We start from the raw sequence: 144179 nt of genomic DNA, 5'->3' as shown, positions 1-144179 counted from the left end.
TTGCCTCTAAATTTTGGCAATTACTAATAAAGTGGCTATAAAAATCCTTCCTTTTTTTGTGGTCATACGTTTTCAACCCCTTTGGCTAAATACCAAGGAGCAGGATTGATGGGTGGTATGGTTTGAATATGTTCAGTTCAGTTCAGTTCAGTCACTCAGTCGTGTCCGACTCTTTGCGACCCCATGAATCGCAGCACACCAGGCCTCCCTGTCCATCACCAACTCCTGGAGTTCACTCAGACTCACGTCCATCAAGTCGGTGATGCCATTCGGCCATCTCATCCTCTGGTGTCCCCTTCTCCTCCTGCCCCCAATCCCTCTCAGCATCAGAGTCTTTTCCAATGAGTCAACTCTTCACATGAGGTGGCCAAAGTACTGGAGTTTCAGCTTTAGCATCAGTCCTTCCAAAGAAATCCCAGGGCTGATCTCTTTTAGAATGGACTGGTTGGATCTCCTTGCAGTTCAAGGGACTCTCAGGAGTCTTCTCTAACACCACAGTTCAAAAGCATCAATTCTTCGGTGCTCAGCCTTCTTCACAGTCCAACTCTCACATCCATACATGACCACTGGAAAAACCATAGCCTTGACTAGACAAACCTTTGTTGGCAAAGTAATGTCTCTGCTTTTGAATATGCTATCTAGGTTGGTCATAACTTTCCTTCCAAGGAGTAAGCGTCTTTTAATTTCATGGCTGCAATCACCATCTGCAGTGATTTTGGAGCCCCCCAAAATAAAGTCTGACACTGTTTCCACTGTTTCCCCATCTATTTTCCATGAATATGTTCAGTTTCATTAAAAAAAAAAAAAAAAAACTATCTTTCAAATTGGTTGTACCACTTTGAAATCCCAACAATGTGTGGGAATTCTTGTTGCTCCACGTCCTCAGCAAAATTTAGTGTCATCAGCGTTCTGGACTTTGACCACCATTCTAATCGATGTGTAGTGGTATCTCATTATTTTAATTTATATTTCTCTGATGATATGACATGGATCATCTTTTCATATGCATGTTAGCCATCTGTATATCTTCTTTGATGAGGTGTCTGTTAAGGTCCTTGGGCCTTTGGTTTTTTTGTTGTTGTTGAGAGTTATATTTTATATGGTAGGAATTTTTAGAACTTCAAGCCCAGGAGATAGTATCTCGAATGACCCCTGATCTCTGAGCCCACTTTTTAAATATTGCCATTTGTTTTTTCATTCTTGAGTTTTAGAGATCGTTGCATATTTTGGACCTTCATGAAACTAAACATATTCAAACCATACAACCCATCAATTCTGCTCCTTGGTATTTACCTAAAGGGGTTGAAAGTGTATAACCACAAAAAAAGGAAGGATTTTATAGCCACTTTATTAGTAATTGCCAAAATTTGGAAGCAATCAAGATGTCCTTCAAAGGACCTTTGGTCCTTTATCGGATGTCTGTGGCATATGTTTTCTCCTCATCTGGTGACTTACCTTTCTCATTCCCTTGAGTAATTATGTATTTTAACATCAAGTTATATATACCAATTTACAAAGCTCTTTGACCTAGGTTTATTAGATAAAATATTGTTGATCTTGTTTTTAGAGAAAATATTATTGTGACTATGGAAAGATACATTAATAAAAACAGCTGGACGAGTGCAGTTAGAGGGAGATTGCCTTAGACAGGTGGCCTCATTTGTTGTAATACTTTGGTGTCACTTGCCTAGTCCTTAGGTTAATGGATTAAAAAAAAAAAAAAAACTTGACTATCTCAGTTCTTTCATATATATAAGGTCCTCTGGTGTTGGAATATTACTAAAGCACTCTTGCCTGGAGAATCCCGTGGATGGAGGAGCCTGGTAGGCTGCAATCCATGGGGTCACGCAGAGTCGGACACGACTGAGTGACTGCTCTTTCACTTTTCACTTTCATGCATTAGAGAAGGAAATGGCAACCCACTCCAGGGTTCTTGCCTGGAGAATCCCAGGGACGGTGGAGCCTGGTGGGCTGCCATATATGGGGTCACACAGAGTTGCACACGACTAAAGCAACTTACCAGCAGCAGCAGCATGAAACACTTATGTTAACTTGGAATATTACTATTAATACATAGACACAGATATACTAGCCAGGTCACCAGAATTCTAAAGATGTCTGGATGGCATCACCAACTCAATGGACATGAGTTTGAGTAAACTCTGGGAGCTGGCAATGGACAGGGGAGGTCTGGTGTGCTACAGTCCATGGGGTCACAGAGTTGGACACGACTGAGCAACTGAACTGAGCTGAACCTGGGTTCTTCCTTTATTGCATCAGGGTGCTCAGGACAAAGATTTGAAAAATAAAAAATAATTAGAAGATTACATGATGACCATATAATAAGATTAGAGAGAAAAAGAGTGTCCTGGGATGTAATTCATTCATGTCATGATATGGCCTGAATAGGGCTTACCTCGTAGCTCAGTTGGTAAAGAATTCATCTGCAATGCAGGAGACCCTGGTTAGATTCCTGGGTCAGGAAATCCCCGGGGGAAGGGATAGACTACCCACTCCAGTCTTCTTGGGCTGCCCTAGTGCCTCAGATGGTAAAGAATCTGCCTGCAATGTGAGAGACCTGGGTTCAATCCCTTGGTTGGGAAGATCCCCTGGAGGAGGGCATGGCAACCCACTCCAGTATTCTTGCCTGGAGAATCCCCATGGCCAGAGGAGCCTGGTGGGCTACAGTCCATGGGGTCGCAAAGAGTCAGACATGACTGAGCGACTAAGCACAGCAGAGCACATGGACTGGATATTTGTCACTGTTTTTATAACAAAGATGTCCTCAAGACTGAGATGAGTAGGGGTGGGGTGAGGTTCATAGAGCAAGTGGGTAATTGCAAAGGGAGAAATATGGCAAATATTCAGGGATAAGAGAAAATTATTTCTCAAAAATACAAGTATTTTGAAATATCTATCTATGGGTAGTAAGTATACACAGATTAGGAATGAGAATTATAAGAAAGGATGAAGCAGGATTATATAATGAATGGACATCTCACTAAAGATTCTGGATGTTTTCCTGAAAATATCAATAGGTTTCATGTTTATTTAGCTTTATGACAGGATACAGGCCAGGAAAACACAGGGCTGTAATGTCTTCAGCTTATCTTCTTCTCTCTCAGCAATGACATGTGCATAGGTATTTTTGTTTATCTCACCACAAGGATTTTTGGGTCCAACTAATGAGAGCCAACGTATATAGGGGTCACCTTGTCACATAGAAGCTACAAGCTATATCTTCTATCAATTCTTTATACCGTTTCATTCTTCAATCCCAAACCTGCTCATCAGCATGTAGTTCTCCCACCCCAGAGCTGACTTCACAAAACAAACAGAAATACCATTTCTCATTTTTCTCAGCTGCACTCCTTCCAAGGAAAGAGTGCTGTGGAAAACTGAGATTGTTCTCTGAGAGGCTGCCTCAGATCAGCTGACATTAATTTCTTTCTCTCAGCTTCAACCCTATGACCTCAAATCAATATTTTCACAAAATATATTCCTTAAGTGTTCTGTGATATTTTTTCTGACTGACACATCTAATGTTTTACATGCAGAAAAAAGCAAGCTAGCACAGCTATAACCATCAAGATTTGTGCTATCCAATAAAGTGCAGGTAACATTTCCCTAAAATATGTTAATTTGAGCAATGTGCTTCCTAAATCTTTAGACACTTTAATCAGTTGCATGTTGCCCTCTCATTCACTAGTACTCGCATCTTTCAAAAATTATTAGAGACATTTATATGTGTGTTTTATTTCTCTAAAGCCAAACTTACCATTTTGTCAGGACAGTTTCCTAAGGGGTAATGTCAATTGGGGGTTTTAAATTGGTTTCCCAAAATATCTTTTCATCCTGGGGGTCATCATTAGTATCCATTTCATTTTCTTTAATTTCCATATGTAAGCCTATAAAATACTTTATTATGCCATATAGCAGTAGATGAGACACTAAAGCAATGCTTAGCACACAAACCACTTGTTAATATTACACCAAATGGCAGTCGATAAGATAGTACAATAATACTTAGCACACTAAACATTTGTTTGTATTGCAGTGTAACTTCCCAATCCTTCCCAGCAGAATCATCTCTTGCCCATAGACTATATATTTTCAGTGACAGGGATGGTCACTAGAGCACTCAATAAATTCAGGATTCCTTCTGGCCTGGAGGCCCAGTCATTCTCATCTGTGAAGGAACAGGTTTTTATTGACACTGGTTCCCACATATTAATGTAGAGTACAATTCATTTACCCTGTAAAGAGAACACAGTGTTGTTCTTTTATCTGCTCCATATCCACTAACTGTACAGCATGAAATGCTTCCTCCTTTCAAATTCATGGCACACATGCAATAAGGAAATGATAAAGAGTGTGCATTCCCGCAGTACCCTACTATAATTTAGGTGGCCCTTAGCATTTCAATAGCTGGTGTGGGTTCTAAAACACCCCAGCATTGCTCTTTAAACACAATAGCCATCAAACACAGTAGAGAGCCCTTCTGGGTGAAAATACAGCCCCTTCCCAGAGTTGTTGCTGGGCAGAATGTCCCAAGTGGCTTTTTCTTCCCTCCAGGTAGCAACAGAGCCTCATTAGGTCCTTCTTTCCCCATTCCTGGAAGTAGATGGTAGGTCCGCAGAGATAAAAGATAACAGGTCAGTCTCTACCACTGGGCAATAAAGCTACATTTAAGGTGAGTCTTAGCTTATTCACTTTAGGCAAAGTGACCATCTAATCTAGGATTGCCTTAGGAATAAATACAATTAAATTGAAAGGAATACAGTATCTTAAGGAGTAATGCTCCATTCAACTGGAAGAGTAAATGCAATCCTGGTCTACACCACTAGATCATGGCCATGTCTGACTCTGTGTGACCCTGTGGACTGTAGCCCGCCAGGCTCCTCTATCCATGGGATTCTCCAGGCAAGAATACTGGAGTGGATTGCCATGCCCTCCTCCAGGGGATCTTCCTGACCCAGGGATAGAGCCTATGTCTCTTACATCTCCTACATTAGCATGCAAGTTCGTTACCACTAACACCACTTGGGAAGCCCAAACCACTAGATCAGATAACTCAAAAGAAAGGAAAATTTTGTGAGGTGTGAAAGATAAAGATTAGTGCTACAGCTTCATTTCCCACCCATTTACTCCTATCACGTAGAAACCGTCACGTAGAAACCTTCCCTAAAGGGTTTTCATATTCCAATGAAGCACATACTCACTGAGCCAGACTTTCTTATCCTTCCAAACATTTGCACACACTGTCATTCAAATCCAAATGTTTTAATTGCCAATTCTAATTTTCAATTAAGCCACTCCTGTGTAACTGATAGGAATCCATGTCCATTATACATTGTGATTTTTGTCCCGTTTTGATAAACAGGCTATGGTGAATGTATTCCCTATGAAATATGAACATAGGACCCCAAACACTTGTCTATTCCAGAAAAGACCCAATGAAATACCCTAAGAGCCATGAGCAGTGTTCTGTGTAATTTGTCATTGATGCCCTTGATCCCGTGGAATTCTCCCAGTGCCATTTTTAGACTTTTTTTTTTCCTCTTGATAGCATTGAGGACAGTCTGTCACCATACTAGTGACACTGAATGACACTGATATATGCCATTGTTTCATCCACTATGGCACTGCTTGAGCACTACTGTGCCAGGTCATCTCATATACCCAAATATTTTCCCCCAGGGGCAGACCAGGGCACCTGCCTTGGCTTTCCAGTGCCACAAACAGGTTCTCTTGGTGCACATCCACAAATGCAGTTCTTCCTAGGTGCTTCTGTAGGGTTATCCACAAATACACCCTTTCACACCAAGCTTCTCTTATGTATGTATTCATCAAGGAACCATTTACCTGCACATTTATGCGATACAGCCCTGGGCTCTGTATGCATCTCTATAGTCAAATATTTCCCTGAGGCCAAGAACCCAGTTTTTCCTGCTGTGTCACATATGCTACTCTCAATTCAGCCCACTGTGTATACTTACCCTGTATCTAGGACTTTAACAAATGACTCTCAGGTAGCAGTGGCCTTCTATACCAAGTTCCACCATTCAGTAGAACTCCCACCAATGAATTCAGCAGGTGTTATGCCTCAGTAGGTTTCAGACCCTATGACACTAAGAGTGGGTAAAATCTTCAGAAGCTCCACTGTAGAGGCAGAGATGCTACCTACTCTTAGATATTATGGCTCCCTTAGAGCTAATCTCTCTAACATGTTCCTAAATGCACTATTTGTATTTTATCAGGAAACTTGTGCAGCTCCTTCCTGTTGAGATCTCTTTGTAATACAATCCATGACTTTAGAGGTAACTCAAACCTCAGTGGGAGAAGGCAATGGGACCTCACTCCAGTACTGTTGCCCGGAAAATCCCATGGATGGAGGAGCCTGGTAGGCTGCAGTCCATGGGGTCCCTAAGAGTCGGACACGACTGAGCGACTTCACTTTCACTTTCCACTTTCATGCATTGGAGAAGGAAATGGCAACCCACTCCAGTGTTCTTGCCTGGAGAATCCCATGGATGGAGAAGCCTGGTAGGCTGCAGTCCATGGGGTCGCACAGAGTTGGACACGACTGAAACGACTTAGTAGTAGTAGTAGTAGCAAACTTCAGTATCATCTGATGCTGCTCAGGTATGAGGGCCGTTTCTACAAGACCAAATGGTGTGCTAATACCTGACTCTCACATGAGCTCTTTTTAGACACAATATCAGGGAGTATATTGGTCTGGAAATCTAGCAATCACCTTCAAGTAGCATTCTAAGGCTTTTGCCAGGGACACATCCATGTGAGTTTTAGTAGTGGCCTTATCTAAAATTCCTGGCTGTTATGTCAAGATTATAAGTCCAAGATGGGCAACTTGGGCTACCCTCTGCTCTGGACCACATTCAAGCCCATTTCTTTCACTAGTCTCTTTGTAGATCAGGGCCAACAGGATTCCCAAATATGCCATATGTGTCCTCCAGAATTCAAACAGCCCTTTGAGGCTTTGTGTCTATCTCTTACTAATAAAGACCCAGAAAGGATAGCAATTTGCTCTTCACTGTTTGTGAAATGCCTCTGGTAGTCCTAGCCCAGATCATTTCTAAAAAAATGGCTGACAGAGCTGGGCCCTGAGGCTTAGCCAAATTATTCAGGGATCCTCAGCTAGTCTCATCTCGACTATAGTTTTTAAATTACCCCTCCTCCTGTCTCAACTTCCTTTCTGAGAAGTAAAGTATATTATCAACTTCATGAATCAATAGATAGGGCAGTAACTGAATCCTGCAGAAAGTGAGTTACCTTAAAGGAAGATGGTAAAGTATATGTAACGCAATCTCTGTAGTGTGGATACACACAGTGATTCATATACTGGGGAGATTCTGAGTCTATGACCAAATGCCATCAACACTGGCCTGCTTAACTTCCTGATAATTTTTACCCTCTCTGGAACATAGAAACTTTAGGCAGAGTTGTTTTATTTCTGGGTTTTCTTACAGGCCAGACAAGACAAAGATGGACACTAGATCCCAAGACTTCTTTAATCAGGACCAAGACTTCCTGTTGCCTTCCTAGAAGGTGGTACAGTTTAGTCTTTGCTAAAAAAAAATGTTTAGGGGAATTATAAGGACTGCCATTAAGCTGATCCAAACCTGACAATGGGCAGGTGTCTCCAACATTCAGCTACAGACCAGTAAGGGCAAGACCTTTGTTCATGTATCATATCCTTTCCATTTATAGATTCAAGCAAAGGGAATGGCACTACTGGGTAGCTCTTCCTTTATCACGTTTCTTTCAGGAGTCTTACTCGGACCATGGCGCCTCCTATCAAAACATCTCCATCTCTCCTTAGCTTCCTTTTTTGACCTCTTAGTGTTGTCCTCTTGCTCCCTGGAGATGTATAGTACATTATATACTTACTGTACTTATTACACTTATTTCAAAAAGTTTTTACCAACTCTAGGATATTCTGCTTTAACGAAAGCACATGGCTTTGGAATTTCCACTGGGATAGGGCAAAATGTCCTAGCCTTCATGTTAATCCTCTATGATTTCTACTGCCTTAGTCACAGGGTACATTTAGCAGCCTGAATCAACAACTTTTGTTATTGTTCCCTAACAGCATCACTGGACTTAAATTCATCCAGGATGGGTTAAAGGGAGCATATCTCAAGGAATTTACTAAGGAAAGCAGCTGCCCTGATATGGAGCAGATTTTCCTCTTTACACCTATTGTTAGTGAGCTAGTAAATCTTTTGAAAGAACACCTTAAATTTCTTCTTTTTTTATCCCTTGTCCTAACTGCCACCTAATAATAAGTATATCTAATTTACCCTTTCCTTAATTCTTTAGCTGCCTCTCTCCCAACCTGTCCCGCTTTGCCTCTCTTTGACTTTTGTTTACCAGTAATCCAAGAGAGAAATCTATGTAATGCAGCTACCCTGGCATCAAATTCTCAGCAGAATCCCTTCTGTTTCTTGCATCACTATATTTTGACTCAAGGATCCAAAAGCCAAACCTATTTCTAACACCATTCTCTAGCACCACAGTTGTAGTTGTGGGTATGAGTTGGCAAGCAGACTTAAGAGGCACAGAGAGGATTTAACATAGTACTGTATGCTTGAAAGTGAAAGTGAAGTCTCTCAGTCGTGTCCGACTCTTTGCGACCCCATGGACTGTAGCCTATCAGGTTCCTCCGTCCATGGGATTTTCCAGGCAAGAGTGCTGGAGTGGATTGCCATTTCCTTCTCCAGGGGACCATCCCAATCCAGGAATCGAACTTGGGTCTCCTGCATTGCAGGCAGAAGCTTTACCATCTGAGCCACCAAGGGAAGCCCTGGTGGCTTCCCTGTATGCTTACTTGGCATTATACAAGGGCATAATGCAGAACATGCAGTAAGTTCAGCATCTCTATCTCATTTTCATCTCATTTAAGCAGCTACTCAGGTATACAAAAGAAGAGGTTTCATTTGCAGCCTCAGCCACATGGACAGGATGGCTGCCACAGATGAGAGCCAAGGTACATGTGGAGGGTGTGTAAGGGTACATCCTTGATACATAGAGGTTTCTCAGCCTCTATTCCCACCAAGTTTTAGATCACAGTCATCACATAGGCTTTTTGTTAACTCAGGTCTCCTCCATTGCCCCCCGCAACCCGAGGCAGATGTGTATAACCCAGACAACAAATGAGGCAGACAAAATATTCCTCATTTATCTTAACTCTACTGTTTCCAAGGAAACAGTAACTATGAGAATTGAAGATTTTTCTGAAAGAGGCTTGATATTCAGAACTGATGGTAACCCTTTATTCACAATAGCTCTCTCTCTGCCGCCGCTGCTGCTAAGTCACTTCAGTCGTGTCCGACCCTGTGTGACCCCATAGACAGCAGCCCACCAGGCTCCTCTGTCCCTTGGATTCTCCAGGCAAGAACACTGGAGTGGGTTGCCATTTCCTTCTCCAAAGCATGAGAGTGAAGAGTGAAAGTAAAGTTGCTCAGTCGTGTCCAACTCCTGGCAACCCCATGGACTGCAGCCCACCAGGCTCCTCCGTCCATGGGATTCTCCAGGCAGGAGTACTGGAGTGGGCTGCCATTACTCTCTCTCTCTACATATATACAAAGTTGTTGTTTAGGCAAGAAATCTGGGCTAGAAACATGAATCTAAAAGCTGTCTGTATATACATGCCCACAAATGCTTGGAAATGGATGAATTAACCCCTGAGGAATAAGTAGCTTGACCAGAGTTGTCAGCTTTCTATGAAACTCATAGAGTTTCTATGAAACTCATTTAGAGTCATTAGGATGAGTGGGTGAGCTTTTATATTCTTAGTTCAGTAGTTCTTAGCCAGAAAAAAAAAATTCATCCCCTCCTGGCCCCCCACGTCTGGACACTGAGCAGTGTCTGGACATTTTTTGATCACTGTGACTGAAGATGAGTACCACTGGTGACTAATGGGTAAAGAACAGGTATGCTGCTAAACATCCTGCAATGCATAGAAAAGAACTCCACGATAAAGAATTGTCCTGTCCAAAATGTCAATAATACATGTGTATTAGTTGCTCAGTCATGTCCTACTCTTTGTGACCCCATGGACTATAAGCCCACCAGGCTCCACTGTCCATGGGATTCTCCAAGCAAGAGTACTGAAGTTTGTAGCCATTTCCCTCTTGAGGGGCTCTTCCCAATCTATGAATAGAACCCAGGTCTCCTGCATTGCAGGTGGATTCTTTACCATCTGAGCCACCAGGGAAGCTGAAGGTTAAAAAACCCTGTGCTAGCGACTTCACTTTCACTTTTCACTTTCATGCATCGGGGAAGGAAATGGCAACCCACTCCAGTGTTCTTGCCTGGAGAATCCCAGGGACGGGGGAGCCTGGTGGATTGCCTTCTATGGGGTCACACAAAGTCAGACACAACTGAAGCGACTTGGCAGTGGCAGCAGCAGCAGCAGAGCACAGATTAGTCATTAGATGTAGGTCAGCCTAGAGAAAGTGATACAGGTGAGAATACTCTTTAGCTTCGAGGTGTCTGCTGGCAGCATTTCCATCAGCTGGGTAAGTCATTTGTTTCTGAGTAGAAATGCAGTAGTGCATCATGGCATCTGCCATGTCTGTGGAAGCCTGCTTTTGACCAACTGTTGGGATCAGCAGTGTATTGATCATGCCTCTTTATTTTCTGTGAGTTCCAATGCTTTGATGTCTTGGAGTCTTGCTGACTCTGGAGAGATTACCCTTTGCATGTGCAAGCCAGTTCTTAGGGATGTTAAGTGATTAGCTCAGGAGCACACTTTTGTATGCAAACCAACCAATCTCTCGGAGCTCTCACACTTCACCCCCTCCTCTCTCTCTCAGGGCCATTACCTCCCTTCCCTAATCATTCCAGATTGAGATACTATCTTCTTTCCCTACTCATCCCAGAGCTAGAGACAGTTTGAGACAGCCCCAAAGCCTCTGACATTATTCAAACTAGCCAATCCTAAACCTGCTTTCCCGGCCATGCCTATCCCTTCACACGGATATGGAAATAAAGGCTCTTGCCCAGGTTTTTTTTTCCTGTAACCTCTGCTTTCAGACCATCCCTGTGCTTCCTGACATGGCCCTGTATATTATGCTATGTGCCTCCTCTTGGGAACTGAGAGTAATAAGCTATCTTTTTCATGGTAATCATCTCCTTTTCTTTTTGCCTAACCATAACTAAATAATGAAACCTGGATTTTAAAACAAGTAGGTGACTTGTTTAATATACTAAATTATTAAATAATACATTAAATAATTAAAATATATTAGGAATGATTGATATATTTTTATTCAGTTTTTTGGTTTATTTTCTTCCTTTTCTTATTTTTTTGTATTTAAAGCATTTTTAAAATAACAGTTTGGCTGCAGAATGAGTATTAATTTTTTCTACTATGAAGTGAAAGTATTGTGGACTGTAGCCGGCCAGGCTCCTCTGTCCATGAGGATTCTTCAGGCAAGAATACTGGAGTGGGTTGCCATTCTCTTCTCCAGGGGATCTTCCTGACCGAGGGATTGAACCTGGGTCTCCTTCACTGCAAGCAGATTCTTTACTGTCTGAGTCACCGGGGAGTTGTAACTGAGTATTAGTTATTAGTACATCCCATCTTTATGGACATAGAGCTTCTATCAAATATTTAGTAACATATTCTCATTGATAATGCCTTGTAAACAATCAATAATCCCCATCCTATGATTTTGAGCCAAAGAGTTTATGGACGTAGAGCTTCTATCAAATATTTAGTAACATATTTTCATTGATATTATCTTGTAAACAATCAATAATCCCCCTTGATCCATGTAAATGAGCCATGCATTGTTTATTTCCAAATAATTTTCAGCATTTGGTATTAATGACTATTTTTGTATCACGATCTAATATCATAACATTCACAATTTCAGCTTTTCTGTAATTTAACTGTTTTGTGGCCTGTTATTTATCCAGTAAATGATCCATTAGTTTTATTTGTTGGAGGTTTTTTAATCAGAGTTGCAGTTTTAGTATCTGTGTTTGCTTTGTTCATATTTTCTATGACTTCTTAGTTCAGTCTTAGAAGATTGACCCTTTCTAAGAATTTTCCCCTTTCTTCTATGTTGTCCATTTTATTGGCATATAATTGTTTGTAATAGCCTCTTATCATCCTTCCTATTTCTGTGGTGTCAGTTGTAACTTCTCTGATCCATTAGCTTTGGGAAGGAAATATACATACCACCTATTTAGAACATACTTGGTCTGTCATTTAAATAGATTATAAATGAAAGTATTATGTAGCCTTTATATTTTTACCATGTTTTCTACATGGTTCTTTAAAACTTGGAAGATGTATCTCCAAAGCTGCATTATAATTTTCCAATTTTTCCTTGTAAAGCTTTATTGCACAGTTTTTAGTTCAAACATTTTGTTGTTATTTCTCATATAAAGGTTTATGCCTCTAATATCTTCATGGTGAATGTATCATTTTCCAATATAAAATGACAGTCAATTTCTTCTGATTCTGTGATGATTTATTTGCCTTAAAATCTAGTATAGCTGATTTTAATATTATCCACTTTCTTTTGTTTGCCTTTATACAATATATCTTTGGCAGGTTTTTTCCTTATCTTTTTTTTTATCATTTGGACAGGTCTTGGTGTTGACTTCTGACAAAATGTGGTCCACTGGAGAAAGGAATGGCAAACTACTTCAGTATTCTTGCCTTGAGAACCCCATGAACAGTATGCAAAGGCAGAAAGACAGGACACTGAAAGATGAACACCCCAGGTAGGCAGGTGCCCAATATGCTACTGGAGATAAGTAGAGAATAACTCCAGAAAGAATGAAGAGATGGAAACAAAGCAAAAACAACGACTGGTGATGGAAGCAAGGTCTGATGCTATAAAGAGCAATATTGCATAGGAACCTGGAATGTTAGGTCCATCAATCAAGGCAAATTGGAAGTGGTCAAACAGGAAATGGCAAGAGTGAATGTCAAAATTTTAGGAATCAGCAAACTAAAATGGACTGGAATGGGTGAATTTAACTCAGATGACAATTATATCTACTACTGTGGGCAAGAATCCCTTAGAAGAAATGGATTAGCCATTATAGTCAACAAAAGAGTCTGAGATGCAGTACTTGGATGCAATCTCAAAAATGACAGAATGATCTCTGTTTGTTTCCAAGGCAAACCATTCAATATCACAGTAATCCAAGTCTATGCCCTGACCAGTAATGCCGAAGAAGTTGAAGTCGAATGGTTCTATGAAGACATACAAGACCTTCTTGGGGACTGGAATGCAAAAGTGAGAAGTCAAGAAACACCTGGAGTGACAGACAAATTTGGCCTTGGAGTACAGAATGAAGCACGTCAAAGGCTAATGGGGTTTTGCTAAGAGAAAGAACTGGTCATAGCAAACACCCTCTTCCAACAATGCAAGAGAAGACTCTACATATGGACATCACCAGATGGTCAACACTGAAACCAGTCAGCAAAAACAAGACCAGGAGCTGATTGGTTCAGATCATGAACCCCTTATTGCCAAATTCAGACTTAAATTGAAGACAGTAGGGAAAACCACTAGACCATTCAGGTATGCCCTAAATCAAATCCCTTATGATTATACAGTGGAAGTGAGAAATAGATTTAAGGGTCTATATCTGATAGACAGAGTGCCTGATGAACTATGGATGGGGGTTCATGACATTGTACAGGAGACAGGGATCAAGACCATCCCATGGAAAAGAGATGCAAAAAAGCAAAATGGCTGTCTCAGGAGGACTTACAAATAGCTGTGAAAAGAAGAGAAGTGAAAAGCAAAGGAGAAAAGAAAAGATATACACATCTGAATGCAGAGTTCCAAAGAATAGCAAGGAGAGATAAGAAAGCCTTCTTCAGTGATCAATGCAAAAAATAGAGGAAAACAACAGAATGGGAAAGACTAGGGATCTCTTCAAAAAAATTAGAGATACCAAGGGAACATTTCATGCAAAGATGGGCTCGATAATGGACAGAAATGGTATGGACCTAACAGAAGCAGAAGATATTAAGAAGGGGTGGCAAGAATACACAGAAGAATTATACAAAAAAGATCTTCATGATTCAGATAATTATGATGGCGTGATCACTCACCTAGAGCCAGACATCCTGGAATGTGAAATCAAGTAGGCCTTAGGAAGCATTACTACGAACAAAGCTAGTGGAGGTGATGGAATTCCAGTTGAGCTATTTCAAATCCTGAAAGATGATGCTGTGAAAGTGCTGCACTCAATATGCCAGCAAGTTTGGAAAACTCAGCAGTGGCCACAGGGCTGGAAAAGGTCAGTTTTCATTTCAATCCCAAAGAAAGGCAATGCCAAAGAATGCTCAAACTACCGCACAATTGCACTCATCTCACACGCTAGTAAAGTAATGCTCAAAATTCTCCAAGCCAGGCTTCAGCAGTATGTGAACTGTGAACTTCCAGATTTTCAGGCTGGTTTTAGAAAAGGCAGAGGAACCAGAGATCAAATTGCCATCTGCTAGATCATGGAAAAAGCAAGAGAGTGCCAGAAAAACATCTACTTCTGCTTTATTGACTATGCCAAAGCCTTTTATTGTGTGGATCACAATAAACTGTGGAAAATTATGAAAGAGATGGGAATACCAGACCACCTGACATACCTCTTGAGAAACGTATATGCAGGTCAGGAAGCAACAGTTAGAACTGGACATGGAACAACAGACTGGTTCCAAATAGGAAAAGGAGTACGTCAAGGCTGTATATTGTCACCCTGCTTATTTAACTTATATGCAGAGTACATCATGAGAAACGCTGGGCTGGAAGAAGCACAAGCTGGAATCAAAATTGCTGGGAGAAATATCAATAACCTCAGATATGCAGATGACACCACCCTTATGGCAGAAAGTGAAGAGGAACACAAAAGCCTCTTGATGAAAGTGAAAGAGGAGAGTGGAAAAGTTGGCTTAAAGCTCAACATTCAGAAAACTAAGATCATGGCATCTGGTCCCATCACTTCATGGCAAATAGATGGGAAAACAGTTGAAACAGTGTCAACCTTTATTTTTTTGGGCTTCAAAATCACTGCAGATGGTGATTGCAGCCATGAAATTAAAAGACACTTACTCCTTGGAAGGAAAGTTATGAGCAACCTAGATAGCATATTCAAAAGCAGAGACATTACTTTGCCAACAAAGGTCCGTCTAGTCAAGGCTATGGTTTTTCCAGTGGTCATGTATGGATGTGAGAGTTGGACTGTGAAGAAAAGTTAATGCCAATGAATTGATGCTTTTGAACTGTGGTGTTGGAGAAGACTCTTGAGAGTCCCTTGGACTGCAAGGAGATCCAACCAGTCCATTCTAAAGATCAGTCCTGGGTTTTCATTGGAAGGACTGATGCTAAAGCTGAAACTCCAATACTTTGGCCACCTCATGTGAAGAGTTGACTCATTGGAAAAGACCCTGGTGCTGGGAGGGACAGGGGACAGGAGAAGGGGACAACAGAGGATGAGATGGTTGGATGGCATCACCGACTCAATGGACATGAGTTTGAGTAAACTCCGGGAGTTGGTGATGGACAGGGAGGCCTGGTATGCTGCGATTCATGGGGTCACAAAGTCGGACACAACTGAGTGACTGAACTGAATTGAACTGAGTGGTTTTGTATATTCTAGAAAGCAGCTCTTTCCTTCATGTTACAGGAAAAGTAGTTTAGTGTTGTGGCTGGTGCAGACATTGGGCACTGAGACCCAGAAGCTAAGGCTAATGACATTTAGGCTTACACATTAGTTATCTGTTGCGATAGTTGATTATATGTGTCAACCTGCCTGGATCGGGAGATGCCGATTTATTTCTGGGTGTGTTTGGGAGGTTGTTTCCAGATGTGATTTGCATCTGAATCTGTGAACTCAGTAGAGTAGATAAACCTCCCCATAGGTGGCATCATCCAATATACAGAAGACCCGAATAGGACATAAAAGAGTAGTGAGGAATTTGCCCCTTCTTTTCTACCTCAGTGCTTGAGCTGGCGCATCTCATTTCATCTTCTCTTACTCTTGGAGTGGGACTTACATCACCGACTTCCCTTGAGTCTTGGGTCTTCACATTTAGACTGAATTACACCACTTATTTTTCTGGATCCCGGCCTTGTAAGATGGCTGATTGTGAGTTTTCTTGACCTTTATAATCTCATGAGACATTTCCCTACAATCAGTCTATGTATCTATGTCTATCTAACCTATTGGTTCTGTTTCTCTGGAGACTGCTTCCTTCCAAAGGCAAAGTATCACTCATTACTTATGCTTCCTTTTTAAGTTCAAAGAAAAGTGTAATTTGTAAAGATAAAACTGGTTGTCTTGATTTGGGGGTTATGAATATATTAATATTTTTATGGATATCATACTTGGAATTTGGGAAGACTTCATCAAGCATTGCTAACAGAATTGATTCTGATGCTTATGCTCATTACTTTAAATGCACAGCACAAATCTTTACAACATTTTGGGTTTCTGTAGCATTTACTCCAATAATTTGCATAACACTATCATCACCCAGTGATTTAAAATGAAACAGTTTTTTTACCTATAGGTCCCTATCAGCTTGTTTCCCATTTCCCTACAACTGGTGTCTCCCAACCCCCACCCACAACACTGCAGTTTTCAGAACAAGCCTATTCTAATGACTTCTAGCCAAAGCTTCTGACAGTAACCTTCGTCACCTGTGCCGCTTGTCATGCTATAGTTTTGAAAAATTTGCCTTTGTTTCATTCTCACATATGAGTTACAGCAACTGGGCACTGTGTTTTCCCCTGAGGCCTCAAATCCCTCTCTTGGTTACTTACCCAGTATTTTAAATCCTCTGGGTTTACTTATCCCCTGAAACAATGGGAGGGGCTGTAATCTTGCCCTGCTCAAGGTCTGCTGCCTGGTCTGAGGAGGACATTCAGCTGCTGCCTGTCTGCCTCTCTGCCTTCTGGGTGGAATTTCTAAACCTGGTCCTCTCAGTAGGCTTCCTCTGACACCACAGCTTTAAAGTTGCCATCTATTATGATTTCTTTTCAACATTATAATCTATTTCCCAAAATGCACTCTTCCTGACTCTTGGAAACAAGCTCTGTTTCAAAATTTTCATTATACCTGGGTCAAGGTCAGGATTTCTCTAGGATTATCCAAACTCTATTTCCTGGGCCATACTGGTCATATTAAAAAATGAGAATGTGCCACATAAACAACACATTCTTATCTTTGAGATACACTTGATGTTTCCTTCCCTCTCCTTCCAGCCAAGTCCATAGCTAGTCCATCCCTAAATACATTTCTAATTCCATTAGAAGACCCAGGATGAAGTCACCATTATATTTACCTAAAATAAAATAGCCTCTAAGGTGCTCCCCAAGTTAACTATTATCTCTTCCCCCATCTCTTCTGCATAGAGAGCAAAGAGGATACAATCACCCCGTTTCAAAGCCTTCAGGGTCCTCCTCATTGTTTTCACTTAAGCCTTCTGAGCCTTTTCTTTGACTAATACCTTCAGCTTCAACTTCTTTTCCAGTTACTCTTTCTCTCTCATTCATTAAGTTCCAGCCATACTGGACTGCCTTCTGGATTGTGAAAGTGTAATTTATAGCTCTGTGTGTTCAGAACCCTTTCACCTTCACTCTTGTGGACAAATAGTAGTAAATCTATCCTTTAGGCACCAGTATCTCTTCATATAGGACCGAACTTTCTGTTGGATTACTGTTATATTCTCTGAGAGCACCCTGTACATTTTGTTAGTAGCATTTCTAGCTTTTAGAAAAGTTCTTAGTTTCCACGCTTGTCTGATATTTGTTTCTGCCATTATCCTCTAAACTTCATGGTGCTATTTGGTTCATCAGTTCCAGACTAGCCCTAGCAGTATCCTGTACCAGTAGAGACTCAAAATATTTGGTCAATGAATGAAGAAAAATAGATGAATGTGAAATGTAAATGAAATGTTAGCAATTTACCAATAACATTAACTATTTCTTATTAATAAATTATATACTTAGTGATGGGGCTTCCCTGGTGACTCAGATGATAAAGAACCTGTCTGCAATGCAGCAGACCCGCATTTGATCCCTGAGTCAGGAAGACCCGCCTTGAGAAGGGAGTGGCAACCCCCTCCGGTATTCTTGCCTGGAGAATCTCACGGACAGAGGAGCCTCCAGGCTACAGTCCAAGGAGTCGAAAAGAGTCAGACAGGACTGAAGGACTAAGCATGAGCATGATGCTTGGTGACAATGCTAGGTATTGTGTTAAAATATTAGTCCACAAGGAAGTCTATCAGGATTTTCTTTGTATATAGGGGGAAAAAAAAGAGAGAGGGGGCGAGTATTGGGGGTGGGATATAGTTTAGTGAAAGGAAACAGTTGATTTAATAAATAGTGGGCCTAGTTAAGTCAGTTCTGTAAACATAACCAAAGCTTCTTAAAATACTTAATTTTCATAAAAAATTTTATCTGTAGTTGGGAGAATGTAAACATTTTTATTCTTTATACATGATACTGAAATAGATATAAAAACATATTTTACCAAAATTCATATAGCAAGTAAGAAGATGAGTACATTTCTTAATTTTCATTCCTAAATTTTGTCTGCAAAACTGCTGATAAAGCAGGTTCCTTCACCATCCTCTCTCAACTTATTCTGAGACATCTAAATAAGTCTGAATAACTCTCCTGATATCTATCTTTCTAATGCAATTTCCAAAGAATCTGTGGAGTTATGCATCACAGGTATGAGATGTGTGATGTCAGCTGCTCTCAGAGAATCAGCTAGTGACCTGTGTTTAGCTCCCTGTGCTTTTCCCTTTCCCCTACTATAGATTCTTGTTTCTCATCCTATGAGTACTGGTTTTGAGACTTCTTGAAGGTGTTGGAAAGGTTTTGGCAAAGATGCAGATGTAAAGATGTAAAGATGATTACAAAGATGTAATTCCTGGGTTTTACCTCATAAATTTGAATTTGGTCATCCTGAACCAGGGCCTGAATATCTGAATGAACACTTTCACTAAAAGGTCACAGCTGGTCCTCCTTATGCAGATGGTCCATGCTGACTAAAAAACCATCAGCTACTTCTGTTGTTTTTCATCTAATCCTCTATTATCTGAAGTTAGCACAAGCATTCTTTGGCTTAAGGTCACCAAATTTTGTCACTGAAGCTAGTAGCTGCTGTACAGGGTCAGCCTTATTTAAAAGAAATATTGGTTTCTACAAATTAGCATTCATTAAATTAGTATTACTTTTGAGAACTCATATGAATTTTTCAATTAACTTTTTAAACAGCTTAAATTCTTTTATTCAACTATCAGCTTAATGAATACAGACACTATGGGTTCAATTTTTGAATTTGTATATACATTTTTTATTCTACCACTTTGACAGTACAGGTTCAAATATTTTCAAAGAATGAAAGCATGATTTAATAAACTGTAAATGAATTTGGCAAGAAAAGTAAATGTCCATTAATTTTCTTTAACATTGTTTTAATAGCTCAAAACACAGTTTTATACAGATAAAAGTGGTATTCTGCTACAGTTTCATGGACATATTATGCTGGATTACCTGTAAGAATCCCCTTTCCTATCAAAAATGGTGATAGAAAAACGACTTTACGTCAAACACTTGACTAAAATATCTTTACTCATCAGACTTCTAAGAGTCAAACTGCAGGTGGTCCAGAATTTACTTTAGATGTCTCTATTTTTCTCCATTTTAAACTCCTTTCAAGCAAAGCAACTTAAAGGACTATCAGGAAGCAATTTGTTGGAGATTATGTCTTTAATCAACATAGAGAATTAATTCAATGACTGTAATATATCATCTGGATTCAGTTACACATCTAGTTTTCTTTCTAGATGAAATACCTAATTTTCCTGCAGTTCATTAAGTATGATATAATTTCTTCTCTTTTAAATTAAATTTGAATCTAAGTCAATTATTATTTTTCACATTAAATACTATTCTTTACTCCAGGTCAAGACATATAACCTTATATTCTATCTAAAAATCATGTCAGTACATGATCTCAGTACAATTTTTCATACTTCTAAAAATCCTTATAAATTCTACCTTTATGATTTGCAAAAACAAAATTTAATCTATATTTCTTTAATTTAATTATTTATGTCAAAACTAAGGCAGTGTGTATTTATTTACTTCAAGATGAGGAAATCAGTATAGGTTGAGCTTACCCTTCTAATTTTTAATTTATACATCACATGATTGAAACAATTTACTATAATATTTAAAACTTACTATAATTTTTAATTTTGCCTATTTTTTCTTTCAAAATGTTCTATGTCATTTTCCTTGTTTTATACCAAATTAGAATTATTTTTGCAATTATATATTTAAATGTTTAGTGATGCCAGGCACAATTAAATGCCCTAAATCATATTAATTTAAAATAAAATGCTTTTTCTTGATTTTAATAGAACTGTGAGCTCATTAATGTCCCTGGTGGCTTAGACGGTAAAGCCTCTGCCTGCAATGTGGGAGACCCGGTCTCGATCCCTGAGTTGGGAAGATTCTCTGGAGAAGGAAATGGCAACCCACTCCAGCACTCTTGCCTGGAAAATCTCGTGTACGGAGGAGACGTAGGCTACAGTCCATGGGGTCGCAAAGAGTCTGACACGACTGAGCGACTGAGCGATGAGCTCATTGTTAAAAAAATAAAAGATGTAGCAACAAATTTAAAATTTTCTGTAATCCAGAGAAAAATATCTTTTTGGTTTTCTTTTCTGACTTAATATCATATATGTAAAAAATATTCTATAGCTACCTGTAGCATTTCACTCTGTTATTGTATAGCCTGTTTTTCACTTAGCAAAGACTCATGGTTATCTTTCCATATTATTCTGTATCTTTATGTATGATATGGATGTGTTTATATGTATATGCTGCTGCTAAGTCGCTTCAGTCGTGTCCGACTCTGTGCGACCCCATAGACGGCAGCCCACCAGGCTTCCTGTCCCTGGGATTCTCCAGGCAAGAACACTGGAGTGGGTTGCCATTTCCTTCTCCAATGCATGAAAGTGAAAAGTCAAAGTGATGTCGCTCAGTCGTGTCTCACTCTAGCGACCTCATGGACTGCAGCCTACCAGGCTCCTCCGTCCATGGGATTTTCTAGGCAAAAGCACTAGAGTGGGGGTGCCATTGCCTTCTCCATTACATATATATACAATATATCTAATATTTCAATTAAAATATAACATGCAATTATGTAAATATATCTTTCCATATATAATCAATAATGTTATGGACATTTAGATTTGCTGATGGTTTTTGCTATTATAAACAGTACTATGATAAATATCCTTATTTTTACATATGGGTCCAGTTAACTTCTGTAGGTCTAATTCTGGAGGAAAAATTGGACCAAGGTATTATTTTAAAGAGTGGCATATACTTTAGAATGTTCACAAATGTTTGAAAAAAATGTAGGCGAATGCTGCTTTATCTATACTATGGATATAATAGTCTATAAAGTTATTTTATCTTTTTCAATCTGAAAACAATTTTTGAACTCTTGAGTTTGAATTGTATTTTGTTGACTGTATGTGAAGATTAATTGAAACTGGGTACATAATGTGCAGAACCTGATGCAAAATGAAAGTGCAAGGACTTTGTTGAAAAAAATATTAAGAATTTCAAGCCTGTGACAGAAAAATATCATATCAAGCATGAGGCCTTTATAAGCTTGGGACACACTGTGACATTGCAAGTTTCAGACTCATGAGTCCGGTTCTGGCCTGGGCTTTTTAAATGTATGTTAGCCCTTTCAGTTAGATTTCTGTTTCTGACTGCTATTTGACCATGGTTTTTACCAAGTTTTTAAAATTCTAGTGTATATTTTCAGTTCAGTTCAGTCAGTCAGTGGTGTCCCACTCTTTGCAACCCCATGGAGTGCAGCATGCAGGCTTGCCTGTCCATTACCAACTCCTGGAGCTTGCTGAAACTCGTGTCCGTGGAATTAGTGATGCCATCCAACCACTTCATCCTCTGTTGTCACCTTCTCCACCTGCTTTCAATCATTCCCCATATCAGAGTATTTTCCAACAAGTCAGTTCTTTGCCTCAGGTGGCCAAAGTGTTGGAGTTTCAGCATGAGTCCTTCCAATGAATATTCAGGACTGACTTCCTTTAGGAATGACTAATTTGATCTCCTTGAAGTCCAAGGGACTCTCAAGAGTCTTCTCTAACACCACGTTCAAAAGCATCAATTTGCTCAGCTTTATTTATGATCCAATTCTCACATCCATACATGACTACTGGAAAAACCATAGCTTTGATAGACGGGCCTTTGTTGGCAAAGTGATGTCTCTGCTTTTTATGACCTAGGTTGGTCATAGCTTTTTTTCGAGGAGCAAGGGTCTTTAATTTTATGGCTGCAGTCACTATCTGCAGTGATTTTGGAGCCCAAAAAGATAAAGTCTGTCATTGTTTCCATTTTCCCCCCATCTATTTGCCATGCAGTGATGGGACCAGATGCTATGATCTTAGTTTTTTGAATGTTCAGTTTTAAGCCAACTTGTTCACTCTCTCATTTCATTTTTATCAAGAGGCTCTTTAGTTCTTCACTTTCTGCCATAAGGGTGGTGTCATCTGCATATCTGAGGTTATTGATATTTCTCCTGGCAATCTTGATTCCAGTTTGTACTTCATCCAGCCCATAATTTCACATGATGTACTATACATATAAATTAAATAAGCAGGGTGACAATATATAGCCTTGACGTACTCCGTTACCAATTTGGAACCAGTCTGTTGTCCCATGTCTGGTTCTAACTGTTGTTTATTGACCTACATACAGATTTCTCAGGAGGTAGATAAGGTGGTCTTGTATTCCCATTTCTTGAAGAATTTTCCACAGTTTGTTGTGATCCACACAGTCAAAGGCTTTGACATAGTCAATAAAGCAGAAGTAGATGTTTTTCTGGAACTCTCTTGGTTTTTCAATGATACAAAGGATGTTAGCAATTTGGTATCTGGTTCCTCTGCCTTTTCTAAATCCAGCTTGAACATCTGGAAGTTCATGGTTCAGGTACTGCTGAAGCCTGGCTTGGAGAATTTTGAGCATTGCTTTGCTAGCATGTGAGATGAGTGCAATTGTGCAATAGTTTGAGCATTCTTTGGCATTGCCTTTCTCTGGGATTGGAATGAAAACTGACCTTTTCTAGTCCTGTGGCCACTGCTGAGTTTTCCAAATTTGCTGGCATACTGAGTGTGGGACTTTCACAGCATCATCTTTTAGGACTTGAAATAGCTCAACTGGAATTCCATCACCTCCACTAGCTTTGTTCATAGTGATGCTTCCTAAGGCCCACTTGACTTCACATTCCAGGATGTCTGGCTCTAGGGGAGTGATCACACCATCATGGTTATCTGAGTTATGAAGATCTTTTTTGTATAGTTCTTCTGTGTATTCTTGCCAGCTCTTATTACTATCTCCTGCTTCTGTTAGATCCATACCATTTCTGTCCTTTATTGAGCCCATCTTTGCATGAAATGTTCCCTTGGTATCTCTAATTTTCTTAAGAGGTCTCTAATCTTTCCCATTCTGTTGGTTTCCTCTATTTCTTTGTATTGATCACTGAAGAAGGCTTTCTTATTTCTCCTTGCTATTCTTTGTAACTCTGCATTCACTTGGGTATATCTTTTCTTTTCTCCTTTGCCTCTTGCTTCTCTTCCTTTCTCAACTATTTGCAAGGCCTCCTCAGAAAACCATTTTGCCTTTTGCATTTCTTTTTCTTGGGGATGGTCTTGATCACTGCCTCCTGTACAATGTCACGACCCTCTGCATACAGTTCTTCAGGCACTCTGTGCATTAGATCGAATCCCTTAAATCTATTTGTCCTTTCTACTATATAATCCTAAGGGATTTCATTTAGGTCATACCTGAATGGTCTAGTGGCTTTCCCTTATTTCTTCAATTTAAGTTTGAATTTGACAGTAAGAAGTTCATTACCTGAGCCACAGTCAGCTCCTGTTCTTGTTTTTGCTGACTGTAGAGAGCTTCTCCATAGTTGGCTGCAAGGAATATATTCAACCTGATTTCGGTATTGAGCATCTGGTGATGTCCATGTGTAAAGTCTTTTCTTGTGTTGTTGGAAGAGGGTGTTTGCTATGACCAGTGTATCTTTTCAGTTATTTGTAAAAAATTTAGAGTCTCATGCCTAAATTATGGAAGCATTATCTAATTTTTCTTATATGTATATGATTTTTTCTTTATACTTAAATTGCATGTAAATATTTAATCTTGTTATATGTCTTTTTTTACTTCAGGTCAGAATTTAACTGTATTTTCTTTTCACCAAACTAGTTATTCAGTAGACCTGATATCATTTATCTTGCAATCTATATTTTCCCCAATGATTAGAAATGCTACATTTTTTTCACATGCCAATAAAAATATAGGAACAAATTTCTAGATTTTCTATTCAGTTCCACTGATCTAACTTGTTTTTCCCCCAAGCCACGCTATTTTAATTACTGTAGCTCTATGATTCCTTTTATTCCTCTACTTTCAATAATATTCATTTATTTTCTTGTTAATTTTCTAACCTGTATTTTTTGTTTCATCAAGTTGGTAATGGAATCTTTCAGATTTTGATTGCAAAAGCAGTGAATATGTTGATCCAACTGCATAAATGAATGCCTTTTTATTGTTTATTTTTAATTGGAGTATAATTACTTTACAATGTTGTGTTACTTTCTGCTGTACAGCATTGTGAATCAGCTATATGTGTACATATACTCCCTGCCTCATGAACCTCCCTCCTACCCCTCATCCCAGCCTTAGCTCATCATGGAGCACTGAGCTGAGCTCCCTGTGCTTCCACTAGCTGTCTTCTTTACACATCAGTGTCTTCAAACATTAACGTTTCACACATGAAAACAAGATGTAAACCTCCATATTTGTGTTTATTCATGTATTTCATTAACATATTTTTTTTTCTTATGGGCCCCACATATTTTTAAGTCTATTCTTTTAGATTTGATCTTTTCGAAGGAAAAAAAAAAAAAAACATGCAGGCTATTTTGCATGTTAATCATGTTCGTGGTCATCATGTCCTTTCTTCTAGAGGTCTGTTTTTCACCTTTTTGCATTCTGTGCCAAAGGGAGAGTCCACCATGGACTGTATCAGGTTCTTGTATCTGGCTGCCAGTTGAATTCATAAGAAAAGGATAGCTTCAAGTACTTGTCAGAATGTCATTTACAATTTGCAGATGAGTGACTTTTCTGCTAGAAGAATTTGGTTGAATTCTCAAGTTTTCTCTTCAGTGGGCCCCATTTGATCATTCACTTAGAACTTCAGTTTAACAGATTGGCAGGGTGTAAGATTTTATTACCTATTCACCTACTCATTTGTTTAGCTGCCTAAAGAGAGAATCGAGAACTATACTCTCAGACCACCAAAGTCTAGGGAATTTTATTTTTTAAATTACTTCATCCAGTACAGTATCAACTACCTATTACAAAAGTGTTTAATATAGATTACTCTTTCATTTTGTTGTGAACTTGCCACACTGGTAAAAATTTTAAAGAGACTGAAAAGAAACAAACAAACAAAAACCTCCCTGCTGGCTTTCTCTTTGTTGCATGCATGTATGTTTTGCCTGCACTTGTACCTCTTTATCTATAGGCCTTCATTTATGGACTCTGGTCTAAGCAATTTGGATGTACCTTTGTATTCGGACTTTACACATCCCTTTTCTATTGAAACTCCTTGCTATTAGTCAGACAGATTAGAGAAGTATGACAAACTGTCCCTTAGGGTACTTTCCTGTGTTAAGGAACTGTTTTGAGTTCCTTAACACAGGAACTTAAGTTCTTGAGTTCTTAACTGTGTTGAGTCAGTAGTCTGGTTATTGACCTGTGGTAGGGAGTAAGGCATGAATTATAGCACACATCTTCAGCCCAAATCCTTGAAACCTAGAGTACAGAGACTTTTATAGGATTTGAAATTAGTATTTTGATTATCATTTTGTCTTTTTTTTTTTACTTCAAGTCCATTTAAATTTTTGACAGTGTAAGACAGACACTTTTATATTTATCTCATTTGACTAATTGATAGGGCATACTATTTTAATTAATTCCCTAATGTCAAACTATTATTCCACTGTGAAAATGAATCTAAATGTGTTGTGGTGTATTATTTTTTTAATGTACTAGTGGGTTCTGTTTCATTTTTAGCTCTCATCTTTTTTTCTATATTTCCTATATATAATTTCATCCAGTTTCCCATCTCTACTTTATGGATAAATCCCAGATCTTAGGCTTCCCAGGTGTCTCAGTGGTAAAGACTCTGCCTGCCAATGAAGGAGATTCAAGAGATTCCAGTTCAATCCCTCCAATGTTCCCTCTGTCCTTTTGAATAAAGTACAAATTCTTTAACACGACTTAAAGAGCCCTTATGGATTTGGCTCCTGATTCCTTTTCCGGTGTGAAAACTCACTATTTCATATCCCTAAGAAGCATCCAGATATAATGAAGATCCCCTGGAGAAGGAAATGGCAACCCATTCCAGTATTCTTGCCTAGGAAATCACATGGACAGAGGAGCCTGGTGAGCTATAGTCCACGGGGTCACAAAGAACCCAACATGACTGAGCACGCGTGACACACATGTGCACACACGCACCCACCCATCCACCCACATATACCCAGATCTACTTACTTTTGCTTTTCCCATAGGCTCTGGTTCCACCATTCATATGAGTGTTTACTCCTGCTTTGGATATTATGATGATGCTTTTAAGTCAAAGCAACATGTTCAAAACTCCATATTTTTCCATATCTATTGCCTTTCCATATATATCTCTCTGTATGCTCATTCATCTGTTCATTTATACCCTTATTCATTATTGTATTTATTGAATACTTCCTTTGTATCAAGTCTTGTTGCTGGATATATATTAGTGAAGATAGCTGACAAGTTCAGTCCTCTGAGGAGATTTTCACAGAATCAAGAGACATGAACGCAGCATACAAGTTAGCAGTATGGGATGGCATGAGAACTACCAAGTTATGATGATATTGGGATAGAATGAAAGAACAAAGGGAGCACCTAATCCTGACTTGGGTGTCAGCAAAAGCTTCTTAAAGGAAGTAATATCTAAGTTAAGTGCTAAAGCTCGAGTAATATTTTATCCATGTAAAAGAGAGAAGGTAAGGAAGACAGTGAGTATAACAGTAAAAAAAAAAAAAAAAAAAAAAATCATGGCACACAAGCATGTCTAGAAAATAGAAAGAAAGAAAGTGAAATCACTCAGTCGTATCTGACTCTTTGTGACCCCATGGACTGTAGCCTACCAGGCTCCTCTGTCCATGGAATTTTCCATGCAAGAGTACTGGAGTGGATTGCCATTTCCTTCTCCAGGGGATCTTCATTATATCTGGATGCTTCTTAGGGGTATGAAATAGTGAGTTTTCACACTGGAAAAGGAATCAGGAGCCAAATCCATAAGTGCTCTTTAAGTCATGTTAAAGAATTTGTACTTTATTCAAAAGGACAGAGGATACATTGGAGGATTAAAAAGGATAATTTGATCAAATTTGAAGTTACAAATATCATTTTGACTGCACTGTGAAGGTTACATTCACACTGAAAGGCCAAAGACAGGGGAAATAACAATTAGAATGAAATGAGAGATGATGAAATCTTTGATTGAAGCAATGACATTAGAAATGTAGAAAAGCTAAGGATATTAAAATATATTTTGAAGGTCATGGTGATTTCATTAATTGGGGCTTTAGAGGGAGAAAATTCAATGATTTATATCTTGAGTAATAGGATGTATAAGGATATCTGTGTGTGTGTGTTTTCTTCTGACCAACTGGATGTCCTACAATTCAGTTAAATTCTGATACTGACTACCCTGGAGGTAGCAGCAGACTCCACAGACCTAAAGGCTCAGTCCTCAAGTTTTCCATCACTTCAGATGCCAGTTGCAAGTACTGAGTTACCATGTTATCTTCACTTCTGTCTCACTAAGCTAGAGAGTTGGCGTTTCCACAGTATGCACATCCTCCATTTTCTAGTCTCAATAATTTCCTAGAATAACTCATGAGGATCAGGAACACACCGTACTCACTATTACTGCTTTATTATAGAGGATAAAACTCAGGATTAGCCAATGAAAGAAATGCATAAGGCAAGGCATATGGGAAGGGACACATAGTTTCCGTGCCCTCTCCAGGTGTACCACCCTCTTAACACCTTGGCATGTTCACCAGCCCAGTAACTCTCTGAACTCTGTGGTTGAGGGGGTTTTATGGAGGTTTCATCAGTTACCTCATTAGAATAAAAGTTGTTTCTATAACCCTTATCAGTCAGGAAATTTCAAGGATTTTAGGAGCTGGGTGTCAGGAATGGGGAACAAAGACCAAATATTTATTTTTGTTATACTACAGCCTTCTACTGAGAAATGGAACAGAAGAACAGCAGGTTTAGAAAGGAAAAATTTGAGTTCAATCTTAAACATGTTGCACTTGAGTTTCTTTAAGTATAAGCATAAATAATCAGTAGAAAGTGAATGGGTCTGGAGTTTAAGAGAAAAATTTAAACTGGAAACTTTGCCTTAGTGAGCCTTAGGGCATGAAAGGTTATTCAAAGCATGAAACTAAATGAAGATTGCCAACAGTGAGTACACCACATGAAAAGAGAGAGGCTCCAGATTCTTCAACCAAGAAATGGAAGCCTGCAAAGAAGATGGGGAAGGTAAGTCATCAAAAAAATAACAGGAAGAATCAGGACTAAGCTAATATATTTTGAGTGTGTATGTTCACTGAGCATTGAGTGCAGTAAGCACTTTGCATGGATTGGTTTATGTAAAACCACAGAGTGTAGAGTCAAGGAAGTCAAAGGAAGAAATTGTTCAATATAGATGAAACCAACTATAGAGCTGATTACAACCAAGACCTTAATTATGGTAGAGACTGATGTGTGTTTATTGTATTTAGTGCAAGGAAGCCTCTGGAAAACTTGAGAAAAGCAATTTCTGAAAAGTATTACAAGCAATAACCATCCGAAGGAAATGTTTCTTATGACTACTGCTAGTTCAGTTCAGTTCACTTAGTGGTGTCCAACTATTTGAGACCCCATGAGCTGCAGCATGCCAGGCTTCCCTGTCCATCACCAACTCCCGGAGCTTGCTTAAACTCATGTCCATCTAGTTGGTAGTCGGTGATGCCATCCGACCATCTCATCCTCTGTTGTCCCCTTCTCCTCCTGCCTTCAGTCTTTCCCAGCATCAGGGTCTTTTCTAATGAATACTGCTAAAACTGAAAAGTGAAAGTGAAGTCGCTTAGTCGTGTCTGACTCTTTGCGACCCCATGGACTGTAGCCTATCAGGCTTCTCCGTTCATGGGATTTTCCAGGCAAGAGTACTGGAGTGGGTTGCCATTTCCTTCTCCAGGGGATCTAACCCAGGGATCAAACCCAGACCTCCCACATTGTAGGCAGACACTTTACCCTCTGAGCCACCAGGGAAGTCTACTATCCTACGTATCCAGAATTGAAAACTTGTCTTCATTTTGGATCTATTTCTTTCATTTGTTTTCTGATGTTAATTCTAATTGCACAATGATTGTTGCTTCTCTCAGGCTTGTCCTTGTCGTTGATACTAAGAGGGCCACTGTTGTTCAATCCTGGTCTCAAAGTCCTGCACCTCAAATTCGGCTCCTGTTTTCGTAAAATCATACCATAGTTGTTATTTAAAGCCTAGTTCAAATTCTGCGTATTTGACCAATAATTTCATACTCAAGCAATCAACTTTTCTCTAAACTCTTATAAGGCTTCATAGGTACCCTTTTTGTGATTTTCACAGCTTTCAGCCTTGAGTATGACCACCCACATACATGTCTTCTCTCCATTTCTATGTGTTAACTTCATTAGAACAGAAGTCATACTTATTTTTAAATTGTACATAGTTCCTTAAACAGAACATTTAAGTACTTATTTTGTTTCTGTATAATTTTGAACTTTTGGACCTTGGGCAACTCCTAAGTCTTCTGAATATTATTTCTTCCAAAAAGGGATGATAATATTATATGTTTTGCCTATTAATATTGTAGAATGCTTGTGAGAATTTACAAAATGAACGCTTTGAAAAATGCTTTAAAATGGTAGCATATACCCCATTAAGATATAAACAGTTTATTATTTACACTGTTACTATCACTGTGGCATAATAGTGTTATTAGAATTATTATTATAGTGATACCAATATGATTATTCTATGCTAAAAATGGCTGGTCTATTTAGTTATGTAACAATTCAGCCAATTAGTAGTTTAAAGATTAATTTCCTCAATTCATAGCATAAAGCACCTGTGGGAAAGTATCTGCCAATTGATTTTCATGAATAATTCAAGAAACATATATTTTATTCAGAGACCATTTCTTTCCCTGGATGTTTATATTAGGAGATAACTCTGGTGATTTTGATTAAGTATCTTGAGCATCATTCATCACTTTGCTATTCTTTTACTTTTTAAGTTCAAAATTAATGTGTGCTTATTGTAAAAATGCAAGCCATTCTTAAGAGTACACATAAAAACTAAAACTCCAATTCCCAGAAATAACTACTGTTAAAAAGTGCTGCTGCTAATAAGTCGCTTCAGTCGTGTCTGACGCTGTGCGACCCCATAGACGGCAGCCCACCAGGCTCCCCCATCCCTGGGATTCTCCAGACAAGAGCACTGGAGTGCGTTGCCATTTCCTTTTCCAATGCATGAAAGTGAAAAGTGAAAGTGAAGTCGCTCAGTCATATCCCACTCTTATTGACCCCATGGACTACAGCCCACCAGGCTCCTCCGTCCATGGGATTTTCCAGGCAAGAGTTCTGGAGTGGGGTGCCATTGCCTTCTCCGTAAAAAGTGCTTGGTATGTGTATTTCCAGAAAATTGGTCTATATGCACACATATTTATTTTTTATTATCATCAATATTGTTCTCTATTTTTCTCTTTCCTCATCCCTGTGGTTCTGTGTATATATTTGTGTGACATGACTTAGTGACTAAACAACAATGTACATACACACAAAGGTATACATATGTATGTGTTAGTCACTCAGTCGTGCCCAACTCTTCGATCTCATGGACGGTAGCCTGCCAGGTTCCTCTGTCCATGAGATTTTCCAGGCAAGGATACTGGAGTTTGCCATGTCCTTCTCCAGGGGATCTTCCTGACCCAGGGATCTAACCCAGGTCTTCTGCACTGCAGGGAGATTCTTTACCAACTGAGCTACACACACACACACACACACACACACACATATGTATATTAAGTGTAATATAAATATTGTGGTTGGAGAAGACTCTTGAGAGTCCCTTGGACTGCAAGGAGATCTAACCAGTCCATCCTAAAGGAGATCAGTCCTGGGTGTTCATTGGAAGGACTGACGTTGAAGCTGAAACTCCAATACTTCGGCCACCTGATGAGAAGAGCTGACTCATTGGAATAGACCCTGATGCTGGGAAAGATTGAGGGCAGGAGGAGAAGGGGACGACAGAGGATGAGATGGTTGGATGGCATCACTGACTCGATGGACATGAGTTTAAGTGAATTCTGGGAGTTGGTGATGGACAGGCAGGCCTGGCGTGCTGCAATTCATGGGGTCACAAAGAGTCAGACACGACTGAGTGACTGAACTGAACTGAACTGAGTGGTTTTGTATATTCTAGAAAGCAGCTCTTTCCTGTGGGTAATGAGGTTGCAAAGAGTTGGACACGACTGAGCGACTGAACCTAACTGAACTGATTCATTCTTTGATTCTCACATGTATTCTAATGTGATACGTTAGAGGGCCACCTATGATTTTGTGAGAACACACTTGACGTAGTAGACTTTCTTGGCCTTCCCTGGTGGCTCAATAGTAAAGAATCTGCCTGCAATGCAAGAGACTTGCAGGAGATGTGGATTTGATTCCTGGGTTGGGAAGATCCCCCTGGAGAAGGAAATGGCAACCCACTCCAGTATTTCTGTTGGGATTATCCCATGGACAGAGGAACAAGGCAGGCTACAGTCCATGGGTTACAAAGAGTTGGAGACAACTGAGCAACAAACCAACCAACCAATCAATTCATCTTCCAAAAAGCACTTACTATATGTTGGATGTAGGAGACACTGCTGTGAGTCAGACATCTCTGCACCTGCAGAGATGGAGCTTAATACAGTGGGAGGTAGACAAGATGTATTATACAAGGCACCGACCTACTTTTTAATTGAGCTCTCTAACAGAAAAATGTTTTATCAGAGAGTAAATGCATGTTGTTTCCTTTTCTCTTTTAACAACAGAAATTGCCAGGTACTTCTTAGAATAAGCAGGCACAGAAAAATCACCTCGCAGCAGATACTGTTGAGAAGAATTATTTGCGGACTCTCATGTATAAATAGAGAATGAATGGGCTCATCTATCTTATGAAATGGCAAGCCTTCCCAGCCCCGCCAACCCCACCTTTCAGTGACTTTATAAACCGCTCCTGTTTTATGTAAGGAGAGGGTGGTGTTATGGAAGAAGACAAGTTGGGTCAATTTGGTTAAGGAACCTAAGGCATTCTAAAAAGGAAGAAACCCAAACATGAATGCCTTAGGAAATGACTCTATAAAACCTAGATTTCATGGTGTAACATTGGGAGTTTGGCTGATTAGGATATAAAGCTAACACACTATCACAATATGTGAAACTTCTTCCCCTCAAAACACCAAGAGGTTCTGGATCAACCTATAGAGTAGTTTCACTCAGGAAGTGCTCCATCTCCAGGCTGGCCCAGCTTTCAACTAAAGGCATGTATCTGTCTCAGCTCCCACCATTCCTGTGAAAGGAACAGGGTCTCCCTCAGAAGAGCTGGTCCATACCCAGCATTGGTGCATTCACATCTAGCATCGCCTGATACCCAGGGGTGAACAATCTGCCACCTCTATATGGGAAGTTACGACACTGGAACTCTCTTCTATCTCCATCAGTCAGGGCTACCAGGACCCAGGATAGTGCTTGAATCAGAGAATGAAAAGTGCTCTTGTCAAGGGATTTAACGTGTTTAGTTAGTGTCTTAATTTGCTCAGGGATGCTATAACCAAATACTGTAGACAAGATGGCATATAAATATAATTTATTTCTCATAGTTCTGGAGGTAGCTGGATATCCAAGATTAGGATGCCAGTGTGGTCAGGTGATGATTCTCTTCTGGGTTGTAAAATTCTCATTTTATCCTCCCATGGCAGAAAGGGGCAAGGGATCTCTCTGAAGCCTCTTTAATAAGGGCTCTAATCCCATTCATGAGGGCTCTGCTCTCATGACCTTATAACTTCCCAAAGGCCCCACCTTCTAATACCATGACGTGGGGAAGCTAAGGAGATACACACATATAACCTAGGCTTAGCTAAGCAGATTATTCCCGTCCAAAATTTAAATCTTGAAGAAATGAGAGAAATAATACAGGCAGAATTGAGAAATTATTCACTGTGGTATCAACGACTTTGAGGGTTCAGTACATCCTGAAATTATCAGTGCCTTAATCTGTACTGTGGTATGAGGCTGTGCTCCCAACGCCCAGCCCCTCTGGGTTCCTGTCCATTGCCATTGCCTAAGTACTGATACTAGCCTTTACCTTCATGCAGTACTGTATAGCTTTTCATATAAAGTCTATCTGTGTTTAGCTGAAAGATTCAGCTTCTATTCTCTGCAAAAAGTAACTGTGACTAATGGCAGTGGCATGCATGCATGCTCAGTTGTATCTGACTCTTTGCAACCCCATGGACTGTAGACCACCAGGCCCCTCTGTCCATGGAATTTCCCAGGTAGTAATACTGGAGTGGGTTGCCATTTCCTACTCCAGAGGATCTTCCTGTCCCAGGGGTTGAACTTGGGTCTCTTGCATCTCCTGCACTGACTGAAGGATTCTTTAACACTGAGCCACCAGAGAAGTCCAGTGGGAATGGAGAGGATGTGAAAATGAACCAAAAAGACATCTCAAGTAAATGGCAATAAAATGGCATGATTTAATCTAGGAGATTCTAATAAAACTTCCAAGACTGGAGGGGAAAAACAGACTTGAAATATAACTGGTCTTCTCTATCCACAGGTTCCACATTTAAAAAAATTAAAATTACTGACAGTTCCAGAAAACAAAACTTGAATATGCCACACTCTGGCAACTATTCACAGAGCACTTAAATTGTATTCACAACTATTTACATAGCTTTTACATTGAGTTAGGTATTATAAACAAACTAGGTGTAATTTAAAGTATAGGGGAGGCTGTTCCTGGGTTATATGCAAATATACCATTTTATATAAGGTTCTTGAGCTTATACTAAGATTTTGGTTTGGGGGGGTGGTTCTGGAACTAATCAATCCTCTGCAGATACTGAAGAACAACAACTGTCTTCAGGAGACAGATAATAAGGACAGTTTGGGGACTAGACAAATAGTACATATCGGGAAGTAGGGTTAAATAATAATGACGTGTGTGTGTGTGTGTGTGTGTGTGTATGCACGTGTGCGCTCCATCGTGTCTGACTCTTTCTTGGCCATGGACTATAGCCTGCCAGGCTCCTCTGTCCATGGGATTTCCCAGGCAAGAATACTGGAGTAGGTTGCCATTTCCTACTCCAGGGGATCTTCCCAATCCCATGTCTTGAACCCATGTCTCTTGCTTGGTAGGTGGATTCTTTACAACTAGCACCACCTGGGGAGCCCAATAATGACTAAGTGATCTCCTAATTGTTCACTCTTTTATCACTCCCAAAAATTGTTTGTTGAATTCTTGTTATATGGCAACAATTCTGTTGGCTCTGGACACTTAAAGATAAAATGGCAAAATCTATGTAGTCAAGGAGACACTAGTCTTTTCCAGAGGAGTAGTGAATTTCAAGGCACAAATTTCTTTCATTAAAAATTTTTTTTTTTCTATTCGATTTTTTTTTCAGTTTTATTTATTTTTTTACTTTACAATATTTTATTGGTTTTACCATACATTGACATAAATCGCCATGGGTGTACATGTGTTCCCCATCCTGAACCCCGCTCCCACCTTCCTCCCCATCCCATCCCTCTGGGTCATCGCAGTGCACCAGCCCCAAGCACCCTGTCTCATGCATTAAACCTGGACTGGCGATTTGTTTCACATATGATCATTTACATGTTTCAGTACCATTCTCCCATATCATCCCACCCTTGCCCTCTCCCTCAGAGTCCAAAACACTGTTCTATACATCTGTGTCTCTTTTGCTGTCTCACATATAGGGTTATCGTTACCATCTTTCTAAATTCCATATATATGTGTTAGTATACTGTATTGGTGTTTTCTTTCTGGCTTACTTCACTCTGTATAATAGGCTCCAGTTTCATCTACCTCATTAGAACTGATTCAAATGTATTCTTTTTAATGGTTGAGTAATATTCCATTGTGTATATATACCACAGCTTTCTTATCTATTCATCTGCTGATGGACATCTAGTTTGCTTCCATGTCCTGGCTATTATAAACAGTGCTGCAATGAACATTGGGGTACACGTGTCTCTTTCAATTCTGGTTTCCTTGGTGTGTATGCCCAGCAGTGGGATTGCTGGGTCATATGGAAGTTCTAGTTGTATTTTTTTAAGGAATCTCCACACTGTTCTCCATAGTGGCTGTACTAGTTTGCATTCCCATCAACAGTGTAAGAGGGTTCCCTTTTCTCCATACCCTCTCCAGCATTTATTGCTTGTAGACTTTCGGATCACAGCCGTTCTGACTGGAGTGACTGTTTGGCTGTGCTAGGTCTTCATTGCTGTGTGCAGTCTTTCTCTGGTTGCGGCAAGTGGGGACTAATCTCTAGTTGCAGTGCGTAGGCTTCTCCCTGTGGTGGCTTCTCTTGTTGTAGAGCATGGGCTCTAGGGCACATGGGCTTCAGTAGTTGTGGCACATGGGATTAGTGGCCCCACAGCATGTGGGATCTTCCCAGACCAGGGATTGAACCTGCATCCTCTACATTGGCAGGCAGATTCTTAACCACTGAACCACCAGGGAAGTCTTCCTTTCAATTTTTAATTTGACCATTTTGATCTCTCTCTCTCTCTCGGGCAAATTATTGTAATCCATTTATTACTTTTAAAAATTGACAGAAATAGAAATTAAGTAAAATTTCCTATATCAAATAATACTAGAAGAATGAAAGTAAAAGAGTGTGGATCTTAAGGGCTACATTCTCTATTTTATGAATACATACCTATTTGCTAGTTATGGTTAATCATAAATTTAATAGTTTATGTAAAATAATACAGTACAAAAAATAAGGAAGTGAGATTCCACATATGACAGTAGAAAGGCTGGTGCCATCAACGCTGCCCTGCTACTTACCTCTTGACCCAGCTGCCCCGAGGCACGTATCAACTTCTTCCTGAGATACCCAGGCTTGGATTAAAATTCTATTGCTACAATTCTAATAGCCCTTTTGAAACTGTAATTGAATAGAATAGGGAGTTTAAAGCATGAAGTGGTATAAACTCACTAGCCAATCAGAAAAGGAAGAAGACAAAATGTATCTCTCATGACCAAAATGATACTGATGTCTCACCATTTTCCAATTCCCCCACTACTTCAAGAGAAAATAAAGGCATGCACTATATTATAAAACAAAATTACATGATGCAGAGCTGGGAAATAACAGTAGTACATGGAAGATTCACAGGGGTTTACTTACAAAGAGTACTGATAAGGAGACTGTGCAAACCTCGTCCTCCCTCATAGATGGATGTTACTAATGGATGGTTTCCCAATCTATCCACAAGCCACAGTGGCATACACTGTGGTCTTCTGCCAGCATAACTGTTGGAGCCCCAGTTTCCTGAGATTTTTTATATAGTGGTGTCCTTTGGTGAAGTGAAATTAATCAGTTACGGAAGAGCTTCTCATCTAGGGTGCCATCAATGTGTGTGCCAAAATATCAGTCTCCTTAACTCTAGGATTTACCCTGTAGAGTCTGGGATATTCAGAGCCACAGATCCATCATGTTCACCGCAAGAAGGCCGTTTGCCTCAAAGCTTTGTGAAAATATTCTTTTTATCTGTTTGGCAAAATGTGAACAAGGATGGGAAACACCAGGCAGAACCAATACTCACTAGTCTCTCTAGGAACTCTGGGAGTCTGGTGGCACAATCCAGTCATTATATACATAGACCTCAGTAGGCCTCGGCCAATTCCATTCCAATTAAATTCAAGCAGAATTTTTGGGTCTTGGGTGATTCATCTTAATCTTTATATGAAAAAGCAAAGAGCCAAGAATAGCCAAGGTAATTTTAGAGAAGAATCATATGGAAGCGGGACTTGGAAAATGTTTGTATAGGGTGCATGGGAGTTCATTATTTTATCTGTATTTTTCTGTGTTTGTCTAAAATATTTCACAATTAACTTAAATTTAGAAGAAAATAAAAGACTGTAGCTATAGACTCTGATTGTTAAGACTCTTGTAAACAAGAAAGTAGAGAGCACAAAATATAACCTAAAAAGTTGTTCAATTCAGCTAGCAGTACCATAAAATATATAGCATTGTCATCAAAAGACACCATAAAAAATTAAAAGACAACCTGCAAACTAAGAAACACTATTTGTAACACATACATCTGACAAAAAAGGAGTAATTAAAATTTAAAAACATAGAAAGATTATCCGCAAATTAATTTTAAAAAACAAGTCAACCAAAAAATGAGCCAAAATAGAGAACAGGCATTTCACAGAAACCCAAATAGCCACTAAACATATAAAGATGCACAACCATATTAGCAAGACAGAATATACAAATTAAAAGATCAATCAGATGCTACCACCATCTGAATATAACAATCAGTGTAGGTTGATTACAATAGTAATCAACAATAGTGTGGGTGTTACAAATAATGATGTGACAGTCCAGTTCATGTGAAATGGATTTATGTGTAGATGAACCTCAAAAACTGAATGTGCAGTGAAAAAAAAGAGGGAAAAATAAGTGTAAACTTATTAGATCAATATACAATACCAGGATAGCTATATTTTTAGGGAATTACATACATAAATATTTTCAAAAAGAGCAAGTAAATGAGTAATATAAAATTCAGAGTAATAATTATTTCTGGCTGGGATGGAAAAAGTTTTAAAGAGGCCTCTTAGAAGTCTTCAAAAATGCTGGCACTTTTCTGGATCTTCCGGTCTGTAGTGAGTACCTGGGTATTCTTTTTTATTATTATCCTTTAAAATGTGCACATATGGGATACATTCACATATATATATATATATATTTCACAATTAACATTTGTTTAGAAAATCCAGTGAGATTTAAAGAAGAACTCTTACAAAATGTTCGTATCAGCAACTTCTAGACTGTCAGTGAGGGTTTCCTTGCTACTAGGTAACCAAACAAAAGAGAGAATTCTCTTGGTTTCTGATGTAAGGTGAAAACCTTCAGCTGTAACCGCTATTTCAAAAGTTCTTTTTCTTCACAGCTGCCTCATTGTTCTCAATTATTTCTAAAAGTATTCCAATACGTGATTTTACGCAATCTGTTTGCAAATAATAAGTGTCATTTCTGTCTTTTAGCTTCCAAGTAAAGTTTCATATATATAGAGAGAGAGATCTATATCTATTTTTTGGAGGGCAAGATGTTCTCTAATTTACAATGTTTGAAAACTGCCAATGTAATCCAGTTAAAAGGAACTTTTGGATACCTCTGCTTCCCTTGAGGCTCAGCTGGTAAAGAATCCGCCTGCAACCCAGGGTTCAATCCCTGGGTTGGGAAGATCCCCTGGAGAAAGGAAAAGCTACCCACCCCAGTATTCTGGCCTGGAGAATTCACAAAGAGACGGACACCACTGAACGGCTTTCACTTTCACTTTCAAAGCTTTCCAGCAGAACCTTAGAACACCAGTTTCTAAGGAATGGGTTTCTCTAGTTGGGGAAAGGGGGCGGGGGGAGTCCAGCTTTAACTCAACTCTGAAAAATCTCTCCCTGCATGCATCTACACCCCTTTCCATCCCTTACACTCCAGAGGGACCTGTGCCGGAAAACCAGAGCCCCCCCCACTCAGCGAGCCCCACCCCACTCTGGCCCCGCCCCTAGGGTCTTCCAGTACACAGTGCGCGCGCCCTTCGGGAGGCGGGGCTGCTCAGGCTCACTGCCGGGCAGCAGCGGGCTACCTCTGCTCTCAGCTTCAACGTCTCCGCTGGCTGATCCTCTTCTGGTGTCTGGATTCCCGGACCCTGGTGAGTAGCTGGAGATTTCTGGGCCCAGCTGGCTCAGTCGTGGCCGGCACTGGGGCCACCCTCAGCGCCTGCGCTCTTACCCGCCAGCCAATCTGCTCGCCTGCAGATGGCCTTTGACCCTGCGCCCCAACGCCCTGCGCCGGCCGCGGCGGGCTGCGTCTCGCTGCGAGCCTCAGGAACTCGGGAACCCCACTCCGTTGCTCTTATACCTAATTTTGCTAGGGTTAGTTTTGTTGTCTTCTATTCTACTTTATCCCGAGCCTGTCGGCCTCGTCTCCGCCACTGTTTTGCAGCGGAACCTCTTGTCGCCTCGGTATTTTTCCCTCCCCAGGAAGTTGGGAATTTTAGGAGTAAATGAAAAGCCTTTCAGCGCCTTATCCTTTTGTCCCCAAACTCGGCCTAGGGGCAAGTGGGAAGGTCGAGGCCTACCTGGCTTGGGCTGCAGGAAAGTGGCAGGCTCCGGTCTCCGGACGCCGAGGCGTAGGGAGAGGAGAGCGAGGGTGGAGAGGCCAACGCATAGATGCGATTTCCATTCACCTGTTCCACGTTTGGGACTGTCATATTAGCCTGTTACCGTTTGCTAAATCGAAGGATGCAACTCTGCTGGAATAGTATCTTTTCCTGTTTTCCAGAGGAACCAATGAAAATTTAGGCAGTTAGGATTGTTGGTTTCTGTTTCAACAGTTAGAGACCCTGCAGATATGAGTTAAGGAAAAATGTGGCAGTACTTTAAAAAAATAAAACAAGGGAAGATAATGTTAATTATATGACTTCAGAAAAAGGCACGTAAGCCTGGAATGAGTTGGTTATGTTAAAGTATTAAAACAGGAGCTTCCTGGGTGTCTCAGTGGTAAAGAATCCACCTGCAGTGCAAGAGATCCTGGTTTGATCCCTGGGTTGGGAAGATCCCGTGGAGAAGGGAATGGCAACTCACTCTAGGATTCTTGCTTGGGAAATCCCATGGACAGAGGAGTGGGCTACATACAATTCATGGAGTCGCAAAGAGTCAGACATGTTTAGCAACTAAACAACAACAACCAAATTTAGACAATAGTTGAAAGAAAAATACAAAATAAAATCTAGATATTGGTAATATTAAGTCACACGATTGCACATCATTTTCATGACAGTATGTTGCTCCATTCATATTGAACTATATGTAAACCTTAAAAAAATAGTGTTGTGTAGGGAATCTTGCAGATTTCTAGGTTCTATGCATAAAACATTACCAGAGCTGTTGCTGTCAGTCACACGATGAGTATTGAGTATGTAAGAAAATAAACTTTCTTCAGATTTAATTTGGACTACAGTTTATGAGTAGGAAATAACAGATAATCGACTTTAAGCAAAAACATAATCACATGTCAGCAGGTTTCATCTGTCACAAAATTTATGGTGGTGTATTCTCTAAGCTTGCTTTGTCTAAAATGTAGGAAGGTGTGATAACAGGAGGAGCTTGAGTTCTAGAACTGTATTTCTCTGCTCTTTGCTCACTGCTTAACCACAGGTTACTTGGCCATTTGTTAGCCCTGTTGCTGCTGCTGCTAAGTCGCTTCAGTCGTGTCCGACTCTATGCGACCCCATAGACGGCAGCCCACCAGGCTCTGCCATCCCTGGGATTCTCCAGGCAAGAACACTGGAGTGGGTTGCCATATCCTTCTCCAATGCATGAAAGTGAAAAGTGAAAGTGAAGTTGCTCAGTCGTGTCCGACTCCTAGTGACCCTATGGACTGCAGCCTACCAGGCTCCTCCGTCCATGGGATTTTTCAGGCAAGAGTCCTGGAGTGGGGTGCCATCGCCTTCTCCGATTTGTTAGCCCAGGTACTGGGAAAAAGTTGGCAACTGCTCTATTGGCAATTTAGTTCAGTTCAGTTGCTCATTCGTGTCTGACTCTTTGCGACCCCATGGACTGCAGCACGCCAGGCTTCACTGTACATCACCATCCCCTGAGCTTGCTCAAGCTCATGTCCATCGAGTCGGTGATACCATTCAACAATCTCATCCTCTGTCGTCCCCTTCTCCTCCTGTCTTCAATCTGTCCCAGCATCAGGGTTTTTTCCAATGAGTCCGTTCTTTGCATCAGGTCGCCAAAGTATTGGAGCTTCAGCATCAGTCCTTCCAATTAATATTCAGGGCTGATTTCCTTTAGAATTGACTGCTTTGATCTCCTTGCAGTCTAAGGAACTCTCAAGAGTCTTCTCCAACACCACAGTCAAAAACTAGAATTAGTTATATTTCTCTTCAATGGTTTCTTAGAAAATAATGTTAGGAAAACAGCTAGAAAAATAAAGCAATCAGAAGTCTGTATAACATAATAATAAAAATTAAAAAATGAGGTTTTTGGGGGCTTTCTGCATAGCAGGATGGGAGGTAATCCTTTTTGAAATCATAGTATCATACTGATTCTGGATCTCTTATATCTCGCTAGACCTACAAGTTAAAGTCATCATTTCAAAGATTGAATGACCTCCAAATCACAAAAAGCAAAAGTAGAAGCCGTAGAGTTTCAAAAGAACAAATGTATTACTTCTGTGTGTTATTTTATCATGTGCCCTTTGAAGACACTGGATTTTTCTCTTATCCAATACCCTGAGTATTGAGTAGGTTACTCCTTTGGAAATCTATACATCTGTAATTAACTTGGAACTTTTTTCCTCTGAGGTGACTTCTGGAACTTTTTTGTGTTGAAACCAATTAAGTAGTCCCACCACAGTTTTTCTACTAAAGATCATTAGACCCTGTTAGGCATCTCAAGTTTCATTGTTTTGCTAATTTGGACACAATAATTTTTTAAAAAATGGATTTTAAAAATTATTGGATCTATCTATTTAGCTATGATTCTTCCTATATAATATGTTCAGTATGGACTGGGCATGTCAACTATGTGTATAGTCTGCAGAACCTGTTTGTACACATACTGCCTCAATAGATACCAATGTCAAAAACAAAAGGGCCAGAAATTAAATTTTTAAAGTTGAACATTTAATGGTCATTGACTAAATATAAGATATATTGGGTTCTACTATAGTGTAAAGATAAGGACTCCATTTTTGGATCTTATGGAACAATCTAGTAGGATGTATAATGCATTAAATAGCATGGTGCAATAGATAAATGCCAATTTAAAAAGTAGATAATAGTGTCATAATAGACTATATGAGAAAGTGAGTATTTTTCAGTTTGGAATCATTGGGAGAAGTATCAAGAAGAGGCAACAGTTTAGCTTTGTCTTGATGGATTAGTGTAGCAGTCCAGAAATTAGCCATATGGAGAGTAGGTATTTAGAGAGAGTAAACTGTGTGTTAACTGATTGCTTGCCAGACACCTATCTTTAATAACAAAGCCAGAAATGATTCCAAGGATTTTTTAATATTAACTTATTTCATCCTCATAAAAATCCTTTGAGTGAGGTAATAACTCATTGTAAAGATGAGAAAGGAAGGGAAATTTTCAAGTCACTTATATAGGTGAAATGGCTAAAAAAAGCCCAGCTAGAATTTGAACTGCAGAGTCCAAATTTTAAGCACAGGAGGCCTGTCTTTATTTAGGTAGATTAGACTTATTGGAAATAATATGAAAGGAAAAGAGAAATAGATTTATAGGTAAAGGAGGGAGCCTATTAAAATACCTATTCCATATAAATATTTCTTCCTTATGAAATATTATGTTCTAACTTTAGAAGACAACATAAGAAAATAGCAGTAAGTAAATGATTACCCACAGGTAGTCATTATGCTTGTTTAAGTGTACTTCTTTCCTCTCTGTCTCCTTAATATAGTTGAGCTCCTATTAAATCCATATTTTTTTTTCCTACTTAATGACTTGTCAGTAATTCTCAGTTTCTTTAAGTAAAGGGAAGGATTTGTTTTTGTCTTGTCAACTTTGAAATTTTAGGACAACAAATCATAGAGGCAGGTCAGACTGTCACATTCCATACAAAGGAATGTTAAATCCCTGGAGTCCTGCAGTTTGCTGGTGATAGCTGTTTTCCTTTCTTACCTGTTCTTAAATGATTTTAGACTTAAAAGTTTCAAAAAATAAACAACTTGAAAATCTCTGTATATTTTTCCTGTAGATTCACCAAATGGTAATATTTTGCTGTAAACATTTGCTTTATTGTGACACAGACACACACACTCATATATTACATTGTATATAATTTTACATACACATTATATGTAATATGTGTACATATGCATATATGTATACATACATGTGTATGCTGCTACTGCTACTGCTAAGTCACTTCAGTCGTGTCCAACTCTGTGCCACCCTATAGACGGCAGCCCACCAGGCTCCTCCGTCCCTGGGATTCTCCAGGCAAGAACACTGGAGTGGGTTGTCATTTCCTTCGCCAATGCATAAAAGTTAAAAGTGAAAGTGAAGTCGCTCAGTCGTGTCCGACCCTCAGCGACCCCATGGACTGCAGCCTTCCAGGCTCCTCTGTCCATGGTATTTTCCAAACAAGAGCACTGGAGTCGGGTGCCATTGCCTTCTCCTATATGTGTATGAGAGTATCTTAATATATTGTCTGCCGTTTCTTCATGATTAGATCCAGATTAATGTTGACAGAAATACTGCAGCAATGATTGTATGTTTTTCTTAGGGCATTCACTCTATAGACTCATGTTAATCTATTTATTCAAATCAGCTGGTAAAGTTAATTTTGATCACTTGTGTGAGGTGATGTCTGCTAGGTTCTGCATCTGCACTGTTAAGTGGCTGTATATATCTCCCTTTGTAGTTAATTTGGTATATTTTTTGGGGGAGGGATACTCTGCCAATATGTAGATATCCTGTTTCTCATAAACCCTATTTCTTTGAACCCCTCATTAATATCCGTTAATGATTCTTGCTTAATACAGTAGTAGCCAAGTGGTGATAGTCTGATTCCATTATTCCATCTAAATTTATGAATTGGTATTTGATTATGTCTTTTTTATTCCATTTATTTTCACATTTTAAAAATATCAGTATAGATTCATAAAGTCTTATTTTATGTCTGTAATTTATTATTCTTATTCATAATTTTGATGTTGAAAGCATCCCAGATTTAGTCAGTAGTTGCCTCTTTACTGTGTCCTATGAACATATCTCTACGTTTTTTGAATAATTCCTGATTTTCAGGCCATACTGGTTTTCATTTCAGGCTGATTTTCCTTTACAAGTTGTTCCAAGCTCATCTTGTACTTTCTTAGCCACATTCTTGAAATCAACCTGGTTCTATTAAGTAGAGAAGGGTATATAAAATTCAAAATCTTGGCATCAGATGGGTTTATTGCTGCAAGGATTTCTTCGGTTCTAAACTCTCAGTGGACAGAACTAGGAAATAATGTGCATGTATTTGTATGTGTACACACCCATTTACCCACCCCTACACATGAATTTGTTTATCTTTTAAAAGCCATGCATCCATATTGATACTGCCAATTGCAGTCTGACAACACAAGTTTCATTTTAGCCTCCTACTTTCTGTGTTTGTAACACTTTTTTCTTTTTTTTTTTTTTGTCAGTAAACAACCTGAGCCCCATTTTCTGGCTTATATTGCTTATTTTTACAATGCACATTAAATATTTTAAGAATTGCTAACCTTCATCATAGCATAAAAAAATTTACTTATTAACTGGAATTTAACCTTTAATATATTTTGTTTGTTTTGAGTATGTGAAATGTAACATAACTTAAAATGACAAACCTATATAAAAAGTTATACTCAGTTACTTTCATTATCCACACTTCTACCCTGTTTTAATCACCCCATATTTTTCAGTTTCTTTTTACCCTCTATAGATAATCAACCTTATTAGATTCTTGTTTTTCTGTTTCTTTTGCTCACTTGGGAAAATCTATTTTTTCTTATTGTCATTTTGCTTTTTTCACTTAGCAGTATAGCCACAGAATCACTTTCTTTCATCTCAGAGCTCTTCCTCATTTTTTCTGAATACTCAGTATTTTACAAACAATGCTGCATATTAACTTATGTACTTACTTATTGGTTGTGGATTTTCAAGGTAAATTCTGTGAAGTAGGATTCTTGAATCAAAGGAAAATGGATGTGTAATTTTGTTATATACTGCCAAATTCCAAAAAAGGTTGTACAGATTTCATTCACTATCAACACATAAGAGTGATTATTTTCTCAGTGTTCTTGCCAACAGGATGTAGTTTCATGCTTTTTATTTTTTGCCAACCTCATAGATAAGAAATGTTACATTTGTGTGGTTTTAATTTACATTTTTCTAATATTGAATGATACAGAAGATCTTTCAAATATTTTCATTAAGATTGTCAGTTGTCTGTTCACTTTATTTTGTAGTGTTTTTTGATATATATATTTAAAAATTTATGTAGTTAATTGTTTTTTATTTATTGCATCTGAATTTTGAGTCTTTTATTACACTAAAGATATAAGCGAATTCAGGTGGGATTATATGAATATTTGAATGATTCTGAACCCTACAACTTACATTATTCTTTGAGAGATTAAGGTGGGAAATAGGGGCATTATTTAAAACCTCTGCTTCAAAGTAGCATCAGAGAAGCTGGGAATATAAGGCAAAAATGGCAGCTGAGAAAATGAACAGAGCTTTCGGTAGTTTCATGGCTCTTTGGGGACCAAAATTGGAATTCAGGGCCCTTCTAAAGCCCATCCTAGAGGAAGAATCTTGGTAAATGCTTGTGACTCTGATTTCAGAACCTGTAAGTATAATGGAGTAAAGATGAATCAGAAATACACCAAATATTTGCAAGGGCTTAAACGCAGTTTTGGAGAAGGCAATGGCACCCCACTCCAGTACTCTTGCCTGAAAAATCCCATGGACGGAGGAGCCTGGTAGGCTGCAGTCCATGGGGTCGCTAAGAGTTGGACACGACTGAGCGACTTCACTTTCACTTTTCACTTTCATGCGTTGAAGGAGGACATGGCAACCCACTCCCGTGTTCTTGCCTGGAAAATCCCATGGACAGAGGAGCCTGGTGGGCTGCCGTCTATGGGGTCACATGGAGTCGGACATGACTGAATCGACTTAGCAGCAGCAGCAGCAGCAGCAAACCCAGTTTTGAAGATTTCCATCTGTGATTGCTGTTGTTCAGTCACTAAGTTGTGTCCAACTTTTTGTGACCCCATGAACTATAGCACACTAGGCTTCCCTGTTCTTCACTATCTCCCTCAGTTTGCTCAAACTCATGTCTCTTTGAGTTAGTGGTGCCATCCAACCGTCTCATCCTCTGTTGCCCCCTTCTCTTGACCTCAGTCTTTGCCAGCATCGTAGTCTTTTCGAATGAGTTAGCTGTTTGCATCACGTGTCCAAAGTATTGGAGCTTCAGTTTCAGCACCAGCCCTTCCAATGTGATTATACTAAGATAATCTTCCTCTACCCTAAAAGTCTTCAAGAAATAAAAATAAGCTTTCTTTGAAGGAAGATGTCATGTAGAGCCTCACATTATCTCTGAAACTTTTCATATTCTATGTATAGCATTTAGTAAAAATAATAATTTAGCCTATAAAAAAATAGTTACTGTCTGGATATTAAGAGGAAAAACCAAACAGGCAGTAGAAACAGAATCCTAAGATTCAAATTCAGGTTATTAGAGGTAGACTTTAAATAAATGGTATTACAAAATTCAAGGAATAGGAAATTTTAGCAGAAAACTGCTATCTTTGAGAAGAATTAAATGAAAATTTTAAGACTAAATTTATAACTGAAATTAGTTGCCACTGAAGAGTCAGGAAATTGAAGATAGTTCAGAAGAAGATATTCAGACTGAACCATAGAGAGACAAAAGGAGGAACATTTTAAAAATATTTAAGGAACACATGGGACATAAAATTCTGATGTGTGTAATTTATTCCATAATGCGAGATGAGAGACAAGATCAAAATTGAGTATAACACTTGAGTTGGTGAAATGGGGTGGGGAAAAAAAGGTGATTATAATTGAGGCAGTCAAATAATAAGTTTGTTGAATGACTAGGCTTTTTATATATTCCTAAATACTTCTTTTTTATATCTGAAGTTTTTATTTTATATTTAGAAAATTTTAGTCTCTGAGTGGAATGTTTCTTTTCTATATCAGTATATGTAAAATCTGTCTAAAGGATGAAGAATATATTTACTTTTTAAAAAACATGCTTAAAATCTTTATCTGACAAAAATGTAATTGTGATATTTCCAAATAAATACTGCTATTCAGTCTAATTATGTATAGATTCTTTCTATAGCTATTAATATTTGATTATATAATTAACATCATAATACTCTTTAAAATTTTTCAGTGTAACAAACTTTATGAATTTTAGTTTTCCTTTTGAATATATTGGAAAATATTATTAATACCACTTACTAATAGTTGTTTTTCAATACATTACAGCTAAACATTTACCATTTTGGAGTTTAAAGGATGACATCATGGCAAAATTTCGAAGAAGGACTTGCTTCATTTTGTCACTTTTTATTCTATTTATTTTCTCTCTGATGATGGGTTTAAAAATGCTGAGACCAAATAAAGCAGCTTTTGGAGATCCTTTTGGACTTGACCTTCTTCCAGAAATCCGGCAACAAACTCATTTGACGAAAGTTTTTGATTCCCAAAAGAGTGACAAAATCAGCAGTGAAACAAACATCAAGAACTTAAAATCTGAGGAAATCACTGTGAAAGCTTCCGTAGCCTCTGAACCTCATCCAGAAGAACCGCCACCTCTGAATTATTACTTACATGTATTTTATTACAGTTGGTATGGAAATCCACAATTTGATGGTAAATATATACATTGGAACCATCCAGTTCTCTCACACTGGGACCCTCAGATAACCAAGAAATATCCCAAAGGGAAGCACAACCCCCCTGATGACATTGGCTCCAGGTTTTATCCTGAGTTGGGAAGTTACAGCTCTCGGGATCCTTCTGTCATTGAAACTCACATGAAACAAATGTACTCAGCTTCAATTGGTAAGTATTTTAGATATGTATGTGCATATATAAGTAAATTTTTGTAGAACATTAATTACTAATTGACCTTACCTGCTGGCTCAGTGGCAAACATTTTGCCTGCAATGCAGGAGACAGGGGTTTGATCCCTGGGTTGGAAAGATACCCTGAGAAGGAAATGGCAACCCACACCAGTATTCTTGCTAGGAAAATCCCATGGACAGAGGAGCCTGGCGGACTATAGTCCATGGGGTCAGAAATTATTAATTAGTCTCGCGTTATAAGTTTATAATTTTAAACTTACAAACTCTAGATTAAACTGTTGTTATAACATGTTAACACTAAAATTTCTGGGTGTATTATTTTTATTGATTTCTAATTTAATACTCTGTGAATTTTATTAAATTATGATTGACATAAGATACAATGAATTCTCTCACTTTATGTTATACATTTGTGTAGATATCGTCCCAATTATGAAGTAAAATATTCTATAGCCCCCAAATTTTTGTCTGCTATTCAGCTCTCCCTACATTCAAGGAAACTATGTATCATATAGAGTAGTTGTTGTAAATGTTTTACTATTAAATAAAAATAGAATCATTAATTATTTGTGTGTATCCATGTCCAAGGTAAGAGAAACCCAAGTAAGATGGTAGGTGTTGCAAGAGGGCATCAGAGGGCAGACACACTGAAACCATACTCAAAGAAAACTAGTCAATCTAATCACACTAGGACCACAGCCTTGTCTAACTCATTGAAACTAAGCCATGCCTGTGGGGCCACCCAAAACGGGCGGGTCACGGTGGAGAGGTCTGACAGAATGTGGTCCACTGGAGAAGGGAATGGCAAACCACTTCAGTATTCTTGCCTTGAGAACCCCATGAAAAGGCAAAATGATAGGATACTGAAAGAGGAACTACCCAAGTCAGTAGGTACCCAGTATGCTACTGGAGATCAGTGGAGAAATAACTCCAGAAAGAATGAAGGGATGGAGCCAAAGCAAAAACAATACCCAGTTGTGGACGTGACTGGTGATAGAAGCAAGGTCCGATGCTGTAAAGAGCAATATTGCATAGGAACCTGGAATGTCAGGTCCATGAATCAAGGCAAATTGGAAGTGGTCAAACAAGAGATGGCAAGAATGAACATTGACATTATAGGAATCAGCAAACTAAAATGGACTGGAATGGGTGAATTTTACTCAGATGACCATTATATCTACTACTGCAGGCAGGAATCCCTCAGAAGAAATGGAGTAGCCATCATGGTCAACAAAAGAGTTTGAAATGCAGTACTTGGATGCAATCTCAAAAACGACAGAATGATCTCTGTTCGTTTCCAAGGCAAAACATTCAATATCACAGTAATCCAAGTCTATGCCCCAACCAATAACGCTGAAGAAGCTGAAATTGAAGAGTTCTATGAAGACCTACAAGACCTTTTAGAACTAACACCGAAAAAAGATGTCCTTTTCATTATAGGAGACTGGAATGCAAAAGTAGGAAGTCAAGAAACACCTGGAGTACCAGGCAACTTTGGCCTTGGAATACGGAATGAAGCAGGGCAAAGACTAATAGAGTTTTGCCAATAGAATGCACTGGTCATAGCAAACACCCTCTTCCAACAACACAAGAGAAGACTCTACACATGGACATCACCAGATGGTCAACACCAAAATCAGATTGATTATATTCTTTGCAGCCAAAGATGGAGAAGCTCTATACAGTCAACAAAAACAAGACCAGGAGCTGACTGTGGCTCAGATCATGAACTCCTAATTGCCAAATTCAGACTGAAATTGAAGAAAGTAGGGAAAACCACTAGACCATTCAGGTATGGGCTAAATCAAATCCCTTATGATTACACAGTGGAAGTGAGAAATAGATTTAAGGGACTAGATCTGATAGATAGAGTGCCTGATGAACTATGGACGGGGGTTCGTGACATTGTACAGGAGACAGGGATCAAGAACATCCCCATTGAAAGAAATGCAAAAAAGCAAAATGGCTGTCTGAGGAGGCCTTACAAATAGCTGTGAAAAGAAGAGAAGCGAAAAGCAAAGGAGAAAAGAAAAGATATAAGCATCTGAATGCAGAGATCCAAAGAATAGCAAGAAGAGATTAGAAAGCCTTCCTCAGCAATCAATGCAAAGAAATAGAGGAAAACAACAGAATGGGAAAGACTAGAGATCTCTTCAAGAAAATTAGAGATACCAAGAGAACATTTCATGCAAAGATGGGCTTGATAAAGGACAGAAATGGTATTGACCTAACCATAAGCAGAAGATACTAAGAAGATATGTACATAGAAGATACACAGAAGAACTGTACATAAAAGATCTTCATGACCAAGAATCACGATGGTCACTGACCTATAGCCAGACATCCTGGAATGTGAAGTCAAGTGGGCCTTAGGAAGCATCACTACGAACAAAGCTAGTAGAGGTGATGGAATTCCAGTTGAGCTATTTCAAATGCTGAAAGATGATGCTGTGAAAGTGCAGCACTCAATATGCCAGCAAATTTGGAAAACTCAGCAGTGGCCACAGGACTGGAAAAGGTCAGTTTTCATTCCAATCCCAAAGAAAGGCAATGCCAAAGAATGCTCAAACTGCCGCACAATTGCACTCATCTCACACGCTAGTAAAGTAATGCTCAAAATTCTCCAAGCCTGGCTTCAGCAATATGTGAACCGTGAACTTCCTGATGTTCTAGCTGGTTTTAGAAAAGGCAGAGGAACCAGAGGTCAAATTGCCAACATCTGCTGGATCATCGAAAAAGCAAGAGAGTTCCAGAAAAACATCTATTTCTGCTTTATTGACTATGCCCAAGCCTTTGACTGTGTGGATCACAATAAACTGTGGAAAATTCTTCAAGAGATGGGAATACCAGACCACCTGATCTGCCTCTTGAGAAATTTGTATGCAGGTCAGGAAGCAACAGTTAGAACTGGACATGGAACAATAGACTGGTTCCAAATAGGAAAAGGAGTACGTCAAGGCTGTATATTGTCACCCTGCTTATTTAACTTATATGCAGAGTAGTACATCATGAGAAATGCTGGACTGGAAGAAGCACAAGCTGGAATCAAGATTGCTGAGAGAAATATCAGTAATCTCAGATATGCAGATGACACCACCCTTATGGCAGAAAGTGAAGAGGAACTAAAAAGCCTCTTGATGAAGGTCAAAGAGGAGAGTGAAAAAGTTGGCTTAAAACTCAACATTCAGAAAACTAAGATCATGGCATCTGGTCCCATCACTTCATGGCAAATACATGGGGAAACAGTGGAAACAGTGTCAGACTTTATTTTTGGGGCTCCAAAATCACTGCAGATGGCGACTGCAGCCATGAAATTAAAAGACGCTTACTTCTAGGAAGAAAAGTTATGACCAACCTAGATAGCATATTGAAAAGCAGAGACATTACTTTGCCAACAAAGATGCGTCTATTCAGGGCTATGGTTTTTCCTGTGGTCATGTATGATTGTGAGAGTTGGACTGTGAAGAAAGCTGAGCACCAAAGAATTGATGTTTTTGAACTGTGGTGTTGGAGAAGACTCTTGGGAGTCCCTTGGACTGCAAGGAGATCCAACCAGTCCATTCTAAAGGAGATCAGCCCTGGGATTTCTTTGGAAGGAATGATGCTAAGGCTGAAACTCCAGTACTTTGGCCACCTCATGTGAAGAGTTGATTCATTGGAAAAGACTCTGATGCTGGGAGGGATTGGGGGCAGGAGGAGAAGGGGACAACAGAGGATGAGATGGCTGGATGGCCTGGTTTTTGTTACTGTTGCTGCTGCTGCTGGTGCTAAGTCACCTCAGTTGTGTCCGACTCTGTCCAACTCTGTGCAACCCCATAGATAGCAGCCCACCAGGCTCTGCTGTCCCTGGAATTCTCCAGGCAAGAACACTGGAGTGGGTTGCCATTTCCTTCTCCAGTGCATGAAAGTGAAAAATGAAAGTGAAGTCGCTCAGTTGTGTCCGACTCTTCGCGACGCCATGGACTGCAGCCTACCAGGCTCCTCCATCCATGAGATTTCCAGGCAGGAGTCTTTTTGTTACTGAGTTATATGAATTTTTGTAAATGATGGCTATTAACCCCTTATTTATTATATGATATGCAAAATAATATCTCCTATTCAGTATGTATCTTTTAATTGTGTTATTGTTGCTTTTGCTCTGTAGAAGCTTTTAAGATTGATATAGTCCTACTTTAAGATTTTTTTCTTTTGTTATTTGTGCTTTTGGTGTCATATGCAAAATATCAGTGCGAAGACCAGTGTCAAAGATCTTCTTCCCTGTGTTTACTTCAGGGAGTTTTATATCAGGTCTGTCTTATATTTTAAGTCTTTGATCTCTTTCAAGGTGCTTTTTGTGAGTAGTATAGGATAGACCCAACTTTCTTTTCTGTGTATGGCTATCCAATTTTCCCAGCGCCAAAGGATGTTCTTGATCCTCTTGTCATGTATTAGCTCCTCAAGGTATAAAGCCAGATTGTTTCTTTCTAAGTTTCCCCATTTCTTAACATCTTCATTTTATGACTACAAATATCCCTTTCAGAATGGCTTTTGGAGCATCCCATAGCAAAGTGAAAGAGGAGAGTGAAAAAGTTGGCTTAAAACTCAACATTCAGAAAACTAAGATCATGGCATCTGGTCCCATCACTTCCTGGAAAATGGATAGCGAAACAGTGGAAACAGTGAGAGACTTTATTTGGGGGCTCCAAAATCACTGCAGATGGTGACTGCAGCCATGAAATTAAAAGATGCTTGCTTCTTGGAAGAAAAGTTATGACCAACCTAGGCAGTATATTAAAAAGCAGAGATATTATTTTGCCAACAAAAGTCCGTCTAGTCAAAGCTATGATTTTTCCAGTAGTCATGTGTGGATGTGAGAGTTGGACTATAAAGAAAGCTGAGCGCTGAAGAATTGATGCTTTTGAACTGTGCTGTTGGAGAAGACCCTTGGACTGCAAGGAGATCCAACTAGTCAATTCTAAAGGAAATTAGTCCTGAATATTCATTGGAAGGACTGATGCTGAAGCTGAAACTCCAATACTTTGGCCACCTGATGTGAAGAACTGACTCATTGGAAAAGACTCTGATGCTTGGAAAGATTGAAAGCATGAGGAGAAGGGGACGACAGAGGGTGAGATGGTTGGATACAATGGACATGAGTTTGAGGTGGTTCCAGGGGTTGGTGATGAACAGGGAGGGCTGGAGTGCATGGGATTACAAAGAGTTGGACATAACTGAGTAACTGAACTGATAGGTTTAGGAGAAAGGGATTTTATTTTCATTTGTTTTAAGGTAATCTTTGGTTCCTATTTTGATTTCTTCTTTTACCCATTGGTTGCTCAGGAGTTTCTTGTTTATTTTTCATGTATCTGTAGATTTTCCAACTCTTTTGATTGTTAGAAGTATAGCTGCCATGGCTTCCTTTTGGTTCCCACCTGAATGGAATGCCTTTTCATCCTTTCACTTCGAGTTTATGGGGATCCTTAAAGCTTTCTTGTTGGAACCATAGAGTTGGCTATTGTTTTTCATCCTTCCAGGCTCTCATGTGCCTTTTGATTGCTGAATTCAATCCACTTTTGTTTAGAGTAGTTATTAATACTTAAGGATTTACTCAGTTCACTCACTCAGTTGTGTCCGACTCTTTGCGACCCCATGGACTGCAGCATGTCAGGCTTCCCTGTCCATCACAAAATCCTAGAGCACGCTCAAACTCATGTCCATCAAGTCAGTGATGCCATCCTACCATCTCATCCTATGTTGTCCCCTCCTCCTCCTGCCTTCAGTCTTTTCCAGCATCAGGGTCTTTCCAATGAGTCAGTTATTTGCATCAAGTGGCCAAAGCATTGGAGCTTCAGCTTTAGCATTAGTCCTTCCAATGAGTATTCAGGACTGATTTCCTTTAGGATTGAATGGTTTGATCACCTTGCAGTCCAAGAGACTCTCAAAGAGTCTTCTCTGACGGCACAGTTTCTTCAACGCTCAGCTTTCTTTATGGTCCAACTCTCACATCCATACATGATTACTGGAAAAACATAGCTTTGACTTGATGGACTTTTGTCAGCGAATAATGTCTCTTCAGTATGCTGTCTAGATTGGTCATAGCTTTTCTTCCAAGGAGCAAGTGTCTTTTAATTTCATGGCTGCTGTCACCATCTGCAGTGAATTTGGAGCCCACGAAATAAAGTCTGTCACTGTTTCCATTGTTTCCTCCTCTATTTACTATTAAGTAATGGGATCTGATGCCATGATCTTAGTTTTTGAGTTTTTTTTTTTCAGCCTGAAATAAGTCTTCATTTATTGACTACTTACAGTACAGTGATTTCATCTTAGCTGGTATTCAAAGATGGTTATGTTTTAAGTGAGAGAAGGCATAATCTCTCTTTCAGATACCACCTCTCAGAAATCTGGGCTAATTCAACTTTAAGAACTAGAATTGCATCTCCTGGTAAGCACGTGACAGTTGTCACCCTGAGAAGGGGAACAAGGCAAAGAAACTATAAAGAACTTTGATTCTCGTACACAGGTGCACATAAGTTAGTTTATTAATGACTACAATTTGAAGCCAGCCGTTTTGATCCAGTATTTAAATAACAAGCTGTTTAATATTAAAGCAGAAGATACTGCCACAATGTGACAGAAATACAGCTTTACCCATAAACCTTTCACACAATTATACATTAAATGCTATTTTTATTTAAGCAAGGCACCCCTACTTGTTCTAAAATATGGGATGTGCTACCCCACTGAAAAAGCAAATGAGACAAGATGTTGAGTTTTAAGTCAGCTTTTTCACTCTCCTCTTTCATTTTCATCAAGAGGCTCTTTAGTTTCTTTTCACTTTCTGCCATATGGGTGGTGTCATCTGTGTATCTGAGATTATTGATATTTCTCCTGGCAATCATGATTTCAGCTTGTGCTTCATCCAGCCCGGCGTTTTGCATGATGTACTCTGCATATAAGTTAAATAAGCAGGGTAGCAATGTACAGCCTTGACGTACTCCTTTCCCGATTTGGAACCAGTCTGTTGTTCCGTGTCCAATTCTAAATGTTGCTTCCTGACCTGCATACAGATAGCTCAGGAGGCAGCTAAGGTGGTCTGGTATTCCCATCTCTTTAAAAATTTTCCACAGTTTGTTGTGATCCACACAGTCAAAGGCTTTGATGTAGTCAATAAAGCAGAAGTAGATGTTTTTATGGAACTCTCTTGCTTTTTCAATGATCCAGTAGATGTTGTCAGTTTGATCTCTGGTTCCTCTGTCTTTTCTAAATACAGCTTGAACATCTGGAAGTTCTCAGTTCACATACTGTTGAAGCCTAGCTTGGAGAATTTAAAGCATTACTTTGCTAGCGTGTGAGATGGATACAATTGTGTGGTACTTTGAACATTCTTTGGCATTGCCTTCTTTGGGATTGGAATGAAAACTGACCTTTTCCAGTCCTGTGGCCACTGCTGCGTTTTCCAAATTTGCTGGCATATTGAGTGCAGCACTTTCACAGCATCATCTTTTAGGATTTGAAATAGCTCAACTCAGATTCCATCACCTCCACTAGCTTTGTTCGTCGTTTCTCCTGTGGCCCACTTGACTTCATATTTCAGGATGTCTGGCTCTAGGTGAGTGATCACACCGGTCATGGTTATCTGGGTCATTAAGATGTTTTTTTTTTGTATAGTTCTTGTGTGTATTCTTGCCACCTCTTAATGTCTTCTGCTTCTGTTAGGTCCATTCCATTTCTGTCGTTTATTGTGCCTATCTTTGCATGAAATGTTCTCTTGGTATCTCTAATTTTCTTGAAGATACCTCCAGTCTTTCCCATTCTGTTGTCCTCTATTTCTTTGCATTGATCACTGAGGAAGGCTTTCTTATCTCTCCTGCTATTCTTTGGAACTCTGCATTCAAATGGGTATAGCTTTCCTTTTCTCCTTTGCCTTTAGCTTCTCTTATTAATGGCATTAAATTAAAAGCATTTATTAATGCTACCTTATTGTGTGTTGGTTTTGTATTTCCATTATTATCTTTTCTGCCTGCATTTGTAAAGGTTATTTTTCCATGATGGTATGCTCTTTCTCCTCCTTTTTTGTCTTTTATTGATCTGCTCTTGATTTTTGTTTTATTTTTACCAAAGGGTTAGTTATAATATCTTACAGATAAAACAGTCCAGTTTAGGCTAATAGCAATTTCTTTTTAACTTGTAAAGGTTTTCCTTAGTGTGCAGAGGATGAGATGGTTAGATAGTATTACCAACTCAATGGACATGAATTTGAGCAAACTCCAGGAGATGGTGGAAGACAGAGGAACCTCACGTGCTGCATTCTGTGGGATCACAGAGAGACAAACACAGCTTTGGGACTGAGCACCAATAAAGTGTCTACCATTTTGCTCCTCCCTTTATATTACTGATGTCACAGTTTACCTCTTTTTGTTGTATCTTTATGAATAACTTATAGTATACTTTTCCTCCTCTTTCATTTAGACTTTGTACTCTTGTTGAGTGGTTAACACACCACCCTACTACACAGTTACAGTGTTCTAAATCTAACCACATGTTTCTCTTCTTTCCCAGTGTACTGTGCAGTTTTGTGTGCTTTCATGTGACTGATTAGCTTGTTTTCATTTTAGCTTGAACTCCTTTTAGCATTAAGTACAAGGCTGATGTAGTGGTGGTGAACTCCCTTAGATGTTGTTTGTCTGGAAGTCTTTACTTCTTTGTATCTGAAGGGTAACTTTGCTAGATAAACCATTCATGGTTGGGAACTTTTATCTTTCACCTCTTCAAATATGTCATTCCACTGTCCCCCTGGCCTGAAGAGTTTCTGCAGAGAAATTAGTCATTCAGTCGTGTTCGACTCTTTGAGACCCCATAGAATGTAGCCCACCAGGCTCCTCTGTCCAAGGAATTCTCCGGGAGCAGGTAGCCATTCCCTTCTCCAGAAGAATCTTTCTGACCCACAGATCAAACCCAAGTCTCCTGCATTTCAGGCAGATTCTTTACCATCTGAGCCACCAGGGAAGCACAACTTTGCTAGATAAACCCTTCTTTGCTGGGCATTTTTATCTTTGAACTCTTCAAACATGTCTTTCCACTGTCCCCTGGCCTGAAGGGTGTCTGCAGAGAAATCCTAATGGCAGTCCATTGTAGCTTCCATTGCTTTCTCTTTTTTTCCCCCCTGCCTGCCTTTAAAGTCTTAGAGGGTGTCTTTTTGCTTTGAGATAGCAGGATGATCTATTAGCTTTGTAAACTTACATGTCCAAGTCTTTCCTCAGATTTTGGAAATTTTCTCCTATCATTTCTTTAACTCCCTGCCCTCCCCCTTCTCTGTCTGGAATCCTGATTATCCTGATATTTGTCTTTTTGATGGATTTCCATTGATCACGTAGAGTTTCTTTGTTCTCTTTTAGTTTAAATTCCCTCTTTTCTTCTATTATTTTAAAATTCCTACCCTCTAAGTTACATTTTTTTTTCTTCCATATAGGCAGCCTTGTTGCACTGCATGCTTCAGGTCATTCATTGAATTTCATTTGGTTCTTTTTAACAATTTTAATAACTTCCTTCTCTTTAATAAAGAATCATTTGTTCATCTTTTTATTCTTGAATTCATTGATATGTCTTTCTAAGTTTTCTTGTAATTTGTTGAGTTCCTTTAGAACAACTAATTTGAATTATTTATTAGATTGTATATTTGGCATGTTCTAGCTTTCTTGTTGGAAAATATCAATACTATTTTCTTTTTGTGATGCTGTATTTCCTTGATTTTTTTTTGTTGTTCTTGTGGATATATGTTGATGCTGTCACATTTGAAGTAGTTGATACCTCCTTAACTCTGCTTGTGCCTTTCACATATGCCATTGTATCTTTATAATGTTGATATTTGAGTTCTTTTCCCCTGTAAAGCTGTATCTGCTCCAGTATATTTCTTACCCTTTGGGGAAAATTTTTAAGCATAAATGCCTACTCAGCTTTTAACATTTTCCCAGGCTGGCTTTTGGAAACCTCTTGTTATGCAGAAAGTGGCCACTGTAGATCAAGGTTTTTGTGGTTTCTCACTCATGCGTTGATTGTGGTGGTTTGTTTTCTTAGCGGACTTCCTGTTTGCCAGAATGCTTTTCTGGAGGCTTACACAGGAGCAAGCACAAGGAGCCCATGGCAAAGTGGGAGGAGGTGTGGGCTGTAGCGTTGAGGTACATTGAGGGGGGAGGTGTGTGCTGTAGCATTGCGGTGCATTGAGGGTGCCAGTAGGCCCGGTGAGCCACATCAGTGGGTGATTTCCAGTAGGCTCATGGGTAGACTTTCTGCCCAGTGGTGTCCCTTTCCTCCTCTTTGCCATCATCCCCTCTTTCCTGAGTTGTGAAGCTCCCACCTTAGTACTCCAGGTGAAGAGAAATGGATTTCTCCAGCCATATCCTGCCCAGCTGCTTTCTTTATCCCGTGAGGGAGGAGTTGCCTCCACTGGATAAATCAGCCTTGTTCAGTGTTTGCAGCACCAGGAAGTTTTTCATACTTCATACTATCTGACCAAATTCAGATCTTTTGGTGAAAGCTGGACTTATGCAAGTTTTCTTTCATGCCTAAGTGCCTGCCAGGGACAGCATTCTGTCAGTTTTTGCCTGATAGCAGCCAGTGGAAGTCTAGGCAGATTTACTGGCCTAGTAAAGAATCTGCCTGCAATGCAGGAGATTTGGGTTCAATCCCTGGGTTGGGAAGATGCCCTGGAGGAGGAAATAGCAACCCACTCCAGTATTCGTGCCTGGAAAATCCCATGAACAGAGGAGTCTAGTGGGCTTCAGTCCATGGAGTTGCAAAGAGTTGGACATGGCTGTGTGCCTGAGCACACACTGGTTTGGTAGCCCTGTTTGTCTGTTTCTTACTTGCCATATTATTGGAAGAGATTCCTCACAGGTCCCTTGGAGTAAGGTACTAGATCCCAAAATAACCACAAAAGTAATATAAGGATGTCTCATTCACTGACCATCTTAATGGCACCATGTTGCTGATGTCACTTCCTATTAGGCTTATCATTATTAGACAAAGAATAACTGGACTTGTTATAAAAATTGTGAACATAGAACACTATTTTGGTCCATGGACTTTTCCTGCTGACACTGGCATTTTTTGAATTGAAGAAGATAGTCAGTGAAGGCTATTTAAATTGTATATGAATGTGCTTGTTTAAAATTCATATTTTTCCTTTGATATAAATGGCCTTGTTTTTCCTTTTATTGAAATTGCTGTGTGAAATAATTATACTTTTGTATCACCCAGTACAAGCTCGTTAATTATTTGTTTTACAATTAAAGTGTTATGTGTTTTAAATATTAGTGGTCTAACCTTTTTTTTTTTCCCGAGAATGATGAAATTAGAATGAAGTATTAATGCAATATTTAAACTCTAACCATTATAATCATGTATCAGATAGAAGTAGCCACTGATAGATATATACCCTTTTCAAGTCTTTAAAGTACCATAGGCAAGTACTTTCCATTTTTTAATTTTCTATTAAATGCTCAAAAAAACATAGAGGGGTATTCATGTACACATGATGTACCCCTAAGATGTACACATTCTAATCTCTGGAATCTTTGAATATGTTGTCTTACAAGTCAAAAGGAATTAAGGTTGCAGATGTATAATTAGTGTTGCTAATCAGTTGACCTTGAAATAGGACTAATATAATCACTGGAGTTCCTAAAAGTAGAAGAGGGAAAAGAGAGATAAGTGATCAAAATAAGAGATAAGTGATCTAAGCTGGAGATGAGTGATCTAAAAAGGACTTAGTTTGCAGGCCTGTCTTTGAAAATGGGGTTAGAAAAGTCAACAGCCAAACAATGTGGTGTCTTCTGTTAGCTAACGACAGCAAGGAAACAGCTCTTTCTTGAAACCTCTAGAAAGGAATGTAGTTCACTGAACCCTCTTGATGTTAGCCTACTAGACCCATGTCAAATTCTGACCTATAAAACTGTAAGGTTATAAATTTTCATTGTTTTAAGCCATTAAATTTGTGTTAATTCATTACGGCAGTAATAGAAAACTAATACACTTCAGCAAAACATAATTTACTCTATATCTTTAAAACTATCTTCCCTTTCAATCCGTTTAACACTGTTTATATATTAAGTTTCTACCATGTCCCAGCCTTGTGCTGGATTCAAGATGAGTAAGTCACATCTCCTGGGTTTCCTTTTGTTTTCTTTATTGGTACTTGAAAAGCGCTAGATGGAAACAAAGCTGAAAATGATCAGTTTTTATAAGGCAACACTTTGTATTTCTGCAACTCCTGCCTTTAAAATTTGTACATAAAAGTAGAAGAAACAGAACTTATAGTAAGACAGTTCAGTTCTGTCACACAGGCATATCCAACTCTTTGTGACCCCATGGACTGCAGCAGGCCTGGCTTCACCAGCTCCCACAGCATGCTCAAACTCATGTCCATTGAGTCAGTGGTGCCATCCAACCATTTCATCTCTTGTTGTCCTTGTCTCCTTCTGCCTTCAATCTTTCCCAGCATCAGGGTCTTTTCCAATGAGTCAGTTCTTTGCATCAGCTGGCCAAAGTATTGGAGTTTCAGCTTCAGCATCAGTCCTTCCAATGAATATTCAGGACTGATCTCCTTTAGGATTGACTGGTTTTATCTCCTTGCAATCCAAGAGACTCTCAAGAGTCTTCTCCAATACCACAGTTCAAAAGCATCAATTCTTCCATGCTCAGCTTTCTCTATAGTCCAACTCTCACATCCATACATGACTACTGGAAAAACCGTAGCTTTGACTATATGGACCTTTGTCAGCAAAGTAATGTCTCTGCTTTTTAATATGCTATCTAGGTTGGTCATAGTTTCTTAAGCTTCTTTTAATTTCATGACTGCAGTCACCATCTGCAGTGATTTTGGAGCCCAAGAAAATAAAGTCTCTCACTGTTTCCATTGTTCTCCATCTATTTGCCATGAAGTGATGGGACCAGATGCTATGATCTTCATTTTCTGAATGTTGAGTTTTGAGCCACTTTTTCACTATCCTCTTTCACTTTCATCAAGAGGCTCTTTAGTTCTTAGCTTTCTGCCATAAGGGTGATGTCATCTGCTTATCTGAGGTTACTGATTTCTCCTGGCAATCTTTTTTTTTTTTTTTAATTAATTTCTCCCAGCAATCTTGATTCCAGGTTGTGCTTCATTCAGCCCGGCATTTTGCATGGTGCATTCTGCATATAAGTTAAATAAGCAGGGTGACAATATACAACCTTGATGTACTCCTTTCCTGATTTGTAACCAGTGTGTTGTTCCATGTCCAGCTCTAATTGTTGCTTCATGACCTTCATACAGATAGCTCAGGGACAGGTTGGGTGGTCTGGTATTCCTATCTCTTTAAGAATTTTCCACAGTTTGTTGTGATCCAAACAGTCAAAGGCTTTGATGTAGTCAATAAAGCAGGAGTAGATGTTTTTCTGGAACTCTCTTGCTTTTTCAGTGATCCAGTAGATGTTGGCAATTTGTTCTCTGGTTCCTCTGTCTTTTCTAAATATAGTTTGAACATTTGGAAGTTCATGGTTCACGAATTGTTGAAGCCTGCTTGGAGAATTTTGAGCATTGCTTTGCTAGCCTGTGAGATGAGTGCAATTGTGCAGTAGCTTGAACATTGTTTGGCATTGCCTTTCTTTGGGATTGGAATGAAAATTGACCTTTTCCAGTCCTGTGGCCACTGCTGAGTTTTCCAAATTTGCTGGCATATTGAGTGCAGCACTTTCACACCATCATCTTTTAGGATTTGAAATATTTGAAATAGCTCAACTGAATTCCATCACCTCCACCAGCTTTGATCGTGGTGATGCTTCCCAAGGCCCACTTGATTTTGCATTCCAGGATGTCTGGCTCTAGGTGAGTTATCACACCATCATGGTTATCTGGGTCATGAAGATATTTTTTGTATAGTTCTTCTGTGTATTCTTGCCACCTCTTCTTATTATTATCTTCTGCTTCTGTTAGGTCCCTACCATTTCTGTCCTTAATTGTACCCATCTTTGCGTGAAATGTTCCCTTGGTATCTCTGATTCTTGAAGATCTAGTCTTTCCCATTCTGTTGTTTTTCTGTATTTCTTTGCACTGATCACTGAGGGAATGCTTTCCTATCTCTCCTTGCTATTCTTTGAAACTCTCCATTCAAATGGGTATATCTTTTCTTTGCTCTTTTGACTTTTGCTTCTGTTCTTTTCATAGCTATTTATAAGGCCTCCTCAGACAACCATTTTACCTTTTTACATTTCTTTTTGTTGGAGATGGTCTTGACACTGCCTCCTGTACAATGTCACGAGCCTCTGTCCATAGTTCTTCAGGCACTCTGTCTATCAGCTCTAATCCCTTGAATCTATTTGTCATTTGTACTGTATAGTCATAAGAGATTTGATTTAGGTCATACCTGAATGGTCTAGTGGTTTTCCCTACTTTCTTCAGTTTAAGTCTGAATTTGGCAATAAGGAGTTCATGATCTGAACCACAGTCAGCTCGTGGTCTTGTTTTTTCTCACTGTACAAGAGCTTCTCCATCTTCGGCTGCAAAGAATATAATCAATCTGATTTTGATATCGACCATCTGGTGCTGTTCATGTGTAGAGTTGTCTCTTGTGTTGTTGGAAGAGGGTGTTTGCTATGACCAGTGCATTCTCTTGGCAAAACTCTATTAGCCTTTGCCTTGCTTCATTTTGTATTACAAGGCCAAATTTGCCTTTTACTCCAGGTATCTCTTGACTTCCTACTTTTGCATTCCAGTCCCCTATAATGAAAAGGACATCTTTTTTGGGTGTTAGTTCTAGAAACTCTTATAGGTCTTCATAGAACCGTTCAACCTTAGCTTCTTCAGCATTAGTGGTTGGTGCATAGACTGAATTACTGTGATATTGAATGGTTGCCTTGGAAATGAACAGATATCATTGTATTGTTTTTGATATTGCAACTGAGTAATGCATTTAGGACTCTTTTGTTGACTATGAGGGCTGCTCCATCTCTTCTAAGAAATTCTTGCCCACATTAGTAGATATAATGGTTATCTGAATTAAATTCACCCATTCCAGTCTGTTTTAGTTCACTGATTCCTAAGATGTTGATATTCACTCTTGTCATCTCCTGTTTGACCACTTCCAGTTTACCTTGGTTCATGGGCCTAACATTCCAGGTTCCTATGTAATAATGTTCTTTACTGCATTGGACTTTACTTCCATCACCAGTCACATCCACAACTAGGCATTGTTTTCCCTTTGGTTCCACCTCTTCATTCTTTGTGGAGTTATTTCTCCACTCTTGTCAAGTAGCATACTGGGCACCTACTGACCTGGGGAGTTCATCTTTCAGTGTCTTATCTTTTGCCATTTCATACTGTTCACGGGATTCTCAAGGCAAGAATCCTGAAGTGTTTTGCAGTTCCCTTGTCCAGTGGACCACATTTTGTCAGAACTCTCCACCATGACCTGTTTGTCTTGTGTGGCCCTACACAGAACATAGTTTCATTGAATTAGACGAGGCTGTGGTCCTTGTGATCAGTTTGATTAGTTTTCTGTGATTGTGGTTTTCCTTCTGTCTGCCCTCTGAAGGATAAGGAGAAGAGGCTTATGGAAGTTTCCTGAAGAGACTGACTGTGAGGGAAACTGGGTCTTGTTCTGATGGGCGGGGACAAGTTCAGTAAATCTTTAATACAATTTTCTGTTGGCTGTGTTCCGTCCCTGTTGTTTGACCTGAGACCAAACTGTGGTGGAGGTAGTGAAGATAACGGTGACCTCCTTCCAAAGGTCTCGTGCACTCACTGCTGCACTCAGTGTTCTGACCCTGAAGCATGCCACTGCTGACCCACACCTCCACTGGAGACTCCTGGACACTCATAGGCAGGTCTGCATTAGTCTCTTGTGGGGTCACTGCTCCTTTCTCCTGGGTCCTGTTGTACATGAAGTTTCGTTTGAGCCCTCCAAGCATCTCTGGTAGGTATGGGGTTTGATTCTAAATGCAGTTTTGCCCCTCCTACCATCTTGCTGGGACCTCTCCTTTAGTAAGACAAATTAGATTTCTGAAGTTTGAATGAACCCATTAGGATCTAACATAATGTCATAAAATTTCCTTTTAGAATAACTCTGTTTGTATTAAGTTTAAAGTTCATATTTAAATGTAGGTTGATGATAGTTTCATATTGCTATAGATACCTGAGTTTAATTCTATTGATAGCTTCTTCTTGGGAGTGTGCCAGAATTTTCCTTGTTTTTCCAATTGCCTTGCCATTTTTTTCTTGAAAGCATATTATCTTTTGTAGGTTCAGAGTTGTTGTTCGGTTGCTTACTCATGTCTGACTCTGCAACACCAGGGACTGAAGCACGCCAGGCATCCATTTCCTTCGCCACCTGCTGGCGCTTGCTCTAACTCATGTCCATTGAGTCAGTGATGCCATCCTGCCATCTCGTCCTCTGTCGTCCCCTTCTTCCAGTCTATTCCAGCAACGGTGTCTTTTCTAATGAGTCAGCTCTTCCCATCAAGTGGCCAAAGTATTGGAGCTTCAGCATCAATCCTTCCAAGTGAATATTCACGGTTGATTTCCTTTAGGATTGACTGGTTTGATTTTCTTTCAGTCCAAGGGATTCGCAAGAGTCTTCTCCAACACCACAGTTCAAAAGCATGAAATCTTCAGCATTCAGCCTTCTTTATGGTCCAATTCTCACATCCATGGCATGAGTACTGGGAAAACCATAGCTTTGACTATATGGACTTTTGTCACAAAGTAATGATGCTGCCTTTTAATACACTGTCTAGGTTTGTCATGGGCTTCCCTAGTGGCTCAGATGGTAAAGAATCTGCCTACCAGTGTAAGAGACCCAGGTTCGATCCCTGGGTTGGGAAGATCCCTGGAGAAGGGAATGGCAACTCACTCCAGTATTCTTGCCTGGAGAATCCCATGGGCAAAGGAGCCTGGCAGGCTATAGCCCATGGAGTAGCACAGAGTCAGACACGACTGAGCAACTAACACTTAGGTTTGTCATAGCTTTCCATCCAAGGAACAAACATTTTTTAATATCGTGGCTGCAGTCACCATCTGTCATGATTTTGAAGCAAAAGAAAATAAAGTCTGTCACTGTTTCCATTGTTTTCCCATCTGTTTACCATGAAGTGATATGACTGTTTGCCATGATCTTAGTTTTTTGAATGTTGACTTTTAAGCCAGCTTTTTCACTATCCTCTTTCACCATCATAAAGAGGCTCTTTAGTTCCTCTTCACTTTCTGCCACAAGGGTAGTGTCATCTGCATATCTGAGGTTATTGATATTTCTCCCTGCAATCTTTTTTCCAGCTTGTGCTTTCCAGCCTGACATCTTGCATGATGCACTCTGCATAGAAGTTAAATAAGCAGGGTGACTGTATACAGCCTTGACGTACTCCTTTCCCAATTGGAACCATTCTGTTGTTCCATGTCTGGTTCTAACTGTTGCTTCTTAACCTGCATACTGCTTTCTCAGAGGGCAGGTAAGGTGGTCTGGTATTCCCATTTCTTTAAGAATTTTCCACAGTTTGTTGTGATCCATACAGTCAAAGGCTTTAGTGTAGTCAGTAAAGCAGAAGTAGATATTTTTCTGGAACACTCTTTTTCTATGATCCAGTGGATGTTGGCAATTTGATTTCTGGTTCCTCTCCCTTTTCTAAATCCACCTTGAACATCTGGAAGTTCTCGTTTAATGTACTGTTGAAGCTTGGCTTGGAGCATTTTAAGCATTACTTTGCTAGCATGTCAAATGTGTGCAATTGTGTGATAGTTTGAAAATTCTTTGGCATTGCCTTTCTTTGGGATTGGAATGAAACCGACATTTTCCAGTCCTGTGGCCACTGCTGAGTTTCCATATTTTCTTGCATATTGAGTGTAGCCCTTTCACAGCATCATCTTTTAGGATTTGGAATAACTCAACTGGAATTCCATCACCCCCATTAGCATTGTTCGTTATGATGTTTCCTATGGCCCACTTGACTTCGTACTCCAGGATGTCTGGCTCTAGGTGAATGATCACACCCATTGTGGTTATCTGCATCAGATGTTTTTTGTATAGTTCTGTGTATTCTTGCCACCTCTTCTTAATGTCTTCTGCTTCTATTTGGTCCCTACCATTTCTCTCTTTTATTGTGACTATCTTTGCATGAAATATTCCTTTGCTATCTCTAATTTTCTTGAAATATCTCTAGTCTTTCCCATTCTATTATTTTCATCTATTTCTCTGCGTTGATTACTGAGGAAGGCTTTCTTATCTCTCCTTGCTATTCTTTGAAAGTCTGCATTCTGATCGTATATCTCTCCTTTTCTCCTTTGCCTTTAGCTTCTCTGGTCAGCTATTTGTAAGGACTCCTCAAACAGCCATTTTGCCTTTTTGCATTTCTTTTTCTTGGGGATACTCCTGGTCACTGCCTCCTGTACAGTGTCATGAACCACCATCTGTAGTTCTTCAGACCCAGTATCAGCTCTTATCACTTGAATCTGTTTATCACTTCCACAGTATAATTGACAGGAATTTGATTTAGCCTATATCTAATGGCCTAGTGGTTTTCCCTACTTTCTTCAATTTAGTCTGAATTTGGCAATAAGGAATTCATGATCTGAGCCACAGTCAGCTCCTAGTTTTGATTTTGCTAACTGTATAGAGCTTCTCCACCTTCGACTGCAAAGAATGTTGTCAATCTGATTTCGTTATTTCGTTATTTCGTTATTTCGTTATTTCTATCTGGTGATGTTCATGTGTAGAGTCTTCTCTTGTGTTGCTGGAAGAGGGTGTTTGCTATGACCCCTGTGTTCTCATAACAATACTCTATTAGCCTTTGCCCTGATTCATTTTGTACTCCAGGGCCAAACTTGCCTCTTAACTCCAGGTATCTCTTGACTTCTTACTTTAGCATTTCAGTCCCCCATGATGAAAAGAACATCTTTTTTGGTGTTTGCTGTGGAAGGTCTGTAGGTCTTCATAGAACATTTCAACTTCAGCTTATTCAGCATTAGTGGTTGGTTGAGTTACTCTGCTATTCAGTGGTTTGCCTTGGAAACGAACAGAGATTATTGTGTCATTTTTGAGATTGCACCCAAGTACTGCATTTTGGTCTCTTGTGTTGACTTTCATCTCTGGAAAATGGGCGTGGCTCTCTTTATGATAAGAATGTAGTATGGAAGTTTCTCACTTTATTTATTAAGAAAACGGTAGCATCTCAATTTATGTGTTCTTTCACTTTTATCAGATGTCCAATGCCTATACTTATTTGTTTGGGTTTATTTCAGGATTCTTTCCTAATCTATTAATTTATATGTCTGTTCCTTTCATCAATACCATCCTGTTTTGATTGCTTTCGCTTCCTGAAAGCAAGTGATATTATTCCTTTTTGTTCTCTGAAAGTTTCTTTTGCTATTTAATTTCTTTGCTTATCTATATCAACTATTCCATATCTTTAAAATATCCTGGTGGAATTTAGAGTGGGATTGCCTTGAATATAGATAAATTTGGGTAAAGTTGACATTTTTAAAATAATATAATACCACTATTGAACAATAACAAGTTGAATATTCTATTGCATAAGCATGGTGTATCTTTCCATTTATACAGGGCTTTATTTTTTTTTAACTTACTTTAGGTTTTTATTATTAACCACATACAGGTCCTGTACATATTTTTGTTTTAAGTATTTTGGGGAGGTTTGTTATTGTAAATAAACTATTTCTTAAATTTTTATTTTTTGCCCATCAGAAGTATATAGGAATACTATATATCTATATCTTATGTCTTGTGATTTTAATAAACTCAGCTTATTGATTCTAGGAGCATTTTTTATGGACAATCAAATGAAAATAAAGACATATTTATGTCTTCCTTTCTAATCTGCATACTTCTGTTTCTTTTTCTCTTCACACTGGTTTGGACTTCTGATGTTATGTGGATATAACTGGTAAGAGAAGAGGATATACCTGACTTGTTTTTGATCTTAGAGGAAAAGAAATCTTTCTTCTTTAAGTATTATATGAGCTGTAGAGTTTTTATAAATGTCATTTGTCAAGTCAAGGAAGTTCATGTGTATTACTAGTCGTGAGCGTTTTATCATGTTGAGTTTTATCAAATGCTTTTTTTCTGTATCCATTGATCTGTAATTTTTTTTAATTTTCAAATTCTTTTTATTATGGTAAAATACATATAATATAAAATTTACCATTGTAAGCATATTTAAATGTGAAATTCAGTGATATTAAATATTAATACATACATAATGTTGTAAATCATCACCCCCATGCATCTTCATAATAGAAACTTTACCCATTAAATAATAATTCCCTATTCTCCCCACCCCACATTTGGCAGCAATCATTATACTTTCTCTATTATTTTTGATACAAATAATTCATACAGTATTTAAATAATTCATAATGAATTTATCTGTCTGTGACTGGTTTATTTCAGTGGATTCATTCATCCATATGTTGTAACATATTGCAGAATTTCATTCTTTTTAAAGATTGAATGACATTTAATTATATGTAGATACACATTTTGCTTATATATGCATCTGTTTATGGATGGACACTTTAGTTGCTCTCACATTTCAGGTATGTGAATAATGCTACTATGAACATAAGTGTAAGGACATAAATATCTCTTTAATAACCTGCCTTCAGTTTTTTAGTTGTATACTCAGAAGTGAAATTACTAGACTAGGTACTAATTCTATTTTTAATTGTTTCAGGAACCCACCCTACTATGTTCCACAGCAACTCTACTTTTTTACATACCTACCAACAATGCACAAAGATTCCAATCTTACCACGTCCTTGCCAGCAATTGTTTTCTGTTTTGTTGTTGTTGTTGTTTTGTTATTTGTTAAAAGCTTGCCTTATGGGTGTGAGGTAGTATCCCATTATACTTTTGATTTGTTCTTCCCTAATGATTTAATATGTTCCCTAGTGATGTTGAATATCTGTTCATGTGCTCATTGGCCATTATGTATTTTCTTTGGAAAATTTTTTATTTAAGTCCTTTGCTCTTTTTTTCTTTTATGTCTGGTAGTTTATTTTTGTAACTATTGAGTTTTAAGAGTTTTCTCTATACCCTGGATGTTTTAATCCCTTGTCAGATATGTGATTTACACGTGTTTTCTCCCATTCTGTGAGCTGCATTTTTACTCATTTGATAGTATCTTTTGATGTACACATTTTTAAAAATTTCAGTAAGTCCTGTTTGTTTATATTTCTGATGCCTGTGTTTTTGCTGTCACATTCAAATTGTCATTACCAAATACAATGTCATAAAACTTTTACAATCTGTTTTCTACTAAGAGTTTTATTGTTTTAGGTCTTAAATTTAGATCTGTGGTCCATTTTGAGTTAATTTTTGTGTATGGTGTTAGGGTTCACCTTAGTTATTTTGCATGTGAAAGTCTAGTTTTCCCAACAGCTTTTATAAAAAGACTGTCCTTGCCCCATTGAATGATGTTGGCATTTTTGCCAAAAAATACTTGAATGTATATGCAAGGGTATATTTCTGGTCTTTATTCTATTCCATTAGTCTACATGTTTGTGTTTATCCCAGTACCACATGAGGATGATTAATATTGCTTTGTAATAAGTTTTGAAGTCAGGAAGTATAAATCCTCTAATTTTGCTCTTTTTCAAGATTATTTTGGCTTTTAGGATCACATGAAATTCCATATGAATTTCAAATGCATTTCCATATGAATTTCAAATGCATTTTTCTATTTATGTAAAAAGTCATTGAGAGTTTGGTAGGGATCACATTGAATCTATGCATCACTTTGAATAGGTGTGGCATTTTAGCAAAATTAATTCTTTAAGTCCATGAATATGGGATGTGCTTGCATTTTTTGTATTTTAATTTCTTCTGGCCATGTTTCATAGCTTTCATTGCACAGGTCTTTCACCTCCTTGGTTAAGTTACATCTGAAGTATTTTTTTCTTTTGCATGTTATGTTGGAATTGTTTTTGTAATTTAATTTTCAGATTGCTTGTATAGAAATGAAACTAATTCCTGTGTGTTAACTTTGTATTCTGCAATTTTGATTAATTCAGTTCAGTTCAGTCACTCAGTCCAACTCTTTGCAACCCCATGGACTGCAGCACGCCAGGCTTCCCTGTCATCACCAACTCCTGGAGTTCACTCAAACTCAACGTCCATCGAGTCCGTGATGCCACCCAGCTATCTCATCCTCTGTCGTCCCCTTCTCCTCCTGCCTTCAATCTTTCCCAGCATCAGAGTCTTTTCAAATGAGTCAGTTCTTTGCATCAGAGGGCAAAAGTTCTGGAGTTTCATCTTTAGCATCAGTTCTTCCAATGAATTTTCAGGACTGATTTCCTTTTTGATGGACTGGTTGGGTCTCGTTGCAGTCCAAGGGACTCTCAAGAGTCTTCTGCAACACCACAGTTCAAAAGCATCAATTTTTTGGCACTCAGCTTTCTTTATAGTCCAAATCTCACATCCATATGACTACCAGAAAAACCATATAGCTTTGACAAGACAGACCTTTGTTGGCAAAGTTTATGTCTAGCTTTTTAATATGCTCTCTAGGTTGATCATAACTTTTCTTCCAAGGAGCAAGCATCTTTTTAATTTAATGGCTACAATCACCATCTGCAGTGATTTGGGAGCCCCCAACAATAAAGTCTGACACTGTTTCCACTGTTTCCTCATCTATTTGCCATGAAGTGATGGGACCGGATGCCATGGTCTTAGTTTTCTGAATATTGCGTTTTAAGCCAACTTTTTCACTCTCTGTCACTTTCACAAGAGGCTCTTTAGTTCTTCTTTGTTTTCTGACATAAGTGTGGTGTCATCTGCATATAAGGTTATTAATATTTCTCCTGGCAATCTTGATTCCAGGTTGTGCTTCATCCAGGCCAGCGTTTTTCACGACATACTCTGCATATGAATTAAATAAACAGGGTGACAATATACAGCCTTGACGTACTCCTTTTTCCGATTTGAAACTAATCTGTTGTTCCATGTCCAGTTCTAACTGTTGCTTCTTGACCTGCGTACAGATTTCTCAGGAGGCAGGTCAGGTGGTCTGGTATTCCCATCTCTTTCAGAATTTTCCACTGTTTGTTGTGATCCACACAGTCAAAGGCTTTGGCATAGTCTACAAAGTAGAAGTAGATGTTTTTTTGTAATTCTCTTGCTTTTCCGATGATCCAGTGGATGTTGGCAATTTGATCTCTGGTTCCTCTGCTTTTTCTAAATACAGCTTGAACATCTGGAAGTTCATGGTCCACATACTATTGAAGCCTGGCATGGAGAATTTTGAGCATTGCTTTGCAAGCATTTGAGATGAGTGCAATTGTGTGGTTTTTGAGCATTCTTTGCCATTGACTTTCTTTGGGATTGGAATGAAAACTGACCTTTTCCAGTCCTGTGGCCACTGCTGAGTTTTCCAAATTTGCAGACATACTGAGTGCAGCACTTTCAGAGCATCATCTTTTAGGATTGGAAATAGCTCAACTGGAATTCCATCACCTCCAGTAGCTTTGATTGTAGCAATGCTTCCTAAGGCCCACTTGACTTTGCATTCCAGGATGGAATGTGGCTCTAGGTGAGTGATCATAACATCATGGTTATCTGGGTCATGAAGATATTTTGTGTATATTTCTTCTGTGTACTCTTGCCTCTGCCTCTTAATAGCTTCTGCTTCTGTTAGGTCCACACCTTTTCTGTCCTTTATTGTGCCCATCTTTGCATGAAATGTTCCCTTGGTATTTCTAATTTTATTGAACTGATCTAGTCTTTCCCATTCTATTGTTTTCCTCTATTTTTTTGTGTTGATCACTGAGAAAGGCTTTCTTATTTCTCCTTGCTATTCTTTGAAACTCTGCATTCAAATGAGTGTATCTTTTCTTTGCTCCTTTGACTTTCACTTCTCTTCTTTTCATAGCTATTTGTAAGGCCTCCTCAGACAACCATTTTGCCTTTTAGCATTTCTTTTTCATGGAGATGGTCTTGATCACTGCCTCCTGTACAATGTCACAAACGTCCATCCATAGTACTTCAGGCACTGTCTGTCAGCTCTAATCCCTTGAATCTATTTGTCACTTGTACTGTATAGTCATAAGGGATTTGATTTGGGTCATACCTGAATGGTCTAGTGGTTTTCCCTACCTTCCTCAATTTAGTCTGAATTTGGCAATAAGGAGTTCATGATCTGAGCCACAGTCAGCTTGTGGTCTTGTTTTTTCTCACTGTACAAGAGCTTCTCCATCTTTGACTGCAAAGAGTAAATCAATATGATTTCAGTATTTACCATCTAGTGATGTTCATGTGTAGAGTCTTCTCTTGTGTTTTTGGACGAGGGTGTTTGCTATTACCCGTGCGTTCTCTTGGCATAACTCTATTAGCCTTTGTCCTGCTTCATTCTGTATTCAAGGTCAAGTTTGCCTGTTACTCCAGGTATTTTTTGACTTCCTGCTTTTGCATTCCAGTCCCCTATAATGAAAAGGACATCTTTTTTGGATATTAGTTCTAGAAGGTCTTATAGGTCTTCATAGACCTGTTCAACTTGTGCTTTTTCATTGGTACTGGTCGGGGCATAGACATGGATTACTGTGATATTGAATGGTTTGCCTTGGAAACGAACAGAGATCATTCTGTCGTTTTTGAGATTGAATCCAAGTACTGCATTTCAGACTCTTTTGTTGACTATGTTGGCTACTCCCTTTCTTCTAAGGGATTCTTGCTCACAGTAGTAGATATAATGGTCGTCTGGGTTAAATTCACCCATCCCAGTCCATTTTAGTTTGCTGATTCCTAAAATGTCAATGTTCACTCTTGCCATCTCCTTTTGACCACTTCCAGGTTACCTTGATTCATGGGCCTAACCTTCCAGGTTCCTATGCAGTATTGCTCTTTACAGCATCAGACTTTACTTCCACCACCAGTTACATCCACAACTAGGTGTTGTTTTTGCTTTGGCTCCATCTCTTCATTCTTCCTGGGGCTATTTCTCTACTGATTTCCAGGAGCACATTGGGCACCTACTGACCTGGGGAGTTCATCTTTCAGTGATTCGCTTATTCTAATATTTGTTTTGTGTAGTGGAATCTTTAGAGTTTTCTACATATAAGATCATATCATCTGTAAACAGAGATAATTTTGCTTTCTTTCCAATATGAATGCCTTTTACTTCTTTCTGTTTCCTAATTGCTGTCTAGAACTTCTAGTATTGTGTGACATTGAAGTGGTGAAGGTAGACCTCCTTGCCTTGTTCTTAATCTTTGAGGAAAAGCTTTTAGTCTTTTGGTATTGAGTATGCTGTTCAATGTGGCTATTTCATATAAAATTTCTCTTATGGTAGCTTTGTTTTATTTTTTCTATGCCTAGCATTTGAGCGTTTTCATGAAAAAGTGTTGAATTTTGCCGGTTGCTTTTTTTGCATCATTTGAGATGACCGTTTATTTTTCCCTTCATTCTGTTAAGGCAGCATATTGCATTGATCAGTTTCCATGTGTTGCATCATCCTAGCACTCCAGGGATAAACCATACCTAGTCATGTTGTGTAATCCTTTTAGTGTGCTGCCAAATTCAACTCGCTAACATTCTATTGAAGAGTTGCATCAATGCTCATAAGGGATAGTAGTTTATAGTTTTCTTGTGTTTTGGTCTTGCTTTGCTATTAAGGTAATACAGATATCATAGAATGAGATCAAAAATGTTTTCTCCTCTTTGGCTTTTGGAACAGTTTGACAATGATTGTTTCATTTCTTCTTTAAATATTTAGTAGAATTCACCCATGTGAAGCCATCTCGTTTAGGGCTTTTTCTTCCTTTGTCAGGAGATGTTTGTTTGTTGATTCAATTTCCTAAATAGTGATGTCTATTCAAATTGTTTATTTCTTCATAATTCAGTCTGGGTAGGTTTTGAGCTTCTAGGAATTTGCCCATTTTATCTAGGCTATCAAATTTGCTGGTATAAAATTGTTCCTGGTACTTTATAAAAATCATTTTGCTCCTGTATAATCAGTAGTAATACTCTCACTGTTGTCTTTGATTTTAGTAATTTCCACCGTCTCTCTTTTCCTCTTAGTTCATCCAGCTAAGGTTTGTTAATTTTATGACCTCTTCTGAAAACCAAAGTTTGGTTTCATTGATTTTCTCCATTATTTTTCTATTTTCTGTTTCATCTATATCTTATCTAAGCTTTTATTATCTTCTTCCTCTTCTAGCTTTTGAATTATTTTGTTCTTTTTCTAGTTCCTTAAGTTTGTAAAGTTAACTTGTTTGAGATTTTCATTGTTTTATAGATGTAAGCATTTACAGCTATTAGTTTACCCTTTAGTATCACTTTGGCCACATAAGTTTTGTTATATCATATTTTTGTTTTATTCATCTCTTAAGTGTTTTCCAGTTTCCCCTTTAATTTTTTTTTCTTTAATCCTTTGGCAGTTTAATCTTTACTTTTAACATAGTTACTTATATGGATTAGTTTTTAAATGTTGAATCTCATTCTTTATTCCTAGAATAAACCCTATTTGGTGATGATTTGTTATCCTATTTGTATATTGCTAAATCCTATTTGCTCATCTTTTGTCGAGACCAGCTCGACAAGCAGGGTTTCTGAAAGTGCGAACTGGCGAGAGAATGAGAAACGAGACACAAGAATTCAGAGAAAAGCGAGGATCAGGGGACCAACGCTGCTCCGAGGTGAAGGTGCTGAAACTGAATCCAAGCCAGCTTGATTATACTTTCAGCCATGAATGAAAGGATAAGCGGGGAGTTAAACTATAACTCATGTGGCCTTCAGGGCCAAAGAACAAAATGATCATCAACCATTGAGTAATTAGGAAACAGTCATCAATAACAAATCAGTAACTAAGACTAATACTCTCATCTATAGATTTTCCACCAGATACGTAAAACATGTGACTCTGAGACGCCAGTTGAGAAACAGTCTGGGGTCGGTTTTCCGACCTCAGGATCATATCTTGTTTTCAAGATTATGAACTGTTCCCTCTGGACTTGTTCCAAGAGTCTCATGCCTTATAGCATCCAGTTTATCAGTAATTATAAATTTCTTTTGCGGTCCTTGCTGGAGCCTGCTTTTCTTTTATTCTTCCTGTCTCCTACAATCTTTTTAAAGGATTTTGCATCCTTTTTCATATGAAATATTGGAGACATTGGTCTGTGATTTTCCTTTTTTGATGTGTTTTGTCTTTTGTTGTTAGATTAGTTTATGACCTCATGAAATTAGTCAGGAAGTCTTCCTTCTTTCATATTCTGGAAGAGATTTCATAGAACTGGTTTTTTTTTCTTTCTTACCTTGATAGAATTCACCTGTGAAATCCTTTTGGGCTGGTAGGTTCATTATTTTTTTTTTAACTACAAAATGAATTTCATTAATAGACATAGGACTGTTCATATTATTTATTCTACAGTGACTTTATATCCTTTTATTTTTTAAAGAACCAGTCTATTTCATTGAATTTTTTAGTTCTTGGACATGGAATTGTATGTATTATTTCTTTCTAATGCTTTTAGAGCCTCTTACACATCTACTTTTGATAATCCATTTCTGTTCTTCTTTTCTGGTCAGTGTTTGTAGAGTATGATTATTATTGTTGACTCATTCAGTGACCCAACTGTTGGTTTCATTGATTCCTTGGTAAAAGAATGTGTGTTCTGCTGCTGTTGAATGGACTATCTTATAAATGTCAGTTAGTTCACATTCTTGACGGTATTGTTCAGATCTTCTTATCCTTTTCTATTTTCTGTTTCTTTTATCAATTACTGATAAAGCAGTTTTCAAGTCTTCAGAAAAAAATTGTGGATTCATCTATTCCTCCTTTCAGATTTGTCAGATTTTGCTTCATATATTTTGAGGTCTTTTTTAAGTACATAATCATTTAGGACTGTTATATCATTGGGGATAATTGAGACCTATACTGTTATAAAATAATCCGTCTTTATGCTGGTAATATTCTTTGTTTTGAAGTCTACATTATTTCACATTATTATTACAACTGCTCCTCTCTTTGATTAACTTTTGTCTCCTGTATCTTTTATCATTCTTTAGCTTTTAACTTATCTTTGTCTTTATACTTAAAGTGACTTTCCTGGACACAGCATATGGTTCAGTTCTGTTCAGTCACTCAGTCATGTCTGATTCTTTGTAACCCCATAGACTGCAGCATGCCAGACTTCCCTGTACTTCACCAACTCCCAGAGCCTGCTCTAACTCATATTCATTAAGTTGGTGATGCCATCTAACCATCTCGACCTCTGTCATCCCCTTCTCCTCCTGCCTTCAATTTTTCCCCACAACAGGGTCTATTCTGATGAGTCAGCTCTTCATATCAGGTGGCCAAAGCATTAGAGCTTCAGCTTCAGCATCAGACCTTCCAATGAATATTCAGGACTGATTTCCTTTAGGACTGACTGGTTTGATCACTTTTCAGTCCAAAGGACTCTCAAGAGTCTTCTCCAACACCACAGTTCAAAAGCATCAATTCTTTGGCATTCAGCCTTCTTTATGGTCCAACTCTCACATCCATGCGTGAGTACTGGGAAAACCATAGCTTTGACTATATGATCTTTTGTCACAAAGTAATGACTCTGCCTTTTAATACGCTGTCTAGGTTGGTAATAGCTTTTCTTCCAAAGAGCAAGTGTCTTTTAATTTCATAGCTGCAGTCACCATCTGCAGTGATTTTGGAGCCCAAGAAAATAAAGTCTATTATTGTTTCCCCATTTATTTGCTATGAAGTGATGGGACCAGATGCCATGATCTTCACTTTCTGAAAGTTGAATTATAAGCCAGCTTTTTTACTCTCCTCTTTCATCTTCATCATGATGCTGTTTAGTTCTTCTTTGGTTTCTGCCATAAGGGTGGTGTCATCTGCATATCTGAGTTATTGCTATTTCTTCTGGCAATCATGATTCCAGGTTGTACTTTATCCACCTGGTATTTCTCATGATGTACTCTGCATATAAGTTAAATAAGCAGGGTGACAGTATACAGCCTTGACATACTCCTTTCCCAATTTTGAACCAGTCTTTTGTTCTATGTCTGATTCTCACTCTTGCTTCTTGACCTGCATACAGATTTCTCAGAAAGCAAGGAAGGTGGTCTGGTATTCCCATCTCTCTAAGAATTTTTCACAGTTTGTTGTGATCCATACAGTCAAAGGCTTTATTGTAATCAATGAAGCAGAAGTAGATGTTTTTCTGGAATTCTCTTGCTTTTTCTATGATCCAGCGGATATTGGGAATTTATTCTGTTTCCTCTGCCGTTTCTAAATCTAGTTCTCAGTTCACATACTATTGAAGCCTCTCTTGGAGAATTTTGAGCATTACTTTGCTAGCATGTAAGATGAATGCAATTGTACAATAGTTTGAAATAACTCAGCTGTAATTCCATCACCTCCACTAACTTTGTTTGTGGTGTTGCTTCCTAAGGCCCACTTGACTTCGCACTCCAGGCTATGTGGCTCTAGGTGAGTGATCACACCATCATGATTATCTGTGTCATGAAGATCTTTTTTGTATAGTTCTTCTGTGTATTCTTGCCACCTCATCTTACTATCTTCTGCTTCTGTTAGGTCCATACCATTTCTGTCCTTTATTTTGCCCATCTTTGCATGAAGTATTCCCTTGGTATCTCTAATTTTCTTGAAGAGATCTCTAGTCTTTCACACTCTATTGTTTTCTTCTTTTTCTTTGCACTTGATCACTGACAAAGGCTTTCTTATCTCTCCTTGTAATTCTTTGAAACTCTGCATTTAGGTGGATATATCTTTCCTTTTCTCCTTTGCCTTTCACTTCTTTTCTCATAATATGGTTTATTTATGTTGTTGGACTGATTGAAATCTACTGTCTTCTCAGTCTTTATATTTCTTCCATTTTTTATTTCTCTTATTCTGTATTCCTTTGGGTTAACTAAACTTTTTATGATTACATTTAGTGCTTGCTATTTGCTTTGTTGTTGTTACTCAGTCACTAAAGCATGTCGATTCTTTGCAACCACGTGAACTAGAGCACGCCATCTTCCCTGTCCTTCGCTATCTGCCAGAGCTTGCTCAAACTCATGTCCATTGAGTTGACAATGGCATCCAAGCATTTCATCTTTTGTCTCCCCCTTTTCCTCTTGCCCTCAATCTTTCCCAGCATCAGAATCTTTCCCAGTTCGACAGCTCTTTGCATCAGGTAGCCAAAGTATTGGAGCTTCAGCATCAGTTCTTCCAATGAATATTCAGCGTAGATTTCATTTAGGATTGACTGCTTGATTTCTTTGTGTCCGAGGGACTCTCAAGAGTCTTATCCAGCACCATATTGAAAGCATTAATTCTTCGGTGCTCAACCTTCTTTATGGTCCAACTCTCGCATCTGTACATTACTACTGGAAAAAAAAATTAGCTTTGACCATACGGACCTTTGTTGTCAAAGTGATGTCTCTGCTTTTTTTTAATATGTTCTCTAGGTTTGTCATAGGTTTTCTTCCAAGGAGGAGGAACCTTTTAATTTCGTGGCTGCCGTCACCATCCACAATGATTTTGCAGCCCAAGAAGACAAAAATCTATTAATTTCCCCATCTATTTGCCATGAAGTGATGGGACTGGAGGATGCAGTGATCTTTGTGTTTTGAATGTTGAGTTTTACGCCAGCTTTTTCACTCTTTTTTTACCCCTCATCAGGAGGCCCTTTGGTTCCTCTTCACTTTCTGCCATTAGAGTGGTATCATTTGCATATCTGAGGTTATTGGTATTTCTCCTCTCAATCTTGATTCCAACTTTACAGTCATCCAGCCCAGCATTTCACATGATATAAGTTGAATAAGCAGGGTGACAGTATTCAGCCTTGATGTATTTCTCTCCCAATTTTAAACCAGTCCATTGTTCCATGTCCAGTTCTTACTGTTGCTTCTTGTCCTGAATACAGGTTTCTCAGGAGGCTGGTAAAATGCTCTGGTATTCCTCTCTCTTTTTAAGAATTTTCCACAGTTTGTTCTGATCCACACAGTTAAAGTGTTTAATGTAGTCAATGAACCTGAAGTAGATTTTTTAATTGCTTGCTTATTCTATGATCCAGCAAGTGTTGACCATTTGATCTCTGGTTCCTCTGCCTTTTCTAAATCCACCTTTTATATCTGGACATTCTTGGTTCATGTACTGTTGAAGCCTAGCTTGAAGAATTTTGAGTAGTACCTTGCTAGCATGTGAAATGAGGGCAGTCGTTTGGTAGTTTGAACATTCTTTGGCATTAGAATTGGGATTAGAATGAAAAATGACCTTTTCCAGTCCTGTGACCACTGCTGAGTCTTCCATATTTGCTGGCATATTGAATAGAGCATTTCAACAGCATTCTCTTTTAGGATTTGAAATAGTTGAGCTTTAATTCCGTCACCTCCACTAGCTATGGTCCTAGTAGTATATTCTAAGGCCCACATGATTCATATTCCAGGATCTGACTTTATATGAGTGATTACACCATCGTGGTTATCCAGGTCATTAAGAGCTTTTTTGTAGAGTTCTGTGTATTCTTGCCACTTCATCTTAGTCTCTTCTGCTTCTGTTAGGTCCTTGCCATTTCTGTCATTTATCAGTCCTGTGTTTGCATGAAATGTTCTCTTGGTATCTCTGATTTTCTTGAAGAAGCCTCTAGTCTTTCCCATTCTACTGTTTCCTCTATTTCTTTGCATTGTTCACTTAAGAAGGCTTTCTTATCTCTACTTGCTATTCTCTGGAACCCTGCATTCATTTGTGTATATATGTACCTTTCTTCTTTGCCTTTCGCTTCTCTTCTTTTCTCAGCTCTTTGTAAGGCCTCCTCAGACAACCATTCTGCCTTTTTGCCTTTCTTTTTCTTGGGGATGGTTTTGGTCACTGCTTCCTGTACAATGTTATGAACCTCTGTCCACAGTTCTTCAGGCGCTCTGTCTCTCAGATCTAATCCCTTGAATCTGTTTGTCACTTATCCTGTATAATCATAAGGGATTTGATTTAGATCATATCTGAATAGCCTAGTGGTTTTCTGTACTTTCTTCAATTTAAGTCTGAGTTTTTCAATTTGTAGCTCATAATCTGAGCTACAGTCAGCTCCAGGTCTTTTTTTTCTGACTGTATAGAGCTTCTCTGTCTTTGGCTGCAAAGATTATAATCAGTCTGATTTCATTGTTGTCCACGTGTAGAATCATTCTGTTGTTGGAAGAGGGTGTTTGCCATGACCAGTGTGTTCTCTTAGCAAAACTCTTGTTAGCTTTTGCCCTCCTTCATTTTGTACTCCAAATCCAACTTACCTGTTATTCTAAGCATCTCTTGATTTCCTACATTTGCATTCCAGTCCCTAATATGAAAAGGACATCTTTTTTGGTGTTAATTCTAGACAGTCTTGTAGGTCTTCTTAGAACCATGTGACTTCAACTTCTTCAGCATCAGTGGTTGTGGCATAGACTTGGATTACTGTGATGTTGAATGGTTTGCCTTGGAAATGAACTGAGATCTTTTTGTTGTTTTTGAGATTACACCCAAGTACTGCATTTCGGACTCTCTTGTTGACTCTGAGGACTACTCTATTCTTCTAAGGGTTTCTTGCTCACAATAATAAATATAATGGTCATCTGAATTAAATTCACCCATTCACGTCCATTTTAGTTCACTGATTACTAAGATGTCAGTGTTCACTCTTTCCATCTCCTGCTTAACAACATCCAATTTACTTTGATTCATGTACCTAACAATCTGGGTTCCTATGCAATATTGTTATTAACAGCATCGGACTCTACTTTCACCACCAGACTCATCCACAGCTTAGCGTCTTTTCCACTTCAACCCAGCCTCTTCATTCTTCTGGAGCTATTTCTCTGCTCTTCTGAAGTAGCATATTGGACACCTACGGACTTGGGGGGCTTATCTTCTGTTGTCATATCTTTTTGCCTTTTCACACTATTCACAGAATTCTCAAGGCAAGAATACTGAAGTGGTTTGTCTGTCATTCCCTTCTCCAGTCTCAAATCGTAAGGTTAAAAATATGTATATTAGAGCTTTGAAATTTATCCCAGAGGTATTGGATGCATTTGTTTTGTATTTTTTGCCCCAATCATTTTTTTGATAATTTCTTGTGACTTGCCTAATTACATGACCCTTTCCTCAGAGGCTCTGACGTTCATGAATCTTTTGAAGGCATTTTTTATTATTACCTTTAGTGATTTTTTTGCTTGTTTTTTTTTTTTCCCCCAGCATTTCTATTTAGTTGTTTTAATTTTCATCTCTCTGCTAGTATTTCCCACCTGACCTTACATGTTGACTATTTTCCTATTAGATCTTTTAACATTAAATCATAATAATAATTTTAAATTCCTTGTTTAATGATATCAACATCTATTTCAGATCTGAGCCAGTCTTTCTCTATTGAATGCTTTGTGCATTATTTTTCTTGTTTTTTATAATGTCTTATTTTTTTTTGAAATTGTCATCCTGTGTAGTAGTGTTTATGTATGGAAATGGCATTTCCATTTTGCCTTTCTTTCTATGAAATCTTTAATTTGAAAGAATGTTTGAGATGTTTGAAAGAATGTTTGAGATGTTTGAAAGAAGCACTGTTTTCCCCATATATAAGAGAAACTATCACAAGCTCTGTTGAGGTAAACAAAAACAAATTTACTTACCATTTTACTGTCTTAGATATTTTATTTAATAATTCTTTTTATAAATTTTTTAAATTACTTTTTGGAAGAAGTCCCACTCTGCATAATGCATTCTTTCATGTATGATTTTTAAAACAGACTTTTAGGTTATGAACTAAATTTATTCCCATTTACAAATGTGAAGACTTAAGTAGGCTAACTTACCTAAAGATAAACATCTATCAGATGACAAAATTGGACTGAATTTTCTGGGTCTGTCTGTTTCCTACCTGTATTCTTAAGTATTACCCTGTTTAGAATCACTTAGCTTAACAAAAATATTATTGTTGGGTTTCACTTATATTGAAGGTCTTGTGATAAGTGATGTGGAGGGAGGACGTGATCATTATATGAAGTGATCTGCATTTAATATACTAATGTTCCAAGAATGGACCTTAAAGAGTATCCTTTTTCACTTAGCAATTGGAATGGTAGAAATATGCTCTAATAGATTTTATGTATAAATGCTACTTGGTCGACATATTTTAGAGAAACCTTTCAGGTTACTCTGAAGGATTCATTAACATTTTATTTATTTATTTTTTTTTTTATAGTTATTTTTTTTTTTTCTCCAATTTTATTTTATTTTTAAACTTTACATAATTGTATTAGTTTTGCCAAATATCAAAGTGAATCCGCCACAGGTATACATGTGTTCCCCATCCCAAACCCTCCTCCCTCCTCCCTCCCCATACCATCCCCCTGGGCCGTCCCAGTGCACCAGTCCCAAGCATCCAGCATCATGCATCGAACCTGGACTGGCAACTCGTTTCCCACATGATACTTTACATGTTTCATTGCCATTCTCCCAAATCTTCCCACCCTCTCCCTCTCCCACAGAGTCCATAAGACCGTTCTATACATCAGTGTCTCTTTTGCTGTCTCGTACACCGGGTTATTGTTACCATCTTTCTAAATTCCATATATATGCGTTAGTATACTGTATTTATGTTTTTCCTTCTGGCTTACTTCACTCTGTATAATAGGCTCCAGTTTCATCCACCTCATTAGAACTGATTCAAATGTATTCTTTTTAATGGCTGAGTAATACTCCATTGTGTATATGTACCACAGCTTTCTTATCCATTCATCTGCTGATGGACATCTAGGTTGCTTCCATGTCTTGGCTATTATAAACAGTGCTGCGATGAACATTGGGGTACACGTGTCTCTTTCTCTTCTGGTTTTCTCAGTGTGTATGCCCAGCAGTGGGGTTGCTGGATCATAAGGCAGTTCTATTTCCAGTTTTTTAAGGAATCTCCACACTGTTCTCCATAGTGGCTGTACTAGTTTGCATTCCCACCAACAGTGTAAGAGGGTTCCCTTTTCTCCACACCCTCTCCAGCATTTATTATTTGTAGACTTTTGGATCGCAGCCATTCTGACTGGTGTGAAATGGTACCTCATAGTGGTTTTGATTTGCATTTCTCTGATAATGAGTGATGTTGAGCATCTTTTCATGTGTTTGTTAGCCATCTGTATGTCTTTTTTGGAGAAATGTCTATTTAGTTCTTTGGCCCATTTTTTGATTGGGTCGTTTATTTTTCTGGAGTTGAGCTGTAGGAGTTGCTTGTATATTTTTGAGATTAGTTGTTTGTCGGTTGCTTCATTTGCTATTATTTTCTCCCATTCTGAAGGCTGTCTTTTCACCTTGCTAATAGTTTCCTTTGATGTGCAGAAGCTTTTAAGGTTAATTAGGTCCCATTTGTTTATTTTTGCTTTTATTTCCAATATTCTGGGAGGTGGGTCATAGAGGATCCTGCTGTGATGTATGTCGGAGAGTGTTTTGCCTATGTTCTCCTCTAGGAGTTTTATAGTTTCTGGTCTTACGTTTAGATCTTTAATCCATTTTGAGTTTATTTTTGTGTATGGTGTTAGAAAGTGGTCCAGTTTCATTCTTTTACAAGTGGTTGACCAGATTTCCCAGCACCACTTGTTAAAGAGATTGTCTTTAATCCATTGTATATTCTTGCCTCCTTTGTCGAAGATAAGGTGTCCATATGTGCGTGGATTTATCTCTGGGCTTTCTATTTTATTCCATTGATCAATATTTCTGTCTTTGTGCCAGTACCATACTGTCTTGATAACTGTGGCTTTGTAGTAGAGCCTGAAGTCAGGTAGGTTGATTCCTCCAGTTCCATTCTTCTTTCTCAAGATCGCTTTGGCTATTCGAGGTTTTTTGTATTTCCATACAAATTGTGAAATTATTTGTTCTAGCTCTGTGAAGAATACTGTTGGTAGCTTGATAGGGATTGCGTTGAATCTATAAATTGCTTTGGGTAGTATACTCATTTTCACTATATTGATTCTTCCAATCCATGAACATGGTATATTTCTCCATCTATTAGTGTCCTCTTTGATTTCCTTCACCAGTGTTTTATAGTTTTCTATATATAGGTCTTTAGTTTCTTTAGGTAGATATATTCCTAAGTATTTTATTCTTTCCGTTGCAATGGTGAATGGAATTGTTTCCTTAATTTCTCTTTCTGTTTTCTCATTATTAGTGTATAGGAATGCAAGGGATTTCTGTGTGTTGATTTTATATCCTGCAACTTTACTGTAGTCATTGATTATTTCTAGTAATTTTCTGGTGGACTCTTTAGGGTTTTCTATGTAGAGGATCATGTCATCTGCAAATAGTGAGAGTTTTACTTCTTCTTTTCCAATTTGGATTCCTTTTATTTCTTTTTCTGCTCTGATTGCTGTGGCCAAAACTTCCAAAACTATGTTGAATAGTAATGGTGAAAGTGGGCACCCTTGTCTTGTTCCTGACTTTAGAGGAAATGCTTTCAATTTTTCACCATTGAGGATAATGTTTGCTGTGGGTTTGTCATATATAGCTTTTATTATGTTGAGGTATGTTCCTTCTATTCCTGCTTTCTGGAGAGTTTTTATCATAAATGGATGTTGAATTTTGTCAAAGGCTTTCTCTGCATCTATTGAGATAATCATATGGTTTTTATTTTTCAATTTGTTAATGTGGTGTATTACATTGATTGATTTGCGGATATTGAAGAATCCTTGCATCCCTGGGATAAAGCCCACTTGATCATGGTGTATGATCTTTTTAATGTGTTGTTGGATTCTGATTGCTAGAATTTTGTTAAGGATTTTTGCATCTATGTTCATCAGTGATATTGGCCTGTAGTTTTCTTTTTTTGTGGGATCTTTGTCAGGTTTTGGTATTAGGGTGATGGTGGCCTCATAGAATGAGTTTGGAAGTTTACCTTCCTCTGCAATTTTCTGGAAGAGTTTGAGCAGGATAGGTGTTAGCTCTTCTCTAAATTTTTGGTAGAATTCAGCTGTGAAGCCGTCTGGACCGGGGCTTTTGTTTGCTGGAAGATTTTTGATTACAGTTTCAATTTCCATGCTTGTGATGGGTCTGTTAAGATTTTCTATTTCTTCCTGGTCCAGTTTTGGAAAGTTGTACTTTTCTAAGAATTTGTCCATTTCTTCCACGTTGTCCATTTTATTGGCATATAATTGTTGATAGTAGTCTCTTATGATCCTTTGTATTTCTGTGTTGTCTGTTGTGATCTCTCCATTTTCGTTTCTAATTTTGTTGATTTGATTTTTCTCCCTTTGTTTCTTGATGAGTCTGGCTAATGGTTTGTCAATTTTATTTATCCTTTCAAAGAACCAGCTTTTGGTTTTGTTGATTTTTGCTATGGTCTCTTTTGTTTCTTTTGCATTTATTTCTGCTCTAATTTTTAAGATTTCTTTCCTTCTACTAACCCTGGGGTTCTTCATTTCTTCCTTTTCTAGTTGCTTTAGGTGTAGAGTTAGGTTATTTATTTGACTTTTTTCTTGTTTCTTGAGGTGTGCCTGTATTGCTATGAACTTTCCCCTTAAGACTGCTTTTACCGTGTCCCACAGGTTTTGGGTTGTTGTGTTTTCATTTTCATTCGTTTCTATGCAAATTTTGATTTCTTTTTTGATTTCTTCTGTGATTTGTTGGTTATTCAGCAGCGTGTTGTTCAGCCTCCATATGTTGGAATTTTTAATAGTTTTTCTCCTGTAATTGAGATCTAATCTTACTGCATTGTGGTCAGAAAAAATGCTTGGAATGATTTCTATTTTTTTGAATTTACCAAGGCTAGCTTTATGGCCCAGGATGTGATCTATCCTGGAGAAGGTTCCATGTGCGCTTGAGAAAAAGGTGAAATTCATTGTTTTGGGATGAAATGACCTATAGATATCAATTAGGTCTAACTGGTCTATTGTATCGTTTAAAGTTTGTGTTTCCTTGTTAATTTTCTGTTTAGTTGATCTATCCATAGGTGTGAGTGGGGTATTAAAGTCTCCCACTATTATTGTGTTATTGTTAATTTCTCCTTTCATACTTGTTAGCATTTGTCTTACATACTGCGGTGCTCCCGTGTTGGGTGCATATATATTTATAATTGTTATCTCTTCTTCTTGGATTGATCCTTTGATCATTATGTAGTGACCTTCTTTGTCTCTTTTCACAGCCTTTGTTTTAAAGTCTATTTTATCTGATATGAGTATTGCTACTCCTGCTTTCTTTTGGTCCCTATTTGCATGGAAAATCTTTTTCCAGCCCTTCACTTTCAGTCTGTATGTGTCCCCTGTTTTGAGGTGGGTCTCTTGTAGACAACATATGTAGGGGTCTTGTTTTTGTATCCATTCAGCCAGTCTTTGTCTTTTGGTTGGGGCATTCAACCCATTTACATTTAAGGTAATTACTGATAAGTATGTTCCCGTTGCCATTTACTTTATTGTTTTGGGTTCGAGTTTATACACCGTTTTTGTGTTTCTTGTCTAGAGAATATCCTTTAGTATTTGTTGGAGAGCTGGTTTGGTGGTGCTGAATTCTCTCAGCTTTTGCTTGTCTGAAAAGCTTTTGATTTCTCCTTCATACTTGAATGAGATCCTTGCTGGGTACAATAATCTGGGCTGTAGGTTATTTTCTTTCATCACTTTAAGTATGTCTTGCCATTCCCTCCTGGCTTGAAGAGTTTCTATTGAAAGATCAGCTGTTATCCTTATGGGAATTCCCTTGTGTGTTATTTGTTGTTTTTCCCTTGCTGCTTTTAATATTTGTTCTTTGTGTTTGATCTTTGTTAATTTGATTAATATGTGTCTTGGGGTGTTTCTCCTTGGGTTTATCCTGTTTGGTACTCTCTGGGTTTCTTGGACTTGGGTGATTATTTCCTTCCCCATTTTAGGGAAGTTTTCAACTATTATCTCCTCAAGTATTTTCTCATGGTCTTTCTTTTTGTCTTCTTCTTCTGGAACCCCTATGATTCGAATGTTGTAGCGTTTAATATTGTCCTGGAGGTCTCTGAGATTGTCCTCATTTCTTTTAATTCGTTTTTCTTTTATCCTCTCTGATTCATTTATTTCTACCATTCTATCTTCTAATTCACTAATCCTGTCTTCTGCCTCTGTTATTCTACTATTTGTTGCCTCCAGAGTGTTTTTAATTTCACTTATTGCATTATTCATTATATATTGACTCTTTTTTATTTCTTCTAGGTCCTTGTTAAACCTTTCTTGCATCTTCTCAATCCTTGTCTCCAGGCTATTTATCTGTGATTCCATTTTAGTTTCAAGATTTTGGATCAATTTCACTATCATTATTCGGAATTCTTTATCAGGTAGATTCCCTATCTCTTCCTCTTTTGTTTGGTTTGGTGGGCATTTATCCTGTTCCTTTATCTGCTGAGTATTCCTCTGTCTCTTCATCTTGTTTAAATTGCTGAGTTTGGGGTGTCCTTTCTGTATTCTGGCAGTTTGTGGAGTTCTCTTTATTGTGGCGTTTCCTCACTGTGTGTGGGTTTGTACAGGTGGCTTGTCAAGGTTTCCTGCTTAGGGAAGCTTGTGTCGGTGTTCTGGTGGGTGGAGCTGTATTTCTTCTCTCTCCTTTCGAAGAGTTGGGTTGCTTTTCTGGGTGCCTGATGTCCTCTGCCGGCATTCAGAAGTTGTTTTGTGGAATTTACTCGACGTTTAAATGCTCTTTTGATGAATTTGTGGGGGAGAAAGTGTTCTCCCCGTCCTACTCCTCCGCCATCTTGGCTCCTCCCCTCATTAACATTTTAAATGGACCAGTTCCCCTCCCGAAGTAGGACCATCATTGGCTTGGTTCCCAGGCCATTACTTATTCAAAGCTCATGAGTAACACAGCCCAAAATACACTGTACAAAGATAAATTGGATTATGGAGCACAATATGGGGATATAATTCAACATGTAGAAGTGATAATTGATACAGTAAAACAGCTGAAACACAATGATAGGATAAGGAAGAACAAGGAACATTTTCCCTAAGCCTTAGAGTATATCTTCAGCAAGGATAAAGAGGAAGAAAAATCACTGGACAAGAACCAGTTGGTAAGTTGTTTGTAGAATCAGTGTATTAGCAATGCTGTACAATAGAAATTTCTGTGATAATGAAAATATGCTATATCTGTGTTTGCCAATACAGTAGGAAATACTAGCTACTTTACATTCTCTGTGGGGTTAGAGGACTTCCCATGCATTGTCCACCTGGGATTTCATCTACTGACTTTGAGGGCTGGTTTACTTCTACCAGTTATGCTTAGGGCAGACTGACTTCCTTGCTCAGTTACCTCTCGGACTTCACATTTTCACTTCATTCTAGACAGGTAGGTAGTTCTTTACTGTCTTCAGCTCTTTGACTTTTGGAAGTTTTTTGTTCCCATTTTTATTTAATAATTTGTGTTTTTTTTGGAATTTTGGTCTGAGTATCCTAATCTACTATTAGAAACAGGAATCTTGTTTTGCTTTTAATTTCATGGAAACATGCCATGTTCATAATTTTCTGAACTCTGTGGCATAAACTTTCTTTTGTATGTTTCTACTTTATATACTTTTCTCATGTTCTTTCTCCATTTTTTTTCCCCAGGGTTTTTCGATAGGTCCCATGTTGAGAAAATTTGTATTGTTGCTTTTCATTGGTGATACTTTGCAATCAATTTATATGAAGTTTACAATCACATTGCAAGAAATTGATGTACTTTTTATAAAGCTGGGAACGTTGGCAGCTTAAATGTTTGATCAGTTGTCTCCAGAGTTTCCTCATCACTTTTTTTTTTTTTTTTTTTTAATGACTGCTTTCATGGCTAACTAAAAGCTCCCTTGGAGCCCCATGTATTATAATTTTTTTTCTGCCTCAGTGTTCTTGTTGCTGTTTTTATATTTTTCATAAAATAAAATTGTATAGGGGACAGATACCTTTTTTTCTGTTAACTTAACCTCCGAGTTCTGTTTTGTTTCTGTAGGTGGAACTGCTCTGTTTGTATTGGTTTTCTTGTATTTGCTTTGTTTGGTTGGTTGGTAAGTTGTATCCACCTCTTTTTGTGACCCTATGAACTATAGCCTGCCAGGCTCCTTGTCCACAGGATTTCCCAGGCAAGAATACTGGAGTGGGTTACCATTTACTTCACCAGGGGATATTCCTGACTGAGGGATTGAACCCATGCCTCATGCATTGGCAGGCAGATTCTTTATCAGTGAGCCACTGGGGAAGCCCTTCTGTTTTTACATGACATAGGTAACACAAGGTTTAAGTCTTAAATTTAGTTCTCTGCCGGTTTCTAACTTTGCCTTTATTGTTTTCTATTTTCATTTCCACATGCTTGTCTTTTGATAACATTGTATTTTTCTTCTTGTCATAAAGAGTCTGTTAAATGATTTAGAGGTGGCTCAAACTAAAGAATCTACCCACAGTGTGGGAGACCTGAGTTCGATCCCTGAACATCCCTTGAAAAAGGGATGGCTACGCACTCCAGTATTTTTGCTGGAAAATTCCACGGACAGAGGAGCCTGGTGGGCTACACTCCATGTGGTGGCAAAGACTCAGACGTGACTGAGCTACTAACACTTTCACTTTCACCATACTTTTAGTGGCCTCTTGCTTTAAATGAGGCTTTGAATTAGTTGATTTCAAAGATTTCTTCCTCTAGTTAGTAATTTCTTTGCAAGCTTATTGTTTTTAAAACTTTCCTTTTGTAGTTTATTAGTTCAAAAGCAAGTAGGTATTATAGGGATAAACTGTAATTTTAAAATCACTGAGTCTTTTGTTAAGTGATACTGATCCACACAAAAATTTGCACTTATATGTTTATAGCAGGTTTATTGTTATAATTGCCAAAACTTTTAAGAAACATAGATGTCTTCAACAGGTAAATGGATAAACTACAGCATATTGATAGACTGAAATGTTACTTAGCAATAAAAAGAATGAGCTGTCAAGTCATAAAAAGATATGAATGAAACTTCAGTGCACATTTCACAGTATAAGAAGCCCGTCTGAAAATATTACTTTATGATTCTATCTATATAACATTCTGAAAAAGACAAAATATATAGAGACAGTAAAGAGATCAGTTATTTTCTGGGGGATTGAAAAGAAGAAAGAGGAGTTATTAAGTGGAGTGCAATGGGTTTTGAAGGCAGTAAAACTATCCTTGTGTGATACTGTAATAAATAGTGGGTTCATGACACTATACATTTGTCATAAGCCATAGAACTGTGCAATACAAAGAGGGAACCCTAATGTAAACCCTGTGGACTTTAGTTAAAAATGATATATCTACATTGGTTCATCACGGTCGTAACAAATTTACCACACTGATGTAAGATATTAATATTAATGGAAAAACTGTATGGCGTGGGAGGATGGTGAGTAGGAGAGGAGAATGCAGAAACTCTTATTTTCTGTACAGCTTTTCAGTAAATCTAAAACTTATTTTAAAAACTAAAATCTGTTAATTAAAAGATACTAATGCCTGAGAAAAAGGTTAAAGTATTGAGTATACCAAGTAATCGAATAACTAAAAGTGATATCTAAGTAAAGTAACAAAATAACATTATTTGAATATGTTTCTTTTTATTGTTAATACTGCCCTTGTCTGCCTTTTTTTTTTCTTTTAACAATACCTGTAGTCTTTTCTGTTCCTATGTTTATTTTTATTTTCTTTTTGGTCGTTTCTATTAGGTGTACTAGCCCTATCTTGGTACCCACCTGATTTGAATGATGAGAATGGAGAACCTACTGATAACTTGGTGCCAACTATTTTGGATAAAGCTCATAAATATAATCTGAAGGTATTTAATTTATTTTATTGAGATATAATATTAGATTAGTTCAAGGTGTTCAGCATAATGATTTGATATATGTATATATTGTGAAATAATTGTCACAATTAGTCTAGTTAACTTTTATCCCCACACATAGTGCTGTTTTTTTTTTTTGTCTGTTTGCTATGATGAGGATTTTTAAGTTGTATTCTTTTAGCAAGTTTTAAATATACCATGCAGTATTATTAACTATAGTTATGAAGCTGTACTTTACATCCTGGAAGCTTACTTGTTTTATAACTGGAAGTTTATGCCTTTTAACTATCTTCACACACTTTACCCACCCCCTGTCTCAAGCAGTCACAAACCTGTTCTCTGTATCTATGAGTTGGTTGTTTTATGTTTTGTGTGCACGTGTGTGTGTGTGTGTGTGTGTGTGTGATTGCTGTTTTGTTTTTGATTCTGTATATAAGCGAGATCATATGGTTTTTGTCTTTCTCTGACAGACTTATTTCACTTAGCATAACACCCTCAGGGTTAATTCATGTTGTCACTAGTGGCAACATTTCCTGGTTTGTTTGTTTGTTTGTTTTTGACTGAATAATATAATATTTGTGTGTGTGTGTGTGTATACACACACCATTTTTTGTTATTCATCATTATGGATGCTTCCAGCATAAGCACTTCCATTTCCTGGGTATTATAAATAATGATGCAGATGTATTTTCAAGTTAGTGCTTTTGCTTCCTTTGGATAAGTACCCAGAAGGAGAATTGCAGGATAGCATATTTCTATTTTTAATTATTTCAAGAAGCTCCATACTATTTTCATAGTGGCTTCATCAATTTATATTCCCACCAAAGTGAACAAGTGTTCCCTTTTCTTCTCATGGTCACTAACAGTTCTTATTTCTTAATTTTTGATAATAGCTATTCGTACAGGTATAAGGCACTATCTCAGTGTGGTTTTGATTGGCATTTCCCTGATGATTAGTGACGTTGAGCACCTTTTCAAGTACCTGTTGGCTCTCTGTATATGTTTCTAGGGAGAATGTCTATTCAGAAGTGATGCACGTTTTTCAAAGCGTTTGTTTGTTTTTTGCTAATGTGTTAATAGGACTCATTTATATATTTTGGATATTAACATTTTTTCAGATACACAGTTTGCAGGTATGTTCTCCCATTTGTTATATTACCTTTTCATTTGTTAGTGGCTTCCTTTGCTGTACAGAAGCTCTGTAGTTTGATGTAGTGTCGTTTGTTTATTTTCACTTTTGTTGTTTTTGGTTTTGGTGTCAAATCCAAAAAAGTCACAGCCAACACTAGTTTCAGGGAGCTTACCACCTTTGTTTTCTTCTAAAAATTTTATGTTTTCAGATGTTATGCTTAAGACTTTAGTCCATTTTTAGATATTTTTTGTGTATAGTGTAAGGTGGTTCTGTTTCATTCTTTTGCATGTGGCTGTTCAGTTTTTCCAATGCTATTTATTGAAGAGACTGTCCTTTCCCTATTGTATATTCTTAGCTCCTTTGTTGCAAATTAGTTGACCACAGGTGCCTGGATTTATTTCTGGGCTCTGCATTCTATTCCATTGATCTATGTATTTTTATGACAATACCAAACTATTCTGATTACTATAGTTCTGTAATATAGTTTGAAATGAAGTATGGTGCCTCCAACATCATTCCTTTTTCTCAAGATTGCTTTGGCTTTAGATGGCACCCCACCCCAGTACTCTTGCCTGGAAAATCCCATGGATGGAGGAGCCTGGTAGGCTGCAGTCCATGGGGTCGCTAGGAGTTGGACACGACTGAGCAACTTCACTTTCACTTTTCACATTCATGCATTGGAGGAGGAAATGGCAACCCACTCCAGTGTTCTTGCCTGGAGAATCCCAGGGACGGCGGGACCTGGTGGGCTGCCGTCTTTGGGGTCGCACAGAGTCAGACACGACTGAAGTGACTTAGCAGCAGCAGTAGCAGTAGGGTCTTTTGTGGTTGCATACAAATTTTAGAATTGTTTGTTCTATTTCTGTGAAAAATGCCTTTAGTATCTCATTGAATCTATAAATTGCTTTTGGTAATATGGATATTTTAATAATATTAACTCTTCCAATCCACGAGTGTGGGATATCTTAACATATACTTGTGTTTTTTTAATGTCTGTCATTAACATATAGTTTTCAGGGTACAGATCATTCACCTCCTCTGTTAAGCTTATTTCTAGGTAGCTTATTCCTTCTGATGCAGTGATAAGTGGAATTGTTTCATGAATTTATCTTTCTTCATTCATTCTTAGTGAAATGTAAGAGATTTTTGTATATTGATTTTTATATCCTGCAAGTTTACTGAATTTGTTCGTTTAAAGTTTTTCAGTGAAGTCTTAAGAGTTTTCAGGATGTCACATGTTGTTGTCTGTAAATAGAGACAACGTATTGTTGTCTGTAAATAGAGACAACACAGTTTCTATTTTTCTCCTTCTTTTCTGAATTTGATGCCTTTCATTTGTTGTGTTGTTACATTATTGCTCTGGCTATGAATTCCAGTGCTGTATTGAGTAAAAGTGGTGAGAGTAGGTATCCCCGAGTTGTTGCTGATCATGGAGAAAAAAACGTTCGGCTTTTCTCCCTTGAGTCTGATTTTAGCTGCAGTATTGTGATATGCGGCCATTATTTTGTTGAAGTACTTTTTCTCTATACTCACTTTGTTGAGAGTTTGTATCATGAATGGGTGTTGAATTTTGTTGAATGCTTTTTTTCTGCTTTTTTTGAGATGCTCATATGAATTATATGGTTAATTTTGTGAATGTGTATCACATTGATTTGAGGGTGTCAATTCATCCTTGCATCCTGGAAATAAATCCCACTTGATCACAATGTATGATCCTTTTGTTGTATGTTGAATTCAGCTTATTAATATTTGTTGAGAATTTTTGCATCTCTGTTCATCAGGGTTATTGGCTTTTAATTATCTTTTATTGTGGTGTCCTGACTGCTTTTAGTATCAGCATATTGCTTGTCCCATATAATGAGTTTGGAGGTATTCCCTTCTCTTCAAATTTTTGGAAGAATTTGATAGGATTAGTATTAATTCTTCTTTGAATATTTGGTAGAGTTCACCAGTTAAGCTGTCTGATGCTGGGTTTTGTTTGTTGGAGATTTTTGATTACTGATTATTTCCTTTTAAGTTACCTACCAGTCTGTTCAAATTTTTCTGTTTCTTAATGATTTAGTCTTGGAAGGTTGTATTTCTAGAAATATATCTATTTGTGATGTCTGTGGAGTATTAAAGTCCTCTGTTATTATTGTGTGGCTGTTTTACTCTTTAGGTCTGTTAATATTTGTATTTATATTTAGATGCTCCTATGTTAGGTGCTAACATATTTACAAATGTTCTATCCTCTTATTATATTGATCCCTTTATCACTATGTAATGACCTCTTTCTCCTCTGTCTCTTATTATAGTCTTTGTTTTATGTTCTACTTTATCTCTTATAAGTGTTGCCACTACAGCTTTCTCTTGGTTTCCAAGAGTGTGGGGTATATTTTTCCATCCCTTTGTTTTCAGTCTGTGTGTGTTTGTACACACATGTTTGTACATTTGTGAGAATCTCGTGGGTAAGATAAAGATGACTTTTTATTATTGATAGGTATGGAGTTCTTGCCATTTTGTTAATAATTTTATAGCTCTTTTATAATTTCTTTTTTTTTTTTCTTTCTACTTTTCTTGCTACTCTTGTGATTTGATGATTTTCTGTCGTGGCATTCTTAAATTCTATATTCTTTATCTTTTGTGTCCCTACTCTAGGTTTTGCTCTATAGTTACCATAAGGCCTACATAAAACAATTTATATTTATAATAGTCTATTTTAAGTTGACAACAAATTAACTTTGGTAACAGTTTAAAGCTCTATGTTTTTACTTACTCATATTTTATATTTTTGAAGTCTTCATTTACATCATCTTACCTTGCTTATTCACTGACAATTACTGTGCTTATAATTATTTTTACTGTTTGTCTTTTAACCTTCATGCTAGCACTTTATAGAAGTGATTAATCTTGTTTACATTAGCTTTTTCTAATTTTACTATATTTTAATTTTTACCAGTGAGGTTTATATGTTTATATTTTTTCCTTGTTTCATCTTCAAAAGTCCCTTTAACATTTCTTGTAGGACTGGACTATTGGTCATTACTCTTACGTTTTATTTTTCTGGACAACTTTTTAAATCTCTTTCAACTCTGAGTGATAACTTTGTTATGCAGAGTATTCTTTTTTGGCTGTTTAATTTTTTTCAGAGCTTTAAAATACCATGCCCTTCTATATTTTTTCAACTAGAAAATATGCTAATAGTCTTATAGGGGTTCCCTTTTATATAAGAGGTTTTTCTCTTGCTTCTTCAAAGAGTCTGTCTGTCCTTTAACTTTTGACAATTTATTTGTATTATATATTAGTGTGGGTCTTCTTAAATTCATCTTGGTTGAAACTTTCAGGCCAGACTTTGGGCAGCAGCTTTTAAGTTATACATAGACACCTCTTTCCATGGACATCTGGGAGATGGACCTTTCACTCTGCTCTCTGTGTACGGAGTCCTGCATGATAGTTAAGAACCATTTCTTCCTTTGTGTCATCCAAATAGATCCATGAACTCAAGACCCACCAGCCACTAGAGCCAGGCATCAAGGGTTATTTCTTCTGGACAGCAACCACAGAAGTTGGTGCACCAAATATGGGCAGAAGCTCCTTTCTCAGAGGTTACCAGTGACCTGGGGCTGGGCACGGGGTCTTTGTGAAGTTGATGTCCAGTTCGTTCCCAAGATTGCAGCTGGCCCTAGACTTGTGTTTAATTTGACGCCCTCCCCTCAGGCCAAATCTATGAAAATAGGACAATAGTCCTCTTTCACAGAAAGACTGGATGCCTGTCTGTTACCTCTCTGCTTTGTCCACTGAGTTGTTGCTGCTTATGTTCTCTTTCTCCACTTGTTTCAGTCCTCCGGGGCTGACAAATGCTAACCACTGTGACAGCCAGAGCCAGATGATCAAGGTAGTACCTCCTTAGCTGCCGCAGCAAAAACCAAGCCACCAGACATGTGCACAAGTTTCTTTCTGGGAGATACTGGTGACCTGGAGTGAGATGGAAGAGGACACCAGCGTGGCTCTTGCCAGCCTTTTTGGTCTTTGGAGAGTATTCAGTAAGCTTCTAGGTATGCCCTAAATTAGATGCCTGCCACTTAAACTGAAGCTTTAATATAAGTGTCTAAGTCTCTTTTACAGAAAGACTAGGCAATTTTAATCGTCTGTCTTTTTGCTGGGCCTTGGGTGTTGGCATAGAGAATCCTCTTGAACTGTCTATGTAATTTTTCTGAGTTCGCTATAGCCTCGTGTGTATCATGGACACGAGCCTTGTTAACTATCAGAGTGAAATGTTTTAGGTGTTTGTTGCTCAGGTGCAGGTCTGAAAAGCTGGGGTACCAGATATAGAGTTCAAATTGTTTGCTCCTCAAAAAGAAGCTCAAGAGTTGTGTGTTTTCCTCCTATTTGTGGGTCTCCATACCAGGAGTGGAGTTTATAGTTAGATTGTGACTCAGCCTCTCCTACCCATTTCAGTATCAGTCTTTTTATTTTTTTCACTAGTATGTAGGAGTCACTCAGCTAGTTTTTGGATTTCTTTCAGAGAAAATTGTTCCTTGTATAGTTGTAGATTCGGTGTGTCCCTGGTAGGAGGTAAGTTATGAATCCCCCTACATTGCTATCAAGAACTAGAACTTCTAAAGGTATTTTATTATCAAATTATTGACAATTTGATAATAAAATATTCATGGATTATTCTTTGGGATATGAGGAGAGTAATTGCAATTTTTGTAGTAGTCATTTTAATTAAAACTTGATGTGAAAATAATGGCTTAGAATCTTTTATAATAATATATTTTCTCATGAAAAATTTCTGAGTTCCAAACCTCATCTAGAGTATAATTTGCTAATGTTCCATTCTATTAAAATTTTTCTGTATATGTTCTATTTTCATTATGGCAGAAAAGAGAGAATTGCAGTGTTCTTTTATAAAGCTAATGAAATGACAACCCACTCCCAATATTCTTGCCTAGAGAATCCGATGGACAGAGGAGCCTGGCAGGCTACAGTCAATGGGGTCACAAGAGTTGGACACGACTGAGTGACTAAACCATCTAGTGAGATTTACATATCTAAGTGTCTTGGATGTCAAAGATTTACTAAAAATAAATTTTGTTAACCATATGAGTTTAAATATTTCTAAGATAGAAAACAAACTACTGTCTAAAAATCTGTCAAAATTGGATTTTAATTTAAACCTTGTATACACATACATACATGTATGTACACACACACACAGACACACTCATACACTCATGTACCTAAAAAATGCAGGTGAAAGTCTGAAGGCAGTTATAAGATCAAGTATATTCTACCCATATAGTAAGATGTGTTACAACTGTGGGAAAATTTCATTTATTTCAGAAATTAATGAATCATGGAAGCAAATAGAAGTAATAATTAAAAGGATTTTGAATAGCACTACAAAGGAAATTTTTACAATGAATAGCAAGAGAATAGAAATTATTTTTAAAATCCAAGGATGCTTTTCAAAAATTGGTTGTGTAGTAGTTAGCAACATTAATCTTAATAAATTCACAAAAAAACATAACCATACAGGCTGCATTCTCTGTCCATATTCAGTTCAACTGAACATTAAAAGTAATGCCAAAATAAACATTTCATTAATCATTTAGTTGCTAAGTTGTGTTGGACTCTTTGATCCCATGGACTGTAGCCTGCCAGGCTCCTCTGTCTGTGGGATTTCCCAGGCAAGAATATACTGGAGTGGGTTGCCATTTCCTTCTCCAGGGGATCTTTCTGATGCAGGGATTGAACTGGGGTCTCTGCATTGCAGGCAGATTCTTTACTGTCTGAGCCACCAAGGAAGCCCTCAAACATTTTTTTCAACTTTTTAGTATAAAATTGTCTAAAATTTTAATTATAACATTATAACTGAAAATAACACTTCTTTTAAAGTAAAGATCAGAAGTGAAAATTTAGGATGATATAAAAATAGACAGCACTAAGATTATCAATACCAATGTGGGACATGGATGATGAAATAAATGAAAATTACAAGGAGGGATTAATAAGGATGACATAAGCCATTAATTAAATAAATACAAGACCTTCAAAATCGGTAGCCTTGATAAATTATTTTTCCGCTTTGGGGAAGAATAAAATAAACCACTAGCAAGATTAGAAAAAAAAGGAAAAATAGACAAAACATAATATCAAAACTTGAAAGGGAATACTAGACCTATAGAGATAGAAGTGCATTTAAGATTGTATATTGCCACATTTAAAATATGGGCTCCCCTGCTGGCTCAGATGGTAAAGAATCTGCCTGCAATGCAGGAGACCCAGGTTCGATCCCTGGGTTGGGAAGATCACCTGGAGAAGGAAACAGCAACCCATTCCAGTGTCCTTGCCTGGACAATTCCATGGACAAAGGAGCCTGGTGGGCTACGTCCCTGGGGTCTTAAGAGTCGGACACGACTAAGTGACCAACACTTCCATATTTAAAATATATAAAAAATGAATAGTATTCTTGGAAAACACAAAGTTTATTTTTTTGCAGAGAGAAGTTTAAAAAAATCTAAATTGACTTGTATCCTGGAAAACTTTTATTGAATGTACGTCTTCCTCAAATACCAGATCTTATCTAGCAGTTCTGTTCAACCTTTCAGAACCAGTTGATGCTTGTTGTAGTGAAATACTGTGGAAGGTTTTCTCATTATCTACTGCTTTATAACAAATTACCTCAAAACTCGGCAGTTTAAAATAACAAAGACTTTGTATCTCGCAGTTTTTAAAGATCAGAAATCCGGAAGTGGTTTAGCCTGGTGAGTCTGGTTCAGGATTTCTTAGAAGGTTGTAATCAAGCTGTTGGCTGGTAGTATAGTTATCTGAAGCTAGAGGATCTATTTCCAAGTTTTCTTATGTGGTAGTTGATATACCTTAGTTTCTTTTAGCTGTTGGAAATGAGACTCAGTCCTTTTTTTTTTTTTTTTTTAATTAAAGTGTAGTTGATTTACAATTTTTCAGTATATGAGACATAGTTTGTGGACAGCCTCTCCACAAGACTCCCTATGTCTCCTTATGGTTGCTGGCTTCTCCCATAATGATGGCTTGAGAGAGTTCCATGTAGAAGGTGCAGTGTTTTGTGATCTAATTGAGGAAGTGATTGTCACGTATGCCCTATTTTATTGGTTTTTCTGCTGATAAACCTGTCCTCATACAGTGTGCAAGGCAAATGCACAGGTTTTGAAATATCAGGAGTTGGGGATCATCGGTGGCCATGTTGGAGACTGGTTACCAAGGAAGACTTGCAAATTTAATCTATAATGATAACACAATTCTGATTCCAAAAATAAACAAGGATAGCACAAGAAATTTATAGAGTGACCTCATTAATGAAAATATATGCAAAATTTCCAAAGAAAACTTAGAAGTGTTTATTAACAAGAATCTATGAGTGGATTCAGGAGTATGAAATCTTAATCCAAACCGCCTGCATTCAGTCCTAGTTCAACCACTTACTAGCTTTGCTTCAGTTTCCCCATTTCTCAATGGAAAAAGTAACAAAATCTATTAATACCTTACATAGGGTAATACATGGGAAACAGTTACTGGCACATGTTAAGTAAATCAAGTTTTATTGATTATTTAAAGGAGACATGATTATCTTGATATTAAACTTTTGAGGGAATTAAAACTCTTTACTGATAGAATTAATAACCAACATTCTTTAACTTGATAAAGGATATTCTTTAGTAACCTATATCAAACACCATATTTAATGGATAAACATTAATGCTCAGTAAACCACAATCAGTCAAGAATGCCCTCGATAGTCAATGTCACTTAATATTATAATAGAAAGTCTGAACAAAGTGGTTTAACCTAAGTATAAAAATGTTTTCTAAGTAAAATTTTCATTTTTGTACATGGAAAATATTTACAATACCTGTGAATATACTAGATTTAATGAGTCTAGTAAGGTAACTAGAACCAAAGAAATATGCAAGTCAATAGGATTCATATATTACAAGAGAAAATATGGGAAAAACTACATTGAGAATAACATTAGCAGTAGATGCACAAAGATTTGTTAGCATTTTATTGAAGGAAATGAAAGATTTACATAAATGGGAAAACATGAATTTTATGGAAAGATTCAAAAGTAACCATTCTCTCTAACATTTGTATTTCATTTTCAATATAATTTATAAATTAAATGCAATCCCAGATAAAAGTTTCAGTGAGATTTTAAATGAAGAATTTGGCAGGCTATTCCAAAGTTTATAAATGTTAGGAAAGTATTTATTAAACATTTAAAACTTGTCTTCCCAGATACTAAAGTGTGTTTTAAAATGACAGAAATTAAGAGTATGGCATTAGCATCAGTATACACACAGAGATCAGTGAAAATAATAGAGTCATTTTATATGAGAATCTAACGTAATTCAAGAATCATTGAGAGTGAGGTGTAAAAGGAATGTTTATTAATGATCTTAACTTCATGATACTGGTTTAGTGTTTTGAATTATCTACCCTGCTGTTTTGTGTCCTTGGGCATTAATTTACACGTCTAATAATTCTACTTCTCAAATTGTTCTTTGTTTAAGTTTATTCTTTTTCAATGCAGTGTGTTTGCAAATCTTACTGAAAACATGAATTGGAATATCTTTTAACCAGAGACTTATGTGCCCTGAGGTTGTTCTCACTCTTAAAAACTTCTTGCAGTTTATATAGCTAAATGGAACATAGGCTGATTTGTCCAATACAGTACAATACAATAATTGAGTAAGTTCTTTTAAGAGATAATATGGATCCCAGTTGAAATATTAATGTCCAAATTAAAATGTGGAAAATTAGTCTTAATATTCTTTTTGCAGCTTAAAGACTCGGTAGCTACTGGGGAATATAAGTGGAACTCTAGAGAAAGAGAAATAGCTAAATAGGCAAGAATTTTTTATTCCTGTCAATGAAGGCTCCTACTTTATAATCCTGAAGGTAAGGAAGCATCTCTTAAATTAGCTGACTGGCAAGAGCTGTCATATGCCATGTCCTCAGTTTCTTTCAGTGAGCTCTTATTGGTGCTTGAAATCTGTGAGTAAACGGACATCAGGTCTGAGTCTGGATGGTTAGTGGTGTAGTGTTAGTCGCTCAGTCGTGTCCAACTCTTTGCGATCCCGTGGACTGTAGTCTGCCAGGCTCCTCTGTCCATGGGATTCTTCAGGCAAGATTACTGGAGTGGATTGCCATTCCCTTCTCCAGAGGATCTTCCCAACCCAGGGACTGAACCTGGATCTCCAACATTGCAGGCAGATTCTTTACCATTTGAGCTACAGGGAAGTCCGTCGATTCTGGACAAACATGATTTATTTTCCATAAAACAGATCCAAAGGCCACTTTTTTTGTCCAGGCTCTACTGTTATCCTGGGAGATGGGAAGTAAGAAGCCGCCACAGTTCAAGAGAGCTGGCAATTTTAGTACTTTCAGGACATTCTTAAAGGTAAAGTGAAATGTTCTGATGCATGAAGATAGCTGGCAAGAGTACTGGAGTAGGGTGCCATCGCCTTCTCTGAGATAGCTGACTAGTTCTATTTAAAGCCTCTGTGCAGAAGGAGAATGTGGCCAAGAGGTGTGGTCACCAGCATACTTAATTTCTCTGTGCTTCAGATTGTGTATGTCATGATCAGAAAAATGTGGAACCAGTCAGGGTAATAATTTGCAAAAATTTTAGAAACATTTCTTGGCCTTGTGTCTGGTGATGAACTCTATCCAGTACCAAAAAATAGACTAGGAATCACGAGACTGGAGTTCTTGTCCCAGCTGAGTACTCTGGAATCTTCAATTACTTACTTCATCTTTTTGGCTTATCTGCTTCATTTGTAGAATGACAGGATGAAGTGATAAGATGGTTTTATTTATTATACTTTTGTGTGATTTCTGTTGTGTTGACGTTCACCATCAACATTTTTTATAATTTGATGAAAATTTTGTTTGTAGTAAAATTTTGTTTCTGTAAAGAGTGAAAAGCTTTGCTTCCAAATAGGAGGGAAAGTTAATGTTTTATTAATGATAATAATTTACTAGAATAACTGAAACTTCTAAGGCAATATGATACAAATAGAAGAATTATAGTATTATGAGTTCTGTGCTGATAAACTTGGATCTAAATTCACATAACTGTTCACACCTGAAACCTTAAATGTAAAATAAATGGGTTCATTATTAACACTTTTTGCCTGCTAATCTTTAAGGAAATAATCTGCCCTTTCCCCCAATTTGATTAGTATAGATTTACTTCACCCTTTTCCCCCCAAAATGACCCTTCAATTTATCAATGATTTTACTTTTAAAATATTCTAATGATTATATCATCTACTTCATTCTTGATTAATGGGCTTCTCATTCTTTGCTTGAGTTTGTTTTACTCTATTTTTTGAGATGAAAATGTTTTTATTTTCATTCTTTGTTTGTTTAGGAATAGAGAGTTTTTAAGGAATTAGCCTCACAGTTAAGCTTTTGTCATAGCTCAGTAGTTTTGATTACATAATGCTTTAATATTCATCTCTAAATACATTGTGATTGCAATTTTGATTTATTAACTTCAACTGGAAGTCATTTAGTGAGTGCCTTTTAAGTCATAAGAAAAATGAAAATGTTTGACAATAATAAAAATGTTATTCTACATTATATTTTGCAAATGTACACTAATTTCTTTTGGAAGAGTAATTGAGTAAAAGTGAAAGTCGCTCAATACTGAAATGTAAATCATGATTTTTCAAAAAGATTTAGAGATCTGCTCTTTTATATACTTGCCTGCATATTCACTAGAACAAGTATTATAGCAGTTTTAACTGTCATTGAGTAGTCTGGTTTTGCAGAGACTATAAATTTCACAGCTGGGTATTTACCACTGTATCATTAATAACGCAGCAGTGAAATAATCTTTTGATGAAGCACAATAGATAGTTTTGATAGATTTTCAACAACTATTCCTGTTTTCCTTCTTTTCTATGGGAAGAGCAAATATACCTCTCATCCCATTGATGTTGGGCTTGGCCTGATGGCTTGCTTTGACTAATGAGATGTTAAAAAAGTCATGTATACCATGTCTGAGCAGTAGTAGTATGTGTTTCCATGGTTGTGTTCCTCTTCCATGCGAGCAGCATGCCCCACATGCTCCTTCTGTCTGGGACCCAGAATGACAGACATGGAGCAAAACTGAACTTGATCCATAGTCTGGAACAAAACCAGCATAGCCAGCGCATAGACCTATGTGTAGTAAACAAATGTTTGTCTTTGAAGACACTCAGATTGTGGGTTGTTATTACTATAAAACATCATTACCTTAAACCTGACTGAATTAAATTATCCAACTAGGTAAAAGAAAATCAGAATTATAGGGGAAAGAACTAACTCAGCCACTGGTGATGTTCTCGCATTTAAATAAATTTATTTTAAAAGAGCAAGTTTTTTTTTAAATAAAATCATATTTTAAAAGAGCAAGTTTTTTCTACTTTATATAGAAATCATATTTCTTACACTATTGACTTATCACCATCCATTATTTATTTGACCTATTGCTTGAGAGTCATCATAATGTCTGCTACTCAGGCTTCTGCAGATTTTTGACCATGTGAAACTTAAAATTATGAGTATTACATCTATGGTTCTTTTCTAAAAGATTTTTCAGTTTCATTTGGAAAACATTTTACTGTTTATGACCTTGTTTTTTTTTTTTTTTTTTTACCTTATTGCTCTTTATATAATAAAGTGAATTTATGGTGAAAACTTGATGAATGTTACCTAAATGGGGTATGTAAATGGCATACCTAGAAATTAATTTGATGGTTGTCTGTTTCATGGAAATCATTCAGGGTCTGCTATGTGGCAGGTGCTGTTGGAGATTCTGGTAGTACTAAGAAAGGTATTCTCCTTGTACTTGAGACCTTGCAATCTCTTGGTGGTCAGAGACAAACACAAGTAATTGGAGGAGGAGTACGATGGCAGCACGTAAGAGTAGGAAGATCTGCCTCATTCTAACTGCATTGGGGGATGGAGGGTGTGCAGGAGTGAAGCAGGTTTAGAGGACTTTGAGAAGCAGAAAAGCATATCAGATTTTTGCTTTTTTTTTTTTTTAATTTTACTGAGGTATAATTGACATAAAATTGTGTAAGTTTAAAATTGTAACATTTATTTCTATTGTAATATCACTGTCATTGATAGCTAATACCTCTCTATCATGACACACAATTATCATTTCTTCTCATGATAACAGTTAAGATCTAGTTTCTTAGCAAGTTTGCTGTAATACAGTTTTGTTGTTTATAATTATGGTTAGATTAGATCTCCATAACTTAATTATCTACTGGCTGCAAGTATATATTCTTAGTGAAAGTGAAAAGTGAAAGTTGCTCATTTGTCTCCGACTCTTTGTGACCCCATGTACTGTACAGTCCAGGTAATTCTCTAGGCCAGAATACTGGAGTGGGTAGCCTTTCGCTTCTCCAGGGGATCTTCCCAACCCAGGGATTGAACCCAGGTCTCCTGCATTGCAGGCAGATTCTTTATACCAGCTGAGCCACAAGGGAATCCCAAGAATACTAGAGTGGGTAGCCTATCCCTTCTCCAGCAGATCTTCCCAACCCAGGAATTGAACCAGGGTCTCCTGCATTGCAGGTGAATTCTTTACCAACTGAGCTATCAGGGAAGCCCAAATATATTCTTAAACACCATCTATTTCATTCCCCCACCTCCCAGCCTCTGGTAACCACCATTCCTCTCTGAGTTTTCAAGTTCATTTTATTTTGGATTCCACTATAAGAGATACATAAAATACTTGTCTTTCATTGTTGGGTCTGTCTCACATCATGATATTAATGTTCATCCACGTTGTAAACAAATGACAGCATTTCCTTTTTTCTCATGACTGAATATATTTTCATGGTGTGTGTATGCACACATTTTATTTATTCATTTTTTCATTGATAACTCTTAAATTTTCATTGGAGTATAGTTGATTTATACTGCTGTGTTAGTTTCAGGTGTACACATGTCCACTCTTTTTTTAGGTTCTTTTCCCATATAGGTCATTACAGAGTATTAAATGAGAGTTCCCTGTGCTAAACAGTAGGTTCTTACCACCTTTCTGTTTTATATATAGTAGTTTGTGTATGCCAATCCTGCTGCTGCTGCTGCTGCTGCTGCTAAGTCACTTCAGCCATGTCCGACTCTGTGCGACCCCATAGATGGCAGCCCACCAGGCTCCCCCGTCCCTGGGATTCTCCAGGCAAGGACACTGGAGTGGGTTGCCATTTCCTTCTCCAGTGCATGAAAGTGAAAAGTGAAAGTGAAGTCACTCAGTCGTGTCTGATTCTTAGTCTCCCAATTTATCCCTCCCCCTCATATACCATGTAACCATGTTAGCTTTCTACATCTGTGATTCTGTTTTGTAAATAAGTTCTCCTGTACTTTTTTTTCAGATTACACATATAAATGACATCATATATTTGTCTATTAGTATGTCTGACTTACTACACTCAGTGTGACAATCTCTTGGTCCATCCATGTTGCTGCAAATGGCATTATTTTGCTTTGTTTTGTTTTTTATGGTTGAGTAATATACCATTGTATATATTAATATGCACCACATCTTTATCCATTCCTCTGTTGATGGACATTTAGGTGGCTTGCATATCCTGACTATTGTTAGCAGAGCTGCAGTGAACATTGGGGTGCATGTGTCTTTTCAAATGATGATTTTCCTACAGTATATGTCTAAAAGTGGGATTACTGGGTCATATGGTAGCTCTGTTTTTAATTTTTTAGGGAACCTCCATACTGTGCTCTGTAGTGGCCGTACCAATTTACTTTCCCCTCAATAGTGTAGGAGGGTTCTTTTTCCCCTACACCCTCTCCAGAATTTATTTTGTATAGATTTTTTGATGATGGCCATTCTAAGCAATGTGATGTGATACTTCATTGTAGTTTTGGCTTGCATTTCTCTCAGTTAGCAATGTTGAACATCTTTTCATGTGTGTTTTGGCCATCTGTATGCCTTCTTGGAGATACATCTGTTTAAATCTTCTACCCATTATTTCAGTTGGGTTTTTTTATATTGAGTTGCATGAGCTGTTTGTGTATTTTGGAGATTAATCCCTTTTTGACTTTGTTCTTTTGTCTCAAGATTGGCTATTCAGGGTCTTTTGTGGTTCTATACAAGTCTGAGGATTATTTTTTCTATTTTTGTGAAAAATGACATTGTATTCTGATGCAATTTGTGTTGAATCTGTAATTAGTTTGGGGCAGTATTGACATTTTAACAGTATTAACTCTTCCAGTTCATGAACTCAGTCTCCTTAAATATTATGGTCATTTCCTGGTTCAATCTTGGAATGATTCTAGGAAAGTGTACACTTCTTCTAGGTTATCTGATTTTTCTGGCTTATAATTATTCCTGGTAGTCTCTTTTCACATGTATTTCTGTACTGTCAGTTATAATTTATTCTCTTTCACTTCTGATTTTTTTTGTCTTTTGTTTTCTTAGTTGTGTTTGAGTGATGTAGTTTCATTCTTGTGTATTCTGTCCAGCCCTTTGAAAAGCACCCAGATTTTACATAAAAGAAACCCATTTGCTAATTTTAAAAGCATTGGTCTGAGAGGCAAAGGCCTGCTAGGATATTCTGTGGGGAAAGAGCCAGGAGGTCTCTGTTTCACCCTCTACGTACTAAAACCAGCAGGGCAGGTGCCATCCTTGCGCTCCATACCTACCTCACTCCAGGAAGTGGGCGGCATCACTGGGGTCTCCCTCTGTCATGACCCAGAGCACAGTATTTCTAACACTATTTTATAATACCGTTTATTGAAGACTGTCCTTTACCCATTGTATGTTTTTGGCTCCTTTGTTATAGATTACTTGACTGTATGTGCGTGGATTCTTGACCTTTTAATTATAATATGTCCTGGTGTGGTTTTCTTTGGGCTCATTGTATTTGGCATTCTTGGGCTTCTTTGACCTGGATGTATTTTCTTCCTTGGGTTAGGGGTTTTTTCAGTTACCCCCTCTCCCAATAAGTTTTCTGTGCCTTTCTCTATTTCCACTCTTTATAGGATAACATCAAGTAAGCATTCACATGGTAAGTGTCCCAGAAGTCCCTTAATTTGTCTTCCCTGTTTGTCATGCTTTGTGCTGCTCAGATTGGGTAAGAGCCTCTTGCCCTTTTTTTCTGCTTCTAGTCTGCTGTTGAACCTCTCTAGTGTGTTTATCAGTACAGCTATTATATTCTTCAGCGCTGTGACCTCTAATATTTTCTCTTTGTTGCATTTTCACTGTGTTCAACCTTTCTTCTCCCCTTGAATTTGGTTAGCATTTTTATTACCATTACTTTCAGCTCTTATCAGGTTACTTACTTATCTCGGGCTCTTTAAAGTTTGTTTTATTTTTCTGAGGTTTTATCTTAATGTTCTTTCATTTGGAGCATATTCCTCCAAATACAGTTCTTCATTTTGCTTGACTCTCTGTATTAGTTTCTGTGCATTTAATAACACACTCACCTTTCTCTGTCTTGAAGCACTGACCTTGTATATAAGATGAATCGTATCATTTAATACTTCCCTAACTGTCTCAAACCTTTGTGGTTGTTTAAGCAGCCTATTTTGTTTTTAATAGCTCCTAATAGTTGATGAAAGTGAAAGAGGAGAGCGAAAAAGTTGGCTTAAAGTTCAACATGCAGAAAACTAAGATCATGGCATCTGGTCCCATCACTTCATGGGAAATAGATGGGGAAACAGTGGAAACAGTGTCAGACTTTATTTTTTGGGGCTCCAAAATCACTGCAGATGGTGATTGCAGCCATGAAATTAAAAGACGCTTACTCCTTGGAAGAAAAGTTATGACCAACCTAGATAGCATATTAAAAAGTAGAGATATTACTTTGCCAACAAAGGTCTATGTAGTCAAGGCTATGATTTTTCCAGTGGTCATGTATGGATGTGAAAGTTGGACTGTGAAAAAAGCTGAGCACTGAAGAATTGATGCTTTTGAACTGGGGTGCTGGAGAAGACTCTTATGAGTCCCTTGGACTGCAAGGAGATCCAACCAGTCCATCCTAAAGGAGATTAGTCCTGGGTGTTCACTGGAAGGACTGATGCTGGGGCTGAAACTCCAATACTTTGGCCACCTCATGCAAAGAGTTGACTCATTGGAAAAGACCCTTATGCTGGAAGGGATTGGGGGCAGGAGGAGAAGGAGACGACAGAGGATGAGATGGCTGGATGGCATCACCGATTCGATGCACGTGAGTTTGGGTGGACTCCGGGAGTTGGTGATGGACATGGAGGCCTGGTGTGCTGCGATTCATGGGGTCACAAAGAGTCACTGAGTGACTGAACCGAACTGAACTGAATAGTTAAAGGTATGCCAAGACCAGTATCCTTTAGGTGCTACCTGAAAGCCTTCTGTTGACTGTGGCTGATTGAAAGTCAGACCCTCAGGCAGCAGGTTTTAAAAAGTATGAATATATTCAATCTTATAGGACCACAATGTAAGCTCCCCTGGCCTCCAGATCCAGGTGATCAACAGGTGTTCCTTCATGGCACCTGCAAAATCTAGGTCACAGGGCATGTAGAAGCTCCTCTCTTGGAAATACTGTGCTCTGGAGCATGACAGAGGGAGACCCCAGTAATGCCACGCACTACCTGGAGTGAGGCGGGTGGAGCTCAAGGATGGCACCTGCTGGCTTTAGTAAGCAGAGGGTGGACAGAGACCTCCTGCCTCTTTCCACATAGAATATCCCAGCAGGCCTTTGCCTCTAAGACCATTGCTTTTAAAATTAGAAAATGGGTTTCTTTTACATAAAATCTGGGGACTTTTCAATAGGGATGCTTTTGCACTGGTCCCTGGACTGAATGAGACTGCACACAAGCCCTTTAAGAGCTACATCCCTTTGGATAGTCAAAGCCGATATCTTGGGGACTCATCTTTCATGTGCTGGTCTTAGAAATTGGTATGCCAGATGTGGGATACAAACTGTTTATTCCTCAGGGAGAAGCTCTGGGTTTTGAGTTCCCTCTGGATTGTATGTCACTACTGGGGATGGGGTTTATGACGAGATTCTGTCTCAGCCTTTCCTACCTGCTTTGGTTTGATTTCCCTCTCATTTACCACATGTGATGAGGTCACTCCAGCAGGTTCTTTCTAGAGGAAGCTGTAGATTTGGTTTGTCTGTGGAGGGAGGTAAGTCAGAATCTCCTTCATCACCCTCTTGAAGCAGAACCATTTTATTTTTCCTAACAGAACAGAGATCTAGTTATTTCAATAATATTATACAGTAAAACTGTAAAGAAACAAAAATATTTGATCACTGAAATTATCTGAATTTTGTAAACGAGAAAGTTAACAATAATCATAAGTACAATGAATTGTAAAGATATGTTGATATGAAGGAAAATAACCAGAAGAAACACAAAAAATAATTTTAAAATACAACATCCCAATTGTAACAGCACATGGAAACTTTTCCATAAACAACTTGGTCATTTTTCAGTCCTGTTTAAATTTACATTCTGAAATTGATATTCCACTATAGTTTCACCTGCATGTAGTGTCTTTTTCATCCCTCCACTTTGAGTCTCTGTGCATCCTTAAAGCTTAACTGAGTCTCTTGATAACACACCACACAGTTTGGTCGTATTTCTTTATCCATCCAGTCACTATGTACCTTTTGACTGGTGAATTCAATATATTTACATTCAGAGTAATTATTACATATAGTCTTATTGATTGCATTCTGGTTTTGTATTGTCATTATTTCTTTTTCTCTTATCTCTTTCTGCCTACATTTGTAAATTGGTTATTTTTCATGGTGATAAGCTCTTTTATCCTCCTCTTGTCGATATACTCTAAATTTTTGCTTTGTGGTTATCAAGGAAGGTTATATAAAACATCTCTTAGATATAACAGTGCATTTTAGGCTTATAGAAACTTATCTATAACCTTGTAAGTTATCCAATATTTTGCTCCTCCCTTTTGTATACTGATGTTACAATATACCTCTTTTCAGTTTAGTTGAGTAGCTCCATCATGTCCAACTCTTTGCGACCGCGTGAATTGCAGCACGCCAGGCCTCCCTGTCCATCACCAACTCCCGGAGTTTACTTAGACTCATGTCCATCGAGTCACTGATGCCATCCAGCCATCTCATCCTCTGTTGTCCCCTTCTCCTCCTGCCCCTAATCCCTCCCAGCATCAGAGTCTTTTCCAATGAGTCAGCTCTTCGCATGAGGTGGCCAAACTATTGGAATTTCAGCTTCAGCATCAGTCCTTCCAATGAACACCCAGGACTGATCTCCTTTAGGATGGACTGGTTGGATCTCCTTGCAGTCCAAGGGACTCTTAAGAGTCTTCTCCAACACCACAGTTCAAAAGCATCAATTCTTTGGCGCTCAGCTTTCTTCACAGTCCAACTCTCACATCCATACATGACCACTGGAAAAACCACAGCCTTAACTAGACGGACCTTTGTTGGCAAAATAATGTCTCTGCTTTTCAATATGCTATCTAGGTTGGTCATAACTTTCCTTCCAAGGAGTAAGTGTCTTTTAATTTCATGGCTGCAGTCACCATCTGCAGTGATTTTGGAGCCCCCAAAAATAAAGTCTGACACTGTTTCCATTATTTCCCCTGTTTCCCCATCTATTTCCCATGAAGTGATGGGACTGGATGCCATGATCTTTGTTTTCTGAATGTTGAGCCTTAAGCCAACTTTTTCACTTTCCTCTTTCACTTTCATCGGGAGGCTTTTTAGTTCCTCTTCACTTTCTGCCATAAGGATGGTGTCATCTGCATACCTGAGGTTATTCATATTTCTCCCGGCAGTCTTGATTCCAGCTTGTGCTTCTTCCAGCCCAGCGTTTCTCATGATGTACTCTGCATATAAGTTAAATAAGCAGGGTGACAGTATACAGCCTTGACGTACTTCTTCTCCTATTTGGAACCAGTCTGTTGTGCCTTGTCCAGTTCTAACTGTTGCTTCCTGACCTGCATATAGGTTTCTCAAGAGGCAGGTCAGGTGGTCTGGTATTCCCATCTCTTTCAGAATTTTCCACAGTTTATTGTGATCCACACAGTCAAAGGCTTTGGCATAGTCAATAAAGCAGAAGTCGATGTTTTCCTGGAACTCTCTTGCTTTTTTGATGATCCAGCAGATGTTGGCAATTTGACCTCTGGTTCTTCTGCCTTTTCTAAAACCAGCTTGAACATCTAGAAGTTCACAGTTCACATATTGCTGAAGCCTGGCTTGGAGAATTTTGAGCATTACTTTACTAGCATGTGAGATGAGTGCAATTGTGCAGTAGTTTGAGCATTCTTTGGCATTGCCTTTCTTTGGGATTGGAATGAAAACTGACCTTTTCCAGTCCTGTGGCCACTGCTGAGTTTTCCAAATTTGCTGGCATATTGAGTGCAGCACTTTCACAGCATCATCTTTCAGAATTTGGAATAGCTCAACTGGAATTCCATCACCTCTACTAGCTTTGTTCATAGTGATGCTTTCTAAGGCCCACTTGACTTCACATTCCAGGATTTCTAGCTCTAGGTCAGTGATCACACCATCGTGATTATCTGGGTCATGAAGATCTTTTTTGTACAGTTCTTCTGTGTATTCTTGCCACCTCTTCTTAATATCTTCTGCTTCTGTTAGGTCCATACCATTTCTGTCCTTTATCGAGTCCATCTTTGCATGAAATGTTGCCTCGGTATCTCTAATTTTCTTGAAGAGATCTCTAGTCATTTCCATTCTGTCTTTTTCCTCTATTTTTTGTAGTGATCACTGTGGAAGACTTTCTCTCTTCTTGCTATTCTTTGGAACTCTGCATTCAGATGCTTATATCTTTCCTTTTCTCCTTTGCTTTTTGCTTCCCTTCTTTTCACAGCTATTTGTAAGTCCTCCTGAGACCGCCATTTTGCTTTTTTGCATTTCTTTTCCATGGGGATGGCCTTGATCCCTGTCTCCTGTACAGTGTGACGAATCTCAATCCATAGTTCATCAGGCACTCTGCCTATCAGATCTAGTCCCTTAAATCTATTTCTCACTTCTACTGTATAGTCATATGGGATTTGATTTAAGTCATACTTTAATGGTCTAGTGGTTTTCCCTACTGTCTTTAATTTAAGTCTGATTTTGGCAATAAGGAGTTCATGATCTGAGCCACAGTCAGCTCCTGGTCTTGTTTTTGCTGACTGTATAGAGCTTTTCCATCTTTGGCTGCAAAGAATATAATCAGTCTGATTTCAGTGTTGACCATCTGGTGATGTCCATGTGTAGAGTCTTCTCTTGCATTGTTGGAAGAGGGTGTTTGCTATGACCAGTGCATTCTCTTGGCAAAACTCTATTAAGCCTTTGCTCTGCTTCATTCCATATTCCAAGGCCAAATTTGCCTGTTACTCCAGGTGTTTCTTGACTTCCTACTTTTTCATTCCAGTCCCCTATAATGAAAAGGACATCTGTTTTGGGTGTTAGTTCTAAAGGGTCTAGTAGGTCTTCATAGAACCGTTCAACTTCAGCTTTACTGGTTGGGGCATAGACTTGGATTACTGTGATATTGAATGGTTTGCCTTTGAACAGAGATCATTCTGTTGTTTTTGAGATTGCATCCAAGTACTGCATTTCGGACTCTTTTGTTGACCATGATGTCTACTCTACTTCTTCCAAGGGATTCCTGCCCGCAGTAGTAGATATAATGGTCATCTGAGTTAAACTCACCCATTTCAGTCCATTTTAGTTCGCTGATTCCTAGAATGTCGACATTCACTCTTGCCATCTCCTGTTTGACCACTTCCAATTTGCCTTGATTCGTGGACCTAACATTCCAGGTTCCTATGCAATATTGCTCTTTACAGCATCGGACCTTGCTTCTATGACCAGTCACGTCCACAGCTGGCTATAGTTTTTGCTTTGGCTCCATCCCATCATTCTTTCTGGAGTTATTTCTCCACTGATCTCCAGTAGCATATTGGGCACCTACCAACCTGGGAAGTTCCTTTCAGTATCCTATCATTTTGCATTTTCATACTGTTCATGGGGTTCTCCAGGCAAGAATACTGAAGTGGTTTGCCATTCCCCTCTCCAGTGGACCACATTGAACCAGGTCTCCCACATTGTAGGCAGACGCTTTACCATCTGAGCCACCAGAGAAGTTTTACCTCTTTTATTGTATATTTATTAACAACTTATAGTAGTTATTTTTCCTACTTTCATTTAACCTTTAGACTATAGTTGAGTGATTGTGTGGCATCTCAGTTAAGTCCAACTCTTAACCCCATGGACTGTAGGCTGCCAGAATACTCTGTTCATGGGATTTCCCAGGGAGGAATACTGGAATGGGTTGCCATTTCCTTCTCCAGGGATCTTCCCAACCCAGGAATTGAACTTGTATCTCTTGCATCTCCAGCATTGGCAGGCGGGTTCTTAACCACTGGAGCCACCTGGGAATCAGTTAACACATTATTGACTGGGGGATTTCTACAGAAACTAATGCCTATGGCCTTTAATACATTTCCAGACAATAATATGTTAACGCACCATCCTACTACAGAGTTACAATGTTTTAAGTCTAATTGTGTATTTCTCATCTTTACCAGAGTACTGTGTAATTTTTTGTTATTTTTTAGCTTGAAGAACTCCTTTCAGCATTTCTTGCAAGGCAGATTCAGTGGTGGTGAACTCCCTCAAATTTTGTTTATTCTGGAAGGGCCTTTACTTATCTTTTCTAGCTGAAGAATAACTTTGCTCGATAAAGTATTCTTGGTTGGCCATTTTTATCTTTCAGTTCTTCAAATATGTCATTCCACTGCCCTGAGGCCTAGAGTTTCTACAGATAAATCTTCTGATAGCCTAATGGCAGTGCACTGTAGGGTTCATGCTTTTTTTTTTTTACTGCTTATCTTTTAATATCTTGGAGACTGTCTTTTTGTGTGGAGATAATAATTGATGCTTTTGAACTGTGGTGTTGGGGAAGACTCTTGAGAGTCCCTTGGACTGCAAGGAGATCCAACCAGTCCATTCTGAAGGAGATCAGCCCTGGGATTTCTTTGGAAGGAATGATGCTAAAGCTGAAACTCCAGTACTTCGGCCACCTCATGTGAAGAGTTGACTCATTGGAAAAGACTCTGATGCTGGGAGGGATTGGGGGCAGGAGGAGAAGGGGACGACAGAGGATGAGATGGCTGGATGGCATCACTGACTCGATGGACGTGAGTCTGAGTGAACTCCGGGAGTTGGTGATGGACAGGGAGGCCTGGCGTGCTGCTATTCATGGGGTCGCAAAGAGTCAGACATGACTGAGCTGAATAGAATAATCTACTAGCTTTGTGGACTTGTATATCCAAGTCTTTCCTCAGATTTTTGAAGTTCTCATCTATTATTTCTTTAACTCCCTGACCCTGCCTTCTGTGTCTGGAATCCCATTTATCCTGACATTTTTCAGGATATATGGATGCATATCTGTAGATCATGTAGGCTTTCTTTGATCTTTTCTCTTTTTTCTCTTTCAGTTCTCTCTTCTCCTTTATGTGATTTCAAAATTTTCCTCCAAGTCAGTCATTCTATCTTCATGTTCTCTGCCCTGCTAAATATTCTCTGTACTGCATGCTATCTAGTTCTAGAATTTTTGTTTGATTCTTTTGAAAACTTCAGTCTCTCTAATAAAGAATTGTTTTATTCACATATTTTATTCATGATTTTATTGAATTGTCTTGAGTTTTCTTATAACCTGTTGATTAACATCTGTTTTCAACTCTATCAGATAGTTTGCAGTATTCTGTGCCTCTGAGTTTGACCACTAGAAATAGATAATTTTTCTGTGATGCAATGTTTCCTTGATACTTCTTATGTGTTTTAGATTTGCACTTTTGTTTTTGCATATGAATTAGTAGATACCTCCTTCACTCTTTTCTTGTTGCCTTCAGCAGATGGTATGTTATTGTAGTGTTGATATTAGAGTTTTTACTTTGTTTTCGTGAATTTGTATCTGCTCTAGTCTTCTTTGTTTCCTCTTTTGAGTGAATTTTTAAACACTTCTGCCCTCTCTTTTGCTTTTTAAAAAGTTTCTATACCTCCAGTTTGTAGATTCTGAGCACGCCCTCACTCTACTGGAGCTTTCTCTTGGCAGTGGCACTGGGAACCCATACATGGAGCCAACATAGAGTGGCAGTAAAGTGTGAGTTTAGCACTGGGTACATTGGGGGTGCCTGCAGATCCAATAGGGTAATCCCGGTGGTTCCTAGGTGGACTTCTGCTAAGAACAATCCCTTTCCCACCAAGTGAAGTTCTTATTTGCATCTTTCCTAATATCCTCCCTTCCCCTAGTTATAATTTTCATATCTTAGTACTCTAGGTACTGGTGGAGAGAATGGATTTTTTCAGCCACTTTCCAGTCCAGCTGGAAAGGCACTTAGCCAGGCACTTACTTACCAGCTTTCTTTTCCCCTCTCAGTGTTTCCTTGGGCAGAACTGGATGCTTAGAAAGTTTGTCTACTGCCACCAAACTAGCATTTATCTGTTTACTTATTTACTTACTTTTGGTCTCCAGTTATGTGCTGAAGTCTCTCTTTGGGAGGATTAGACTTCGGCAGGTTCTGTCTCATATGTGAGTACCTGCCTGGGTCTTCACTGACCCAGTTTTTGCCTGACAGGAACAAAAGTCTAGGCAGTTTGGCTGACTCCTCTGTTTCCCAGCTCAAATAGAAGTTTGTCTCTTATCATCTTCACAGTGGGTGAGACAACTCCTGGGTTCCTTGGCGTAAGACACTAGGTCCTAAAACACCACAGAGGCACTTTTGCTCATGCATGAATATCTCATATGTTGATTTAAAAGGGAATAAATAATATGAACATTTTATGCCATCACGTTTCTAATCCCACTCTCCAGGATCATCAGGTTTTAACTTAAGAGGTTCACTTTGGGTGCATGGTTAAAATTGGAAGCATGAAATGAGGAAGCATCTATATGACTCTTACTTCCCCTTCTAAAGATATTACAAAGATCTGATTTTTTATATATATATATATATATATGTTTTATATATATATATATATATAGGATTCTGTCATATTTAAAGTGGTAGTATTAGTCTAATAGATTTTTTTCCAAACAGAATAGTGAAATGGTGATACATCACATTATTAATTAAACCTATAAAGAAATATAATGACCATTAATGAGTTAGAAATATGAAGGATAATATGAGTGTTATATATCAATAATAGCTTTTTGAATTACTATAAATGTATTGATCTGCATTTTATAGAAAGAAAGCCATTTATACTTTGCAACTTTACAAGCAGATTCATTTTAATGTAGGATATTTGTTTAAATATGGTATCCTTTATATATAAAATGAAACTTCCTTAGAAAGTGTTGCATCTAAAGGGAGATTATCCAAGGTTACATTATGTAAGAGTATGAAAATACAAATATCCTTGTCAATTTTCTTTCAATTGAAGTTAAAAAGCAAATATCAGAGCTACTGCAAAGTCTGCCCTAGCAGTACTTAGAGTATACTGCAGAAATGAATATATTTTGTTACTACTAAAACCTTTCTTTGTATAATATTACTGAAATTTTATTAAAAGTAGGAAATGAGTTACACTGAATGTTGTCTGTTGCTGCTGCTGTCACTTTAGTTGTGTCTGACTCTGTGTGACCCCATAGACGGCAGCCCACCAGGCTCCGCCGTCCCTGGGATTCTCCAGGCAAGAACATGGGAGTGGGTTGCCATTTCCTTCTCCAATGCATGAAAGTGAAAAGTGAAAGTGAAGTCACTTAGTTGTTTCTGACTCAGCGACCCCATGGACTGCAGCCTACCAAGCTCCTCCGTCCATGGGATTTTCTAGGCGTACTGGAGTGGGGTGCCATTGCCTTCTCCGGAATGTTGTCTGACTTTAAAATTAATTCTGTGAGAACTAGTAGCACTGATTAATGCAAAATACATTTCACTTTAATTAAGGTAATTGAAAACAAAGACATTTTATATTGCAGTAGCACATAAGTCTCTAATTCCATACATGCTTCATAGGAACCACTCTAAAATTAAAATATTATCAATAAGTTTATCAGATTCCCATAAAGATTTTTAATGGTCAGTAAAATTAGTAATAAATATGAAAATTCTCATAGTTGTTTTGCAAATCTTAAGTAGATAGTACACATGATCTTTCCTTTAAATGACAGTCTATTCCGCTAGTAATAAATGACCTACAGAATGGTTTTGGTAGCCAAAATTAGTTTTTATTGATTTATATATAACCTTTTTTTGGTTAGAAAAATTGAATTTTCTGTGCACAGTGCTTTAAAAGTATTTTTGGTTTCTGCTTTCTATCATCATGGTAGTGATGTATAAACCACATCAATAACGAGTATTTAATAATGAGTATTCTGAAAATTATTGTTCAGTATAGTATGTTTTTGATTTTTAAGTAATTTTGTTATAAATTATTTGAATAGTACATATTAAATGTGTATTATTTTGTAAAATGCTATTTTAATTGTATAGGAGAATCTGTCATTTAAAGACATTTGCTATTGATTGCATTTAAATGTTGGAGAAGGCAATGGCACCACACTCCAGTACGCTTGCCTGGAAAATCCCATGGATGGAGGAGCCTGGTAGGCTGCAGTCCATGGGGTCACTGAGGGTCAGACCCGACTGAGCGACTTCACTTGCACTTTTCACTTTCAAGCATTGGAGAAGGAAATGGCAACCCACTCCAGTGTTCTTGCCTGGAGAATCCCAGGGACAGGGGTGCCCGGTGGGCTGCTGTCTATGGGGTCGCACAGAGTCGGACACCACTGAAGCGACTTAGCAGCAGCAGCATTTAAATGTAAACTTAATGTTCATGCATGAAAAAAGAATCCAGGTTTTTCTAGATCATACTTTGTTTTGCCTTTTTTTAAAGAAAGATATATCTGAATATAGAATATATTCTTATTTATTCTTTAAAAGGAATAAGTATATAGGATGAACCACTGCACAGTAATCAAACATTTGCCCTTTGAATTCAGATTGCTTATATTGCCTCCAGCTGGCTAGGTGACAACTCATTGAACTGCCTTATCTTTGCTTCATATGGAGATACTAATAGTAACTACCTTATAGACTTGTGAGAATTAACTGAAGGTAAAAAGTATAAAATATTTAGAGCATTATTTAAAAGAGAAAGCACTTAGTAAACATTATTACTGTTTGTTAGAATTCTCTAGCAACCTCTGTGTTCAGTAAATATACATCTTACCTTGCCAAGAAAGACTTATACCCTGAAAACTGTAAAACATTAATAAAGGAAACTAAGGATAATTCAAAGAAAAATCTCTTCAGCAAGTGTTACTGGTAAAGTTATAAAGCTGCAAAATCAATGAAGTTAGAATACAGCCTCACACCATACACAAAAATAAACTCAAAATGGCTGAAAGACTTAAGACATGATACCATAAAACTCCTAGAAGAGAACATAGGGAAAACATTCTCTGATGTAAATTGTACCAGTATTTTCTTGGGCCAGTCTCTCAAGGCAATAGAAATGAAAACAAACAATGAGACCTAATCAGATTATAAGCTTTTGCATAGCAAAGGAAACCTAAAGAATGGAAGAACGTGTTTGCAAATGATGCAACCAACAAGGGTATAATTTCCAAAGTACATAAACAGCTCATACAATTCAGTAACAGAAAAACAAGCAACCCAATCCAAAAATGGGCAGAAGGCCTAAATTAGACATTTCTCCAAAGAAGAAATACAGATGGCAGTAGCCGAATGAAAAGATGCTCAACCTACTAATTATTAGAGAAATATAAATGAAAACTATAATGAGATGCCACCTCACACAAGTCAGAATGACCAACATCAAAAAGTCTATAAATAGCAAATGCTGGAGAAGGTGTGGAGAAAAGGAACCCTGCTACACGCTTGGTGGGAATGTAACTTGGTGCAGCCACTGTGGAAAACACTACAGAGGTTCCTCAGAAAACTGAATATAATTATATTATCTAGCAATTCCACTCCTGGGTTTATATCCAGACAAAACTATAATTCAAAAAGATACTTGCACCCCTGTGTTCATAGCAGCACTGTTCCCAATAGCCAAGACATGGAAGCAACCTAAATGTCTTATCAATAGATGAATGGATAAAGAAGATGTGGTACATATACACAATGGGATACCACTCAGCCATTAAAAAGGAATGAAATGATGCCATCTGCAGCAACCTGGATGGACCTAGAGATTAGCATACAACATGAAGTAAGAAAGAGACAAATACCACATGCTGTCACTTATATGTGGAATCTAAAACATGACACAAATGAGCCCATCTATGGAGCAGAATCACAGACATGGAGAGCAGACTGTTGGGTGCTGTAGGGTGGGGAGGAATGGAATGGAAAGTTGGGTTAGTATATGTAAGCTTTTATATAGAGAATGGATAAACAACAAGCTCATACTGCATAGCACAAAGAACTATATTCAATGTCCCATGATACACCATGGAAAAGAATATGAATATAAAAAAGAATGTATATGTGTATAACTGAGTCACTTTACTGTACAACAATAATTAACACATTGTTACTCAGCTATATAAGTCAGCTTCAATAAGGTTAAGGTAAGTCAGTTTATTAAGTCAGTTATTTTCATTTTCATTGTTAATCATAATTTTTTCTCTATCAATATTTTTTGTTTTAGGTCACTTTTCATATTGAACCATATAAGAATCGAGATGATAAAACCATGTACCAAAATGTCAAGTACATTATAGACAAGTGAGTTTCTTCTCTCCTATAATTGCTGTTATAAGTGTATTTAAATTATATTTGAGAGATTTGAATGACATAGTATGACATTAATATCAATTTATTTTTGTAATGAATATTGCAAGCATTTTGAGGAACTTTTCTGAATTTTCTTATAATTTGATTTCTCTGTGAATAATTATAAGTTGCTGTTTTTACTCTTATGTGTATATTAGACTATGATGTTTGTCATCTAACATTTTACATTCTTACAAAATTGTTTGTAACATGTTTGTAAAAATAATTTATAAAATTATTCTGTAAATTTTATGAATATAAAGTTGTCTTTTTAAAAAAATGTTCAGAATATGAAATATGAATTGGTATTAGATATGGTAGATTCATATCTAATATTTTCATTTATGTTTCAGTATGTTTACAAGGAAAGAATTTATTAGTACAGTTTCATTTTGTTTAAGGGTTTACTGATAATAGTCTGTGACAGATGCCATACTCTTATAAAGAAACATGTCAGCAACAGCTGGGACATGTATCATTTAGAACACACACAGACACAAAAGCAGTATTTTCATGTAGAAAAATGGATTTTTTATTGTGTTAGTCATAATTTTTAAACCTCAATATAAGTAATTACTTTCTTGTTTGTTAATGTCTTAATGTATCCAGTATCTCATTTCCCAATGTGTAAAATTAAAAATGTGTTTTTAATGATTACACTTACGTAGCTAATTCCACAAAGAAGGTGAACAATACACTTAAACTGTACTGATTACCTTCATTTTCAGTACATAAATAACTGGCTATGGGAAATAAGGCATGAATTTTCATTTTATTTTCATATATGTTTATATTCTAGGTATGGAAATCATCCTGCCTTTTATAGGTACAAGACTAAGAACGGCAATGCTCTTCCAATGTTTTATGTCTATGATTCCTATATCACAGCATCTCAAAAATGGGCCAATCTTTTAACCAGCTCAGGGTCTCAGAGCATTCGCAACTCTCCTTATGATGCATTGTTTATTGCACTTCTAGTAGATAAAAAGCATAGATACAGAATTCTTCGAGGTGGTTTTGATGGAATTTACACATACTTTGCCACAAATGGCTTTACTTATGGCTCATCCTATGAAAACTGGGCTAAGATAAAATATTTTTGTGATCAGTTCGACCTAATGTTCATCCCAAGTGTGGGCCCAGGATACATAGATACCAGCATCCGACCATGGAACTCTCATAACACTCGTAACCGAATAAACGGGAAATATTATGAGACTGCTCTGAGTGCTGCACTCCAAGCCCACCCCAGTATAATTTCCATCACCTCTTTTAATGAGTGGCATGAAGGAACTCAGATTGAAAGTGCTGTTCCCAAAAGAACCAGTAATATCGTGTACCTGGATTACCGGCCTCATAAACCAAGTCTTTATCTAGAGCTAACTCGCAAGTGGTCTGAAAAATACAGAAAGGAAAGAGCAATTTATGCATTAGGTCACCAGGAACTTAGCACACAACCTGTTTCTTAATGGATTGACTTAAGTTTAATAATTACAGAAATTACCTAATTTCAATACATTCCTTTTGTTTTGGGTTATGGGAAGAAAACTGTCAAAATCAATATGTACTGTTACCATTATCTCTAATAAAAATAATTTGTACATTGTTAAGGATCGTAATATCATTGCCACCTTTCACAGTGTTACACTGAGAGAAAAGTTGCAAATAATATTCCTTATGGCATAAATTTGCTGAATCTGTGACTGGAATTGAAATCTTGCTTTGATAGCTGTTTCTATTTCACAATAGGCAATTGCTTGCATTTCAGAGAGTAGTTAGCACACAATCCTACTAGTATTCTGCGCCCAAAGAAATAGAACTGTGTATATATTTGATATGTCTGTTGAAGAACAAAGATGTAAAAGATAATACACATGGTTCATTTTTTAATGATCTAATCAGCTTTGTCCTATTAGCATTCAGACTCTGGAAAACGTTCCAATAATTCTTCAGAAGAAAATATGCCTTAAGCCTTACTGAGATGAAGGCCTGCTTTCTGTAACACAATATATATCATCATATGCAGATTTCTGGTTTCCTAGAGCTTGCTAGGTATTTTGCATGTCTGATGTTTCTACTTTGTAGTGATGAATTCCAGACTTCAGAAGGAAAATCTTTTCATAAAGGCTTTTCATAAAAGTTAAGAATTGCTTCTCAGTTATTGAAAAAACATAGCCAATTTACAATTATTCTGGAAATACAATGCCTAAAATACTATTTTTAGGGTATCTTGTCAATCTTTAACTTGTTTTATTATTCATGATTTTAAATTTAATTACAGATGAATTGTTAAGAAAAAGTTGATACTAACATTGGATTGCCACCTTTTAAGTTTTTAAGCTATTTTTACCAAAACTAATAGAGAAAATTTACTTAGCATTTCAGATTTTAAGGTTATGGAAATAAAATTTCATTCCTATGTTTGACTTTTTATTAGATGTAACATTTAATAATGGAAATGTTTTATTTAAAAGACTTTAAATTATTGTATATAATAATATCCCCATCTAAAAACATTATACTTTTATGTTACCTAACAGGATAAAGACTTGTGGTCTGTTGTCATAGTGTGACAAATTGATCATCTGTAAAAAATGAATTTCTTTAAAAACTACAGAATAAAAGACACTCTGTTATTTTAGTTAATATTTGTAACTAGAACTATAGAAAAAAACTAATATATAATGCTCTTACATGAATATTTTTTAGATATTTATTAAATGTCAGCAATATAGAATACATATAGTCAGAATATAAGGACATTCATTCAGAAACAAATAGTGGAATTTGTCATAAATGTCATTGTCTACTGAGTTATTTTTAAGCAGTGCTTTCAAAGCAAACTATTATGTCTTTGAAAAGAGGCATGATTAATGTTAAATTGATTTATAACTTGAGAATTTGCCATATCTCAGAATATTCAGACCATGGGAAATTAGTACAATGGTAATTAGTAAATTCACTTTCTAGAAGAGATTACAAGAATAATTCACTATTGTATTATAACCATATTCATAGGAACACTCATACTGATATAACCAGTGGATTTTTTTTTTGTTTTTATTATAGTCAGTTTGCCACTATATGTTTTATTAGGGATAAACTCTAAATATGTCATACCTAATAATTTTTATTACTTACTATATTTTATTAAAGTTTAGTTAGATATCTACCACACAGGAATTTTTGTCTTTGCTTATGTTATATGCTTGAACCCATAATAGACAATTTTATGAAATAGTTCTGAGGTTAAGAGAAAGTATAAAAAACAAGGTCAGAAATCCTCAGCACGGACACCACCATTTGTCTCCTGCTCTCATTACAGATATAGATCATCTAGGATCACAGACTCACCTCTGAGCTTTGTTGTGGTTCCCAACACACACTACCCCAACCAGCCACTAACTGTCAGATTTCAAATTAAGATAAAATAGATTCTGTCTTCATTGCAGAAAGTTAATTCTCAAGGGAAGAATGTTTGGAATCAGCTCTAAAGATAGTTTACTAATTTATAATTCTTTGAATATGTTTATTTTCTTTTTTAAAAAAAGTTATTTGAAAGAATTATCTCTAATAATTTTGTTATTCTTAGGGAAGAATGCTTCAAAATCTTCCTCAGGTATTCGTTACCATTTAACTCATAACAAGTTTAGATTGTATAATCACAAAAATTATTTGCTTTTATTTAATTCAATAAACTAAAGGAACCGTTTAAAGGGAGAAGTAGTGTAATATATATAATGCATGGATTAAAATGAATTATTATTATTTTAAGGTTTAATCGGGCTAATTTTTTTGACTGTATAGAAACCAAATCTTTCTTTTACTACTCTCTTTTTAAGGACTGATATTATAAAAAACTACTGTTATTAATGTTGATCTCAGTTCTATATTAATTTTTTTGTTTTAAGAGTACAATTTAAAAATGACTATTTTGTTATATAAAATAGTTAACTTTCATCTTATAAGAGCATGCACAGAATAAATTTTATCTTAGATATAAAAAATTATTTATGAAATATTTACTTTCTGATTAACAGTTAAAAAGTAGTATTCAGTCTGCACTCTATACAGCATTTAAAAAGAACACATCTTTTAACTGTACATACTTTTAAAATCTGTGAATTTGTGTTATATACAGAAAAATAAGAAACCATTTCCCAAATTTAAAAATTTCCTATTTTTTATTCTTTGAGCATAATCGTATTGCTCTGACATCCTTTAGGAAATTGATCTTTCCTGAACCAGCTCAGTTGGTAAAAAGTCTGCCTGTAATGCAGGAGATACAGGTTTCATCCCTGGGTTGGGAGGATCCCCTGGAGAAGGAAATGGCAACCCGTTCCAATATTCTTGTCTGGAGAATTCCAGGGACAGAGGAGCCTGAGTGACTAACAATTTCAGTTTCACTTGAAAACATCAAAGTAACAAACCACTAGAGAACCTACTAAGTTCCTGTGCTGTGCTGTACTTAGTCACTCAGTCATGTTGGACTCCTTACAACCCTATGGACTGCAGCCCACCAGGCTCCTCTGTCCATAGGGATTCTCCAGGCAAGAATACTGGAGTGGGTTGCCATGCCCTCCTCCAAGGGAACTTCCCAACCCAGGTCTCCCACATTGCAGGTGGATTCTTTACTGATTGAGCCATAACCAAACCTTTTTTGAAACTGACCAGAGTTATGAAATTTAAACATAATGACTGCTTATAAACTCTACAGTGCTTACATGTGGAAGCAGTCCTTAAAAGTTTTTACCTAAATTTTGAATTAAGGGTGGACACTTATGTGCCCTAGTGTAGAAGCAATATTTTTTTTTACTACCAGCAAAATTTCAGTCATTTTTACAAATATTAATGTACTTTAAATTGTATACTGATTGTTGTATGTCCACATAAAGGCTAAATGTTACTGTATGTTTAATGTAAGATGACTATCCTGGAAAATTCAAGTACGACTTTGGCTTACTTAATTCCTCCTTAGTCAAATCAAAGAACTTAGTGGTAGTGCTGTTATATTCCAACTATCAGTGAAGGGAAGAACGGTTTTCAATGTGACTAGATTTTGCTGTTGTTATAATCACTATTTATGAATCAAAAGGCAGAATAATTTAAGACCTAATAGGCAAGTAGTTGCAGATCTAAAATTTATAAGCTCAAAACTTGTAGCACTTTTTATATTGTATGTTCTAAACTTCATTTAAGGTAGCTTACATATTGAATTTATATAACCATAAATGTAACCATGAAGTTAAAATGCCTTTTAGAGTCTTTCCCATTGAAATAATTATTTCACTATACAAACTAATGATGTACCACAGTAGCGATAATTCTATATACAGTTCATTTATAGTTTATGATTGTGTCATCATGCTTTTGTGTTTTTGACTTTTTAAAAGAATAGGTTAAAAATCTGAACAATCATAAACAACACAAAGTGGCAGTCTTCAGCTACTTAACAGCATTTAAACTAAATGTATTAATTAAGGGATTATGTCCATGGAGAAAAGTCTTTTTGAGTCAGTTTTACAGAAGCCATTTTGAAAACACTATATATCACCATGTTAATTTGATGATAGTATCTAAAGTGACCTTTATCCTGATCTTGAAAATATCAAATCCAAAAGAGAAAATACTTTAAAGGAAATTCAGTTGTAATACATGCAATACATTTTAGAAATTTATGTTCGAACAGAGTCACTTAAGAGTAGCTGCCATACTTCTTCAGTTTATACACACTAAATTTATATTTCTTAACCACCATTCTATAATAACGTTTTTTAATCACCCATATTATCCATATAACAGACTATTAAGCTATTAGTATTATGATAGAGCAGTCCAGTCTGACATCATGTAAAAGTCAACTGCAAATCTGATTACTAAATTCTTCCTTGAAAATTTGCTGTGTTGTTATATTTTTTTAAAGTACATTCTTGAAAACTATGTTCTTGGTTTTTCAGATATCATGTAAGAACAATATGTAGTGACAGTCATTATATGAACAGTAGTTGAACTCAAATTTTATTTTTCTTCATATGAGTATTATGTTTTGTAGCTTAAGGCTTAATTTAATTTGCAAATAAAATATTCCATTAACATAGTATTTTGTCATTTCATTTTTTTACTTGAGTCATCCTCAACTAAAATTTATTTAATGTTTCCTCTTATAAGAATATGTACACACTGACTCTGCAGAAAGGATTTGACATATTTTTTCTAAGAAATAGTTACAAAATTAATATATAATCAATGATGAAATTTTAAAAGGAATGTATATATGATACTAGTGTATATGGTTGGCTACACATTTGGTAGTGAGAGAGCTTCTAAGCAGTGAATGCAAGATGTTATATGGCTCTTGTTGCCAGAAAAGAAGCATCCCCTCCCCTCTGAAGACAGACTTTGCCTTGTCAATACATTTTAAAATACATTTCTCAAACAGGCATTATACCTAGGACCAAAACTGCAGAAACCTACTGGAAACTACTAGGTAATGTAAGTAAATGCATGAGATTTATACCCCATGGAGTACCTGCAGCTGTGGACAATTGTAACCCAATAGGAGTAGATGCTAACAGCTCCTGTCTGTGTTGCCCCCTCTGTAGCTCTGCGTCCCTAAAATGAGGATGTATGTCTGTGTATTTTGGGATTTTTCTAATTATACCTGTTGGCAAATATTGCAAAATATTTTAAAAATATTTTCTGGTTGGACCAGTTCATTGGTCACTAATTTGTGACTTCTGATGTAAAGAAGGTAAAATTGTATCATGAAAAACGTCCTCAACATTTTATAACACTCAAGGGAATTCCATAAGACTAGTTATTGTGATGATTATTACACAATAGATTCCAAGTATATAACAGCAAAACACAAATCAGTGAAACTGAGTCCTTGTGGCTCTGATTATGTGTTAGCTTTCCCTAGGTCCTATCAAAAATTAAAGCATCAAAAAGTGAGTTAGGTACATATCTCTCAGCCAGTCATCTCTATTATTCCTCCTAGTTTGACTTCTGAATAGCTGATTTGAATTAGTATTCACTGAGAGAGACTTGGAATGCTTTTATTCTATTGCTATTTAGATATGGATCCATTGTTGATGCCTGGCAAGAAGGTAGGGAAAAAAAAAAAAAAATAGGTAATTGAGTGTAATTCTAGTCTCCACTTCTCAGGTGACTCAGCAGTAAAGAATCTCCCTGCTAAGGCCGGAGACACAGGTTGGATCCTTGGGTCAGGAAGATCCCCTGGAGGAGGGCATGGAAACCCACTCCAGTATTCTTGCCTGGAGAATCCCATGGATAAAGGGGCCTGGTGGGCCACAGTCCACAAGGTTGCAAAGAGTTGGACATGACCGAGCGACTACAGCACCACCAGCACCACCACCACTTGTGAAGCCTATTTTCTGTCCTTTTGCTGCCTGTCTGCCCCTGCCTACCTACCTGCCATTCAACTTTCTTTAGTCTCAAATCATCTGCCTTTCCTAACTGCTTTGTTTCCAAAAGGATATTAGTGATTTGCTGGAATATTTAACATGTAGCAATATATTCCCAAGAAGAGAGCAAGAATAAAAATATCGAACCCAGCATTAAATGAAAACTAAATAATGTAAATACACTGCTATACTGGTGGTCACAAATTTAAGCTTTCAAGTGGCCAGTAGGTAAAAGGACATGTAATTATCTACACATTGTGAAAATGTCTATAGTATAAGACAAATTAATTTCTCAAGAGAAAAGTATAGGTGCTTTGCTATTAGAGGAATTTCTCCTGAGGATTCTCATGAAGAGGATACTATTACTATATGATGTATTTATCAGCACCTTCCCTAAAATGCATGAAGATCAAGTTTCATAAGACTTTTTTACAAATATCTTTATAGTATGTGATTACAGTATCATGCCATGCACCATTTACTGATAGCAGTTATGTCTCCATCCATCTATATCCATCCCAAGGAGTGGATGGGCCTCAAACAGTGCTTCATGTAATTTATTTTTGAGTATCCATTAATTAAATATTTCTTCACTTTCTGTCAGAGAGTGTACTGGTGCTAGCTTTCTTTTATGATAAGTTTTTAAGTTATTAAACTTATAAGTTAAAACTTAAACATAAGTTTTTAACTTATAAAGCATTATATTTTAAGTGATGCAGTTTACATTTTCTTATTCCTTTTGTCTGATCAGCTATATCCATGACAGAATGGATATTTCTCATAATCAAAATGAGAGGAACTGAGTCAAATATACATTAGTTCCAGAAGGGAAAGTGAAATTATATAGCTCAGAATTTTATATAGAAAAAGATTTCCACTTGTTGAATCAGTAGTATATTAACCATGGCTCATCATTCTTTAACAAAAAATAAACCAAAATGTTTACTAAAATCTGATCTGCCCAGTTTCCATATCTTTATAATGAAAGGATTGGTTTAGATGATGGCTAAGATTGCTAATCAGCACTAAAATTATTCTTATGTTAATGTTATCAACAGCATCAAGAGAAAAAGAAAAAGTCTTCATTTCTATTATAATCAAGAAATAAAATTACCATGGGGGGAAGAATTCTATAAAATTATACCAACTTTAAAATTTTGTCTTCTCTATATTTTATTACTCTAATCTTTTCCTTTCAATTACCATTTTGAATATTAAATATGTTAGTACAAATAAAGTGCCTTAAACAGTCCTGAAACATGGTAATGTTCAACAAATGTTGGCCATTACTGTCATTTTTATACTCAAAATAGGAACAACCCAAATGTCTTTCAGTGGGTCAGAGGAAAAGTAAACTGGTATATTCATACAGTACTGCTTGGCAATAATAAATAACAATGCACTGATACATACAACCACATGGATGAATCTCAAATGCATTAAGTAGAAGAAGTCACCCTCCACGGATTATGTATTTTATGATTCTATTTATATGATATTCTGGAAAAGACAAATCTACCAACAGATTAAATTAGCGGTCACCAAGCTTTAGGAGTGGGAACTATTCTGTATCCTAACTGGATAGTGACTACCTGAGTCTCAACATCTGCCAAAACTACAGCTATACATCTCTACCAACATACACAAAAACAGATAAACTATCTGATATATTAAAATTTTAGAAAACCCAAAATGTGGTATTACTACACACTGACACAATGGCTAAAATTGAAATGACTGACAATGCTAAAGTTCTCATAATTTTCTGGTAGTAATAAAAAATATTTCACCTACTTTAATAACCATTTGGCAATTTCTTATTAAGTTAATCACATCTTTACCACATAACCAACAATTCCACTTCCACTAATAGTGGAATTTCTCAACTTACCTTCTCATTCTCTCAGTTTACCACACTGTCATTCATGCCATACCACCAGAAACCCGGGGTCATTCTTTGCCTTCTCACACACTCTTGTGCCTTAAGTCCCATCAAACATTAAGTACTACTTCCTTTTTTTCTGTGGATATCTCATAAGTGTTTATGCTATTCTCCATGTGTACTGTTTCTTGTCATACCCAGGACCTCATCATGTTTCACCTGACCTATTATATCCTCTCAACTAGTGTATAAAGCTGCAGTATCGTCTAATTCAAATCAACCTCCAAAGTCAAAGTCTAGGCCATTTTCTTGCTTCAAATTATTTAGTGATTCCCAATTTCCTGTCTACACAATAAAGCACAAACTTTTTCACAAGGTATACAAGATGTCCCATTACTGTTCCATGCCTAAAGAGTTTATCTTCTAGTTCTTTTTTTCCCTCAGAATTTCTGCTACAATAATATTATCTTTCAGAGGGATAGCCAAACAAAACTTGTTATGTTATAACTGCATGAAGAGTGGGGGCCTTTGTTTTTTGTTTTTTGTTTTTTAAGTGATAACTTTTCTATTGTTCCTCATTTAGTTTACTCCTACTGGAAGTTCAATTCAGTTCAGTTGCTCAGTCGTCCGACTCTTTGTGACCCCATGGACTGCAGCATGCCAGGCTTCCCTGTCCTTCACCAGCTCCCAGAGCTTACTAAAACTCATGTCTATTGAGTCAGAGATGCCATCCAACCATCTTATCCTCTGTAATACCCTCCTCCACCTGCCTTTAACCTTTCCCAGTTTCAGGGTCTTTTCCAAGGAGTCAGTTCTTTGCATCAGGTGGCCAAAGTATTGGAGTTTCAGCATCAGTCCTTCCAATGAATATTCAGGACTGATTTCCTTTAGGATGGACTGGTTGGATTTCCTTGTAGTAGAAGGGACTCTCAAGAGGCTTCACAACACCACATTTGAAAAGCATCAATTCTTCAGCACTCAGCTGTCTTTACAGTCCAACTCTCACATCCATACATGACTACTGGAAAAACTATAGCTTTGACTAGATGGACCTTTGTTGGCAAAATAATGTCTCTCCTTTTTAATATGCTGTCTAGGTTGGTCATAGCTTTTCTTCCAAGGAGCACGTGTCTTAATTTTATGGCTGAAGTCACCATCTGCAATGATTTGGGAGCCCAATATAGTAAAGTCTGTCACTGTTTCCATTGTTTCCCCATCTGTTTGCCATAAAGTGATGGGACTAGATGCCATAATCTTAGTTTTTTGAATGTTGAGTTTTAGCCAACTTTTTCACTCTCCTCTTTCATTTTCATAATCAGGCTCTTCAATTCTTCTTCTCTTTCTGCCATAAGGGTGGTGTCATCTGCATATCAGAGGTTATTGATATTTCTCCCAGCAATCTTGACTCCAGGTCATGCTTCATCCAGCCTAGCATTTTGCATGGTGTACTCTGCATATAAGTCAAATGAACAGTGTGATAATAAACAGCCTTGACATACTCCTTTCCCAATTTTGAACCAGTCTGTTGTTCCATGTCCAGTTCTAACTGTTGCTTCTAACCTGCATACAGATTTCTCAAGAGGCAGGTCAGGTGGTCTTGTATTCCCATCTCTTCAAGAATTTTCCACAGTTTCTTCTGATTCATATAGTCAAAGGCTTGGCATAGCCAATAAAGCAGAAGTAGATGTTTTTCTGGAACTCTCTTGCTTTCTCGAATATCCAATGGATGTTGGCAATTTGATCTCTAGTTCCTCTGCCTTTTCTAAATCCAGCTTGAATATCTAGAAATTAACAGTTCATGTACTGTTGAAGCCTGGCTTGGAGAATTTTGAGTATTACTTTGCTAGCATGTGAAATGAGTGCAATTGTGTGGAGGACTGAACATTCTTTGGCATTGCCTTTCTTTGGGATTGGAATGAAAACTGGCCTTTTCCAGTCCTGTGGCCACTGCTGAGTTTTCCAAACTTGCTGGCATATTGAGTGCAGCACTTTCACAGCATCATCTTTTAGGATTTGAAATAGCTCAACTGGAATTCCATCACCTACACTAGCTTTGTTCGCAGTGATGCTTCCTAAGGCCCACTTAGGTATTCCAGGATATCTGGCTCTAGGTGGGTAATCACACCATCGTGGTTATCTGAGTCATGAAGATCTTTTTTGTATAGTTCTTCTGTGTATTCTTGCCAGGTCTTCTTAATATCTTCTGCTTCTGTTAGGTCCATACCATTTCTGTCCTTTATTGTGCCCATCTTTGCATGAAATGTTCCCTTAGTATCTCTAATTTTCTTGAAAAGATCTCTAGTCTTTCAAATTATTGTATTGTTTCCCTCTTTTTCTTTGCATTGATCACTGAGGAAGGCTTTCTTATCTCTCCTTACTTTTCTTTGGAACTCTGCATTCAAATGGGTATATCTATCCTTTCTCCTTTGCCTTTGCCTTAGCTTCTGTTCTTTTCTCAGCTATTTGTAAGGCCTCCTCAGACAACCATTTTGCCTTTTTGCATTTCTTTTTCTTGTGGATTATCTTGATCAGTGCCTCGTGTACAAGGTCACAAACCTCCGTCCATAGTTCTTCAGGCTCTCTGTCTGTCAGATCTAATCCCTTGAATCTATTTGTCACTTCTACCATATAATCATAAGGGATTTGATTTAGGTCATACCTGAATAGTGGTTTTCCCTACTTCCTTCAATTTAAGTCAGAGTTTGGCAGTAAGAAGTTCATGGTCTGAGCCACAGTCAGCTCCTGGTCTTGCTTTTGCTGACTGTATAGAGCTTCTCCATCATTGGCTGCAGAGAATATAATCAATCTCATTTTGGTATTGACCATCTGGTGATGCCCATGTGTAGAGTCTTCTGTTGTTTTGTTGGAAGAGGATGTGTGCTATGACCAGTGTGTTCTCTTAGCAAAATTCTATTAGCCTTTGCCATGCTCCATTTTGTACTCAAAGGCCAAATTTGCCTGTTACTCCAGGTATCTTGAATGGAGATATTGACTCTCTTGACTTCTACTGGAAAGAGGATGAGAATGGAAAAGAAAAGCAAAGGAAGAAAGGAAATAAATATTTCTAACAAATATCTAATGTGTATGAACAACTGTGTTAAGTTCTGTCCATGTTATTCCAGCAACACTGAAAGATATGACACTAAAAGATTAATTCCCCAGGTCGGTAGGTGCCCAATATGTAACTGGAGAAGGATGAAGAAATAACTCCAGAAGGAATGAAGCGACTGATTTAAAGTGGAAATAATGCCCAGTTGTGGATGTGTCTGGTGGTGAAAGTAAACTCCGAGGATATAAGGAGCAATATTGCATAGGAACCTAGAAAGTTAGGTCCATGAATCAAGGCAAAATGGAAGTGGTCAAAAAGGAGATGGCAAGAGTGAACATCGACATTCTAGGAATCAGTGAACTGAAATGGACCAGAATGGTCCATTTAATTCAGATGACCATTATATCTACTACTGTGGGCAAGAAATCCCTTAGAAGAAATGCAGTAGCCCTCATAGTCAACAAAAGAGTCCAAAATGAAGTACTTGGGTGCAATCTCAAAAATGACAGACTGATCTCTGTTCATTTTCAAGGGAAACCATTCAATATCACAGTAATCCTAGTGTATGTCTCAACCACTAATGCTTAAGAAGCTAAAGTTGACCAATTCAATGAAGACCTATAAGACCTTCTAGAACTAACACCCAGAAAAGAAGTCCTTTTCATTATAGGGGACTGGAATGCAAAAGTAGGAAGTCAAGAAATACCTGGAGTAACAGGCAAGTTTGGCTTTAGAGTACAAAATGAGGCAGGACAAAGGCTAACATAATTTTGCCAGGAGAAACTTGGCCATACCAAACACCTTCTTCCAACAGCACAAGAGTCTACTCTACACATGGAAATCACAAGATGGCCAATACAGAAATCAGACTGAATATATTCTTTGCAGCTGAAGATGGAGAAGCTCTATACAGTCAGCAAAAACAAGACCGGGAACTGACTGTGGCTCAGATAATAAACTCCTTATTGCCAAATTCAGATGTAAATTGAAGAAAGTAGGAAAAAACCCCACTAGAACATTGAGGTATGACCTAATCAAATCCCTTACAATTATACAAATTGTATAGTAGAAGTGACAAATAGATTCAAGGGGTTAGACCTGATAGAATGCCTGAAAACTGTGGACGGACGTTCATGACATTGTACAGGAGGCAGTGATCAAAACCATCCCTAAGAAAAAGAAATGCAAAAAGGCAAAATGATTGTGTGAGGAGGCCTTGCAAATAGCTGAGTAAAGAGAAGCGAGAGGCAAAGGAGAAAAGGACAGATATACCCATCTGAATGCAGAGTTCCAAAGCATAGAAAGGAGACATAAAAAAGCTTTCCTCAGTGAACAATGCAAAGAAATAGAGGGAAACAATAGAATGGGAAAGACTAGAGATCTCTTCAGGAAAATTAGAGATACCAAGGGAACATTGCATGCAAAGATGGGCAAAATAAAGGACAGAAAGAGTATGGACCTAACAGAAGCAGGAGATACTAAGAAGAGGTGGCAAAAGTACACAGAAGAACTATACAGAAAAGATCTTCATGACCCAGATAATCACAACGGAGTGATCACTCACCTAGAGCCAGACATCCTGGAATGTGAAGTCAAGTGGGCTTTTGGAATCATCACTACAAACAAAGCTAGTGGAGGTAGTCGAATTCCAGATGATCTATTTCAAATCCGTCATGATGATGCTGTGAAAGTGCTGCACTCAATATGCCAACAAATTTGGAAAACACAGCAGTAGCTACAGAACTGGAAAAGGTCAGTTTTCATTCCAATCGCAAATGAAGGACAATGCCAAAGAATGTTCAGACTACTACACAGTTGCACTCGTTTCACATGCTAGCAAAGTAATACTCAAACTTCTCCAAGCCAGGCTTCAACAGTATGTGAAATATGAACTTCCAGATGTTCAAGCTGGGTTTAGAAAAGGCAGAGGGAACCAGAGATCAAATTGCCAATGTCTGTTGGATCATTGAAAAAGCAAGAGAATTCCAGAAAAAACATTTGCTTCATTGACAATGCTAAAGCCTTTGAATGTGTGGATCAGAACAAACTGTGGAAAATTCTTTAAGAGATGGGAATACCAGACTACCTTACCTGCCTCCTGAGAAATCTGTATGCAGGTCACAAAGCAGCCATTAGAAAGGGACATGGAACAACAGACTGGTTCAAAATTGGGAAAGGAGTGCACCAAGGCTGTATATTGTCACCTTTATTTAACTTATATGCAGAGTACATCATGCGAAATTCCAGGCTGGATGAAGCACAAGCTGGAAGCAAGATTACTGTGAGAAATATTAATAACCTCTGATATGCCGATAACACTACCCTTATGGCAGAAAGGGAAGAGGAACTAAAGGGCCTTGTGATGAAGGTGAAAGAGAAGAATGAAAAAGCTGGCTTACAACAACATTAAAAAACTAAGATCATGGCAGCCGGTCCTATCACTTCATGGCAGATAGATGGGGAGAAAATGGGAATGGTGACAGACTCTATTTTCCTGGATTCCAAAATCACTGTGGACAATGACTGCAGCTATGAAATTAAAAGATGCTTGCTCCTTGGAAGAAAAGCTATGAAAAAAATTGAAGAGCATATTAAAAAGCAGAGAGATAACTTTGCCAACAAAGATGTGTATAGTCAAAGCTATGGTTTTTCCTGTAGTCATGTATGGATGTGAGAGTTCGACCATAAGAAAGTCTGAGCACCAAAGAATTAATGCTTTTGAATTGTGGTGTTGGAGAAGACCCTTTAGAGTCCCTTGGACTACAAGGAGATCAAACCAGTCAATCCTAAAAGAAATGAATCCTAATATTCATTGGAAGGACTGATGCTGAAGCTCCAATACTTTGACCACCTGCTGTGAAGAGCCGACTCTTTAGGAAAGACCCTGCTGCTGGGAATGATTAAAGGCAGGAGGAGAAGGGGCTGAGAGGACAAGATGGTTGGATGGCATCACTGAATCAGTGGACATGAGTTGGAGGAAACTCCAGGAGATGGGGAAGGACAGGAAAGCCTTGTTTGCTGCAAGGAGTTGGACACGACTGAGTGACTAAACAACAACAGCAACAATTCATCCAACATTCTTAGTTGGCTTTCATTTCATAATTAAGAAAATATATGTACCGAAGTTGCCAATGTTGCACAGTTGAGTAGAGACAGAGCTGAACAAACTCTGTCATTCAGTTTTAGTGGTATTATTTCCCTACACCCAACCTTTTTCTGACATGCACCAGGCTAGGCACTCAGAGTACACTTCTAGTCTTAACTTCTACTACTTTGTTTGGAAAGAAGTTTCATACATGTGTATCTCTTACCATAAGCACCTTGAGGGTAGAAAATATCTTTGGTTTCAATTCTTTTAAGAATATATAATACAGAAAACAGAACATAATAAAATAGAAGTTAAAAAAATACAGTCATTGATTCAACACTAAGTTTAATGAAATGCAGCATTCCCTGGAGCTTTTAAAACTGGCCTTAATTAGTGAGTATCTTTTCCACCATTATAGTCCCGGTGCTTGACATAGAGTAGGTGTGAATTAGATGTCTGTTGAACTGAAGAAAGATTCATATGAAGCTCTGCATATACAAAACATGGTATTCACACACGGTTTGTGTTGAACATTACCTATTGTTTTTCTGTTCCTCTTGGGCTTCTTGTAAGAAGATTGTAAATTCATCCCATATTTGATTGTTGTAACCAAATAATATTGGCATATGTAATTTCATTTTATTCATTAACTAAGATATTAAAAATAAAACTGTAGCTCTATTTCATATGTTATTATTTTTAATGAGCTTTTTATACAAAGTCAATTTTAGGGAAGTTCTATAAAGCAAACAGAAGCAATACACAAAAACTCCACCCCTTCCATAAAAGTAAGGCTATTGTATTGATTTAACATATTAGTGGGAGAAATTCTAGAAGTGTCCTAGTTAAATAGACTTTTAATCTGTCATTTACTTTAACAGTATAATGCTTGAGAGAGTCATAGTATCTGGTTATTTGCATAATCCCTGTGTTCCTTCCACCAAACATTTTGCTAAATTTAACACAGCTATTAAAACAGCATGGAACACAAATTTTTTAAAGTAAATGTTGACATGCATATCAATCAGTATTAAGATTTAGAAGACCATGAGTTGACTATTAACCTCATTTCCCCATTAATCATAATTCCTCCTAGATCACTAAATCTTAGGGACAGTAAAATTAATTCTTACTATTTGTGACAAAGCCCCGCAAATATCTTTTGGAATATTTAGTAGCTGGCTACAGTATGAGGATTAGGTTGGATAAGTAGTTACACTAGAAAACTACATGCTGGAGAAGCCCTGCACATCTTGAATAGATTGTTTAGAGTCAGAGTACACACATTCTTAGATACATTTCATCCTCTTTTCCATTTCCTCAAACCTCCACTACTTTCTCCTCCATCCAAACAATGTGTGATCTTGCTTCTTGCTTACCTAAGAAAGTAGAAGCTATTGAAGATGATTCCAGTGAGCCATGCCCTTATAGAATCACCTTCCCTTGCATATGGGTAAGATGTATAATTTACCTCTAAAAGAAGAAGGCAACGTTAATGGGTTATCATTCCTATAATTATTAAATGGCCAAGGTGAAGAGCTTTTGAGGATGATAATTTGAGATTGCTAATAGTTGACTTTAAGTTAATTGAAAAGTAGATAATCCTTGGTGGACCTACCTAATCACTTGAAACCTTTAAAAGAAAGTCCAGAGGTTAAAGACAGAAGACAGAGATATTCTCTTGCTGGCCTAAAGAAGCAAACCACCATGAGTCTAGAGCTTCAAGGAAATTAAATTCCCCAAAGACCACAGGAGTGGGGAAGAGGGCTCTGAACTTTACATGAGTCTTCAGTGCCAGTTGACACCTAAATTACAGTAGGTGAGACCCTAGGCAGAGAAGCAGGTTAAGCTATGCCAGGTATCCTAACTCATGGGAACTGAGATAATAAAATATATGTTGTCTCAAACTGCTAAATTTGTGATAATTTGTTACAGAGCAATAGAAAACTAATACCTGATGAAAGGAAAATAAGGCCAATATTCCAATACCACAGTCTTACTTGTATCATCTGTGCTCAGAAACTCTGTCAACCCTGCTTTTAACTATGAGTAATCTTCTAAAATTTGCTCTTGTTTGCTCAGACATTCCTCTGGCAATCGTCCCCTTTCACTTCTACATCATTAAGTCTACCCTCTCCAGTGAATCGTTCCCATCACCAAACAGGATCTGTTTTCTTCCAACTTCCAAAAGCATGCTCCCTCTGTATTATTCTTTCCAAATATATAACCCCAGTCTAGTCATGAGAAACCATAACAGACTTCACTCTAATTGAGGGGCATTCTGAAAAATAACCAGAACTCCACAAAACTGTCAAGATCATGAAACAAAGGAAGGCTGAGAAACTGTCATAGACCAGGGAAGACTAAGACAACATAGATATGAAATGAAAATGGTATCTAGGATGGATCCTGGAACAGTAAAAGACATTAAGGAAACAACTGCTGAAATCTGAATGAAGTCAGAAGCAACCTACTTTAGTTCCCGGCTTTGATACATATACCATGGTGATTCCTCACCTTCTTGACATCTTTGCTCAAATATTATCTTCCCAATGAAGCCTCTTTTGACTGTTCTATTTTGCTTTAGATTACACCCCACTATTTCCATTTAACATACACAGAGTGCTTACTTTTATATGATGAGGAATGAAATTAATGTGATATGTCCATGTCCAAGGAGTTCACAAACTTAAAAGGAAAGAATCATTTCTTCACAAGTTATCAGTTGTCTCTGATTGCCTAGTGTCCCTGAACCCCACTGATAAAAATTCTGTCCTTTATATTTGAAGAACCACTCTGTATATTCCTCATAGGATTATTAATCTCTATATTTTGGAGTTGGACATATGATATCAACTGGCAAATGAGTTTCCTCCCTTTGCTAAGTGATAGCTCCAGGGCTAGGCATGTGAACCAAGCTCAGTTGAGCTCTAGTAATACAGGCGGGGAACATTTCATAGATATATTTTGTCTGACATGGAAAGTTTCTGTCTGAGTAAAAGGCAACACATTGAAGAAAACAGAAGAAACAGGTAAAGAAATAAAGACTTGATAGTGTGTTTTGAACCCTCAAGTTCTACCCTGAACCATGCCTGCCTTTTGGCTCCACTCCATTAGCCAGTAAATCTTCTTTATCAAGTTAATTTTAGTTAGGTTTATTTCATGGAACAGAAAGAGTCCTGATTAATATAACTGCATATAGTCACATAAGTCTCAAAATAGAGGTTGATATGAAGAAGGCATGGGCTTCCCAGGTGGCACTAGTGGTAAAGAACCCACCTGCCAGTGCAGGAGACATATGAGGCCCAGGTTTGATCCCTGATTTGGGAAGATCCCCTGGAGGAGGACATGGCAACCCATTCAGTACTCTTCCCTGGAGAATCCTATGGACAGAGGAGCCTGATTGGCTACAGTCCATAGGGTAGCAAAGAGTCGGACAGGACTAAAATGACTTAGCACGCATGTACGCATGAAGAAGGCATTAGGAAGAGAAAGTTCAATCCCTTCTGAAGGGTTACAGAAGCATTCACAGAGGAGTCACTGAAGTCTTAAAGTCTAAGGGCTCAACATACAGGCAAACAGAGTTCTCACTATGTGCCAAACACTATTTTAAGTACATTACATACATTATGAAACAGATTCTAGTATTTTCACCAGTTTTGAGGTAGAAAGCAATACCTTGCCCAAGTTTACATCAGCTGAATTCCACAGTATGCTTTTTTTTTTTTTTTTTCAGGAAAACAAGTTTAATGGTACATAGGTCTTGAAATTTTTGCCATGTGTTCTGAGAATTCAAACTAATACACAGTTTATTCATTGTGGATGGATTTCCTTATGCCTGTGCACTAAGCCACTTCAGTTGTTTCTGACTCTTTGTGATCCCATGGACTGTAGCCCTCCAGGTTCCTCCATCCATGAGATTTTCCAGGCAGGAACACTGGAAGTAGGTTACCATTTCCTTCTCCAGGGGATCTTCCGGGCCCAGAGATTGAATCCCTGTCTCTTATGTCTCCTGGCTTGGCAGGCGGGTTCTTTACTAGTGCCACCTGGGAAGCCCAGGTTTCCTTATAAAGGGGTACAATTTGGGGCCTGAAATCATCGAACTTTGGTTTAATTAAGATGAACAACCTACTAGAGACCAATGGGTAAAACAGAAATGTGGCTTGAGAAAAATAATTATAAAGTTGTATAAGACTGTAAGTCTACTATCTATGAGCTGCTAATGCCTGAATGGAACTATTATTGCTGTGTACATACAATATCCTCAGATATGCAGATGACACCACTCTCAATGGCAGAAAGTAAAGAGGAACTAAAAAGCCTCTTTTTGAAGGTGAAAGAGGAGACAGAAAAAGCTGGCTTAAAACTCAACATTCAAAAAACTTAAGATCTTGGCATCTCATCCCATCACTTCATGGCATATAGATGGAGAAACAATGGAAACCGTGACAGACTCTATTTTCTTAAGCTCCAAAATCACCGTGGGTGGTGACCGCAGCCATGAAATTAAAAGATGCTTACTCCTTAGAAGAAAAGCTATGACAAACCTAGACAGCATATTCAAAAGCAGAGACATTACCTGCTGACAGAGGTCCCTGTAGTCAAAGCTATGTTTTTCGAGTAGTCGTGTATGGATATGAGAGTTGGGTCATAAAGAAGGCTGAGCACCAAAGAACTGATGCTTGAACTATAGTTTTGGAGAAGACTCTTGAGACTCCCTTGGATTGCAAGGAGATTAAACTAGTCAATCCTAAAGGAAATCAATCCTGAATATTCACTGGAAGGACTGATGCTGAAGCTGAAGCCCCAGTTCTTTGGCCACCTGATGCGAAGAGCTGATTCATTGGAAAAGACCCTGATGCTGGGAAATATAGAAGGAAGAAGAAGGGGATAACAGAAGATGAAATGGTTGGATGGTATCACTGACTCAAAGGACAGGAGCTTGAGCATGCTCCAGGAGATGGTGAAGGACAGGCAAGCCTAATGCACTGCAGTCTTTGGGGTCACAAAGAGTCAGACATGACTGAGCAACTGCACAACAAAACATACAATTTTGTACAGTTTCTTATGAAAATCAAGGATTCCCCCTACTGTGGCTGAACCACGGAATCAGATAGTACTCATGACAACTGCTTTTATGGGTTTGCAGGCGTTCTCTCCATGAATGCAATTTAGTCAAGCAAAGGAAAATAAACTGAGACTCAGTAGTGTGGTATTTTCAAATGCCTTATGTCTGAGTAGTAGTAGGGTGTTTTACAACAATTTTAATTTCTATGGAGAAAAGTAAGTATTTCTGAGGATGTCTTATGGTCTTATAAGAGCTGACAGTTTTGAGAGAGATTCAGATTTATTTGCTCACAGAATCTAGTAAAATCTAATACCGATTGATATAGTTTTTTTTTTTCCTATGTGCTATAGCTTCTTAAAGTTTTTCTCTCCTAAATAGCCCTTATAAAATATTCATTTTATTTAAACAATATCTGCTTTTCTGCAGACATGATTATAATGCCATGTAGACTGATTTCAGTCATCTCTTTATCATTAATGCAACTCCCAAAACTTTTCTCTAATTAAGATATCTCTCATTAATCGACAGTGTTCTTTTATTTCTTAGCATTATGGCATCATATATTATTACAATAGCTGAGAAAATACCTATTTTCTTTAATGATACCCTGCAACACTTCAGTCTTTTTGAATTTTTAACTTTTGTAGGCATAAATCCAAGCATTCATAAGCTGAAATAATTCTTCTTTATTGTGCACAGATTTCCAAGAACTCCAGAAAATGTGTTTTTATTCACCATTTAGAAGCATCCTGCCTTCTTAATGATAATTACTGTGCTCTAGGAAATAAAATATTTTCTACTCTGAATATGAGAAACGTATTTTACCTAACTAGCTTCAAGTGAGCTAACAATTCATTAGTGACACTAACACTTTAAAAAAATAATAAGCACTTTGGAAATAAACTTAAATGTATTTTCAAACTTTAAAAATTTTATCTTTTTATATTTGACTTTCTTTCTCTTTATTTCTTCCTTGCTTTATGCTTTTGCCCCTTCTTTTCCCTTCCTCTCTTCCTAGTTTCCCTCTTTTCCTTTCTTTTAAAAAAAAAAGCTTAGTGTTGCAAATGACATTTCTACAGATCAGATTTTTTTATAGGCAGAACTATCAGGATCCAGAGTAGACGCCATCAGAACTACAATGAGGTACTACCTCCTACTGGTCAGAATGGCCATCATTAAAATGTCTACAAATAAAAATCCTGGAGAGAGTATACATAAAAGGGAACCCTCCTACACTGATGCTGGGAATGTAAGTTGGTACAGGCACTGTGGAAAGCAGTATGGAGGTTCCTCAAAAAACTAAAACTAGAGTTGCCATATGATCCAGCAATACCACTCCTGGACATATATCTGGACAAAACTATAATTCAAAAAAAATGAAATAGAGTTCATAGTGGCACTATTCACAATAGCCAAGACACAGAAGCAACATTACTGTCCACTGACAGATGAACGACTGAGCCACTGAACTGAACTGAACTGACAGATGAATGGATAAAGAAGATGTGGTACATACATACAATGAAATATTAGTCATAAAAAGAACAAAATAATGCCATTTACAGCATCATGCATGGACCAAGAGATTGTCAAACTAACTGAAATCAGAAAGAAGAAGACAAATATTATATGATATCATTCATATGTGGAATCTAAAAAAATAATACAAATGAATCTGTCTACAAAACAGAAACAGACTCACAGACATATAGAACAGAGTTGTGGTTCCTGGAGAAGGAGGCAGAGGAGGGATGGATTGAGAGTTTGGGGTAAACAGATACAAACTATTACATATAGAGTTGATAAACAACAAGGGGACTATATTCAATATCCTATGTAAACCATAATTGAAAAAATATAAAAAAGAATACTTATGCATATTTATATATGTATGTATAACTAAATCACTTTGATGTACAGCAGAAATTAATACAACATTGTAAATCAACTATGCAATTTAAAAAAAAAGCAGGATGACATATCCTTTTTAACACTCCATAACACCATGCACAAAAATAAAATCAAAATGGATTAAGCCTGGGGGCACTCTCCGCCCTCCTTCTGATGTCTATGTCAGAAGCGTTCTCTGTCCCTTTTCATACTTTAATAAAACTCTGCTAAACACACACACACAAACACAAGGATTAAGCCTGAATTTAAGGCCAGACACTATAAAATTCTTAGAAGAAAATATAGGCAGAACACTCTTTGACATAAATTTGAGCAAGATCTTTCTTGACCCATCTCCTAGTGTAATGAAAATAAAAACAAATGGGGCCTACTTAAACTTAAAAGCTCTTGCACAGCAAATAAAACCATAGACAACACAAAAAGACAACCATTGGAATGGGAGAAAATATCTGCAAAGAAACTGACAAAGGATTAATATCCAAAATATACAAGTAGCTCAATATCAAGATAACAAACCCAATCAAAAACAAACAACAAAAAAATAAAAACAGTGGAAGACCTAAATAGACAATTCTCCAAAGACATACAGATGGTCAACAAACACATGAAATGGTACTCAACATCACTAGTTATTAGAGAAATGTGAATCAAAACTACAGTGAGGAGGAGGAGCTAAGATGGTGAAGGAGTAGGACGGGGAGAACATTTTCTCCCCCACAAATTCATCAAAAGAACATTTAAACGCCAAGTAAATTCCATAAAACAACTTCTGAATGCCGGCAGAGGACATCAGGCACCCAGAAAAGCACCTAAGTCTTCGAAAGGAGGTAGGAAATAATATAAGAGACAAAAGAGGGAGGGATGGAATTCCGTCCCAGGAAGGGAGTCTTAAAAAGAGAGAAGTTTCCAAACACCAGGAAACCTTCTCACTGCCGAATCTGTGCCGAGCCTTGGAAGCACAGAGGGCAACATAACAGGGAGGAACAATAAATAAACAATTAAAACCCGCAGATTGTGAGCCCTACGGTAACTCCCCCAGCAGAGAAGCAGCGCAGACGCCTGCACACGCCATTGGCAAGCGGGGGCTGGGCAGGGAGGTGCGGCGCGGGCTGCATCACTTAGGGTAAGGTTCTGGCCTGAATACCATGAGCGCTATCTGAACGAAATAATTTGGGCTAGCAAACCAGACTGTGGGATATCTACCACGCAAAAAGCCAGCCCTAACCTAAGACACCGCCAGGCCCGCGCACAGCACAAAGGACTGAACAGAGATAGCCGGCTGCAGTCCATCCCCTTCTGGTGACAGGCAGCCAGAGCCAGAAGGGGGCAATCGCAGCCCCAGAGAGACATTATCTATAAAACTGTAAGCAGGCTTCTTTGCTAACTAAAACTTCTTGGGGGTCTGGACAGTCAACATCTGCCTGAGAAGGTGCGCTGGTTGTACACCTAGATAACCCAGCGGTGGGGAGGCGATAAGTCGCAGCATTGGCGCTCGCCAAACACCTCATCACCTGAGCTGTTCGGACCTGGGAAGGGCACAAAACGCAGGCCCAACCGAGTCTACGCCTCTGAGGACTACCCGAGTGCCTGAACCTGAGCGGCCTGGACCTGGGAGATGCAGGCAGCCCAGGGCCGGGCACGGATGGTTCCTGGCAGAGCAACCTAGAGCCTAAGCAGTGTGGGCAGGGAGGCTACATGCGCTGTGAGCTGGGGCAGACCCAGTGTGGCTGAGGCACTGCGAGGACACACCAGTGTTATTTGTTTGCAGCATCCCTCCCTCCCTCCCCACAGCGCGACTGAACAAGTGAGCCAAAAAAAACAAAATAAAATAAAAGTGTCCTCCACCATCCCCTTTGTGTCAGGGCGGAAACCACACACTGAAGAAACCAGCAAACAGAAGAAGCTATAACAGAGGGAACCGCCTTGG

General features: G+C 37.8%; 1 protein-coding gene across 1 annotated transcript; it reads left to right on the top strand.

Moving 5' to 3' along the window:
* The first annotated feature begins 39116 nt into the window (after positions 1–39116).
* Positions 39117–121437, top strand: MANEA (mannosidase endo-alpha). The gene is given in 5 exon segments (NM_001206725.1): positions 39117–39221; positions 47592–48170; positions 90796–90905; positions 119703–119779; positions 120627–121437. Coding segments are annotated over 4 exon segments (1398 nt in total). The 5' UTR covers positions 39117–39221; positions 47592–47629; the 3' UTR covers positions 121297–121437.
* Positions 121438–144179: the final 22742 nt, after the last annotated feature.

The sequence above is a fragment of the Bos taurus genome, chromosome 9, assembly GCF_002263795.3.
Source record: "Bos taurus isolate L1 Dominette 01449 registration number 42190680 breed Hereford chromosome 9, ARS-UCD2.0, whole genome shotgun sequence".
Lineage (NCBI taxonomy): Eukaryota > Metazoa > Chordata > Mammalia > Artiodactyla > Bovidae > Bos > Bos taurus.
Note: the sequence above shows the minus strand (reverse complement) of the source record. Positions and strands in the feature narration are given on the sequence as shown.